General features: G+C 31.6%; 1 protein-coding gene and 1 pseudogene across 1 annotated transcript; one reads left to right on the top strand and one right to left on the bottom strand.

Annotated features, from left to right (window-relative positions):
- LOC111619268 overlaps window positions 1–3,602 on the top strand; it is a 3,853-nt pseudogene extending 251 nt beyond the window's left edge.
- A 21,001-nt stretch (window positions 3,603–24,603) lies between these two features.
- Window positions 24,604–141,813, bottom strand: LOC111619310. The gene is made up of 4 exons (XM_023361015.1): window positions 141,598–141,813; window positions 67,930–69,060; window positions 37,057–37,199; window positions 24,604–27,583 (listed from the first exon to the last, which is right to left on the bottom strand). Exons 2-4 carry the CDS (start codon window positions 69,046–69,048, stop codon window positions 27,412–27,414), a joined length of 1,434 nt encoding a protein of 477 aa, XP_023216783.1. The 5' UTR covers window positions 69,049–69,060; window positions 141,598–141,813; the 3' UTR covers window positions 24,604–27,411.
- Between the last annotated feature and the right edge of the window lie 2,366 nt (window positions 141,814–144,179).

The raw sequence follows: 144,179 nt of genomic DNA, 5'->3' as shown, positions 1-144,179 counted from the left end.
TTTTGTATTAAAAAATCAAAATACGAATTATAATCTATAATAAAAAAGGAAATGGATAAAATAATAACGTTAACTTATTAGCTATAGTACAGAACCAAACATTTATAATCTGCTTATTTAATTTCTATTACAATAAAAACAGTTGGCCAGTACTATAACAAAATAATTATTGCAAGTTTGTTATTAATTTGTGTGATTCTCATTTAAATTTTTTCATGTAGAGCATTAAATGGTTATTTATTTCTAAATACAACAAGTTAATTGAATGTGACAAAATGGAAATGATAAAATGATGCACTTAATGTATACATTTCATCATATTTAAACTTTACTTAAAATTCTAGGTTTCTTTCTACTGGAGAAACTTTTCGAAGTTTGAGTTACAGTTTTCGAGTGGGAAGAACAACAGTAACTAAAATAGTGAGAGAGAGACCAGTTTTGCTATTTGGAATAGATTGAAAGGAACATATATGAAAGTTCCTCAGACAGAAGAGGAATGACAAGACATTGCTGAGGGATTTTTGGAACGTTGGCAACTGCCCAATTGCTGTGGCAGTATTGATGGTAAACATATTGTTTTGCAGTGTCCTGCAAATACTGGGTCTCTTAATTATAATTATAAAGGGAGATTTAGTAAGATATTAATGGCTGTTGCAGATGCCCACTACAAATTCATTTTTGTAGATTTTGGACATTATGGAAGCAAAAGTGATGGAGGAGTTTTTCAGAAATGCACATTTGGCAAAAAAATAATAAATCAGACGATTAATCTTCCCAAAGATGCTAATTTGCCAAATTGTGATGTAAGTTTTCCTTATTACTTTGTGGCTGATGAAGCATTCCCCTTGCGGAGAAATATAATGAGACCTTACCCTCGTAAATCTCATTTTCATCACGCAGAGCGTATTTTTAATTATCGTTTGAGTCGAGCTTGGTGTGTTGTTGAAAACGCATTTGGAATTTTGGCATCACGCTTCAGAATATTTTTACGGTCATTGAATTTTGATGAAAATGTAACATTGCCAAAGATTGTTGCTGCTTCCCTCGTGTTACATAATTTTTTATTAACCGAAAGCAGCACAACATACTGTCCAACGGGTTTTGTCGACACAGAAGATTCGGCTCATTCAGTCAATCTGGGACAATGGCGTGATGAGCAAAAACACTTACATAAATGTGGTAGGCAAGGATCTAACACACATAGCTGTGACGCAAAAGTGTTACGTGACAAACTTGCCCAATATTTATGTACTGAAGGTGCCGTAGAATGGCAAGATAGCTGTGTTTATCGAGGCCTTGGTTAAATTTTTATAATGTAAAAATATTTGTAAAAAATTGTTTTGTATATATAAAAGTAATGGTTTATAAACATGATTTATTTTAAAAGTATATGCTAAATGATTTACTTATTGTGTTGTTTATGTATTTCTTTTTTCAAACATAATAATTCCGTGTTTGCAGTACCTCATGTCTATCTTTATTTTACAATTCCTGTAATATTATATGAAGGTTATCACAAAATCTGTTCTTTTTCATTGAACTTTTATCAGTTCCTTTGATATATCTCCAAATTTTTCTGTATAGTTGAAATTAATTAATATGGTCTAAGTATCCAATAATAATAATGAAATCTCATCAAATTAGAAGTTTAATAAAGCCTATAATTCAGTTATTCTAATTTACTAACTTAGTAAATATCAAGCAGACAAAAGAACATATTTATTGTTTGGTTTGGTGTTCCAGCAGGTAGCTACCCAATGATTACCTAAATATAAATAGATAAACATTCTTATAAAATGCACATGATGTACTGTACTTCTATTTAGATTTGATACCATCAGATTTGTTTAAAATGTTATATTAAAAAATGCAAACTAATTCTAGTAAGCATAATTGGGTTGGCAAGTTTCTTATATTTTGCATATGATTTTCTAGAGCTGTTTGATGAAAATATGAGCTCTCAATTAATCCAGATCTCATGGATGTATTTGAGTAGTTTATGGTAACTTTAGGTATGCTTTTTTTTTTCAGGATGGTTATCCTTTGAAGAAAGTGTTTTTCATGATCATTCTGTGATTGTTTTAGTTATAATTATACTTTTGGTTATTTATTAATTTGATAATTTGTTTCAAGAATTTTAACTAATACTTTTTTAAATTGTATGAGAGTGAGTCAAAAAGTAAGTTTCATTTTTACCAAAAGTACTGGACTGGCTGTTTATATCAAGGGTTATATTCTAAATAGCCTGTTAAGGAAATTTATAGTGTAAAAATGAAAAATAAATGATAACTTTTTGTATATATAAAATTTTTTATTCTTTCAATTCTTTTTCTTCTATTTCCAGCATCATAAATTCAATATTTTTTATGACATGATGCCTGTCTTTTTTACTCAAATCCCGAAGTCTGACATTTAGACTTTTACAAAATAAGTCTATTCTATCATCTTGTTTGCTTTCAGTTAGGAGTTTGGATGTTTCATTGAAAGTTTTCAATGCAACATCCAACATGTCTTCACTTTTTTTGGACATTTTCTGTTTTTTATTACAGGGGCTTTCAGGAATCTCAGATGTCTCATCTCTATAATAATAACAGCAGTTGTTATTATCTATTTCAATTATTTGTTATAAATTTAAAATATTGTACAATTTCACTTACATTTCACAAAAAGATTCTGTTGTATCAGAAATGTTCATATTTGCACTTTCAATCTGTTGGCTGATTGGTTCATCATTTCCTATAGTGCTGTTAAAATAAATTGCCATCATTATTTCTTGATAAATGATTACTACACTAAAATTTTATTTAATGGTTTTTTAAGTAATGTACTATTTTAATATTCTAAAGCAACACTGATTATTCAATTCTATGTTTGAACTAAGAAATTAAAATATTAACCATTGAAAACTACTACTATCAATTTTATTAATATCTTAAATAAATTATAAATTAATTATAACCTATAATCATCATACCTGTCTGCCTGTAATAAAACTGATCCGAGAAACCCATCAATGTACTTAAATAAAGTCCAATTTGTCAGGTATACTTCGGAACTACTTGCGCCACTCACGTGGCTCTCACGCATTTTCCTCCTTTCCTTTGTATATCGATCTCTAAGATTTTTTCCATCTTTTTTCGGCATCATCGCCTAACAACATTCGGTATATTTAATAAAATTAGTAATTACATTAGTAAATTTAAAATATAACAATTATAAAACGTGTTATAGTTTCGTATATATAGTTATAGTTATAAATCAGTACTTACCGCTAATTCCGAACTGCTCTCCAATTGCAGTCCATATTGTTTTTTTTAATGTCGTATCTTTAAAATCTGAACATTTTTTGTCATACAGACATGGATATTTTCGAACTGTTTCAACGAAATATTCGTTATTGAACATGACACGCTTTCTCTTCGTGCTGGCCGCCATAGTTTGAATGACCACGTGATCTCTATGACGAAATCGCTAAACGGCCTTCCTATTGGTCTAATTTTTACCGTGCCGCTTTCCGTCGCGGCAAAAGTTGAAAATTTTCAACTTCGTATTCCGTCGACGTCGACGGCAAAAGTGACGTCATTTTGCCGTTCCGTCGACCGTTTCCGTCGTCCGTTTCCGCATGTGGGTGCCAGGCTTAAGAGTCTCTAAGCTTCAAGCATCAACAAATTTATATTTAAATTGCATAACAGAGTTATAGAGTTTTTGTTCCTGAAATCCAACAAATTCTGATCTTAAACATCTTTATTGTTGGATATGAATAAATTTAACAATTTCTTTGTGTATTCTTAACATCAACACGATGGTAACGATGTGTATATACTTATTTAATTACGTTTACGAATGGAAAATAGGAAAATTATGACTGTTTTTGGTTACAGACAGCAAATTAATTCTTGCATCCTAATTCTTAGAAAACAAATTTAATTGTTATTTTTATTAGAAAAAAGAAGTAATTTAATAAATAAATTTGTGTAAATTTAAATATAGGGTCAATGTAGCAAACAATTCCAGTGATACAAACAGTCATCCGTTTTGTATCCGTGTTTGTAATTAATTAAACATCATTAGATTATTTGATCTGATATAATAATTTGAATGGAGGAAGAATTTTCTCAGTTAGTTATGCTCCTATGTCCTTAAATCTATTTTTGAATTATCATTGTCTACTAGGATTTCCTTATAGTAAAAAAGGGTTAAGACAAAGTTTAATTATTTTCACCTGTTTCACCTGGTAGATTACACCAATATGATAAGTCCTATTGTTATAAGGAAGTCCTAGTAAACAATAATAATTCAAAAACAATTTCGTTAGATCATTAATTGATATCACAAAATATATTTATAATTCTTTTGTAAATATAAATTTTCATACAAGCACTAATATATTACGGGTAGAATTTTTCGGCTGGAAATTAAACCTTAACGAGTCCCGAACTCGAACACGAAATTTTAAAAATTATCCTTAAAATTATTTAAACCAAAGACATTATTGTGTGACCAATTGACTCGATAAAAATGGATGAAAATTGGTATTTTCGCTGCTATTTTCAAATTACAGACTTATAAATTTCCAGTGGCATTTGTATGTCTATCTATCCTTCCTTAATCTCGAGAACAGAGAGAGATAAATAAATGTCGAGGACAGATATGGAAAGGTTAGGAGCAGGAAGTCCGATTAACTATATACAAACTTCCAGTCACGTGATTTTAATTCAAAAATTTTCTAGAATGAAGTTAAGTAGATAGCTGGTAGGGCTGTATTGTTATAAAGAAAAGTATGATGTACAGGGGCAAGATACTGCTAAAATCGAGAGCTTAAATTTAAATTAGATACATTAAAAATACGATTCAAAATTGCAGCCCGGCATTGTGACGATGTCACAATACAGTAATTCTTTTCACTTATATTTTTTGAATATCTTGAAATACAGTTGAAGTAAATTTTATGAATTTTAGGTTATATTAAGGTGCATTTTAACATATTTCAAAAATGGTAATATCAGTAAGTTCAGGAAATATAAAGGAAATTCTCATCAGTAAAATGACAATTTTATTATAAACTATTGTTTCAATTGAAAGTGTTAAAAAGTGCTTACTTAGTAGACCTGTGATATCAGTAAGAGTCTCTAAGCTTCAGGTGGCAGTGACTGATGTCACTGCCACCTTCGGCCACGGAACTGGTTGAAAAGGAAACCCTTTCCTTCGGCCATGGAAAATCCCATTTAGTTGGTAATCTGCCAAATTTTTCCTATACGTGTCTGAAATTTTGAATAATTTTCTAGTCAAAAGTCTACTTCATAACATTATATTCATTATTAATATAAAATTTAATACAGCTTAATTCGAATATCAAATATGATACTGTTTTATTGTTGGTTAACGGGATGATGACGAGTCCAAAGCATAAAAACTGAAAGAATTATTAAGATGAAAAAATACTATATTACGAGCTAGCAAGTAGATTAATTTATTTAAAGTGTAATCGAGTAATAACAGTCGAGAGAAACAAGATAGATAAGTACAATACATCAAGTTAAAAGAGATACGAAGAAGGGTGTGAGTTCTCACCAGTACTTAGAAAATATATTACAATATTCGGCCAATTCCTTTCGTCCGAAATAAATCGAAAAGCCATTTATTCGGTCGTGTATCATTAAATAAATAAAATATTCCCGGTCGAAAGCGTAGTTAGAAGTTTCTATCGTTCTTCACAGCTTCTCTTCTAAATTATTTACCATGTGCTTTTCGAGAAACAGCAATTTGGCATGACAATTTTATGATACAGCTGATTGTAATTAATGAAATAATTACTGGAAGTTGCAAGCAACAGTTCTTGTTCTTTTGTTTATTATTCCCTTGAATAAAGCAATTTGTAGAAAAATTTCAATTTTTGGTACGTTTACTGTTCGAACGGAAATGCAAATTTTCCGTTCAGAAATACGAGTATAATTTTACTTATTGTTTGGTCTAAATTCAATTATTCTTAATTTCTTGTTAGATTTGAAATTAAATTTTAAAAAATGTAGACTTTTAAGTTACCACTGTCGTCCGTCTGCCTGTTCTTCCTTAATCTCGAGAACAGAGTAAGACAAATGAAAGTCAAGACCAGATGTAGAAAGCTTAGGTGCAGGAGGTTTAGATTAATAATATTAGAAAATTGATTAAATTTTTAACACAGCATTGCTACTCTCTATCCAAACCCACATCACACTGACCTTTGACAAGGAGTGTCTCGTGTATACGTTGGTGTAAACCAATCATGATTGTCAATAAAACCGCGGTCCTTAAGTATATTAAATTCCATTTAAAAATATTGAATAGAACATTCGAGGGGGCCTTAAAATTACTTGACACTTAGGACCTCATACGTATTGACTGGCTGCCTACAGGACTCTGCGCGTATTCACTCATACTGTGTTTTCATTCCAAGTATTTAATCTCGAATCATTCGTATACCCCGGGTCGTCGAGAGGGGCAGCTGGAAATTACTGTAGTTCTTATCAACTTATAAATAAAATAAAATAATTATATTATAAATTATTAACTTTTATACAGTACAACTCGGTTTTTATATTTCTCAAATGGAGATAGTTCACATGGTGATTACTTTATATCTTAAAGTCTAGCATTAAAAATTAATGAGAAACTTAAAAATATTTTGTTTCCTTTGAAATATTTATTAAATAAATCTTTTATATTAATTAACTTATGCATTATAAATACATGTAGGCCTACACATATTCTTTTCACATTTGTACATATATCAAACACACCTACACATATAACTTATATAGTATGGAATCCTCTAATCGCTCTTTAATTTGTCAACTGACTGGAAACTTCTCGAAGTTGGACACTATCAGTTTCATAAAAATTCAGTTCGAAGAGGTTTTTAACTTGAAGATTTTTACAGTATTTTCTGTAAATTTTTTAATAGAATTCTGGATTTTTACTGTATATGCATAGATATACGTTGCTCGTGTTGAAAACTGCAAAAATAATTATAAAATTACTGTAAAAATCCTCAAGTTGGAGATATCTTTGAAGTGAACAAATTTATGGAACCATTAGTGTCTAACTTTGAGATATTTCTAGTCAGCTGACAGATTAGGAAGTTCGTAAAGAGATTACAGGATTCTATACTATATATGTGTGTATGTATGTGTAGTGTATAAGTGTGAAAGAAGTATGTTATAGGCTTACTTGTATTTATAATGCATATATATAATATATATATATATATATGTTGCTGTAATATCTGTGGTCTTCTGAGAAAATTAGTTACTCTAGTTGTTAATGAATATTGTATTATACTGTTAAAATATGTAATATAATCCATATATTTCATGAAATAACTATGGGTTACGTTAATATATAAAGACGTCAGCACATTTAACACCTTAACTACTTAGTTTGTAGATAAAATAATTATTCCATAAAATACTGTATATAATTTATTATAAAATGTAAATACAGATATAACTGATTAATTATTAACGCTTTGATTACTTAGTTCAGTCGACCGTACAGTAATTTTTTCCTCTTACAGGATGACATAAGTTATTTCAATGTTTAATTTTAAATTATTAATAAATTTTGTTGTCGAACCCAATGTTAAATATACCGTACGTCATGTTTCCTTCCTTTTATATGTCTTCACATAACTGATTTTCACTTTAAGACAAAACGTACTTCTAATACTTTTCGTAATTATTTTATCACCTTCATTTTTTCAAAATTCAGGGCATTTTTGATACAAACTGCACACTTTACTTACGTATTTAACAGTAAATAATATGAACAGCACAAGGGAAAATAGCAAGCAATATGGCATTGATTTCACAATGATCAGTACTGTACAGGAGAAAATGTTTAAATTAATTAAAGATTTGGAAAATACCAGCATAGAAATTGCTGGTATTTTTCCAGGATAGAAATGAGTTATATATATATATATAAATGATAACGAATAAAATCTTTATTAAGTTCGACCCCACTCGAGATACGACACGTGATCTCCAGTATCTACCCACTCCCTCGTTCTTTAACCACCAAAATTTAACAGTAGCAAACACCCCAATACACAAACTTCCTCGCAAAATTTCATAAATTTTCGACCAAAGACAGAGGAGAGAATAAGCTTCAATCTTCAAAGTGGTTATATCCTTATAGTTACGAAGTACTAGAGATATGTAGGTTGGCCTAAAATAGACTAAAATTTCTGTCTTATTCAATAACTTGACGGTAATACAGAATAGTGTTTTTGAAAGGGGCATTATTCCGAATCAACTCAGATTTTTTTTAAATATCTTTTTATTGATTGTAAGTGAGACAAATATTAATGGCTGCAGCTTCTTTCATTACAATGTCATTAAAACCTATTCAGAGCCACTCTATAGATTTCTATTCACAGAAACTCTGCTTCTTTCCACTTGAATGAAATACAGAACTAAAATGAATTGTGAGGCAGATGATCAAGGCACAAATAAGTTAAGACGTGACAAAACGTCTTTCTGATAGTATTTACACAAAAATCGCTGCTAAATATCTCAAAATTAAGGATCTCTCGAGAGATAATTAAAAATGTAAAATGTTTTAAAATAAAACATGATAACAGATGGCGCCACATACAATTTTAAATTTTTTCGCCGGGAAAGTTACGCGACTGTTAGCTGGATTTATTTTTTTCCTCTTAAGAAATTCACTTGAGAATATAGGAAATGTTTTCGAGGCCTCTGTAAATGACTTGTTTGGCGCCCCTTTATAGAACTAATTAGCGTGTTTTCACGCGCGGTAGATTTAAAATTATGATTTAAAATTTAATTCGGTTTAATTTAAGGCGACCCCGCGAGAGTTTCGAGTATACAGATTAATGTGAGTCCTTATCGATCGGTTTTGAGACGAAATAAAATTTATTGCATTAATTTCACTAATCCACTCTGACGTCTAAAGGCCTACTAAAAGCCGTGCCAACTTGCCAGGTAATTATTGCAATAGCATCTAAGGTACTAGGTAAATGACGTCATTAACTACCATGCGTAAGCCATTTATATACGATATAATTTGCTTCGTCTATCCGCTTCTTCTCCCCCCTTATTTTCCTTATAATGACTAAGTCTACGACCTTTTTCAATATTATTTGCGAGAATGTTTTAAATTATATTTAAAATTAAAGAAGCAAATTGCACGTAAAATTACATTAGACTGTTACGTATTTAAATAAATTATGTAGAAATTATTCCGTATGCAATGGAGATATAATGAGAATTAAAGTTATAATTCGATGATATATATATACATACATGTTTCATTTTTAATTTATAGGACAGTTGTCGGAAATAAAACATTGAATCATGCCATATTCTAAAATCACTGTTATTTTATACGAGTTCGACACCACTGCCAATGCAGTATGCAAAAACAGAATTTTCAGTCAAGATGGGATTTAGATACAGTTGTCCCTCGATAATCCGACAGGTATGGGACCAAAGGTGTGTCGGATTACCAAAAGTGTCCGGATTACCGAAAATAATTACATATTTCGCATTGTTTTGCTAGCAGTAACTTACAATATTCTCTACTCCAACTGTTTGAACAGAACTGCTTACATAAAACACACGAAATGTGTGTCATCGAGTAAGAATTGGATGGGGAGATTCACATCGCGACATGCTTCTGTGCAAGCAGACACGTAACNATCTTCGAAATTAATAATAGTGTTGTTCTCAATAATCGCAAATGTTTTGTTACACGAAACAATATTTTGTCCATTGTTAACAATTTTTGTTACTCTGAAATTTATTCGAAAATCCATAAAAATAAATGTAAAATCTTTTTTATCTATAAATAAAGCATAAGTTTTGAAAACGTTATTTCAATAAACCAGCAACGAGTTGTTCAATTTCCCGGCAACATTTAAAAGTTTAGTGGCGCCATCTGTTATCATATTTTATAAAATATGATAACAGATGGCGCCACTGAACTTTTAAATGTTGCCGGGAAATTGAACAACTCGTTGCTGGTTTATTTCAAATTGCAGCCAAATAAATATTGTACTGCGCCATACAATATTGACGAAGAGTTGTGCTGGATGTAGTTTCACTAACATATAAAAATCATAAACTAAGTTCAAAACAACGCCTTTTTTAATTCGTACAGTATTATACTAATTTTAATACAAATACTTACAAAATAAGACAGAAATGCACTTTTTACATTTAATGAACTTTTGGACATCCCGTATTTAATTTTTTATCGCTGTTCATTATATTATATTATATTTTTTCATTTTAATACAAAAATTCTTTCTTAAAGGATGTAAAAATTGTATTTAAATTTTCGTATGCATTTATTAAATTCTAAAGAAACATTTTTCGTTGTGTATATATTACCGAATTGTTAAATGTTTCGGTAAATTCTGGTGTTGACAGATAAGTTGAGTGATATACGACGTCTGCGAATATATTCACGTGGCGATTAAATTGGCTTCGATCCAACCGAATTCCCATTATGTAATCATAAATAGCTTAACGTTTTCACGTGTGACGACACAGCTCCAGTATACAATATCGTAAGGATAGAAGTTTGAAAAATTTCACGTTGGGCAAATATGTTACCGACCTGCGAGCAATCGTTAGAATAAATATTACACCAACGATTGAGGTATTGATATACTTTTTCGGCATACCTCACGCGTAACCACAGTTATATAAAGGTGGTTACAATATTGTTAACTGCTGGAATAACCATTGGCGCGTTACGAATCGCCAGGTAACCGATAAAATAAATTCTCACCACGAGTGAGTTATAATTTACGGAATAGTTAACTGACTTATGAGCTAGATTTGTACTGTAGAAATCATATGAAATAACCAATTTATAATCGACTAAGTATTAACAGGATTTGTAATATTATTGTTTAATTTTTATTCTTTGAATATCTTTTGAGGCTAGAAAGGTAATTTGAATATGTTATTAGGCTAGGAGCATCTTTTAACTATTATACACTGAGTTAACATTATTAAGCGACATTAGATAGGGGCAGGAAATCAAGCGAAATGTATTTGGGGAAGCGTGCCAACGATAGTAAACTTTGTATTAATTAAAAATGTACGCATCATACAAGATAATAATTTATTTGAAATAAAATCGAGACAAACGAAATTATTTTTAGAGAAAATAGAAGGAGAAAATCATAGAAAAGGGAGGTAATTTATAAAAATAAACTGCTAGGCCAACCGTCAACTGTGTCATTTAAGTGATACAACGTTATATAATTTAATGCATACGTTGGCATGGTTTAAATTAACACTTTCGCTATCGATTTTTAAGATTCCAGTTATAAATTACGGTATCCGAAATTCTTTATACTTGAACATTATTGTAGACATTTTTAGATACAATTGACGTGTTTGTATAGCTTAAATATTTAAGATTTTAGCACCGAATTTGAAATTGCTAAAGAAATTACGTCTTGAAAATAAAAATAAAAAACGAAAAAACAAATTGAAAATCCGTTAAGTGCATTTTTAGATACCCGGATATAAGAATGCTTGGGTCGATATCACTCGATCCGATATAATAATATTTAAAATTCAGATATAACTCGATAAATTACGGTTCCTGTATCTCCACTTGTCTACACGAAATGAGTGGATTCTCCGATCAGATCGAATCCATTCGATGAATTTTAATATTTCTGAAGGCTAGAAAGATCATTTGAATGTGTTTAAGGCTAGGAGTATTCTTCGAGTGTGTTTTAAGGCTAGGAATATCTTTGGAATGCGTTTTAAGGCTAGGGGCATTTGAATGTGTTATAAGGCTGGAAAGAAAATTTAAATATGTTATAAAGGTAGGAGTTGCTTTTAAACGACTTTTAAGACTAGGAATGGTCTTACTGTTTTTCATGCCATTGTACGCAGAAAAATGTTCTTAGCCTTAAACAAGCAATCAAATTTAAAGAAATCTTATTGTGGTAAGGGATAGGGATTTACAAAATGTGCTTAGGTGGAAGCTGTTTGAATTTCTTTTTTCTTTTACATGCTTTAGTTACAAATAAATTTCTTAGAAAGAACAATTTCATTTTAAATTTTTCTTTATGAAAATAAAAAATTTCAAACAAACTGTTTTTCCTTCCTGTAAAGAAGGGTCCTTTTTAAACAAAATTGAATTTTTGTAATTATATATATGGTTTTAAACGGATTATATATTTTTCATTTCAAGAAATATTTAAGAATTTTCAATTGGTTACTGGAAGAGCATGGACGAAGAGTTCGTCCGGAGTGTCGGTTTTATTATTTAATTAATTTTCTTAACGGTTAGCAGATGGCGCCACGAATAAAATTCAATTTATTTACTGAATTAAAAATTTTTTTTTTATATTTTGATAAAATGGTCTCCAAAATATATTAATGTACGTACAAGAAATTTTATAAATAAAAAATTCAATAAGGCAGAGAAAAGGGGGTAAATGTATATATTCTTTTTTGGAAATTGAAAATGCAACGATTTCCAATAAGTCATTTCTGCCACTCTTCTCGATTGGAAACGTCAAAAATCCGGGTCTACTTCTTCTTTCTCTTCTTTGATTTATGAAGAATTAAATTTACAGATTAATTTTTTCTGGAATTTTGTAGAAGAAATATCGATTTTTCTAACGGCGTAATTGCCGTATTATGCAGTTTTAACAAGTGATAACAATTTAAAGAAGTCTTCGGGAGAAGAGGAAGAAGGTAGGAATTTTTAAAGAAGGGAAGATGATGCGGACGATTTAACTTGAACGTTTCAATACAGTTTTATCTATAGAAAATCAGAAGGGATGGCGACTTGGGAACCATTCTGGAAGTCATCACGTACTTCTTAACGGTCGACGTGGGGCAAATACAAACAATTCATGACGAGAAATCTGTCTCGTACACCATTGCACACCCACATAATGTTATATCCGACGTATTATTTCTCAGGTGGTAATTGTGGGCTAACCATTGCCTCAAATCGTTAGAGATCCGGAAAGTAGTCATCGTGCAAATTTCGAAATTTTCCTTGTATTTTTTTAATAATGCATATCATTCGAAAGACAACTTCTTGTGAATTTCTACTTTTCAACTATATAAATAAGAATAATTGACTCGAAGTAAGTAAAATACACAGGAACTTTATAGGAACTCGTGGATGATCGGAGGGCAGTATAGAATCTCCTAGATGATTAGAGGGCTGTATAGGAATTGATAACTGTATGGAAGTTTGAAGTTGAATTGGTGGATTTAGATTTTGGCAACTTGTAATGTTTGTCGGCAAAAAAATTAACTTGTTTGTTTTTTTTCAGCATTTTAATTATTTGTTTTGCTAAGTGACCTTGGATGATCGTTTTGTTTCGATAAATGATTTGCATATTTAAGGATCTCATTGCCATCAAGGAATGTTTAAATGCTTTTAAGACGTTGTAAATGGTTTAAATCAATAATTTATACGTTTATTTTCAAAAATTTATTAACTACAATGTTTACAATATATATTTAGTGATATTTAGTGTATAATGCATATATTCTAGATACAGGGTGGGCCAAAAGTCAGTTAACCGATGTTAAACTTAAATTTTCGCCTTACTCAAATACATTTTTCAATCATAAACTAAGTTTTGGTTCTTAATCTGTGTAACGCGGTTGCGCCAGTAAAAATATACAATAAACTTTCTTTTATTTATACAATTAACCTTTAGTTTACTTTTAAATTACGTTATCTGTCCTTAATTAGTTAAGTAAAATTCGGTTTGATACAAAATAAAAATGTTTGAGCAATTTTATTATTATTTTTATATAAAATAGTTCGTGTTTTTTCTAAAAATTTGAAAATTGCTGAAAAAAAATAACGGTGATGACTAAGCGAGTTTGCAAAGTTTAAAGTAGGAAGTTTGCAAACTAAATTTTTATACCGGAGATAGTTTTTATGTGGGCTGTTTTATTTGGTTAAGGCGTCAAAATTAGATGTGAAAAAATGAGCAAATGGTGGAGAATGTCTTTTTTTTTTTTCTTTTCTTTTTTTTGTGGGGTGGACGTAAGGAGTTACATCTTTCTCTTTGTTTATTTAATTTTTGTATCGAAGACGGGCCTTTATTTTACATATAAAAATACCCAAATTATTATAGAATTTATGGCTGTACATAATCTTACAGCCATTGTTTATCTTTCCTCAACGAAATCTACTGTAGAAGGTATACTGTTTCTTCTATTGTTTATTCTATATTCTATCGGTTGAATTATACTTTCTAGTTTGTTAAATTTGTTTTTTTTATATGTATTATTTTTTGAAGCTTAAACTTTCTTAAATGCAATAATTTATATTGTTCGTTACATTCGATTTCATTTAGCGGTTAGTAAGTGCTACTTTAATTTTCTCGTCTTCGAAACACAATGGTGTATTATCAAAAAAGATGTAAGGATATTTCAGTTTTATTAGAATAAAATACATTCTAGTAAAGAAAAATATAGGTCGGTATGCTTTTACTAGAAGTGTAACAAATCTTTTTTATAAAGATTGAGAACAGCTGGGATAAATGGAAGTAGGGACATATATTTATACGTGTGTGTATATATAGCCTATATATTCCTGCTTTTACTGTGTGTGTGTAGGGAGTGTATACACATCTCAGATTAAGGCAGTGGTGTAACTAAAATTTTGCTCTGGGGTGATCTGTGAGGCTAAGAAACAAGTACAATCAGAATGAAAACATAAGAGTATCATTTTATAAACAAATCATTTATTTATTTTTATAATTTCTTTTAGTTTAAATTTTGTTTATAAAAACTGTGGTGAGCATTTAACAGCAACATCATTCCCATAAGTACGATAAAAAATTAAGGTGACGTAGAGGAAAATAAAGAGGAAGGCACTCACTTAAATTAATGTGAAAAATTCAGCAAAATGTTGATAATATTTAATATTGGTAAACATTTCTAACTGCTTCTCTTTATATATAAATCTGTTTCCATTTAATCTCCACCATTACTTCGTACGAAGACACTTTTTATTTTCGTATTTAGACGTATAAAAGTATATACACATAGCCACAGTTGTATAAATATTAATCATTATAAATACGATTTTTTCGTAGGATTCGATTTCGAAAAGGAAATTAGCACGTTAAGCACCATTCGTTTCTGCAGTTTTAATAATGACATCTATAAGTACAGTACTGTACATTCGCTTTATCTGTAATGCCATTTATAAAAAAACATTTAATTCGATGTAACGATGACAAAATTCAATTTCCCTCTTGTCCTCGCGTCATTTATAACTCGAAAACTACCTCCATTATCCCATGATTTATGCCATTATACCGTTACTAATAATTCTATACTCCAACATAACAGAAGATAATTATATGCATTTACATTATTCTTGTAGTAAATCCATATTACGTATATATATACTTTTAAATTCGAGCGTTACTTTCTACCACCATGCGCCGTTCTCGTAATATATTTTGCACTCTTTTAGCCTGCAAACGGTGACTTTGAATCTGCTCACGTAATGCACGTGCGTAGTGGTGATCGGGCGGTTGCAAAATGTAATAATTAGTCGCTAATTTTACGCGTAATAATTGAAATTACTATCGGTTCGACTTTTAAACTGTTACTACACTCGCCAAGCTTAAGATATAAATTTCGTAATAATTCAGACGTATTTTCTACAGTATACTTACAAATTTAGTAAAATTACGGTTAGATACTTACGGGGTGGCCCAAAAATCGATTAACCGTGTTTTTTCTGCGTTTTTTGCAAGTACAGTACCTATGGTAAACCGAATTTATAACAGTGCGTTTAGCGTGAACTTTATTTAATTAAATAGCCTTTCAGTTAACTCATTTCTGGGCCGCTATGAAGTATTTTCCAACGTCATTTCATTAAGATATCGAACGCGTAGACGGATCGAAGTGGAAACGCAAAAATACAAAAAAAAAAAGTCGAATCTTTAGAAGTTACTTTGATAATCTTGACATCTTATAGGGAAGTAGTGTAAGAATAATTGACAGACAGTCGACAAGTTGTGTGTGGCTCTTGATAAATTTGAAATATCGATTTCTGTCACGTTACGTGTGTAATAAGTGGAGCAAAGAACCAGGTGGACACACGCCACACCGGCCGCTCGCCGAACGTCCACGAATTGTTGAGCATTCGTTGACGTGATCGATTTGCGGATAAAATCGATGACGTCGGTTACGCGACCTCGTGCATCTAATATTCGAGCGGATATTGCATGATTTTCGCGCAATTCAAATTTTCTTTTAAGGTCGACTGGTATGGAAAAATTAATACTTATTTTGCAGAATACGTGTCGGGTAATGAGAAAGATCCTTAACCGAGTCCTATTTTATTTGCGTGTTGGGGAATAACGAAACGACAAAAACATTTCAAAAATCATGTTTGCCAAACGAAATTTGCCATTTTTTTTATGTGTTTTCGAAGTATTTTATTTAATTTTCCATGTATATTTTAATAAGAATGTGAAGAAATTAATGTTACTTTCCGGCCATCACGTGTAACAGAGGGAATGTATGGTCATTATCCCCTCAAGATTTGTACAGTTTTGGACTCAGGGGACCTTGAAACGTCGAGAAAGACCAAACAAGTTGCATTATTTTTGTGTGTATGGATGTTAGTGTGTTTGGGGACACGATTTTGTTCACCCAATTTGAATCTTAATAACTCTCGTTCCTTTTGTGGAAAATGAATATACAGAATATATTTTCATTAACATTATAGAAGTGTCACAAAATTCGGTTAACCGTTTTAAAGCTTTTTTACTTTCAAATTGTTAACTGAGTATTAATTAAATTAATCCGTATTTTAGAAGCATTGTTAAATGTAATTTTAGAATTAAAACGGTCTTAAATTTCGTTTAAGTTCTTAGCTATAAGCTCCACGTTTAATTATTATCAATAAAATTTGCTTTAAATCTATAATAGGCCTATATTTAAGTTTATTTCTTTATAGTATGGTAAGTATAGCTTGTAAGTAACAATACTGTACTTCTATTGTTACTGTACTGACTTTCCCTACCAAATTATAATTACTTTCTATACTTTTATACATACTTCATTATAGTTCGTACAGTACATGCCACTTACTTTTTATACTATACTTACTACACTTATTATACTACTTTTTAAAATTAAATTATGATAAGTATAGCTAGTAAATATTGTAATACTTACTGTACTTCTTCTCTACTTACAATACTTACTTCTTCTACTGTAAAATTACTGTCAATAATTACTTCCTTTATTTCTATACTACAGGCCACACGTTCTAAACTATACTATACTTTACACACCGATCATCTTACACTAAACGTAAGGTGTTTCAGTCAATATTTCTCGTACAAACCGAATAATTTCTAAACAAAAGGTGAAAAGAGGTCCGAAATAAAATGAATTTCGGTACTTTGACTGGTATTTTATGGTGTCATCAATCCTCTTAAGCGAAGTTGTAGAAAAAAGGAAACTGTCAAGAATACCATTTCTAGAATTAGCAAGGACTTGGAAGCGTGTTTAGCATTGAAAATTTTTAAAGTATTTAAATTTTTAAATGTATTCTCTAAATTGGTGAATTTTCAGCAAATTTAACAGATTGAAAGTTAAGAAAACACGTAGACTCACCCACAAATTTCGTTAATAATTTCCCATCTGCGCTCCGACAAAGATGGAAAAATTTATAAATTTATTAAGGAGGGAGATCGATAGGTAAAGAATAATTCTTTAAAATATAAAAAAATGAGGGAAATGTGGAAGTAAGGTGAGAATGTAAGAACACGTTTGTCTCACAGAAAAAGCAATAAGCGTCAAAGCCACTTAGATGTCACGAGATCTGAGTAAAACTCAAAGATCTGTCACTGCCATACAGTTTATCTAGTATTAACGCTATTGGGAGTTCCTCTACGTGATCTACAACGAGAAAATCATATTTCATTCCTTCAATACCATTAATTCTGTAATAGAATAGTTTTGAAACTTTTCAAACATTTTCCTTTCAACAAATTGAGATTTTCCCTTTCTTCCCTCGCTGTTACTGTAAAGAGATTGAGATTCTATACATTAATTGATTCTTTTTAAACGTCAGATTACTTTTCTTCCGCAGAAAATAAGACTTTTTTAAAATATATTCGAATTTTCAAACGATTGTGTGCCAAATTTTTTCAATAAAAATAAACAAACAATTCAAAAATATACTTACTTGGTGATACGAATTAATTGAATGACGTAACTAATCTTTAAGTTAATTGTATGGAGATAGGAGTATATTTAAGAGAAGAAATTCTTATTTTATTAAATATAATAAAGAGAAAATCCTTAATGATTCTTGTAGAAAAAGTATTTAGAATAATAATCCTTAAGGAATAAATCTTTTAGTTTTAAGGGGAACATTTTTTTAGTTTTGGGGGAAATTCTTCAGGGAAGAAATCTTTCAGTTTTGAAGGAGAAAATCCTAAAGATATTGCTATATGAATATAATGTAAGAATGTAAGAAAAATCTTAAGTAATTGCTGTAGATAAATAAAATAGATTTTGCCATACAAAGCATTTAACGGGTGTTTAAGAGTTGCTGCGAAATTTTTAGAAGATTGGAGTAAGGAACGTGTGAAAAAATTTCGGGAATTACCTTAATAGCATCTTTTTTACAAAGAACTTATTACTAAAACCCGTTTATATTTACAGGAAATTTAACCTTATAATTTTAATTATAAGTTAAATTTTCTCGAAATTAAAAAGAAAAGTTTTTTATTGTGCACATTATCGAATAAAATCAGGTAATGGGCAAATATTTAATTTCTAAATCTGAACCTAAACACCTCGGTAAATTTTGTATTTTTAAGTTTTATCGCCGCGCATCACCCTGGAAGTTAATTAAATTTTTTTTATTTAGTTATTGAGATATTTTTATTTTGCTACGGGATTCTCATTCCACTCATTCTTTCACGTGCTTTTTTCCCTCCACATCCTTTAACTTTCTCAACATTTTTTTTTTTTCTCGTTTTTTGTAGGTAACTTCGGCTAATTTCTCTTCAAGTTATTGTTGGACGTTGGCGAAACATTCAAAACATATTTCAAATATTTTTTAACTCTGACATAATAAATTACTTTTCTCTGTTCTGGTATTTATTTACAGTCGAAACGATTAAAATATTTCTCGAAAAAAAAAAAAAAACGTTTTTTCTCCCCCTCTTCCTAGTTTAAAACTAATTTTTCTTTCTCTTTGGATGACCTCGTTCCATTACTTGTAAATGTCCCTTAAATTTCGCTTTATTGCTTTATTATAAAGTTATTTTTCTTGTGTAAGAACAATTTTATTACTTATTGCTCTCAAAATTGTGTTTTTTTTTTCTATTGTTACGACTGCGAAATTACAATTCGATCTTACTGTTTCTCCGTAAACCAGTGTTAAATCCGACTCTACACAAGCTTTAACACTTAATAAATAAGTTACAAAATAAAAAAAAAAAACTGGTGGTTTTACTTTCTTGGCTGATATATATAACACAGGAAAGATACGGTCATCGTTCAAAAAAATATCACTTTCAGATTTTTACATTTTTGGACTCGGGGAACGTCGAGAAATGCAAAAAAATTGCATGGATTTGTATGTATTTATGGACGTTAGTGTGGGGGACAATTTTTTTCACCCAATTTTAAGCTCTAACTCCCGTGCCTTTTGTCGAAATTTTCTGAAATTTTGCAGAGAGGTTCTTGTATTAAGGGGATTGATACTGTTAAATTTTGACGGTTAAAGGTCGAGAGGGTGGGGAGCTAGAGGGGTTCAGGTGTCATCTCGTTATTAGCATTTGCAATTTTTAAAATAAAACTCGTCCCTTCCCTCGAAATTAACCTATTAGACATTTTATAATAATCAATAACACAAAAGTTTTTTAAAATAAAATGTCGTAATAAATGGAGCCACACGTAATTATAACCTTTTTGACAGGAAAGTTAGGCAATCGGTTGTCGTACATTTTTTCATATAAACTACAAAAATACCTGCTTCTTATCTACTTAAAATTATTATTTTTTTTATATTTAAGACTCTAGATATACAGAATTTGTTTTGTTTCGATATAAAACTTAGCGTAAATACTTCCTGCAGGCTGTAAAACCGACTCTAAACATGAATTAATGCTTAAGAAATGGGTATAAAGAAGAGAAACTGGATTTCCCTTCACGTAAACCGCAAAAAATATTCTCTTTTACTCGAATAAAATGATCTTTATATAAGTCGAACTACCTCTGTAATAGTCGTGCCCCCTCCATCACACCGTACAGTATCTCATACATCGTGGCAAAGGGAGGATATTTTACAACGTAATGCATGCTGCAATGGTCCATAACACAAAATATGCTGCAGAGTTTCATTTTATAAGCAAGAATTTATATTCCTTCGCTAAATTACAGCAGATTTAAGTGGAAAAAAGTCCTAAAAAAACACATATTTATTCATCGAATTTCGAGATAGTGACTGACTTCCCTCGCGCGAATTGGAAATTTAATATCTTGTAACTTAACTCGGATCAAAATTAAAGAACTTATGAGCAAGTTTTTTCCTACAGAATCATTGATTTTAAATTAATATTGCAGCCTGGAGAAAAAAAAAATCACATCGAATTTGTTCGTGTAGCTACATATTTCCATACATTCATGAAAATTAACGATAATGGATGCGGAAAAAAAAACCCGTCTGATACATCACTACTCAATGAATTATATAATAAACATCTAAGGATATTTGGCGAATAAATATTAATTTAAATTTAATGATAATTATAAAAAAAATAATTAATATGGCCACAGATTTAAAAAAAAAAATTTCAGCAACGAGTTGCTTAACTTTCATGGCAAAAGTTAAAATTGCGTGGCGCCATCTGTTACCGGCTTTTATTTCCTTTTAAAAACTTTATTAATTTATAAGCGGGAAAGAAAAAAATTCGATCCAACTAAGTGCTCGAATTTTAGAGGATAGCGCCAAATTCGATATAGTGTGGCGCTAAACCGAAGCACCGCAAACAATAAATACATCTATGCTGTACCATTATATGTCAACACTGAAGAGGGGTTGGGAATATAAACCAACCCGAAATGCATATGAATTAGGAATTTTTTAAATAAAACGTACGTTTTCTAACCAATTGCTGTCCGTTCGTCTACCAACTCGTTTTGGATTACACAGACGCTACACGCTGCATTTGATGATACAGCAACCACGTCCTCTACATTAAAAAATAGTAATGAAGTCTACACACGTGTTTTGACTATTCGAAAGGCACCTCTCGCGATTTATACGCTATTTACGATGTTGTTAAATCGGGATTTGATTGATATTAAGAAACACAAACACTCATTGATTTTAGAAGATTTTTTTTTTCACGTGGAAACTTCGATTCGGTGTAACTATTTTCTCTATTCACTAAATCGAGTGTGGCGCTAAACCGAATAATTAACAATAATTATGTATATTTGTAAAGATTTCTATTTAAAAGTCGCGATTTAGTGTCACAAGAGTTCTGTTATAGGGAAGATCCGTTTACAAGTATTCTTGTTGCTATATAGGAGGGCGCTATATCGGGGTTTTATTATAAATTATATTAAAATATTAGAAATAAAGTTTCTTCCATAAAATCTTTGATAAAATTGCACTTTCCAGCGAGTTAATACCATTTTAAAATGTCTTCGTCAAATGAAATATCTCATTAATGAAAGGTCGAACGTTACAAAGGGCAGTTTAATTACGCGTATAACGGGGTACGTACAGTACGTCATATTAGTTTACTAAATTAAAATCAACGAGAAGAATTCCTCGGCAAAGCGCATTACTGCGATTATTATCAAAGGGTTACACACGCCGTAAGTTAATTGATATCAACGAGTTAAGAGGAATTAATTAAAACAAGGCAACAACAAATGGGAAAAATGTTCTCTTTAATAATAGTAATAATAATAATAATAGTAATTAATATTATAATAATGGCTTTAATACAGATCTTTCGTGTGCGTGAGAAAAATGTGAAAGAACACGAAACATCACACGATACATTTAACACGAAAATTGTATGAAGTTCTTCATACATTTTGCTTTATCAAATATCCAACAGGGTGCGAAATTTTACGTGTTTTTTACGTCGGAAAACCCGTTTTTTTCTTTACTATTTTCTTCGTGTATATATATAAAAAATTGTTTTATTGTTTAAATAATTACTTTGATAGTTGTTACGTGATTGGTTATTTAATTATTTTAAAAAAATTCCTATTTCGTCTGAAATTGGAAACGAAATAAAGTGTTGGAGGGTGTTGACTTTATGAAAAAGAATTTAATTTTTCTATAACTTTCTTTTTAATCCTTTATTCGCCTCGACTTTTAACGAATTCAACTTGTTTCTTCACGCCATTTAATTTTAAAATTGGATTGTGTCTCCCTTTAACCGCGCCGGTTTATTATCTTGTTACTCGGAAAATTGCATTGTTATTACTTAAATATTGGAAGGAAAAAACTTTTCTTTACTTCAAGTTACGGTTTTTAATTTATGCATCGACTTGTAAATAAAATACGTGCCCGAGAATGGTGTCCTTCAACAATTTTTTCATTCACGTACATAATTGCGGATTTTTTGACACCTCCATGCCACTGTGTTTACGTTATTTTTAAGCTTTTTGCATGTTATTTATAACATTTTACAATTGTTATAGCTAAAATAATGTTTTCACTACATCATTCGCTGGTTTGTTTACTTAAACCTTCTGATATCCTGCTTAACTAACAGATTGAACCTGAAACCTATTTTATGCCTTTAAACTGAAGCTGAAACCTGTTTTATACCCTGAAAACTGTTCAACTATAAATTCGACAATATGTAAAGCTTTTTTAATTAGAATATTATGTAATATATATAAACGCGATTTTATACAATCCTAGAAACACTTTAAGTACTCCTACTCCACCTGTATCATTCATGTGTTGCTATTGTTTCGTACCGTTTCTTCTAAAGAATTTAATAAATCTGGATAATTTATAAGCCAAAACTTTAATAAATAATTGAAATGTTTGCCTTAAATTTCAGACGGTTAACATAAAACATAAATAAGCTCAAATATTTCGCAATTCACTAAATAAATTCATAGCTATTTTATTTAGTCTATACTCGAAAAATTACTGTTTTTACTATAATATACTGAATTATTTTACTTTAAATGTATCATTACCCTTATTTAAAATTACTCCTAATGTTCTAACAATGTGTTTTCTATCGGGGATGGGCTGGAATAGGTTATTTTATATATATGCATTGCATATAATTTCTCACATCCTTCGATCCAGCTTCCACCCTTTCCTACTTGTCTGTGGAAAAATGTAAGGATTTTACGAATTTCTTTTTTTATAAAACGTAGAAAATACAGCTTTTTTTTAAGAAAATAGAGTCGAAATTATTAATTTTTCTCCTTAAAAATTGAAGATTATTTTCCGTTTTTCCGAAGGTAAATAATTAATTTCGGTACGTATATTTCGCACCCTGCTTGTGTGTGGTTTTTTACAATGGTTCTTGACAGGTTGGTGAAGTTTTCTCGAGTTGACAAAATATTAAACGAAACTTGCGCTTAAGCCGGGTACACACGTACAGTTATACCTGGCAGGCATACCTGAACAGGTAAGTCTGTCCGGCATACCTGAACGCGTGATGGCAGAGCAATCAATTTTTTTTTTCATCCACACGTTCAGGTATGCTTGTCAGGTATACCTGAACGTGTGTACCCTGCTTTACAGAATTATTAAAGCGTCGAGAACCATTGTTTTATTACGAACATCAAACAATGAATTTAATTTGGAAGGATGATTTTACAATAATTTTCCTCGAAAAATTTCCCTTCCTTCTTGCAAATATTCTACTCCTTAATATAGATTGTCTAGGAGTATACTTAGGGAAGACAAAGCTTTAATTACAAAGAATTTTCGACAATTTTGTGCAAAGTTTTCTGTAATTAATTGACGGAGCTACAGTTACAACAATATTAAGTGCAATGTGCATAGTGAAGAAAATCTTATATCCCAACGAGAATTGTTTTCATTTATTTATTTTTATTTTTATTTTTCATTTTTTTTTAGAATCCTGCTTGTTGTTTTAAAGATAAATAGAGCATACGTATGCTTTTTTTCATGTTTTGTTTCCTCGACGTGTATCCTTACGTAAGTGGACTTAAATATGTTGTCAACTGTACTTATTGGATGGTTGCTTGGTTGCTTTTTAATCCATTATCGTGAAAGGATGGAATATTGTTGGCCTGTTTGTTTTTACTAGATTTTAATTAGATTACGGAGGATATAAGCAATAAATAAAGAAATAAGTGAAGAATTACTCCGCTTATTCTCTTCTTACTAATTAAAGAATAACACAAAATATTCAGTTCTGTACTCAGTTTGCAACTCCTTTAGCTTATTTTATTTTTGGCTTCTGTTTAAAGTATAGGATGTTTTATGAAATTATTTGACGAAGTACCCGATCCAGATGTTCATCCTTCTGTTTTCACCATTTAGATTATTAGTTGGTGCAGACGGAAGGGCTTCTTATTTGTTGAATGGCAAAAGGAAGCCTTGTTTCGTTCACCAATTAATAATAAGGAGGCCTTAAGTTATAGCTTCGTAGCGTGTAACCCAATGCACATCCACCACACAAATGTGTAACTAATGATATCTACTACGCAAGTGTGTCAAATAATGGTACTCACTACTGACATACTATGCTGTATGCGTAGTGCGTCACTTGTGTAGTAGGTATGTAGTGAGATATACCTACTACACAAGTATAACTATAGGAGTGTAGTTGACACACTATGCCTACACGTGCAGTTGGGTGTGTAGTTGACACACTATGCTGTAAGCATAGTGTAATGCCACTTCAGCAAATTACAATAAATTTAAATTAAAGATGGTGAGATCATAAAATGTATCCTAACCTGTAACTTGTGTACAGTACAGTACATTCCATGCCGTTTTCATATACGATACAGTTCATCACATTTTCATCACTCTCATACTACTGAACACTAAAAACAAACAAAAATGGTTGAAAAATAATAAATTTAATAAAATAGTTATCTGCAAACATTAGAAAACTTTAGAGAAATCCAAAACTTTTGCAATTATTACTTTACTTTAAAAAAAAAATGTAACTATTGAAAGGTGTAGCATATATTCCCAACAACTTTAAAGCTTTGTCACAAATAAAAAAAATATCGTTCCATTTTATACTGCAAACCATTGTTACGTGCAATTCCGCTGTAAGAAACCTAACAAGCAGAGGAATTACAGACAGACAGACGAACATGCGAATCTTTATGGTCCAGTTTGAGAAGTGATACGATAACCGCTCAAAAATACTGATCCTTAATGAATTACAACATTTGGATCGTAAATTAATTTTAAAAAATACGATAATAAAACAATTTAAAGATTTCGTTTGCAAACTGAGCACAGTCACACAAGATGAAGACTTAACAATACGAATAAAGTAACATTTAGTGTTTATTTGCTATAATTATAATAATAATTATAAATAATTTAAAAGTAAGAAAAATAATTTATATATATATATTTTTTGCCATTCTTACTTTGAATAATATTTTTTTATCAAATAATTTTCTCCTTTATAATTGGTCCCGTTTAAATCGGCAGGCACAGGTTAAACGTACGTTAATAAAATATTAAAAATTAAATTAAAAAGTGTTTTTTTTTTAATTTTAAGCTTGATTTTTAGACGGAGAGTGGATTGGTTTATGATTTCTTTTTAAACTTATTTTATTCGCAAGCAATTATTTTTTCCTGGTTGCGCATTATACGACGATACACCGAATACGTCTTTTTGTAAGGTGTTTAAAAAAGAAATATCCGGTGAAACGTATCGAATTTAGTTCTTATGATGTAATTTATGAATCAATTTTTGTTGCATTAGGCCTAGTCCTTATGCAATTCTACTTGCACACACGGCAGTAAAACAATGTGTACGTGTTGTTCCTGTATAAAAAAAATTTATTTTTTATTGTTTAAAGTCGCTTCTCGATTAAAATTCTATCTTAAAAAGCTTTGTAAATATTATAGTTTAGCTTATTACAAGTTATGCTTACTCATACATTTTCTTACAGAATGCAGTTTTACTCACTCATTGTAGTAATCAAAATGACATTCTCCACAGGAATAACGTTGACAAATTCAATTAATGAATCAACTTTCTAGCAAATACGCAATGCTTTTCAGTGAAGTGGACAATTCGAACTCATATTTTGTTAAAAAAATTCCGCGAATTTTCTTACACCCACCCCTTTTTTTACTTTTCCTGCCGTGTTTTAAGCTACCAAATTGCTTGAGGACTTACTTAAAAATCGTTTTATTTTTAAATTGAAAAAAAAACTGTTAATTGTGTTTAGTGAAAAAAATACGTAACTTAATCGCCGTGCTTTAATTTTGATGAATTCTTTTTTCTTTTTAACTTTTCTTTAATAATTTTCGAGTTATTTTTAGAGCTTTTTCAATTTTCTTCGGCTTCCGGTTACACGTTCTCGGATATAAACGGTTAAAGAATCATTTTGCTGATATATATATATTTTTGTTTTTTTTTTTCGTGTGTCTCTTTGAAGTTTTGTGAATTTTTTACAAACGTGGCAAATTTTGGCCCTGTATTAATTTATGAACAGTGTAAATCATATAAAAAATTAATAAGTCGAGTTCGTAGAACAGCCTATTACTTTGCCGCTTGTGTTACAGTTTGCGTGTTTATAAACGGTTAAATTGTTCCATTAGTGTCTTATTTTAACAGTTTTAATGCAGTTTTCTTTACGAATAAAATGCCCCGTAATATTCATTAATAAAGTAGTCATAATGAATAAAATTATACATGCGACCGAAAGTATTAAAAAGCACGCTAAAGTATAAATCGTAACAACGTAACTGCAAGTTAAATACGTAAAGTTACGCGTGTTTTTCTAACTAAAAGCTGTAAAAATAATCAATTATATAGAATAATATTTTCATCACGGTTAAGATAAAAGAATTTTGAAATATACGGTACCGCATACTCATTACATATGTTCGTACCGTATGCGGTACACGCATACACAATGGTTATTTCAGTGTAGAAACCGTATAAAATTATACAGAACGATCGATATCGAGTGTACTTCCTCCGACAGTGGACAAAATAAAAAGCCTTCCGCATATATCCACACAGTCGTTTATAGGGATAGACAGATTAATAGAAAGATAGAGAAGTAGTAGACAAAAAACATAGGCACTTGGGTCGGGAACAAGAAGAAAATATACTAGAAAAACACCATTTTGTTTTCACATTTTCCTGTGTGGTTTAATGCGGAGTTTACTAAAACGTCAGGCATATTCCGTTTCTGATAAACTCTGTCCTTCTGATAAACTTCTGTCAAAATAATATTCGTCTGATATATCTTCGGATGTCTGTCCCGCTTTCGATATTGATTTCTGGTAACTGAACAGTTGTCTTTCCAGGCTGTAGTTTTCCGTTTGCAGCGCCGATATCTCCCTCCTGGAAAACATCAGAAAAACAAAAAGAGAAAGAAATATGCAGGTATTTTACATTCGTATCGATAGACGTGTTACGTCATCGAATACGTAATTGAGCTCCAGCCGCTTACGTCTGCAGTGATGTCGCCAGTACTAAGACGTGTCCTGTGTACTGCCATCATTTCCGGTGGATTATCATAAAAATAATCGATGAAAATAAAGAAATGCTAGATATTATTTAATATATTTTCGTGTATACGGAATGCGTAATTAAGTATAAATGTACGAAGCTGTATTGTTGTATTATTGTCAGCGTTATATTAGAAAATATAACACCATACAGTATACATTTCGGTAAGAATTATGAGTATATAATTAATAAAATTATAAAATGCGTGTAAATTATTTATATCTAATCATTATATAATATACGATTACATTATATAAATCGCATATAAAATATTATCGATTATTTTTATGATAATCCACCCGAAGTGTTGGCAGTATTACAGAACACGTCTTAGCACGCGCCACACTACCGAAGACGTAAGAGGGTGGAGCACAGTTACGTATAATTAACGAAAAAATTATTGTGACATCGTCACAATACCGCACTACAACTTATAATCATCCATTTAAAATATACGCTTTCGATTTATTCCCCTGTACATCATACTTTCCCTGATAGCAACAGTGGTGGCCGCTATTTAAATAGAGAAATTTTAAAATTGAAATCACGTGATTCTAGACCGTAAAATATTTATGTAAACAACAGCCAATTGTGTATGTCGGTCTGTACAAATTTTAAATATATTCAAATTCAAAAGGAGGAGAAAAAATAGGATTCTTTTCTTTCTGTATAATGCAAATGTAATCGAATGCAATTAAAAAAAAAGGTAATCTTATAGCAGAGAACCTTATGCAAATGACGTAATTAAACGAAACAGGAATGCAAATAAAAATAGTAAAATATATAAAATTAAAATGGTTTTGTGTAACTTTCTCTTATCTTCTTTCCTTCTTTTTCTCCTTCTTAAAAAAAATTATATAAAATTAAGAGAACAGGGGGAATAAAACTGTTTTAATTGCTTTTAATATTATACTTGGCCAGGTTTTTCAGTATTATTTGCTTATTTCTTGCTACGTGCAAGTCGCTGTACTCTATTATAATTACTTTTTTTTCTCGTGATGAGTTCGGAATTATAAAGACCGGTCCGAAAGTCACTTAGCCGTGTTTTTGGATATGTTACAACTTTGTCATTTCCGTATTGAACAAATAGATAGTCACGTAGGGTGGTCTAGAAGTCAGTTAACTACCTTAGATTTAATCGCGGTCTTATTCGAATTCTTAACTATATGAGCCCGACGTTGCTCGGGAAAAAAATAAAAACAGCAAGATTATTAGATTCTTTCGTACTTCTAACCATTATACTACATTATAGCTTTTGATATATATTTTTACAAAGGTTATCTTACGAAAAAGTTTATGACACCAAGTGCCCAATCTAACGCATTTAAAAAATTCTTATAACCTTTGTAGTTATATAAATTCGACCAAAAGTAGTCGTTGACCATCCTCTCTTCCGGAAAGAGGTCAACGAATACTCATTAATAGCGGTCTACTACTAATATTTGAAGAGTGGTCCGTGTTAGACGGGTTGTGATGGCTTCGCACGTGATCGAAGTTGATAACCTTAATTCCCGAAAGACTTCGTATAAAATTTATTTAAATAAAAAAAAAATATGGTAAAAATGCGAGAATAATTGCTTGTATATGATAATAAAGTGTTTATGTTTTGGCAACAGGTTGAATAAACTACGTGGGAAGTACACTCTCGTAAAAATTGCATTTATAGAAAAATTATTGGACTGCAATTTGAAAAAACTGTAGACTTGCATATTCTGTCTGTTTGTCTTTAATCTCGAGAAAGGAGTTAGGTAGAGGCAGGGGCGGACTAAGGCCTAGGCAACCTAGGCACGTGCCTAGGGCCCGTAATTTTTGGGGCCCGGAAATTAGGTTTTTAAGTTTTTAATTTATATAATTAATTTTTATTTTAATTTAACAGAAAAACGTGATATTCATAATTTTTGCTGAAACGTATTCAAATTATTCCGAATCGTTGATTGATAAAGTCGACAAGTGTGGACAAGCGTTCTCGTGCTTATGCATCCACACCCGCGAGTGTCGATGTGTGTAAATACGATCGAGCCTTTACTATGCAGAAATACTTTACTATATCCAATCCAGAATAAAACAACATATTTTTTCTGCCCATTTTATACCATGCGCAAATCATTCATTAAATTTAATTGGAAACGCTGCTGCCGAAAGTTGCATGGAAATGACCACTTTTTTCAATATCGTTCAGGAATTGTACGTATTTTTTTCAAGTTCTACACATAGGTGGAATGCATTACAAAAATTTTGTAAGAGCAAACACTTGAGTATTAAACCTATTTGTGACACCAGGTGGTCTGCTCGTTCCGATGCTGTGAAATCCTTAAAGGAAAATTATGAAGAAATTAAACATTGTTTACGTCATTTTTCCTCAAACAAAGATGAAAAACCATTAACAAGGTCCGAAGCTGCCGATTTACATAAAAAACTTGATACATTTGAGTATGTACTGTTACTTACTATATGGGAAAAGATTTTAGAGAGAATAGATGCTTCAAACAAGACTCTTCAACAAAAAGACGAATCCCTAAATATAGCAGTTTTAATATATGATTCATTGATAGATTTCATACAAACTGTTAGAGATGATTTTGACAATTTAGAAAAAGAAGCAGAAAAAGTTAAAGATATTGCATATACTAATGATAAAAAACGGCAGAAAATACGAAAACTATTTCACGATGAAATTCCAGAACATGAAATAAGTTAATATTTTTTTTTTGTTGTATGCGATTCTTTAATTAGCAACATTAAAAAAAGATCTGAGGGATATAAAACTATTAACAATAAATTCAAAACAATTTTTCATGATAGTGATGTTAGTGACTCTTCAATAGAGGAATTAAAATGTTATGAACAAGATTTAAACCTAGCAGAACTGAAAAATAAAGTATTACAATTTAAGACTTTTATAAGTAAAGAAAATATTATTTCGCCTGTATCCATGTGGTCATTTATTCAGGAAAATAATATTATTGCAACATTCCCTAATTTAAACATAATTCTGAGAATTTATTTAACACTTCCAATAAGCAATGCAAGCGGTGAAAGATCATTCTCAGTAATGGCCAGAATAAAAAATTTTTTAAGATCCACATTAGGCCAACAAAAATTAAATAGTTTATCATTACTTTATATAGAAAAAGAGTTATTAAATAACTCTATTAATTATGACAAACTAATTGACGAGTTTGCAGAATTAAAAGTGAGAAAAAAGGCAATATAACTAATCAATTTGAGTATATTTGTTTAAGTATTATTGTTTGTTTTAATAAATTATGTTTATTTAATTTTTGTACATGTATATTATTTTTTTCCTTTTTTTCTTGGAATCCGATAATTAAATAGAACTACATACTATATGCTTTAAAACCAAACTACCAAACGCAAAGTATGTGTCATGACTGAAAAATAGGCCCGGAATTACAATGTTGCCTAGGGCCCGCTTTAGCCTTAGTCCTCCACTGGGTAGATGATAGTCGAGACCGGACGTGGAAATCTTAACAGAAAGAGGACCAAGTTAACTATATATGAACTTCCGATTTGTGCCGCAAGTCACGTTATTTCAATTCAAAAATTTTCCTTCGAACTGTGGAAAAACACTACTACACGCAGACAAATGCCATCTGATTACTAGTAATGGCGTAATGACGCATCTATTTCGCGCTATATTATTGTCAGTGAATATAATATATAGTTTTTAAAATAATATCTTTTTTTATGTAAAAATTATATTTAGTTAATTGTTTTGTTAAAATTTTTCCCATAGATGGCGTTACATGTAATACCAGTAATTCAATGTAGACAAAAATTAATCGGTATATAGTAATCCAATCGATTATTGGGGGTGGGATGTAGGATATGATCTAAGTTGGAAGTATAGGAACATAAATGCCGAGTTTCGTAGCAATTGGTCAAATGGTGTAGGAGTGTTTAGCGAACAAACAAACAAACATTCTCATTTATATATAAATTACAGTAGAGCGTCGATTTTTCGAATCAATTGGTGACTGGGGTTGTTCGGATAACTTATTTTTCGGATAATCGATTATGTACGAAAAAATATATTAATTTATCCCATCTTGACATTTTCCTCTGTTGCATGTCGCTTCGTGTTGAATTTTCGTCGATGTTAAGCCTAACGAAGACTATTGTATTGTTAAAAATTATTTTTTTATTTTGTACAAACAAAATAAATATATTGAAAAATATAAAAACAATAAAAAATTATACTTCAGATGTTAATTTAGTATCAAAAACGTAAAATATTTGAATAGCCCAAGACATAGCCAAAGATTGAAGCGCCACAGCACTGGCGAAATTTAAATTTGCCTACTGGAATTCTTTCGGATGATTGACTTTCGGAAAATCGACGCTCTACTGTATTTACAAAAATTAGCTTAAGGTAAACTTAAGCTAATTTTTCCGACTGCTAACCAACTTTTAGAGCATTCATAGATACAGTATATTTTTGTGACGATTAAGCTTAGGGGAAAAATTACTTATTGTGGCATTGTCACAAAGCTGGGCAGCTGGGATGCAATTTTTAATTTAGAAGTAAGCTTTCTGTATCTGGTTTTAATTTTAATGTAACTAATACCGTTCTGGAGATTAACGAAGGACGGACAGACGTACAGTACATACTGACGAATGTATAGGTATTTTTATTTACCGAGTTTTAAAACGAGTAAATCTTAAAAAATTAACAACAGACCGTCCTTACAAAATTATTTAGAATCTACAGTTAAAAAAAAAATTAAGAATACAGTAGAACCTCCATTATCCGGACCTCCATTATCCGGATTTTCGATTATCCGGATTGTTCAAAATAAACAAAAATTTTACGAATTTGCTGATTTGCACTTGGCGAATTACGATACTGTTTATGTACGTACGTGATGGAATGCATAACTTTTTTTGTTTCAACAACGTCTCACCCAGCACAGTGGTCGTAAACTCTTAAATATATTTTACGTCGTAATAAAAATATAACTTGACATACGTATTTATAAATAATTTATATTCAAATTACATCATTTCTATGACCAAGGGCGGCGTAAGGCATGGGCAACGTGGGCCACCGCCTATGCCTCACGGTCCGAAGGGCCTCGCGTTTCGAAGGTTTATCCATTACTTAAAAACCGCGAACGCGACGAAAAAATTTTACTCGTCATAAAACGATAAATAGTTTGTCAAATTTTTATTCATAAAAATGCAGTTTCAACTGCTTTTTATTTTATAAAATCCGTCTTCTTGCGCCATCAGAGGGCCTTTTAAACAATAAGTAGTCTGTTAGCATTGGTCAGTAGTAGTCCAAATTCAATACGAACGTTTGTTTCTTGACAATTTGATCACGATTTAAATACAGTATTTATTTTTAATATTACCGATATGTCATCGAAAAGAAAACGTGTTGTATTATCATTAAAAGACAAATTAAAGTATCTGTTTCGATTATCCGGATTTTTCCTTATCCGGACTACCTTCATCCCCATTCGTCCCTACCTTCATCCTACCTTCAATTAGTCCGGATAATCGAGGTTCTACTGTATGTGGTAAAATAATTTAAGGATTTATTAATATTAGATTTTACTAGTTTTTTCTTTTACAAAAGTTGTCTGAAAATTTGTTTGCCCCCGTTTAAGGAAATAAATATAACTTCCCGAAGCTAAATGTTATGTAAACTTTGATGATTTCGTAAAATCGATTAAATCACGACTGAGATGGCAAATTAATTAGTTTATAATAGAAAATCGGTCGATACTTGTATACTGATCGATAGAATCAAAATATTCTTATATAACTGTGCTGTATAACATAACTAGTAAAATTATGCTTCAGTAGTAGAATGATTTTCCATAGGGTTCTATCATCATAACAGCGTAACTCATTCTGAATAGGATTTCATCATCGTAATAGTATAAAACTAGACAGGAATTTGTTATCATAATGGCACCACTCCCTTGCAGGGTTTCTCTATCAAAACAGCGGGACCCTGGATAGGGTTTTGTTTCTTGTCTTAAGGAATTATCGTATGTAGAACTTCTACGAAAGCTACGACTTAATACATGTAATATTTTCCCAATCAGCGAAAGCTGAAAATTTCGAAACAAGATTTTTTAAAGATATTTATTTATCTTCATCTTAAATTCTTAGAATTGCTTCTCTGCAGATTTTAATTCCAAAATCACATTAATTTAGATAGAAAAATGGCGAATTTATTGACTTTTCTACATTTATTAATGATTGTTGTTGTTAAGTAATTAAATAAGTTTTTATATACGAAATGTTTAATTATCAAAACAGAAGAAAGGCAACAAAATTTTCAAAGTAATTACGCTAATACAATTGAAATAAACGAAAACAATAGGACTTATAGGTATGTGCGTAACTCGTATTTGCTTAAAGTTGCTATTGTTTACTTTGTAAGCGCTTAAAATTCCGGATTTTCAATATAAGCGGGATTAATGAGGAAAAGGAAATGTTTTTCAATGGAATATTGTGTTACTCGTTCAATTAAACGAGAGGCAATACGTGGAAATATTTTAGGAACAAGATACGAATCTACACTGGAAAGAAATGTCGATTAACCGTCGAATAAAGCAATTTCCAGGCAGGAAAAAAATCCAAGATAAATATACGGAATTACGTTTTACTAAAATGCTTTTCGATTCAAATTTCACAGGGGTCGAGTTTTCTTTCCTTTTTCTATTTCTCCACGCATCGAAGTTTAATTTGGAATGGATTATTTTAAACACGATACAAAACATCCCGAGAGATGTTAATACTTCTTCTGTGAGAAATTAAAATTCGATCCGAGAAAATTATTTTTACAAATTATCTTTCCTGGTAATTTCTTCAGTCTGCCTGTTTTTACGCTCGGTTTTGGTAAAAGGAGTCTTTAATTTTATGTCTTGTCTGTTGTTTACCAACAAATAAAGTTGTAAGTAGATTTTTCACAAAAAATGCTATTATATCAGTTAATTTACTAAAAATAGACGTGTGGTTCCCTGACAATAAACAAAAAGTATACAATAAGTACGGTATGTACTATTGTATACTTTTGTACGTACTGTACTATTGTACTTTTCGTGACAAACCCTGACGGTACGTATATATCCACATATTTTGATAGCGTATTATGAGTAGTGTATATATAAAGAGATAATGTGCTTGAGCAATGCATAGAAGCATTATTTAAGTTGAACTATCAAAGAGATGTACTGTACAAGAGAGAATACAAGGGATTTCTAGAGTATAAGGAATGATAGCTGCTCTTATGCTGTGTAAATGAACACTGTAAACATATTATTGTGAATAATGTCGTGTGTTGCATAGAACTTAAAATTAAAATAAAATATAAAGGTTCTATACGTAGTCCCGAACGATTTAAAGGCTTCAAAAATATCATCTCAATAAACTTTATATTATTTTTAAAAATTACATAAAAGGAACAATAAAAAAATACTTATTTTATGCATTACGCTTCTTGTCTAGTCTTGTGTTGAATTATACGAGCGCTAAGGTGGCTTTTTTTTCGCTAGACTTATTATACCATCAATAAAAAGGAGGACAAGCTTTAGAAAAACATTTTATTTCTTCGAGTATGCATTTCAGACAATTATGCCCCTTTTCAACTCTTGTGTTACAACTATATAGGGAAAATTACATACAGGTTAGCATAATGTATAGAAGTTAGCATACATTTATTGTAATGTTAAAAAATTGTAAAAGATCATTATAAAATTGTAAAAGATGATGTAAAATTATGTAAAATTGTAAAAGATGATGTAAAAAGTTTTGAACTTACTGGAAACATGACGACATCTTTTTATATCTATGTTGTTTGTTTTCCCTTTTGCAAATCATTTCCAATTTAATCATTATTTTAGTTTATGCCCATTAATCAGTAATTGCCATCCATATTTTATCTAATGTCACAACTCCTGCATTTCTCATAATCCATCTAAGTTTCCTAATGATCTTTTACAATTTTGTAACATTACAATAAATGTATGCTAACTTCTATACATTATGCTAACCTGTATGTAATTTTCCCTATATAGTTGTAACACAAGAGTTGAAAAGGGGCATAATTGTCTGAAATGCATACTCGAAGAAATAAAAAGTTTTTCTAAAGCTTGTCCTCCTTTTTATTGATGGTACAATAAGTCTAGCGAAAAAGAAAAACCACCTTAACGCTCGTATAATTCAAAAAAAAAAAAAAAAAAATACTGTAGACTTTTGTAGAATAAAAATGGAGCCGATGGTCATTAGTCTACATACGTAAGGAAGATACTTCCGTGTACGGTGATGTCTCGTACTTCGAATGTTCAAGAATTCAAACGACGACTATTTACGGCATTTAATTATGTTAGTTTTACCTTAAATTATGTGTATTCACTATTTAACTTTATCGAAAAAAGTATTATTTAGGGTTAGAACGGATTAATTCACTTTTCGTTATTTCTAATGGAGTAAAATTGATTCGTACTTCGAACCATTCACAGTTTGAACATCCTCCTGAAACGAATTAAATTCGAAGTGCCACTGTACTGTACATTACTAAATAGAACATATGTTAAAAATTATGTTTACTGTTGTAATTAATTTGAAATTTCCGACATTTTTGCAATGAAAAAATCCTGCAACAAGATGCGTAACTTTTCCGGCCAAACTTTTAATATTGTATGTGGCGTCATCTGTCAGGAGATAGTATTTAATAACCTTTTCTGTTATTAATTATTAAAAAATGGCAAAAAGCTTTATTTTGAAGATAGAGACGAGTTTTATAAAAGAAAAATAAATTGCAAATGCTAATTACGAGTAAATCAGTAACTGCTACCTTTTTTATCTTCCCACTCTGGATTTTTTACCACCAAAATTTAACATCGCGAATGCCCCTAATATTCAAACTTTCCTGCAAAATCGCAGAAATTTTTCACAGAAGACACAGGAGTTTCAAAGAGGGTGAACAAAATCGTGTTCCCCCACACACATTAACATTAATACGTACGGGGAGGAACTTTTTTGCATTTCTTGACGTTTCGAGTTCGCTCCAAGGCCAAAAATGTAAAACTCTCGGTGGCCATTTTATCACCAATCGCTATACTTTCCTCCCGTTACGTATAAGAGTCGTAAAATAAAAATAATAATAATAATAATAATAATAGTAAACGCGTAACGTCGCGTGACCCTTTCTAATAATCTTAAATTTCTACCTGGTAACGAACACGAGACTAGGTAGACTAACGAGCATCGGTTCCATTGTTTTCATTAATCAGTATTGTTATAAAAGATATCCGAACAATACTTACTTCATCTGGTGTCCGTGAACACGGCAAATGTCGTCATACTTGTGATAAATAGCACTGAATAGCAATAACGATTCCAACCACTCGATATGAACTATCAGACGATTACTCGTGCCTTCTATATATGTATTTGGCATCTCTCGTATCTAGAATTAAAAAAAAATCACTCTTTAAATTAACATATATATTTTTTTCTAAATCTCCGAAGAAAATGTAAAAAAAAATTAATATAAAGAAGAAGGGAAAAATACAAGTATAATTTTATTTAGGAAAAGTACTTTTGTGTCGAAACGCTTGGATAAATTTCTCGTATTGTTTCCGTAGTTCTTTAATATCGAATTCTTCAAGTCGACCATACGTAACTAATGGATTCAATTCCGCACAATATCCTTTTGTTCTATGCCAAAGCAAGAAATGAAGTCTTGCAAATGATTTTTTCGTCCGAGAGAAGCGAAAGAAAAAATATATCGTCAGATATGGAATTTTGGTTTCGTACGGGCATTTCTGACAAATGTCGATGGGGTGGAATACATCACAGAATATATCGTTTCACTTTTAACATCTATGAACTCCTTTCCTTTGTTTCCTTTCCTTTCTACTTTCCCTGCTGTTGTGTATAAAACATGGGAAAGTACTGTGTAACCTAGTTTCGTGTTCGTTCCCCCCCCTGTATGTATGGATGTTAGTGTGTCACGGGAAAGTCGTGTCAAATTTGACCCTCTGTTTTTTAAAAATCACGTTTTGAAACCCTCTGAACCCCAAAAAAGTGATAAAACGGTAATATGTATGTATGCTTGTTTGTGTTCTCGTGTGTGTTTTGGCGTTATTTCGTTTAAATAACTCGGGATACCTAGTCTCGAGTTATGTGAGTAGCAATACGAACGTGTTAAGAATATCACGTGATATTAACCCGTTCATCGAGACCATTCAGTGAACGAATTGTGACACCTGACACTCCCAACACATTCGTTTTGGGAGTGTAAAGTGTAACATATTCGATACTCGTGTAACTCGAGACTGGCCTCCAGGTTGGTGTAACGATTAAGAAATGAAAATTTGAAACGGTAACTTATACACAAGGGTCATTGATGGTATTAAATTTTCGTGGTTAAACGTTGAGGGGGTCAACTGTCTGATATCTAAGATTGGGTGGAAATTAATTAATGTAACTTTTACTCGTTAATCGCGTTTACAATTTTATAAAAAAAAGTCTTATCTGTACCCTCAAAATTAATCCTTTTGCCTTTTTATAATAATATTAATAATATAAAAGTTATTTTTTAATAAAATCGCGTAAAAGATGGCGCCACACGCAATTTTAAATTTGCACTAATGCGTCTTCGTGTTTCTAAACATTAACTTTTGCCGGGAAAGTTATGCAACTCGTTGGTGGTTATTTAAAAAAATAAATCTGTAAATGGACTCGAACATTAACAAAAGAACTGGTTCTTATCTTGGATTTTAGTCGAGAGAAATTCATTAATAGAAAATATCAGCTAAATATTTTAGATAGAGAATGATAGATGTTACGTAATGGCTATAAATAAACTTTGCCTAATGACGATAAGAATTGAAGATTGTTACGACCAAGTTAGATAAGGGTGAAGAGATTGTTTGTTCTCGATAGCAGTGGTTAATAATTGATACGATCCTTCGATACAATCAGAAATAACTTCTAATAAAAAAAAGGAGAGGAGTGAGTACGTGTAGTTATTTTGCGAATGATAAGGGTAGAATTTGATAAAGTGGGTTTGTTAGTTACTTTTTCTGATTTTGAATGGACATAATTGGAAGAGTACCGATACATTCTGTTTAATCAAATGCTACGTAAGCTTTTGTTCTATTCCACCATTATAAGTGACACAGGTGAATTTTTTACTGTAAGTTCTGGAAGAAATTGTTCGAATTTTCGTGATTTTTGGGCTTTAATTTTGAAATTGCTGACTTATACATTCCCACTTTCGTCTGTCTGCCTGTCTGTCCGTTAATATCTAGAATGGTTGTAGATAGATGAAAATCGAGACAAGATGTAGAAAGATTAACGCCCGATTAACTATATACGGACTTTCGGTCTGGACCGGAAGACACTTGAATTTTTAAAAGACGAATAAAATTGCAGCCCTTTTATTAAATACTTTCTCCTATTATTTTACGTGATAATTTATTTTTTTTAATATAACCCAGTGAATGTCTGTAGTAAATCTTCACGTTTTGTTTACCCGAATGTTCGCTTATCCTAACAAAATTGTAGAAAAGAACAGATCGAGATTGATTCGATAAAGATCGATACCGGAGTAGGTCTAAGATTTATGACGAAAAGTCCATTATATCGAACATCTACCAACGAATTGTTGGCACGAAAAATTGGTTTTTCGAACGATACGTTAAAGAAACCTTTCTAATTATTGCTGTGCCTTTTAGGGGGAAAAATTTTTGGCAATTCTGCTTGACGTTGCCGGCACTCGAACTGGAGATTAACAGGGCCATTAGCAAGATAATTTTCAATTGTACAAGGATAGAAAATTTAAATAATAACAAAAGCGTTAAAAGGGTCATTTTCATTAAGACCGATGCACTTCGAAGTGTGACACGTGACCCCTTCTATCTCTCCACCCCATTGAGTTCGTTTCGTCGTCTCTACCAAATCCTGAGGTGTTAAACGAAATAGATGCCAACATACTACACACACATAAACATACCAGTACATACACATAGAGGGAATTTTCTCTTATTCTCCTAACCCAAAAAGGAATTCCCTCATCCTTTTTGGGTTCAGGAGTGTCAAAACGTGGAAATTTGCAAATAATTCGGACACAATTACAATACTATCCCGTATTATATACATAACTGGCGAGAAATTAAAAGTAATTGTTACTTTAAAAGAATTTATTTTAAAATTTAATGATAAATAATCACGTTAAAGAGTAGACGGGGAGAGACTCGCTATTTACCGTTCTATTCTCGGTAATATCGAGTGTTACGCTCGGATTGCTGTTGCTTTATGGAAATTGTTTACGAATCTCGAGTAAGGTATCAATCGAAAGCTCTTACAGCTCTTACAGAAAAATGAGAATCTCCATTTAATCTCCCAGCCTAGAGATAGTTACAGTATCAAACGGCATCTCTTTAGAAGATAGGTTTATAAAATAAAACCCCTTGTTTAATTATTTTCGACACTTGTCTGATGTAAATTTACTTATATACATCGTAGTTTTATTGAGTTTTCTGTAAAATCCCACGTAGATGGAGGTGTCGGTTGTTTTTATGGGCACTGCTATCCTATTGTTGGAGAACAATGAAAAGATAACATCCATAAAGCTCGAGAGGACACGTGGAAGTCCGTCCCATTGTCTTATCGAACTTAATGGATTGACCAGTTCCGTACATCGACTCCCTCCCTATTCGTGTCGTTTCATTGTCGTGGATTACAAAGATATTATGAATGAACTTTGATCGATCATGAATTTGTTCTTGACACTATGATTCGCAGGTGTAATCGAATAAGACTTCAGAACTACTATTGTTTTTAATGTGCCTAGTCGTGTCAGTAACTGATAGCTTTCAGTTTATAATTTAAAAGTTTATGCTATATCAATATAATTTAACCAACTTGGGATTTTGAGTGGTGGGTGAGTGGCGAGGTCGACTTGGGAGAAGGTGATATAAACAATTGTCTTACGGTTAGTAACTAAAATGTACTGTACTGTACATTTATTGACTTGAGCAAAAAAACCAACAAAAAATTGTTTGGGTTAACTTTAAAAAAAGAATTGGAAGTGGGGACCTTGACGGTAATTTTTTAGAGTATTGAAAAATACCCATGTCAAATTTGGTGAGGATACGTTGAAGGGTATAGATCACTTTACCTGACAAACATACATAAAGTAAGAGGAGGATGGTTGGGGTAGAGATTCGCAGTATTTTTTGTACGGTATCGAAGAATATTCGTACCAAATTTGGGGCAGTTACGATGAACGGCTTACAAGCGAACATACATATTTTGGATTTTATGTATTATAAATAAATATATCCGTTTAATTTTTTTCTTTATCCATCAATCCGTCCGTTTGTCTGAACAGAACTTCCCACATCTATAAAGCTTGAAAGTTTTGAGCATGTTTGAACTGTATAAATTTTATTTTCATATACCGGTAATCTCATCTGTTTATACGAGACGTGTGACTTATTGTGATAAAGCGTTTTTCTGATCTTTTAAATTTACATAAATTTAGATGGATCCAAAAATGTTTTCCTCGTACATCGCATTTTATCAGAAAGTATCATAGATGATAAGTTATTTCCTTCCATTATTACGAAATGAAGAAGATACTGCTGTTTTCTAACGCACTAGCACAGTATTTAAACACCTTATTTATTATTAATTGATAGCAGGAAGCCCTCTAACTTTATACCAAACCTTATCAGTAACATCTTTATAGAAATATAAACTTCTAATTATATTATCAAATTTATTAACAATCCAAAACTTTGCATTTCTCTACAATTCTGGTATGTGAAAAATCTTTACTTAGGGGAGACCGGGGCAAGATCGGCATGTTAAGCTTTACTTAAATTTTGTGTAATAAATACTGCTGTAAACTGAAAAAAAAGCTTTGCATATTGTCTATTGGAATGTTACCTTACTATAGAACTGGTTAAAATCAGTTTGGAAATAAAAATAATTAAAATAATTACAACTTTACAAGAAGAGAGAAATTGACGAAGTTGCCCCGGGTATAGGGGCAAGATCGGCAACTTCTCTCTTTTTGTAAAGTTGTAATTATTTTAATTATTTTTATTAAAGTTGCCCCTGGTATAGGGGCAACAGTAATGGGGCAAGATAGGCACGTATATAAAATTATGTTATTAACAATGTATAAGTTGGAATTCACTATTAAAACAAAGAAATACAAATCCAACACCCATTTAATATTATTACAACGAAATGCAAGTTCAAAGACATATATACATGAATAACAAATGCAAACATGTTTTCATTTATCATCTGTTTGATTTTTATCCTTTGCTTCTAATGTGGCTTTATGTTGCCGATCTTACCCCGCTAGTCATGATTTCGAAACATTAAGTACAACCCTGAGAACAGAATGCCAAGCCACGATCTGGCCACGTGAATAAGTTGAAGTTACATCCTTCTAACAGGAAAAGTAACTTTCGTTATCATGGAATTATAACAAAACCTGCCAATTCAATATAAATGGAAAAAAAATATTATATGGAATTGAACGAAAATGAAAATTTGCTTGATAATTCAACTACGCTTGTTGGAGAACAATAAAAACACTACACTCAACAAGCCACCAATAAAACTCAACTGCCTAACCTATAACCAAAGTCTCCTTTTAATTTGTTTTTAAAAAAAAGCGCTTGACAAACTTGCCCCGCATGCCGAAGTTGCCCCGGTCTCCCCTAAATGTAGGCTAATTAATTTAAAATAATAAATCATTATTTTTTATTATATTTTGAACCGATTTGTATATTATTTACATTATCAAAACTAAAATTTTACTCAAAAATATCGTATTCTTCTTCAATGTGGACGAAATAATACACAAAGTATCTGTATTTTTTTCCGTATTCGTACGATATAAAAAAAATTGCTCTCTTTTTTATGATCTATTTATTATAATATAAACTTATACTAGAAATGAAATAAATGGTGGAATGGGAGTTCAATGAAGTATTATTAATATTAGTTTGGAAAAAAAGGAGCAAAGGATGATATTTTATAAAGTATATCGTTGAACCGAATGTTAAGCGGTGTAACTATTGATTATTTCCTCTGTTATAAGTAAGAACAGTCCGACCACATGTACAGTTCCTAAACGGTTTTTACGTCTTCGAATTATTTTATAATACGTTGTAATTTTGTCAGTACAGTACACGATTGAATTGTAAAAGTGAAATCATTTTTACACAGTCGTTACAAAGATGCACGAATTAAGTCAAAATGGCAAAAAAAGTATTCACTTGTCACAAAAATAAATTAACAATTCATGCATAATAAACAGTATTTTTTTTATAATTTATGCAACCGATTTTAATTTAATTTAATCTAACAATTAAATTCGGACTTTAAGCGATATAAATATGTGAAAGTTGGAGTTTGAGGAGGAGCGATAGAAAGAAGATCGCCTCCATTAAACTGTGGTTCATCATACAATTGTTTAGGATTGCAAAAAGTACTAAGCGTTCAGTAATAGAACAAATCAAGTCCAGCCGTTCTCTGCAGACACTGATCTGTAGGCAACAGATGTCATATTTCGGTCATATTATTTGTACAGATAATGAAGTGCAAAAAGTGATTATGTTTGAGTAAACTGCCGGACATAGACGAAAAGAATATGGCTGAATGGAATCGAGAGCATTTGGGGCCATGTCTTAGCGGAGTTTCGAGATTTTGTCCAAAACAGGTGACGTTGGAGGCTTTTGTTCGCGGAATTTTCGAGACTTTCATCTATCTAACTCTGTTCTAGAGATTAAGGAAGGACAGACAGACAGAGGACAGAAGATGAAACTTTAAAGGGAGATAACCTTTAAAAAATCTAACATTTAAGATAGAATTCTGATCCGTGCGGATTTTCGAGAGGTATAAATCGCGTATTTGTTACAAAAAATGGTAATTTTCTGACGTCTGATTTGACATAAAATAAATATAAAAAAGTTTTGAAAACGCCAGAATTATTTATATATTTTTGAAATTTATGCAAGTGGATTTAATAGAGTAAAATGTCATGTTCTTTTTGGTTGTGAAGAGAAAAGGACAATAAACAGAGCGATAAAGGAAAATAATAAGAACAATTCCTGAACTTGCAAGAATTGGAGAAAGGAAAGGATAGAGGAGAAAAAGACAAGTAAAAGTTTTTTGGCTGTTTTCCCGAATGCACGAAGTGTGAAGTAAGCAAAACACACTTTCTGGTCTATTGCTTATCCACAAAGAGCAACCGTAATTTTTTCGGAGAGACTCGATACAGTTGTGTGATTCTCTCTTCATTTCTATCGTGAAAATTTCAGCTTAGTTTTACTTTTCCGGTTGTTATACATAATAGAGGAAAAGCAAGGGATGACCACCAAGATTTTTAAATTTTTGGGACCTCGAAGCGTCGAGAAATGCAAAAAATTTGCAGGGCTTTTTCTGTTAGTGTGTTTGGAAGGGACGATTTTTTCACTCAATTTTAAGCTTAATAACTCTTGTGTCTTTTATCGAAAATTTCTGAAATTTTACGAGGAGGTTTGGGTATTAGGGACATCGTTGCTGTCAAAGTTTGGTGGTTAAAAGTAGACGGGGTGGACGGGATTATTTTTAAATTTAGCGCACGTAATTCTTCTGTCAGAAGGATATTAATCTGATCAGCAATTGTAATTAATCATTCGGAGAAACTCGTCTGTAATATTAATTAGTGATAACTTGCGTGAAAGAAGGAAGTATGAAATATAAGAAGTGTAAAAGTTGCGACTCGCTTATAATTCCGAGTTGAAACAGAGTTTGTGAAGTCTTATTACAGTTTATTATGCACATATCTACAAGAATTTAAAATTTGAAAATAAATATATTGCACGAGGAAGTGTAGTATGTGACGTGCGAGTTCAACTCGCAAAAGCCATTAGTAGCATCTGTTTCAAATTTGTCTTTAAAGATAAGTATATGCCAGAGTTTAGCTTTAAGCAAATTAAAGTAACCTTTAACTCGTGAGCTGTTTTTGAAGATTTTCTTCACGAAACACACTTTAAAATGTTGAAATTTAATCATCTTTTTCTCATGGAATATTTTACGAAATAATCAAATATTTTTCTTGAAGCAAAGTGCGATATCGAAGCTAAATAATAAACAAAAGTTTTAAAACTAAACAGTACAGTCTGCTTTTATTATAACACCTCATTAGATGCATCTATATGGCATAGCGATAAAGCCTACGTACAGTCAGTCACACCGCGATATAGCGCCATAATTGGCGCTAAATCCAGGTGTGACGGTACTGTACACAATCGCTCAGCCATTCGCCTCTTATATTGGAACTTAATCGACTGCGGTCTAGACAAGTGCAAACTGGCTCCTACTTAGGTATTAGACACGTGAAGAAAACCGGAAACTGCACGTGGAGAAAGGAAAGGATAGATTTATTACTACATCCTTCTGGCGAGGATGTAGTAATAAAGTCTTTACGTAATCGATACCTAAATACACACAATACAATACAATGAATAAACACAAGACGTACAGTACACTTATTAATTTGTATCTGCCGAAGGAATCTCTATTTAGTATTTAAAGAGAAAGAGTCCGTTTACGAGCGCGGCACTATTTAGGAGGATGTTACATCAGAGTTTAATCGTAGTGGCTTTCTACGCCTTTATCCCTAATCGTCATTGACATACGATTAACGCAATGAGAAATAACGCAAATAACATTAATCTGAAGATTTTAAAGCGAATATTCTATTTTAAAATACATTTATAAAGAAAAATATATCCCAGAATAGTTTTAAAAAGTTTTCTCCAGCGGAGATCGTTATCTAGAAAATAAAATGGAGCGATGCCTTTGAATGACAAAATGGAAAGCGGTTCTTTCCACGATAAAGTAGAAAAAAGAAGAAAAAAGAGAGAGAAAAAAACACAGCGGGGGGAAGTCCAAAACAACACTTTTGGATGGAAGTGACATTATCGAACACACAATGGCTTAATGACAGCCTGTTCGGTTGTCTGGAATTCGAGTAATACAGCATTACCTGAAGCGAAGATATTCAGTTTTGCAAAATGTTGTACCTCCCTCTAAGATATTTTCTATTTCGTTACAGTACAATACTGTTAATTCTTATCGAAAGAATGTCTTCGTTCTAGTGATTTTCGTACAACCTAAATTCCTCACTTGTGAACACAATGCTATAGAATTTTTATAATTTTCTGGCATTCTTTATGCAATTCTCGTTTGAATTTCTGGAAGTTTTATTTCGAAATTAACTATACCTTTTTGTAAGAATTTATTTTTTAATTACGCTATTCTAATAAATATGTTTTCTAATACGTGGTATATAGAAAGGCCCAAAAAGTCTGTTAACAGTGTTTTATTTCTTGTGAATCTGATCCTGGAACAATGTGTTTCCTACTAACAAAATTGGTGGTTACACTATATAAAAGTAACTTTTACACGGTTAACTGAATTTTGGGCCTGTATTTTCTGGAAACTTTTGAGAAATTAATATATTTCGATCTTTTTTATTTTACTTCATTGGCGATTTATATTAAAATAGAAATTGAAAACGGTGATTAAGAATATTAGTTTCACGTATGGAGACTGATTACTAGTGAAGTTTTACTGTAACAATCTAAATACCGGCCATTTTCCGCACTCGACGTTTATTCAAATTACTAATTGGTCCAGAAAGTAATTAGCAAACTAATGATATTTATCGATTCATCTACGATCGTTTAATGGGGGGATGTACTATACAGTACGGTACCACTTTATGGCAGCTACACTGGCAACAAAGAGCTAACGTGTGTAACTTATAACTCAGGATTTATGCTGTGTTAAACTGGATTGCTTTTGCCCGTGTTAAATCCTATCAAATCAAATTACGGAAAAATTCCTGACACATTTATGAAATGAGACATAAGTAAACTGCGTTGGGTGGATCTCCCCAAACGTATATATCATCATTTACGAAAGGGCAGACAAAACAATCTGCTGGCTGGATATTGCAATTCCCAACACAAGTCACTAAGACAACTGCGAAAATTTCCGGATTTATTGGCTTTATGATATCGAAGTAAAAGATCAGTAAAAGACCCGAATTATCCACAGAGTATTACGTCAGAATCTTGTAGATGATGACGCAAAAAGGAAAAAAAAGGAAATTTTCTAAACAATGGAAGACAAAAAATCTTTTAAATGCTACACCAACTTCGTCACACGCAATGATTCATCTTGTGTTTCCAATCCGCTTCTATCTGCGACAGTTAAATAATATAACAGAGGAATGTACCTCGGGTCATAATATCTTTGACGTATTGTAAAGTAGCTTCTTCGTCCACAATAATCATCGGCATCATTAAAACGCGATGGCGTGTGGCGAAATTTCTTGCCTTTTCTAATTTGTTTTTTTTTTTCAATAATGAAAAAGAAACTTACTAATACGAGGTTTTATGTAAGAAATTTTCCTTTATTCTGATTTATTTTAACGATTTCTCAACGCTTCTAAAACGGAGCGTTTCAAAAGTCGGTTAACCGCCTGTCGATTGACGGGTGTGTTTGCGAATACAAAACGTAAAGTGAAATTTGTAAATTCGCGCGCCTTTTCTCTATAAAATCGGTGGGTAATTCTACTAATTGGTTAGCAATTTGGTCTTTATAACGGTTAACTGATTTTTAGGCCACCCTATATTATTTAAACTCTTACTTCTTAGGATACTTGAACAGAGGCAGATTAAAACGTAATTATAAAGTTATGTTATAAGGAGGAAGAAAGAAAAATACTAACAAGTTACAATGTAAAGTAGAGGCGAGGAACCTGGTGAGGTCGTATATAAGAAGTGGATCAAAACTCAGTTAACAGTATGTGTGTATGTGTGTGTCTCAAATATATTTGCGAATATTAATCGTAAACTGAACGTAGATGTTCTTTTATAATATTGATACAGTTGGGTACAAAGTAAAATTGGATAGAGTTGAGCACGAAATAAAATAAAATAGGGTACAATTGAATACAAAATAAAATTGAATGCTATTGAGTACAAAATAACTATCGTCATAATTGCTAATTGTCCTTTGACCACTGTGTATAATTTAAAATCCGTTATATACTGATACAGGTCAGCATAAGAGAGCTTTATAAGATATGTTTTATAAGGGAAAAAAGAAAAAGAATTGCAAGAAAATTTTCTATCAAGATATCCAACTTCTAACACAAACAACGACAAGTTGACGTTAACAAGTTTAGCTCACCGCAACATCAATAACTCGAGTCACGAGCGAATATTTCTCCAAAACCAAAACGGATTACGTGATAACGCGTGAGTCACGAGGTAATTCGGTCACGTGTTCGCTTTAGAAGAGGAAAATGTCAATACTTTACTTACCGACTACATAAAAGCTAATAACAATAATTATATACTTAATATCGGAAAATAAATAAATAAAAAAAACATTTCAAAAGATTTGAATATTTTCTGATACTTGTCGCAGGTAACGATCGCATCTCGCTGCCCACCATCCATTACCCAGTTGAATTTATCATACTTGAATGATGAAATTTATACTGACAAGTTGAATGATGAGCTCTTCAATAAGAAAAAATAAAATAAAAGTTCCGTTTCGAATGAAAGAACGGCGAGTTGCTCGCCCCTCTTCGTTAAAAGTATCGAGTACGAAAGGATAAAAATGCAAAGTTTAAAAATTTAAATGCGTTTTTTTTGTAAGTTTTAATGATATTCTTTTACATTTTCCAGATTTAAAGAATTATCTCGGCTGAAGATGATGAAGAATGTAATTCCTCATAAGTAAATACAATAAATTCCGTCAAGTTCGGATAGAGGGGATTTATTCTTTTGTAAATTTTTACATTCAACTTAGAGGATTTTACTGTAATATAGGCCTATACAAAACAATTTTAATGATATAAATACAGAAATACCCCTCAGTTGAGCATCTCTATATCACGAACACCTCTTTAAATAGGACTCTTTGAATCGAAACCGAAAACAACTATAATACATATTGTAGTTCCTTCTGTCTGGAACACCTTTGCAAATTGGTCACATTAATATGGAACCAATACCGTCAACTTTACTGTATATATAAAACAACTTTAATGTTATAAACACTACAAAACCCCGAAGAACCACACATTCGGAACGCACGTCTAAATTGAACCCCTGTATCCTGGAAATCTCTCTAAACTGGAGATGTTTATACAGAAACACTGCCCGATTAGACAGATTATACCATAGCTAGTTATCCAGTCACGAAAGTAAAATAATTTAATTTTTAATTAGTAATAAAAAAATAAATAATAAAAATTCAAAATGTTCACTTGACAATTGATTAAGATGCATTAGGAAACCGATAAATGATTAGATGCAATAAAAAAAGTCAAAATTATTGCGTGTTTAAAATTTATGAACGACTTTAATTCGCTTGTCAAAGGGAGAACATTTGAATTTTTATAGAACTGATTAAGTTAGCCTCGAGGTTCTTCCAACATTTCAATTTTATTTTTTTATTTTTTTTCCGTCTTTCTCTCTCTCAAGAATCGAGATGAAAATATCGGAAATTTAATTGATGAAGTCTCTAAGAAATCTTATAACTTACTTTTTAGTAGAAAGAATCGAGTTTATTATTGAATATCGTATTAACAATAGCAAACGAGTCTGGAATTCGTTAAAATCCTCGACACAAAGATGAAATTTGAGTTTCTTTATTAGTTTGCAAAGCGCGAGAGTTACTTGATGAACTCATACCCGAAAAGGACGAAGAAAAAAAATCAACTAAAATACTAATTTGAAGTTTTATCAAACAAGAAAAAAATTAAACTATTTTTCTCATTGGTTCTTTTTTATATATTGTTGTCGTTTTTATTTTTCTGTGCTGTGTTGGAGTATAATTTATAGCTTATCTTTTTATTTATTTATCTGAAAGTTTATAAAGAAAATTAGAGAAAATATAGAATAGTTATAAAGAAGATTAATTTAAATAAAAACTTATAAACATATGTGGTACTGTGCGATATACGTTAAGTTATCGCACGATTGGTTGGAAAATCGAAAGAGACACGCCCGTTTCAACCTCCTTTCCGAACCAATCGTTAAAATTCTAATCAGTTTGCTTTAATATCATACGTATAAAGCTGGGGACGACATATGTTTCCAGGAATATTTTAAATCCTTTCCCCTTTCAATTAAAATTAATAATTTATTCACATTTATTGTCATAGAGTTCACTTTTATAATTTTATTTACACGTATTTATATAGTTTTATGTGAAAGTACAATTTCTGATTCCACACTAAATTATCTAGCTCAAAAATATAGTGTGAAGTTAAACTTTTTGCGAAACCAGGAATAGTGTCTTCACTTAACAGTGTACTGTACAGTATATCAAGTTACTTCGATTTAAACACGGTTTTGTATTGATATTAATGAAAATTTCTCGGTTACTTTATTAAAAATAGTTACGCTCAGATTTGTTTTCTTGTCTATTTCTCAGTCACGAGACACTTGTCTTTTAGAATTCTTGCATCAAATGTCGTTACATGCTGGAATCCATTTGCAATCATGGCATCTCTTATGGCCTTGTTCTTTTCAGTAGATTACGTAATCTTATTTTAGGTTCTGCATTTCCTCGATGTATTAAACACTATCTTCATGCTCTATTCTTTTCTCGTGTTAAGGGCTATGTTCCTGTGTATTACACGGGCATTGATAGCTGTCATATCTATAACGTCATAAAATACAACAAGATGTCATCTCTTTCTGTATCAAATGTCAAAGTAACAAGATTTGCATAAAAGATCAACGTGAAAACGCCATAGCTCGATTACATTCAGGAATTAGCTATCTGTTGCTGAATTCCGAACTAGTATTATGAAATTATAAGAGCACTAATCGCCCAGACACAGCTACGAAGAAATGAAAAATATAAAATGGGGCAAAATTAAGATCTGAACTCAGAAATATACAATGTCATACAGCGGCGCCCACGGACTATAAAAAGAGAGAGGGCACAAGCTAGCGTTTATACAAAAACCGACTTTCTAAAAAACCGGTTTTCGAATTTTAACTTTTCTATGAAACCTGTTTTAATTGGTTTTCGAATTTTCATCCTCCTAAAATGAAGATAAGAGATACAGTATTTACAACTTATTGTAAAACTTTTAAATTCATTTAATATTTATAAAATTCAAAAATAAAATGAAATAAAATCGACCATTGTCTACACAAAACAAAACAAAAGAAAGTGCTAGATTATCACATTAACTATAAAATTTTCTCCATAGAAAACCATAAAGAAAAACGAACAACAATGAATGCCTACAAAATATTTCTTATTTTTCCTAAGAGAATATGATTGTAGAAAGCAAAGAATGTCTATAGATCTATTGCTCAACCGTGTCCTTATTTTGCACACAAAGTTGCCAAACTTCAACTAACACAAACTTCCACTAACCGAAAAACTGGACTAAGTTGATCTTGGGAGATTGCGTACACGAACGCCGTACTCATCACCAGTGTTGCCATACGTTTTCCGTTGTTGCAAGATTGTAGGGAGAATTGGACGCTTTTGAGCAGTAAGGGATTTTTTTTTTTTGTTTTGTAGTTAGTTTTATGAAACTTATTATTTAACAATATTTCCGTTTTATGCCAGAGACGATTTTGTGTCAAAATATTGATGTTTTTTAATCAAATAATTAATTAATTTTTATGTTTTAAGTCTAGGCTTAGAAACCGGTATTTTTAGTTGAAAAAACCCGGTTCTCAAATGATATAAATTTCTTCAAAAAACCGGTTTTTAAAAACCGAAAAAAACCATAGCACAAGATATAAAAATGGCATCATACATTACGCAAGAAGCTTTAAACTGATTTAATATATCAGATCAGCGCTCCCACAAGGTGACGCTGATTGCAATCGGGATTTACTTGGCCTTGAAAACAAGAAATGTTCCTTATTTTCAAAGCCAAGCTTTGGTAAACATACGACGAAGTTGCATGAAACAACAGACATATCGTTCATTTGTTTCTTTTATATTTACAGAATAGGCTTTAAGTCATGAATCTTCTGTTGTTTGTTGATAATTGAATTTGGGGCTCCCTTGGGATTAAGAAAATGGCAACCTAGACGAAAAGAGGCATGTACCCCAAGTGCTCCAAGTGTCCCTCGTGTCATAAGTTTAACGATCTCATACCATAAATGCTGTAATTATTAGATATACAGTATGTCGTTATTTAAAATGTAGCCTATATTTAATTTTTATGAGACATAAAAGGCCCAGAGAACATATCAATATGGCATTTCACTCATTAATTAACTATATAATCGACGGGTCTGGATGACCCCAAACGGGTCATCCTGACAGGATATAAGGAATATCATCAAACATTTAATCCTAAATCACAGATTATTTTAATATTATTTTATATAATTATGCACGTGTTTTTATAACCAATTCTTACTTTTTTGGTGTTACATATGATAGAGGGAAAGTATGGCAATCGATCAAAAAATGTCTCCAAAATTTTTACATTTTTGGACTTGGCACAATGAAATGTCGGTCGAGAATTTGGGGAGAATTGTTTCTATATGTATGGATTGGATGTTAGCGTGTGTACAAGGGAAGAATTTGTCCACCCACTTTGAAGCTTATTAACTCCCGTGCCTTTTGTCGAAAGTTCCTAAAATTCTGCAGGGCGGTTTGGGTTTTAGGGGCATTGATGCTGTTAAATTTTAGTGATTAAAGGTCGAGGGGGTGGGGAAATACATGGGGTCGCGTGTCACATTTCCAGTGGAATAGGACTTAATGAAGATTCTACTCGTAACTACCTTTTACATTTTTTTAAATATAAAACTTATCTTTACCCTCAAAAGTAAGCTTTTTTCCCATAATTATATAAAACTATTTTTTAAATAAAATCTTGTAAAAGATGGCGCCACGCACAATTTTATTGCCACTGGTTGCTGGGAATTTTTTAATATTTCAATGACTCTTTTTATAGATGAGTTGGTAAAACGAATTTTTCAAAGATTTTCCTGTGTTTGGACCCGAAAAATTATTCCTTATGAATTAATTATAGTGTAACATAAAAGCATTTTTAACCTGTTAAATATATAACTGTATTTTTTTTTAGCAAACAAAAGGATTACAGTTGAATTCTAATGTTTAAATATTAATTCAAAAAAGAATTTTTCAGATGAGATGCTGCATTTTTCATGTTATTATTTGTTTCTTTATTTTATGCATTTTATTGATATTATTTTATTATTAGCCTATCTTTTTTGTATATTTGGTAAGTACAAAGCTGGAGGCTGTCTTGAAAACACCTAGAAATCTTATTTTAGTACTTCTTTATCTATATGAAACTACAGTAAAATCAGATTAAAATTATAAAAATATTGCATACATTTTTGTGTAGTGATGAGTAAGCTTCAGACCTATTACAATTTCATTTTAATTACTGATAGAAGCAGAATATACTGTTTAAATATATGTATTAATATTATATATTAAATAATATATTTTTATAGTTATTTAATGTTCAATTCACAAATTTTTAATAAAAATTATACATTAAAATAACAATATAATGCTGTGCTATTGCTTCTGAGTCACTTGAATAATATTTCTAAAATTTTTTTTATTAAATTATACGTGAAAATTTAAATTTTTGTGTGTTTTTTTTTGCTGATAAATTCATTTGATAATAATCATTTAATTCATTTTTATGATAACCATATCCAAAAAATCAATGTCTTGGAAGGGAATGAGAGAATTTGTTTTTTAATTAAATGAAACTTCGTGGGGGTTTGGTTAGTTAATAAAAGAAAACTAAATGAAATATATTTTTATACCTTAAAGATTTACTTTATTACAATTAATATATGAATTTTGAAAATGTCTTTGAAAATATCTCTTAAAATTCTTTTCAAATCAGAAGAATTTTAAAAGAAATTGTCTTTATAACATAACCTCTATAATAATAACCTTCTATTAAATAACATTTATAAATACCAAACATTTACGAGAAGTATGCAATGAAATGTTAGTGTAAAGTATACTTTTTTGTAAAATATTTTGTATTTTATGGCTAAAGTGATGGATTCTATCTCGAGAGGATCGAGAACCATTTTCTATACATTTACCATAGGATATTGTGGTATGCTGTTTCTATTCGTGTTTTTATTTTATTTTTTTATCCGTCCTTTCCCAATGTCTGAGGTTTCGTGACGTAAACAATTTATATGCTTCTAGAAATGTATAGGAAAGAAAAATATTTTTTTTCTTGTCCAGTAATATAGAAATATAAATTGAAAAATACATTTTTAATTCGTTTCAATCAATTACTTGTACCAAAATTCTTGATTTTATCGCTATTAATTTATTAGAAGAATTAATAAATGTAATATTTGCTGGATAACGTAATAAAATTTGCTAAAATTTCAAAGAAAATTAAATTTTTTAATGTAAAATGTTAGTATAAGAAATTTTATATGATTCTTGTAAATAGATTGAAATATTAAAAAATTTTGCTCTATTGTTGTATATTTTTTTGCTATTTTTATCATCTTTACGAGATTTTACAAGATTATAAAACATTAAATAAAATGGATCTATGGTCAAAACTAGTCGAGATTCCTGGTATCTTGTAATAATATATCTTAAATTTTAATAATTTACATTTTTGTGGCTAAAAAGAGGGGGAATATAAGAGATTTCTCAATCACCTTTATACTAGAAATCCTCGAAGAGCATCAGACTTACTTACATTATCTTCGTGACCTCTCTGGCACGCGACCTGTACGACCCTCGGGCTTCTACCGCACAATGGAAGTCAACTACACTATAAGAAATGTAGAAAGCATCGTCTAAACTCAAATAGAATAGAAGCTTATCTATTGTTCCACCTTCAGATTACTTTTTTTTTATTTTGACAAAGAGTTTCTTCAGATGATTATATCAATAAGTAGCTAGATGATTTCGAGTAAAGTTATGCTCGAGAATACTCATCAAATAACAAAAAATGCTCTCATTCTTTAATACAGGGTGGTTCAAAATTCAGTTTGCTGTGTTTTGTTTTCTTTTTAATATTTAAGAAACGTTACAATTTGCGTGTTAAGCGAGTTATAAAGTAACACATTTGCTGGCGTATAAGATACACTCCCATTTTATACAGTATCTTTGAGGATAAAGTGTTTTTATTACAATAATACAGGATGGACCATAACGTAGTTAACCAATTAAAAGATTAAACTGTTGTCTTATTCAACTACCGTATTTGCCGGCATATAAAAGGCAGTATATTTAGGGATAAAATTCCAAAGATACTGTAAAATGGCGTGCGCCTTATACGTATATATGTATATATAAATTAATAATAAAAAAAGCCCTTTTATTTATGTTTAAAACAAGAAATGACAAGAAAATTTGAGCTTGCACTACACGAATTTTCAATTTTTCTGTATGTGACTAAAACCCAGAGGGGTTTGAACAGCTCTCAGACATACTTTTTTAAATGCCGAAGGAAGTTTTGTAGGGGAAAAAACGCGAATACACAAGTTCAGAAACACGTTTTCTCAAGTTTTATTCGAGTCAAAAGCCTGTAAAGAAGCCGACGTTTATGCTTTCGTCACACCTGTTAATTGTTCAATTCAACATAGAAGAATTTTTCCAACGACTTGTTTATTACGGTTTGACGGTGCGTGTTCTAATTATTCACACCAAACACCCGAATAATGCGAAAAGGGGTAATTAGTCTCTGGTAAAACATTCTTCGCGCTTCATTTCTCTTCTAAATAGCATCCTAATTGGCACTTAGATTTTCAATGAAGCTTAAACTTATCCCGGGATACCATCGTTTTAATTATAAGCAAAATTCAGATAATATAAAGCATCCTTCGATAATTAGTTGGTCCGATCGTAAAATTGCCGCTCTTCATTAAATATGCGTATACGTATAAACGGATAAGTGGATTACGATTATGGCATCCGGCATTCGGTATAAGGGTGGAATTTTGTTTTGTTAATCGATAGAGGGAAGCTAATTTTATAGTTTGATGATTACGGATGCAGTAAAATTCCATCGTTTGGATTTACAATGGGATTAAAATTATATCCAATCGGTGTAAACCGGGTTTTGGAAAATCCAAATTATGCAATGGGATCGTAAATTATATTTAAATTCCGGCAATAAAATGAGTTATGTGCAACGAGAATGCTTCTTAAAATTAAGAGGTAAAGTCGAATAATAAGATTCGACAGGGGTGCGAGTGATTATCCCCTGTTTTGATACCAGAAAAGAAAGGTTAAAAGTTGATTTTTCTGATTAAAAATTGTATATATTTGTTTACTTCTATTAATTTGTCAATTGTTTCTACGTAGAAAATGGCTACAAACGATACAATTTAACTGTTGTTTCGTTTATAACTTTATATAATGAAATATGTAAATAAAATTATTCTTATATATATTATATTATATTAAGTTCCTTAAACAGTAAATTTACAACAGATTAAGGAATTAAAGTGCAAATATTACAAAATATAATTTAATTTAATAATTTTTAAATACAGTATTTTAATTGAATTTAATGTATAAACTTTCACTCTATTCGAATATTCTATTGGATGACAAGTTGTTAATATCAATAGAATTCATATCAATTCGTAAATGGACTTTCATTTTGTAGATTGAATTCCAAACAAATATGCATTTAGTAAGGCGACANGTTCAGGAGTGTCAAAACGTGGAAATTTGCAAATAATTCGGACACAATTACAATACTATCCCGTGTTATATACATAACTGGCGAGAAATTAAAAGTAATTGTTACTTTAAAAGAATTTATTTTAAAATTTAATGATAAATAATCACGTTAAAGAGTAGACGGGGAGAGACTCGCTATTTACCGTTCTATTCTCGGTAATATCGAGTGTTACGCTCGGATTGCTGTTGCTTTATGGAAATTGTTTACGAATCTCGAGTAAGGTATCAATCGAAAGCTCTTACAGCTCTTACAGAAAAATGAGAATCTCCATTTAATCTCCCAGCCTAGAGATAGTTACAGTATCAAACGGCATCTCTTTAGAAGATAGGTTTATAAAATAAAACCCCTTGTTTAATTATTTTCGACACTTGTCTGATGTAAATTTACTTATATACATCGTAGTTTTATTGAGTTTTCTGTAAAATCCCACGTAGATGGAGGTGTCGGTTGTTTTTATGGGCACTGCTATCCTATTGTTGGAGAACAATGAAAAGATAACATCCATAAAGCTCGAGAGGACACGTGGAAGTCCGTCCCATTGTCTTATCGAACTTAATGGATTGACCAGTTCCGTACATCGACTCCCTCCCTATTCGTGTCGTTTCATTGTCGTGGATTACAAAGGTATTATGAATTAACTTTGATCGATCATGAATTTGTTCTTGACACTATGATTCGCAGGTGTAATCGAATAAGACTTCAGAACTACTATTGTTTTTAATGTGCCTAGTCGTGTCAGTAACTGATAGCTTTCAGTTTATAATTTAAAAGTTTATGCTATATCAATATAATTTAACCAACTTGGGATTTTGAGTGGTGGGTGAGTGGCGAGGTCGACTTGGGAGAAGGTGATATAAACAATTGTCTTACGGTTAGTAACTAAAATGTACTGTACTGTACATTTATTGACTTGAGCAAAAAAACCAACAAAAAATTGTTTGGGTTAACTTTAAAAAAAGAATTGGAAGTGGGGACCTTGACGGTAATTTTTTAGAGTATTGAAAAATACCCATGTCAAATTTGGTGAGGATACGTTGAAGGGTATAGATCACTTTACCTGACAAACATACATAAAGTAAGAGGAGGATGGTTGGGGTAGAGATTCGCAGTATTTTTTGTACGGTATCGAAGAATATTCGTACCAAATTTGGGGCAGTTACGATGAACGGCTTACAAGCGAACATACATATTTTGGATTTTATGTATTATAAATAAATATATCCGTTTAATTTTTTTCTTTATCCATCAATCCGTCCGTTTGTCTGAACAGAACTTCCCACATCTATAAAGCTTGAAAGTTTTGAGCATGTTTGAACTGTATAAATTTTATTTTCATATACCGGTAATCTCATCTGTTTATACGAGACGTGTGACTTATTGTGATAAAGCGTTTTTCTGATCTTTTAAATTTACATAAATTTAGATGGATCCAAAAATGTTTTCCTCGTACATCGCATTTTATCAGAAAGTATCATAGATGATAAGTTATTTCCTTCCATTATTACGAAATGAAGAAGATACTGCTGTTTTCTAACGCACTAGCACAGTATTTAAACACCTTATTTATTATTAATTGATAGCAGGAAGCCCTCTAACTTTATACCAAACCTTATCAGTAACATCTTTATAGAAATATAAACTTCTAATTATATTATCAAATTTATTAACAATCCAAAACTTTGCATTTCTCTACAATTCTGGTATGTGAAAAATCTTTACTTAGGGGAGACCGGGGCAAGATCGGCATGTTAAGCTTTACTTAAATTTTGTGTAATAAATACTGCTGTAAACTGAANACAGTATTTTAATTGAATTTAATGTATAAACTTTCACTCTATTCGAATATTCTATTGGATGAAAAGTTGTTAATATCAATAGAATTCATATCAATTCGTAAATGGACTTTCATTTTGTAGATTGAATTCCAAACAAATATGCATTTAGTAAGGCGACAAATTCAATAAAATTTAGTAATAAATCTGTGAATGTTATCTAATCTGTGAATGTTCTAAATCTGTAAATAATCTGTGAATGTTTCTAAATCTGTACTTGCACAAAAAATCAAAATACCACTTTTCAGCCTAGTGATATCAGAAATTTAGAAACGAGGACCTTCAAATAATATATAGTTTTATACCAAATTTAATGAGCTTCATATATATAAATTTCTCGAAAATATGCATTCAAACAGCCTGAAACCATCATTTACAAGCAATAAGAATGCTCCCGTCTTAGCGAATTTATACAGTAGAAGATCTTCAATATTGGCAAGGTTTGAAGATTAACAACTTCTAAACAAATTTATTAGATTCGAGACATTGAAAAGGAAGAAAAACATCAATTAAAAAATGCTTAACAGTTATTAATTAGCGAAGATTTTATAATTATAAATGAAAAAAAGAAAGACAAAGATTGGAGGATTTTATTCAAGAATGTAACTGAAGTAGTTGTACTTATTATTAATTAAGTGTAGAGGAAACTGCTTATTAATTTTAAATAATAACACCAATTGTGCATCAGAATGAATCTTCGGTCTGACCAACACAAGACGAGGCAAAAACTAGAATTAAAAGATGTCGGAAACAAAAATCCATTCTTCGTCTCCACTCGTTATTTACAAGATTAGAGAATGGCATTTAAAGAACAAAACGGCTTTAATTAATAGAATTCGATAAAGATAAGCTACAAAAGAGGGGGAGAAAAAAAGGAATTTTAATTATACACGCTGCATAAATTTCTTCGCTTCTCCAATAAATACACTCATAAAAATGATCGAATTTGAATGCTGGCAAGATACTTGTCAAATATTATTTACATATAATTTGAATTTATTATCTATCCATCTGTGGCTAGGTAAACAGATAAGAAAATAAATTAAATAGATGCACAGGGAAATAATAATGTATGCAAATCGAATGGAATTTAAGCTTTTGATTTTTTTTTGTAGTTCAAAATGCTCGAAAAATAACTTAAAATTTTATTTAAAATAACATTTTTATACAAAATTTCGATAAAATATTATTATTTAGTATAGTATAGTGAATAATTTTTATTCAGTTTCAATAGTTTTAGCATTGGAAGGTTAAGAAAAAAATTCAGCAACGAGTTGCTTAACTTTTCCGGCAAAATCTGGTGACGCCATCTGTTATCATATTTTATTATAAAAACTTTTTATATTTTTAATTATTATAAAATGGCAGAAAGCGTAATTTTGAGAATAGGGGTGGATTTTATACTAATAACGAGTAAAATCGTTATTTAGTTTGACCCTACTGGAGATACACACGACCCACTTTATTTCCTCGCCTCTCGACCTTTAACCACCAAATTTAATAGCATGGAACACCTAATACACAAACCTCCCTGCAAAATTTCAGAAATTTTCGACAGAAAGTATAGGAGTTATTAAGCTTCAAACAGGGCAAACAAAATCGTACCCCCCCACACACACTCACTAACATCCATACATACAGAAAGAAACCCCAAATTTTTGCATTTCTCGACGTTTCAAGGTGTCCTGAGTCCAAAAATGTAAAAATCTCGGAGGGGGTATTTTTGCCCGATCGCCATACTTTCCCTTTGTATAACAGCCTGGAAAGTAATGAAGGAAATCAAAAACTATTTAAAATTTGGGTAAAGTTTAATTTTTAGTGTTTTGAAATGAGTTTTTAGGAAAGATTTTCTAGAGGAAACACTTTAAAAAACGTATTGTGCATGACCAAAAAGGAATTCTTTGAGGTAGACAAAAGAGAGAATTGGTCACGTGCTGTTTGAGTTTAAATTCGTGGAAAAGCTTTCTGGTGTTTTTAAGTTATTACATATTAAGTTATTAAGTTTTTACGTATTAATGTGGAATATGTGAGAAACCAGCCAATGAGGACAGTGGTCAGAAATGTAAAAGATTTACATTCTTGCAAATAAAAGGAAGAATGAAGAATTAAACGGTGTTTATTAGCAAGTAAAATTTACGGAAAGTGCTTTAAGACATCGTCTAGAATAGTCAACAACATTATTTAATTAGAGAAAATATTAGAGAAAATAGTTTCGATAGTTGGAAAACAAAGTAAAGAATTGATTTTCCCAGCACGCCTCTTTCTTCTATTCTAACATTTCTTCCATTTTAATCAATTACTGATTAACCAGCGATGCAAAATATAATTATGGCAGGTTTAGTGTTCGAATCTGCACTATTTATTTATAAGTTGTTATCATTTGGAGTGGATACGATAACACGGGGATAACACAGATAGTGATTAAAATAATAATCTCATCTTCTACGGTTAAGGTTTGCATCAATTGAAAGTAATTAATTCGATCGGAGTAAAAGGGAAAGTATTGTACGTGCCATTTGTCTCTTAATAATTGATTATCTTTTAATTAATCGTGTCGAGTTAAACTCTGTGAGAAAATCAGCATAATTGCTTGTCGTATCTAATGAACTTATACTTTCCACAATTTCGTTAACACTAACGAATTTTCCGATTTGTTTCTCATAAACTCGTCTCCGCAATATATGGTGAAACCCCTACTTTCAGATCACTTACTATAATGACCAATATACTGCATAATGTAATGATTAATATACTGTACAATGTAAAGACCAAAATACTGTATAACGTACAGCATAATACAATATATTGTATAATGTGCAACATATTGCAATTATCAATATATTCAATGATCACTATACAGCTTAATGTACAGCCAATGACTACAGTACAGTATAATGTAATACAATGAACAATATATTGCATAATTTACTATTGTACGAAATACTGTACAGTATAATGTAGAATGTTCATTGGAATGTGCAGTATAACGTAATGATCAACCACCAATATACAGTAAAACATATACTTTGAGACCACCAATGATTTTGAGCAAAAGTTGTCTTTTACACGGGTTTCACTGTACAGTAGATGTTTCTACATTTTTCAGACCCGCTTCTCCCAAACTATTGTTTTAACGAATAGAAAATTAATATAAATAATTTGTGCAAATGTTGTGGCCCAAAAGTCACTTACTGGGATAACGCGCCTTTCTTTAAAGCTCGGTCAATTAAATGACTTTTGGGCCGCCCTGTATGTAACGACGAAGCTCATTCTTTAATTTTATCTGTAGTTTTATGTAAAAACTATTCTGACTAATTGATTTTAATATTATATAAGCTTTTTAAATAATATATTTAATAAAGATTATACTGTATTTACATAAGAAATGCGCCCGTATCGAATATTTTTAAGTTGTAAATAATTCAAAATTTTATATTTACTTATATTTATTCTCTTATATCGATTGTCCTTCCGTTTATATCGTATAGACTATGCTTCCTTTTTTTTCTATTTGTGTTCCGGGACGTACAGAAAATCGTTTTCTTCACCATTTATATTTTTGTTTGTCGCAGTTAATGCACGTGAGGGAAATCACTGCGATGTGTGGGTCCTTTAGGTGAATTTTTAACGAAAAAACTATTTTTTTTATCGTTATTTTCTTCGATGTTGGCTAAACTTGTCTTGAAGAAAAGTGTAAAGTTTTTTTTCTTCAATAAGACTAGTTTGGTATTTTTCAAGAAATTTTTTAACTTTTAATGGCTTCGTACGCAGGTCATTGTATATTTTTTTAAAGACATACAAGTACTGTACAAAGGCTGACATATGAAGCCATTAAAACTTAAAATTCCGCCCACAACTTTGATTTTATCGATCATTAATTGGGCACATCGTAAGAGACAATTATTATGGATATAAATTGTTTTAAGTTAATAAATTTGAGGAATTTGACCAGGCAAATGCCAGGTCTGACCCATATTGTAGAACCGGAAATTTTGATCGTCGTGAAAATCTTGGGCAGCGTTTGTCTGTCTGGTAGGGAAATCTAGATATAATGGAAAGCTTGTTAAGGACATGGCAACAGTGCTTTCGTGTCTCTTGCCTATAAAGCCATCACGTTGCAAGATCCAAAAATTTAGTTTTAAAAGATCTTGCAAACAATTTTTATACTTGTATACGATGTATGTTCCATTTATTTTCTAGGACCATACAGGTTACGCGAAAGCAAGTTGAAGAAATTGCTATAGAACGAAGTATAGTTTTTATAGAAATAACATGGAGGTTTACTATAGAATTAATATTATCATTATCATTCACTATTACTATTTTATAATTTTCAGAGGTGTGCTGAGAGTGGTGGAAAGCTGTAGCCTCCAGAAAGTAGGGATGGACTTGCAAAGACGGGTTCTAGACCTCGATGTACTTTTTACTTTCTTACTTTCATGTTTTACGCCATTTTTGTGACGTAACAAAGCGATTTATCCGATGTTTACCATTATGTACAATACAAGATGGGATTAACTGTGATAAAGATAACCGAAATTTCTGCGAAGGTAGGTTTGCACTTTCTAGCCGCGACAGCAATCGTCGCTGTCGCCTATTGCAGAACTTTTCAAGTAAACAATTATGTTGCTCAACCAGTTCGACGAAACGAGCTTCCAATGAAGTATTTCAACAGATTGCCGTCTTTCTACGTCACTGTATTCGACTTCTTCTCATTGGGCGGGTGGGTAGAAATACCCAACACTGGTCGTGAACTTGCGTCTGCTCAGGCTCAGGCTGGTCGTTTGGAGTTTACCGTGTTTCCTTCACGTGTCGAGCACCTAAATAGCGACCACTTTCCCAAAAAACTCTTCTCGGAGACACTTCCCCCTTCGGCAGATCGTCCACGTGCCGCCTCGTCTTCTTCTATCAAACACATCGTTTAGTCTACGACTGATTGATAAAATACAAGAAAAATAAACGAAAATTCAAGTTTATTTTCTTAATTAATTGTCTCCAACAAGAGACATTATTGGGCCGCAGTTTTCAAATTGCAGCAGACCTATAAATTTCCATCGTAGTCCGTTAGCCCGTTCGTCCTTTGTTAATCCGTCCTCAAGAAAGGAGTTAGGTAGACGAAAATCAATATCATATATGGAAAGTTTAGGGGCCGGAGGCTCCATCTTTATACAAACTTCCTGTCTGTACCGGAAGTCGCGTGGAATTTTAAATTAAAATATGATTAAAAATTGCAGCCCGGAATTGTGACGATAAATAATTGATCGTTGCTTCAATAATTTACTCTTACTTGTTAGATAATTTTAATCAATGCGTAGAAAGAAGATATTCTACGTCATCTTCGATGCATTTCAATTGTAACTCTTCAATTGCCTTCTCTTTCAAAGTTCCTTTCATTCTTCTCACACGCCGAGCCGTTTTAATCCCAACTTCTTCTTTTCTGGAATTCTTACCTTTTTCAAGCTATTCCCCAATCGATTGTTCATAAAGAAGATATATTCTACGAAACATACGACGCAAAGGACTCCATATATAACTATTGAAAAGTTAAATCCTTTATTCCGACAGCACAATACTTTCATAGTTATATCTACAGACGAACGAATAATTCTAACATCTAAATTCATTCGCTTCTACGCTATTCGAATAACAATAAACGAATTTATTCTTATCGGATTTCGTTCGTTCTTATTAAAATTTTCAGTCGTCTGTAATATTTTATGAGAAAGTCAATTAATTTTTTCATCTAAAATTGATTGCAAATCACTAATTTTAAGTTCATTGTATTGATGGGAGTATTGCAGAAATTTGTATTCTGTAACTATTTACTTTATTTCTTCCATAGAAAAACCTACGGATGTGTTTAATGATGGAAGAAACTTTCTTCTCGCATCCCTTATATCGAATTTTAAGCCACGAATCTAGGTTTTCTCATCCTTTTATTGGACTCGAAATCCTCGTTATGCTCCTCGTTCGACCGATACAACAGATAAAAGAAATCCCCAAACAGGAATAAAGAATAAGAATAGGTGTTAAATTTGTCTACGGATTTCTGCCAACGTTTAAGAGTCGAGTGATTTTTTTACTGTATTTAAATATGAAGTATTTTCCTAATTCACGGTTTTACAATTTTAAAGTATTCGCTAAAGAGACAACTGTAGAAGGATCTTTATTTATCGACTACGAGTCTCACCAGACCATAAAAATACGTTTCGAGTTATATTGTAGTAGCTCTTTGTCACTGCACTACGTGATTTATAAGCAATAAAAATTAAGTTTGTACCACTCCACGAAATTACAGGAGGAATAAAGGCTGTGACCGAGAAGAGAATGGCGAAAGTGATATCCGCCGTTATGAAAACCGCAGCAATTTAATGCAAGGATTTCGCTTCAATTGCATGGCCTACTTTCGTAGATCATCTTCACGATTCGTTTCAAGTAATACGGTTTACATAGTTTATTGTTACAACAGAATTAAATGGAAATTCTCGAGTTATTAATTTTTATTGATTTTTACAAACAACGTGAAGAATTGTTATAAATCATGTAGTTTTTAGCAAACTGGTGAAGAAAGTGTAGTAATTCGAATTGCTATTGAACATCTTGTAAGAACAATAATTGATAAACAAGATTTTCCTACAATTGTCTATTTAACGAAAACTTTCTTTGAAAATGTTCAACTTTGTATTCCAACGAATGATTTTATTTTATTATACTTCGTAAGATTGACTCTACATTGTGTATTTCATAAGTAACAAAGCATTTACCTAAGTACATTATCATACATAAATCTTTTGTTAACTGCTATTATAGATCTTTTGCCATCTAATACTATAGTGAGTACTTCTATCTTCTGGTATGCAAATCAAATGCAAATAGAATAAAATCCGAATTTCTAATCTAAAATATCAAAAGATTGAGGATTTCCTCGCTTCTTTCTCATATTTTATTTTAAAAAACTTTTTATATTTTTAACTATTACAAAATAGCAAAAAGCTTAATTTTGAAGGTACCGATGAGTTTTATAAAAAGTTATAAATGTTGTTGTAATGAGTAAAATCGTTATTAAGTCCGATTCCAATCAAGATAGGATACACGAACCCCTCCCTACTCTCTCTTTACTCCCTCGACCTATAACCACCAAAATTTAAGGTCAAACCATATGATTTAAAGCCAACCCATTTTTTCTATGATCTTTTAAGAATCTTCAGCGAAATTCTCTTAATTATATCGAATTTATTGTGTAATTTTAATTGCAGTTAACTTGTCGGAGTATGAATTCTGACAAATAAACTTGCCTTTAAGAGTTTTAAAAGCATTATACGTCATCGTTAAGATGTTTTAAATTTAAAAAGTTTATGGTAAATTACCTTGGGTCGATTTTGCTCCGTACCACGTGATTGGAATTAATAGCGGTTATTATTTATAGCTAAAGTTTTAAAGAGCGTTAATAATTCCTACACGCTATAAAGTAGGAAGTTTTACGCTTCATAAATTGCTTATTAAACTTTTTATCTATTGCACGAAGCGGGTTAACATATTAGCAATGAATTATCGATGGGATACAGAAATTGTAAGTTCTAGCAGGATTCATAAATCTGCAATAAAAGTAGCCTAAAGCTTCAATTCTTCGAGGTGATCCTTCGTCTCTACAAACTAATTTTGGTTGATTAAGAATCTATTTAACAAATAAACTATAAACAGTAAAAATTCGGGACGAAATTGGTTAAGGTAGTGCACGTTTTCCGATTAATCTAACCCTCGTCATTTAAAATTTCTTATTGTAAAACTGGAGAGAATGCCATGTTGACATCATTGATGGAATATGTAAACGCATCAGTTGGGTGATGTGCCAAGGGGATACCTTTCCGGGTAGATTTTCTATGGAAAACTGATCCCTATTTAGGTGTGAGACATCTGAAGAAAACTCGGAAAATTGCACGTGCCCATTTTAGTCAGGCGCCAAGTGTTTTACGTACTCGGCCATTTGTGGGTACGACATAAAAACGTGCACTATCCCAACCAAACAAACAGAATCTCTTCAGATTCATCATTATCCATTACAGCAGAGGAATCTTTTTCTGTAGCTCTTCATCATCCATGTTTCTATACGAATATCACTTAAAATATACAGTCGACCCCCCATAACACTGTTGATAATTCCGTTTTATATGAATTCCATGTTGTACGAGTCACAGATTTTACAAATACGCGAGTTGTTCACAGCCCGGCACACGTATTTGTAAAATCTAAGTGACTCGTACAACATGGAATTCATATAAAACGGAATTATCAACAGTGTTATGGGGGGTCGACTGTAATTAAAATTTCATATAAAAATAATTATTTAGCATACGCAAACGTTATTTTACAAGAGAGGATATATGATTTATTAACGGACGGGCGTTACGTTGTAAGCAATGTCTATTGTTAGGATTGTCTTTCACTCCATTCTCATTTCAAATATAATTTTTTCATCACTTGATGTAATGACACGATGAATGGGATTACATAAACCGATCATAGAAAGGAAGTAGAGTTGATCATTTTGAAATTTAATAATTTATCTCTAGTTGTTTATTTATATTTATTAAATTTGCATAAACAATCAAATCTCGATATAACGCCCTTCAATATAATGACAGCTGGTAAAGAGACAAAGAACACTTGTGAACGGATATTTCTCGTACTAAATGCACGGTTTTGCATCTCAAACGTCTTCGTCACCAAATCACCTGACATTCAAAAGCTCATCTAGTTTTTATAATTCTGATTGTCCGAGCTGCTTCAGTTTTGCGCCACAAACTATTCGGTTCCAGTTTCAATGGCAATAGCGCTATATCGAGGTTGGCTGTATTCAATGAGATTATGAGATTTTTACAGTATTTTACCGGTTTTAACCCTCTGTAATAGTACGATTTTCCAACCTTATTCGTTCCTTTAATGAATAATTAAATTTCTTGCAGGTACGATATTCATTATCACAATGAATATCGTGAGAACGACCATACAAAACAATGGAAATTTAGCAACAATTTATAATTATTTGTTCGAAAAGCACAAAATAATAAGTCCGATTGAACGTGTAAGTGTATTATTTACTTATTCATTTATGCAAAATTCTCTTTTAATCAAAACATTCTTCCTATTTCCTTCAAGAAAGTAATGTTTTGATGCGAAATAACGTATATTCTAATTTATACAATAAGATATTCGGTTGCGTGATATTGTAGAATAGTTGAACACAGCAGATATCGTAGACACTACTGTATATGCAGTGTTGAACACACTCACGCGACGGTATTGTGACGTTAAAATCATATCGTGATGTTGTGATTTTATGATCAGAATTCATAGACGCTTAGCTTAAAACGTAATTGTGCAATTAATAGTTAATAACTTAGTAAAGTATTATTAGCGAACGAGTTTAATATCTAACGGTTATAGCTACTATATATGAATATTATAATTGTAAATCTAGAAATTAGTTTCCACGGGCAGAACGAGAGGACAATTTATAATAGACGATTGCAGCTATTAAGCAATATTAAACTTACCTGCCTGACGGGTATATCTGTTTCCATCGTAACTCCCATATCCATACCGTCTTGAACGTAGTAACTGTTGTGGGGAGCGTTTATCACCAATATACTTTCCCGATGGCCGGTGGTGGGATGATTTCTAATGACGTAAGCGTTCCAGGACACGTACTTTAAGTGATTCCTCGGCACGTTGTGCAAATCCGTGTAGAACAATTTCAACTTCAAACACTCCGCTTCCATATCCGCTTCCACGCACCAACCCTGCTTATCGCGATCGTAACAATTTGCCGCACCCTCCAGATCTCGAACGGTGGGCAATTTGGCTTCGCTGATGGTATTGGCACAGACCATCTCCACGTATACCTTTAAGGCGTTACGACGGACGATATCTTGAACTTGGCATCGTAACCAGAAGCCGCGAATTCTTCCACTCAGATCGGATATCTGATCCAACAAACCCGAGTCGACTTTCTTCTCCGTCTCTCCCAGTACTATCCTGTACCTGACTCGGCACGGATGTTCGAAGCCGGTTAATCGATTCAACAGTATTCTTGCCCTTCCGGAGGTATCACCATCGTCGTGGCATCCGCGCGGGTGTATCGCAACATTCCATTCGAAATTCCCGAAGACGAAGAAGGCCGTTTCGAATTTCGCCGTCTTGGAATGAGGCGATAGGGCCGAATGCGGTATTTTGATCTCGGTTTCGAACACAGTCATGACGTTTCCTATGGTTAACTCCATGAGAAACTCCATATTTTCGTCCGTGAACTTACGACTTCTTAGATCTCCCATGGGTAACCATTTTCCGGTCCCGTGCGCCGCGTGATCCGTGCTGAATTTGCATTGACGTTCCACGAAAGTCTCGTTCTTGCTGAAATGCTCTCGATTGAGTAACGTGAATGAAAAGTCCACGTAGCATTTGGTACCGGCCGACGGGTTTCTTAGTATTAGAAATACTCCCAAGACCTTGTCCGTCCTCGTGAAAGATACCGCCCATCTGTGGTAACCGTAGACGAAATCTTTGGTGGTGGGGTCGCGATGTATGTCGCGCGTGATCGAACGTGTCACGATGAAGGTGAACACTCCTGTGTTGGCACGATCGTTCAGACGAGTGAAGCGGTACAGCAGTGCCATGGCTTCTTGATCCTGTAAAGAATTTAATTTACATTTTAGTCACTTTTTAATTATTAAATTAAATTGTTGAAGCTTACTTTTTATATAGTTTGCCGTGTCTGTAAGTAGGTGTGTTTGTGTAGGATTATACTTTTCGTAGAAAAGAATTTGTATCAAATTTAAGGACAGTGGAGCAATTGTCTGTTTAGGTCATCTAAATATATAAAATTACTTGTCCTGACTGACTGAGTGATTGATTCATCATCGCCCAGAGTAAATCGCTGAACCTAAAGAGGTGAAAATTGGTAGCCTACACGGTTAGGAACGTCATGAAACGCACACTAAGAAAGGATTTTTGGGAATTCCCTCGCGGGGGGAGAGAGAGAGCATTAAGGCTTAACCTGAAGAACGGCTTCTACTGTACTATTTTAGATGCGATTTTTTGTTTTCAACTACGTTTAGTCTTCTGAACTGTATTAAATTGATAACATTTCAGACATTGTTATAAATGTTCGAACCGTTTTAAATTCGAATTTCTTATTGCATATTGGTTCGATTATAGAACGATTGTAAACGTTCCAGAAAATTGATCAAATTTAAAACAGTTCGTTTGATTCTCAGTGGTAGGTTGTTGAAATTACTATGGTTGTTGAAATACTGAATATAAATGGGGTTTTCTTGCAAAATCCGCGCGGGCGAAGTCACGGATAACAGCTAGTAATATATGTAGATCACAGGTTCTCAAATTTATTTCGACCACTGCCCATTTGAAATAAAAAAGAAAAAAACTACTTTTTAACTTACCTTTTTACATTACCATCTGTTTCATATCTTAAAAACTGTTATTGCAAATATGTTTAAACATGCATTATTATATGGATAGGATAGATAGGGTGTGACCCATATCCTATTTCTGAGATCAAAGAATGTTTCAATGAAAAGAAATAAAACTCATATTTAATCACTTTCTACTGCCCCCCTGAAAGCCTCCAGAGCCCACTTTGAGAAACGATGATGTAGATGCTACCCACGATGCAAAGTTTAATACTGTACTAAAATTATCGTTGAAAGATACAACTGTAATTGCCCACTAGCGCCCGAGTGGGAAAATTGCCGAACACTGATGGCGATGGGTTCGTACCTGGCTAGCAGGATGGCCACGTGTACTTTTCCTGGTTTTTTTTTTTTACGTTTTTAACACCTAAACAGGGGTCATTTTCCAATAGAAAATCCTCCCTCGGTAGATGGCTCACAAGTTGCGTTGCGTGTACAAACAGTAACAACAATTGTAATTAAGTCCCAATACTAGTGATATTTAATTATGGTATTATTGGAGTACAGTTAATGTTGAATATTAACTAAATGTACGGTGCTTAATAGAATGTTTTTGTAAGTTAAAGTTTAAAATATTTAGTTTATACGGTGACTAAGCTGTCGTGTCTGGGAGAATATTGTTTATGTTACTGATGACAGAACGTTCCAGTTAGAAGCTTTTGATTTCACACGAGTTGAAGTTTCACAAAGTAAAACAGAAAACCTTTGTTGTTGTTCGACTCTTCCACTTCGAAATCTCCTTCAGCACAGAGTAAGAATAATAATTTTGTGTTTTTCTTTATATTCTGTGTTGAAGACGATTTGGTTGTTGTCGTTGAATTGAAATGTGGAGTCGTTATTTACTATAAAAAGTTTGTTTTGGAGTGGATTATTGGAAAATTTTTCCAACGAAAATAACCATCATGATTGAAATTTTTATTTAGTATTTCCCCATCCAAACGAACCAATCGAATAAGCAAAATAACTTTACGACAAAATAAACCTTTGATTCTTAAAAATACTATTTTTATTTTGATAACTACCGTTCGTATCTTTAAAAACTCTAGCAACGAGTTGTATAGCTTTCCCGGCAAAAAAGTTAAAATTGTGTGTGACGCCATCGGTTACGAGATTTTATCTAAAACATTTTTATATTATTAATTATTATAAAATAGAAATAAGCTTAATTTCGAGGGTAGAGACGAGTTTTATACAATATTATTAAATTTTAACCAGCAATTATTCATTGTGATGTTGTCACAATGTCGAGCTGCAATTTTTAATCATATTCTTGATTCGTTCAATTTAAATTGTATGCTTTTCAACTCAAGTTTGTAGTGTCTTGCCCTGTACAGTACATCATATTTTTCCTGATAACAACAGAGTCGTATTGGTCATCCATTTAGGAAAACATTTTTGAATTGAGTCACGTGACTTTCGGTATATACCAGAAGTTCAGAGCCTCCTCTCCGTAAGCTTTTGGCATCTAATGTTCACATTTATCCATCTAATACCTTTTTACCTTTCTCCAGATTAAGGGAGGACAGACACACAGAAGACAGTGAGAATTTATAGGTCTACAATTTTTTTCAAATTGCAGCCCACTAACGAGTAAAATCTTTGTTTAGTCCGATCCCTCTTTAGATGTGAATACATGAACCGTTGTATCTCCCTATCCCTCGACCTTTAACCACCAAAATTTAGTAGAATCGATTTCCCTGATACCCAAACCTTCCGGCAAAACTTTAGGAACTTTTGACAAAAGGCACGGGAGTTAAGCTTTGAAATGGGTAAACAGAATAGCACCCTCCACACATGTCTATACATACAAGAAAAACACCCCAAATTTTAAAAAAGTTTTTTATTTCTCCAGATGATTCAATTTTCCGTGTTGAAAAATGTAAAAATCTTGGAGTCATTTTTACATTTTTTAATGTATGATGTATGACAGTATTTCTTATGTATGTCAATACTTTTCTATGTTAATTTATATACAACAGTTGAGAAAGCAAAAATCTGATTAAAAAATGTATGTTTTTCATCTGTAATGTTTATATTACCGGTGACGTGTTTAACGAATGAGAAAGAAACCGGAAGTATGTTGCCACAACTAAGTGATCAATCGCTGATACTCATTGGTTACTACCCAATTGATTGTTGCGATAGACAGACTATAATCCAAATGAATTAGCAGGAAATTTTAGTTTCGAAAATTACGTAGATACATGCCGGGTGGCTCAAAATTGAGTTAACTCTGCTTCGCTTTGTGCGTTCCGGGTAGTGAGGATAACACTAGACAGGAATGTAAATAATATTATTAATAGGCGAAAGATGGGCACCTGTATACCAAAAATGTAAATGTGGCGAATATATAATAAAGTATGTTTTTGTTTTAAATTAGAGGGCGATTAGAAAACAATTAAAAAGACTTTTGGAGGCAATGTCTAAGGACCGGCTTAGAAGAATGGATTGTGTTTCTTTCTCGAGTTTCCATCTGTGATATGATTTTAGTGGAAACGTGATTTAAAAAATGATTAAGTATGAATAAAGTGTGCATTGTATTATCAGCAATGGTTAACTGACTTTCGGAGCGTCTCGTAGGATATAAATATTCTTATATCTAAATTAGAACATTTTGTAAAACATTTGTTAATTTGTAAGTTCTGATGACCTGATGAGGATTTATCAGATTTTTAAAAATTTTGAATTTTTCAAGTGTTTTGTCTGTTTTTAAGACAGTTACTGCAAAATTTGGCAAGATATAACGAAATTACAAGACGATCTTCTGTTAATTTCCATTCAGTATAATGGATAATTCCAGTATAAACATCAAAGATTCTGTTTCTGTATCGTAAAGATATCAAAATATTCTATAATTATTGTATGGTATATGGCATAATTTAATAATATATAATAGTTTAAGTCTCATTATCAATTACGTAGTCACATATCCGATTTTCCCTTTATCACATTCAGGATCTCTTTGTCGACATCAACGAAGACAGGACGGTCCATTTTATCTTAATTATCTTTACTATGAATATAATTGAATAAAATTAGACGATTCTTAAAAGCTGATTAAAGAAGTTAATTATTATTATCCACTGGATTAATTCATTTGTACATTAAAATACGCCATTAATCCTAAAGAATTTCTGGAAGATCCAAACAAAATAATAGAAAAATAAACCACGAAAACGGAAATTTTTCCACCATTTTTGCCGTAAAACTATCCAAACTTCATTGTAATTTATGTTTATTTCGACGAAAGCATCGGTCTTAATAACGATTGTTGCCATTTCCGTTACTTGCAACTGGAATAATAGCTTGTATAGTGTGGCTATTTTGTTGTCGTTGAGTCAAATTCCCGGACGTTTAATTGCGGGGTGACACATTAATATGTATGAAATGGCCGAATCTCCCCTCCATCAATCCAATTGCTTTCTAGAGAATAACTAAATTGTGCCATTAGTCGCCCCGTGGCATTAATTGCCTCGTAAATAGTTTACTCGCTGGATTTTTCTACGGAAATTTTTATATTCTCGATGGTTTCTCGCCTAAAGTCTCTCTCCATCCTATGACACCCCAGTAACATCAGTAGAGTGCTGTTATTGCAAGATACCAAGAGGCATAACCTCTTCCAGTTTATGGATTTATTATTTTAAGTTAAAGAAGGTTGACAGGAAGAAAACAAAGCCCAAATGTTATGGAAAGAGTAAACGATTATGGCTGTCCCACCTGCCGTTTTCATTAGTTTAGGTAATAAGGATCAAGAACATCCGCACTGAAAATACAGAGCTAGAGAGGGGTCAATTCTCTCTCTTTTCAAATGGAAAACGAATTGATTGAAGGGATATTCTCTCTGATGGAAGTATAATTTACTTGGGTTCTTCAGATGCGATTCCGGAGAGATTGCTTTTTATTAAATGCCAACTTATAATAAGTTCTGTTGTAGAATGCTCCGTGATAGAATTTTTAAACGAAATTTTTTTATATGTAAATCTAAATAAACTCCTAAAATATAATTTTTAAATGTTAATCGCTTATCTGGTTTATCGGGCATTTATATATAAGCTAAATAATGGAAAAATTTAACGAAATATTCACTACGTTTTTTCATCACAACTTCACTTTTTCGAAATTAACCTTACAACGATAAGAGGAAGAGGAGGAAGGAGAAAACATTTCTATTAACTTCCGTTTTTTAAAGTTATAACTTTGTACATGTATCTAAAATTATTTTTTTAGCAGTTTATAGTAATTCTCACTTGAAATTTTAAGTTATTTTACATCAAAGTAATGATTTTATCTTTCCGAGTCGAATCCAATTACGTTTCCTCAATTTTAAAATTGACGTCATCTGGCCGTGAATGACTAAGTGACGTCGTATTAATAGCAACTCGCCCGATAAACATCTCGGCCCTTTATATACCCGATAAAATTTAATTTAAACGGTGTGACATAGCGCAGACATTTCGATCGTTTCAACTAGAAAGGCATCGGAAGTGACCTGCTGCAACATCTAGTTACAGAGTGAAGAACTAATGAGAATATAATACCAGTTGCTAACGCTAGAAATGTTTGATTGACGAACAATTGCAAAGTTACTAACACTGCAAAGCCAGATTCACATTTTAAATGCGAGTCGGGCGCAGGATCGACCAAACGTCTTTGAGGATTTCAAGGTCAAAAAAGACGATTGGTAGAATTTGCCTTTGACGTCATATGCATCAGCCTTAACATACTTAAATATAGCATAAACGACTGCAAGTATGGTAAATTTAATGCAATATTAAACGTATTGTGTATCGTATGGAAGTTATATTAACTTCAGTTGTGTGCGAGAGCAGTGTAATCAGTCGAACCACAACAAGTAAACTCATTAAATGACGAACAAAGTCAGTGTAATTGTATTAAAGTTTCAACTTAATCTACTTCTTTTCTTGGTGTACTAGAATAATGAGCGATTATTCTTCTTTACTACATTATTAGTTTCCGGATGCTGGGATTCATTTAGCGCAGTTGTTTTTGGTGTGTTTTATGGTGTTTGGCCAAAACTGACGTCGTGGCACATGGCATGACATTCGAAAATGGACAAACAATGTCGGGCGGAATGCCAAGAAGGTGCCACTTTCTATCTGGAGGAAGAAAAAGCCGATAAAGAATGCCGAAACGTGAACGGAGAAACTACGAAATGGGTGCCATTTTTATGACGTAATGTCCGTTACTTTTCGTATGAAGAATTTTTATAGAGACCACCGGTACCCTGGCCAATATTTTATTTTTAGAAGAACCGATACTTTCGATTTTTAAATGCGTTAAGTAACGCGTTTAAAAGTAACCGGTCCACTTACTTTACGGCTGGCACCTATCGGAATTTTAGTTTTTACGAGTTTGATTCCGAACGTAAACAATTCTGACAAGGTTATTAATAGCTCGAGCCACATCCATTCGTTTTGTTAGTCCACCTTTGGATTTTATCGCCGAAATCTTTACTTTGGATATAATTTTTTCTTGGTCTTTAGTCCAATCAATTTCGTGAAGACTAATTCTGTTCCTCTATCCTTTTTCTGTGTCGAGGAATGCTCGAAATATGTCACCTCTGTTTTCTCTATTAATTATGAAGGCTCATTAGCTACTCTTTTTGAAGTGGCGATGCCGAAAACATTACAAATAATGCACAAGCAGAATATCAAAACAGTTTTCTATGTGGTGAAGAATATCAACAGTGCCAATATCCTTGGCACAACATTGGCCAAGGATATTGAACAAGAGAAAAATATTGTCTAAAGAATAGAAGAATTGGAATGCCGTATTCCGATACAACAACTGATCTTTAGGAAGTTTGAAAGTTGTTGTTGAAAGGTTTCGAGAATTTCTAAGAGAGGGTTTTCGTCGATAGGGTTTTCTTTCGAGAGGATTTCCCGAGAAAACTTTTAGTCATATTTTTCTTTCCCGACTGTTAAGTATACATAACAAGGGAAAACATTAGAATCGCATCAAATTTGATCCTCCCAGTTTTTTGCAAATATTCATCTTTTGAGACTCCTGAACTCAAAACGGTCAAAAAAACAGGAAAAATTCTGTGGATATGTACTGTACAGTACGCATGGTTATGTTTATATGAAGTTCGTGTTTATTTTGTTTAATATGTATGAATGCGGTAATGATTAACAAACGAAATTTGACACGGTAGCTTGTGTATAAGGGGCATTGATGCTATTAAATTTTTGTGGTTAAAGGCCGAGGGGGTGGGGAAATAGAAGGATGTCATGTTTCATATTTCGAGAGCGCTCGGACATAATTAAGATTTCACTCGTTAGTAACATTGACAATTTTCTGTAAAACTCGTCACTACCCTCAAAAGTAAGCCGTAAATGTCGTTTTATAATAATTAATAATAATAAAAGATTTTATAACAAAATCTCGTAACAGATTTATTATGATCAATAATATAAAAGTTACTTTTTAAATAAAATATTATAACAACAGAGAAAGTTACTCAACTCACTGCTGGATTATTATGATGTAATGTATTTTTAGACCACAAACATAAATTTAAAATTTTCTTTAAGACAAAACTACTGAATACGAGTTGATGGTAGTGGATTTGAGCTTCGCATTTGGGCTGGCCACGTGACGTTTTCCTGATTTTCTTTGCTTATTTAACACTTGAATAGGGACCAGTTTTCCTATAGAATATCTCCTAAGAGGCAGTTTCCTTGATAAATCGTCCAAGTGTTGCGTCGCCATATCCCATCACTTTCACTGCACTCTTTTTTAAGATATAAGTTAACTAGTTATACGTATAATAATCGAAGAAATGTTACATGTAAATTACTAAGTTAGTAGTGTGCGTGTATGTTCAATAGTGTAGAGTGGTGGTAGTATGTAATAGTGTATGGTTTCATTTTCTTTGTGATAATAAGAATTTTGAAAAACGTAAACAAGTAGAACGGGTTTGACATAGCTTCCAGGGGTCAGCTTTGAAAGAGAAGTGACAAATTAATGTTATTATGTTAGCAGAAAGAAGTCGTTAATGAGCATCATTAATAATCGTTATCGCGTCGTCAACGTAAGAAATTCAATCACTCGTTTAAGATAATTTTCATATTTTTAAAAAAGGAAGAAAAATTTAAAAATTCTTGTTTTCGAGCAAAATTGATTTCGGATATTTTCGTAAAGAAAATTCGATCCGTAAGAACAATAATACGAAATGGTTACACGTTATGTAATAGCCTAAAAACTCGGTTAAACCGGTGTTAAGATTGATTAACGAATTAAGTAAATTTAAAAAAATATAATCGATTCAATTGTAATTTCGGTCGTTTTCTGCTAGTTTCATGAGACAAAAATGCGTTGTTTCCAACTGGATTCTCGATTAATATTTCCGGAATCCACGAAACGAATTTCGGTTCACTGAATTTTGGGCCATCTCGTATTCACGATTTTGTATTATTTTTATGAAACTAAATCTTCAATTTCTCAGCTTTTCCTCTTTTAGTAAACATTCTGTTATTGAAATTCGAATAAATTTATCGCCTCGTAACACACAATTCGCAATGATTTTAAAGATTGTACAAAATCTGAATCACGCAAATGCTTTTCTTCGGTGTTTTTATATTAATAGAAAGCTTTATAGTTTAATTTATCGGGCACGCAAGGCGATCGAATGTTGTTGAATGACTGGTTGATATTCGTTCGGTTTTAGACGCACCAACAATCTGTGATCAACTCTTATAGTGATTGACTTCCAGATTAATAACATATAAAGCTATTGTTTCGTAATTCACTACCTAACAATAGCATTATATATTACTTGCCTGTAGTTTCTTAGCCCCTTCAGAATCTTTAAGACTTATTAAAATCATCAATGATAATTATGCCGATACTTTTAGAAAGAATTCATTACCCAAGAAGAATGGTTTTCTTTTAAAGATAAAACAATTAAGTTGCACTTCTTTCGTCTTAATATTTTGATCCGCCTGGATAATTTCATTTATAAAATCATATACAAAGTCAAATTTCATTGAAAGTAACATCTAATATCGACCGATATTCATCTCGTATCAACAAAATTCCACTCAAATATATTGAAAATATGAAAACAAGTATCAAAATAACAGTTTATATATTAAAATTTACGATAAAGAAGTGAATATTTAAAGAATTGGTTTAAAATTGCGTAATAAATCGCTAGCTAAAGATAAGACGAACAGACAGACGGACGGAAAAATACATTGCTAAACTATTTCGCTGATATTTATTACTTAACATTCGCGTAATAATAAGCATTCGTCATCCGGAGTAGGAGTGTCCCGATAAAATTTCAGCCAGAAAATGTAAGGAACGAACGTACTGTCGTGTTGTTTATTCATTCGATCACACGTCCAAACACGGGACGTGTGTATTATTTCGTACCCGATCGACTAAAATGACGTCTATTTATCTTTCTAACACAACAGAATACAGAGGAACACCGAGAGAGAAAGAAGAAAGGGATGACAATGGTAAACATTATAAGTTTTACAGCAGAAATCTCTAGCTTATATTGTTTATCGAAGACGTTCGTGTTACTTTACGATCGTCATCCTCATCCTCTTTTTAGAAAAATTCTACTGTAAGAAACTTTGGTGTGTTTCTGTGCGATAAGCAATCGAGTGCATTCGATGATTCTTATTAAATAAACAACTCTTTCTATTGTGTAAAAAGGAAATTACTCGACGGTACACGTACAGACATACACACGGACGCATCGTCTTTGAAAATACTCGATATAATATAAACATTTTAATAATTCAGAATTTCCAAAGATTTACTTTATTGCTTTAATAAATAAATAATTTCACGTTTTTCGATTATATTTTTTTGTTTTTTTCTTGTTTGTTTTACTTCTTTCTTCCTTTCCAAATTCAAAATTTAAAAGGGGGATATTTGTTTTGAATATGAAAAATCCCATGTAAATACATTCGTATCCAATATTAAATATTTACTTTTTTAACACTCATTCTTATATGATAATTCTCCTGTTTCCTCCCTCCAGCGTGATTACTTGTTCCTCGTGTATTTAAAAATTTATATTATTATTTCTGGGATTATACTCCATAATTAATTATGTTTTATATATATAAAAAATATTAAAGTTTTATCGACTTTAATTTCAATTCTGAACGTAATTTATGCCCGGTGTAATTTATTACTTGATGACCTTTAATTAAGGGGGTTATTCCGTTCGTATTTTACAAATTTGCGAATTTAAAATGGGAAATTTAAGTGACGGATAAAGAATTTGGACATTTTCTTTGGTAAAATGTAACTCTTGTTAAGCTCAAATTTAGTTTCGAAGGAACAATGAATCACACAGATGTGTAGGTGTGTGCGTATGTGTTGGATCGTTAAAATTCTTTCGAATAATTCAAATTTTCGTAACATTTATCGAACACGTACAGACAACCGAACGTTCAAAGCAGAAGATAAATTGCTTTAAAGACTAAAAATTCACTCGATTGGAATATCCTACTTAGTTAATACGAATATTAATAATTCAGAAAGTTTGGTATATTTTCAATACCTTAATAGCACTATATAATTATATCTATATAAGTCTGTAACTTAGTGTATAAATTATTATTACTTGTAATTCATAATAAAGAAGATTAAAAATAATTTCTTTATCAATATTTCCGATTATTTCACCTAATTTTAACACGAAGAATTCGCTCATAATCTTAATTAAAACTTATACATCATGTGGAATAAGAGTCAGTTAACCGAAATATATAAATAGTTAGTTAATTGTATTAACTGACTTTTGGGCCACATTTCTGTATAACTTTTAAAAACACGATACGGGTTACGATGTTCTAAAACACGAACATCTACTTTCGACGAAATCGTAATTACAGAAAACTGCGTAACAAAATGTTACTCGTTAAATACGACATATTCTTATATTGAAGTGGAGGTGCATAATATATATTTCCTTCAGTAAGTCGTATGATAATTCGAGTTGGGTAATTCATAGGAGCCAACCCAAAACGATCTTTTATTCAGTTTCTATCTTACGTTAACGCATTGTCGTGTCGACAGTGAGATAGAAGAAGTAATCTCCGGGGATCAAATACATCAGCTTGATTAAAAGTAAGGATAACCATTTCCACATCCAATATCCTCATCGCATCACTCTTCCAACCTACTCCAAGATGGATTCCTGCTTTCATCCGAACTATTCACCCGAATATTCCGAATATTTGCATTCTGCCACGACAAATGTCTGCGACTGTATTTGTATACGACTCATTTTAAGTAGTCTAACCTGGTTATAACGGTCGCTAAGCCAACAACAATTAAGTTACGAAGCATCTTGGATACGCTATCAAGGGTCTGTACTTCTAGAACACACACTAAAAACTTACCATAACAGTTACATGTTTGAGTATTTAAGAATATAAATTTTATTGTTTCTTATGATTTATGGTGTTCTTCTATAGGGGTGATTGTATAACATTTTCGTTTTCGTGCGGGAGAACATTTAAAAAGTCACACGACATCTGTATTATTTCGTTCATAACGTGATATTTTGATCGTCCCATACGATTATAGAGTAAACAATACTTGTTATTGTAATCTTATAAAGGAAAGCAAATATGATAAAACGCCTGGAGCTAGGCATTTCTTTTAATTGGATTCTTAATTAACATATCGAAAATAACACTTTCTGTTATATCTGAAACACCTCTTTAAATTGGACACATTTTTCTACAACTAGAACTTGTCTATCAAATAAAACAAAGACTTTGATAAAAGACAATTGTATATAGTCTCGAGTTACTACGAGTGTAATATACTAGTAGTAACACGGTGGAGTGTATCCACCGATGTCGCGTGGTAAGTATAAATTCGTATGACGTGATATCCACGACACATTGGCGTTGCTACTGGTGAAATTCGAGACTAGGCACGCGCTTTCTTTCATAACATGACGAATTATTAACCTGCAATTTTTAATCATGTTTTATTTTAAAACTCACGTAACTCCTATCCAAATCGGTAGTTCGTATATAGTTAACAGGGCCTCCTGCCAGTGGCGTAAGGTGGGTGTCAGCCGCCCGGGGCGGAGGAAAATTTCGCCGCCCTCTTATTTAGGTATCTCAATTTAAAAGACTAAAATTCAGTTTCGTCACAGAATAAGTAATGAAAAATTCCGTGCTCATTTCAATCGGTCCGAATCGTAGATGTGACAAAAATATGAAATGAAATGGTTCAAATTTTTACAAGATATTATTACGGTCGACCTCCCTATAACACTGTTGATTATTCCGTTTTATATGAATTCCATGTTGTACGAGTCACTTAGATTTTATAAATATGTGAGCCGTTCACAGCCCGGCACACGTATTTGTAAAATGTAAGTGACTCGTACAACATGGAATTCATATAAAACGGAATAATCAACAGTGTTATAGGGGGGGTCGACTGTATTATTTATTGTGAAATTTTGTCGCCCCTGCCGCCCCAATACGCTATGTCACTGCCTCCCGCTTCTAAGTTTTCTATATTTGGTCTCGGTTTTCATCTATCTAACTCCGTTCTCGAGATTAAGAGAGACAGACAGACTGAAATAGTGGGAATAGATAGATGAAAATCGAGACCGGATATGCAAAGCTTAAGGGACCGGAAGTCATACTATTTCAATGGAAAATTTTCTCAAGAGTTGGATGATTGGCAAGACTCGATTGTTATCGAGAGAAGTATGAGATAGAGGGGCGAGACATTACAAAAATCTTGACCGGACATGAAAAGGTTCTTTCATTTAGATTAACGTGCCCTTCTCTCACTTTGTCTTCTGTCTTTTCTCTTATAACTCAGCACGAAAGTGCACGGTGAAGAAAGGATCTCGACCATCCCTATTGTTTATGCATAAAGCTTAAAATACGTTGGAGATTTTAGTAATTATTCAGATGATTTAAAGGTAAATTTTTCCAGTATACTATCCTAGATTGATCATTCTCGTGGAAATTGTCTTTTAATCCTCTAATGAAGGCAAAGTAATTTTAATAAAATGACTGGAGTCTATGAATAAATTGAGGCACTTTCACTCTCGTCGTCTCCTTGGCAAAACATTCGACACGCTTTATTCATAAGTTTCAAATACGGGTTAAGCATTTCCCATTGGTAGATAATGGGTGACGTTTTATATTACTTTTAATTAAATTCGAGAAGAACGATAATTACGTAGCCTATTAAGTTTTCGGATAATGTCTGACTTTGCTCCTCTTAATGGGTTATTATCATTAAAATGCACATTTCTACGTAATCTTTAAGTCAAACAATCTCGAAAAGATCTTCAAATATTAGGTTATAGATTAATTAAGCCTTGTGCATTATTTCGGTTTTAATAATGGAGAAAAATCTGTAACAAATCGATAAAATTATTTTAAAAGTTATGGTGATAACTTAAACATAATTTATAGACATACACTGTATGTTCGTGTACTCACAGTAATAGTACAATCGTAATAGTTCGATAGTCTGTAGCACACTATATCATGTGTATGGTGACTGTTAACATTATATCGCACACATGATATAACGTGTTAGATATAGAGCCTAGATAATTGCCTAATTTCTGTATACCTAAGTCCGTTCCTGTACAGTACATTACAGTGTAAGATATTCGTCATGCATTGTAATACGTGTATCATCATACACGTGTAACTTCGCATGATGAATATATGATAGTTAACAGACCGCATCGCGATAACGATGATCAATAACGTCATATGCATCGTATTTATAGATACAAGCGAAAGACGGATTGTATTATTTGTACGATTATTATTTCGGAAAAAAATTTCACGAAAGAAAATATGCAGTTAATTCTCACAAAGATTTCACGATTGACGATTTAAAATTGGCGAATTCGCAAACGATGGGCAATAACGAAAACGAGTTTTCGCGAAACACGCGATATTACGCAAAACGGAGACGAAAGATTACACAAATTTAAGAAAACTTTTCAATAAATCTCTTATCACGGTTTCAATAACATTATATCTAATTTTAGTTCCACTATTTCGCTTTCTATGAGGAAAATACTACAAAAATCATACAATGGCTAACTAACCTCTGTTGTAACCCGTTGCCAACGAGAATATTCATTTACTTCAGAAAAATAAACAATTTTCTTTCATTTGTGAAGTCTGTCGGCTCTACTCTGCAAAATGACGCGTATTTCGCGAAAGGCTTTGACTAAATCGCGAAGAATTTGCATGTCGTTTGCAAAATCTTTGCGAGAATTAATTGCAACGATCTTATTTTCAAATAAACATATTCTTTCGCGAAATGTTTTCTATAAATACCGGGATGTGAGAATTATCAGCACGTAACGCAGTTACGCTATATAGACGATAGAAGCGCAACCATTTATTTTTATATTCCCGTACGCGTAACGTCGTAAATAAAGCAAAAGAAAAAAAAAAGAAAGAGAAAATTTTGGAAGATATCTCATTCGAAAGTTTTACATAAATTTAAATACGGGTATTAAAATTTGGGAGACGTTTTCTTTGCCATAAGGTCGATTTATAACAGAAACCAGTGTGATGTAACCGTTACGAGAGTACACGGAACGTCTGGTAAACAGTTTCTGTAATTTTATACATAAATAGCTTTCACGTTTCGCGTCACACGTCGGGATGTTAACGTAGGTCAGTAGCAAAGTCGGAAGACGAACCAACGACTTCGATTCGAGTGCTTCATCCCTGCTTACGTGTAGAGATAAACACGTCTTACTCTATCAATATTACTTAAGAATTTGCTGTTTTATTTATGAAATGAAGTCTGCATTTTAAGCCCGAATGTATTAGTTTCGTTCCCAAGAATTTTTTAATATAAATACACTCTCTCTCTTTTTTTTTTAATTCTGAAAAAGAAAAATCTAGAAAGTTGCCTGTTTCGGAACGTCACCTTCTCTATTTTTTATAATTTACTGATGCAGAATATCCCTGAATGTAATGATAAAATCTGAAATTTTAATTTTAAAATTCGTTGGAAAAGTTGGAGTTTTCACTTGTTTATTTCAATTATAAATTATTCTAAAGTCTGTCAGTAGCCATTTAGTAATCTCTTAGTAGCTGCATAGCAATATTCTTTCATTTAAGTACTTATATCATTGATATAACAGAGTTAGAAAACCGATTTTGATGAGGCTCCGGTTATCCGAATGACACACAGTGTGTCCCAAAAGCCATAAAAATGGCCGTAACATTTTTACGAACGGAGCAAAGGTCAACGATTATGACCTTTCCTAACAAAATAAAGCAACCCGCGATTTCTAGTGTTATATTCCTTTCGTGTAGTGTAATTCATATGCATATTTTTAAAATATCCATTATGTTTGTCATCCTACATTAAATCGAAGCAAAGATGGCGCCCGTTTTAGACGCGTACGCGGCAGGTGGCGACGTCGAGTCGTCGCGTGAACGATCGATTGAAACCTATTACAAATTTGTTTCGTACGTTTGCGAGAGACTGTCGAAAATATTTTATCAGAAACGACGCATAGAGACACGAGACGTGCTAAAGAATTTTGTATTCGCATTACCGAATTTACAGCAGATTTTCCTTTGAAAGACGACTTCCCTCGAGAGGAATGTTAAGAATTTTCTCTCCCTTAATGAAAATTATCCTTTATTTTAACATTTAGAGTAGGACGCCCTGCTTAATGATGATCGAGGGTGTTTCTCCCTAGTTAATTACAATCAATCCTTTCACAAATGAACTTCCTGTATACAGGGTAGCTCAAAATTCAATTTGCTGCCTTATTCAAATGCAATCGTACACGACCGTATAAAATAAAGCACGTTTAACCGACTTTTGGGCCGACCTGTATAGAAAAACACGACCACGTAACGTGGGGAAATGCAAAAAGTTTTGGGGATTTTTTTATTTATGTGGATGCTAGTGTCTGGGGGCATGATTTTGTTCATCCAATTCGAAGCATAATAACTCCTATGCCTTTCGTAGAAAACTTTCTGAAATTTTAAAGTAAGGTTTGTGTATTAGATGGATCAAGCTGTTAAATTTTGGTTGTTACAAGTCGAGGGGTGAGGAAATAAAGGGGGTCAGACTTAATAAAGATTTTATTCGTTATTATCATTTACAATATTTTATAAAGCTCGTTATAATAATGAAGCATATAAAATTTTTTAAGTGAAATCGCGTAACAGATGACGCCACGCACAACTTTAACTTTTTGCCGGGAAAGTTATGCAACTCGTTGCTAGTTAGATTATTGTTATTTAACCTGGAATGCGACGTAACAAATAAAAAAAAGTCTAGAAAATTCCGTAAATTGGAATTAAAATATTCGCTGTTTATTATAAATAAATTAAAGAATATTTTATTAAATAAAAATATTCCGAGACATTTTTCTTTGTTATTTACTAAAAAAATTGGAATTTAATGTATCAAAATTAATATTCTGAGCATTTTATTTTGTTTTTTTTTATCTCGTATATATCATTTATTAGTTTAGCAGTCGAATGTTTATTAAATGAATTAAGTCGATCATAAACGAAGAATTTCGTATTCAAATTTTCAACTTAATACAATTATCTGCTAGGAAATTATACGAAAAGTAAATCTTTCTTTACGTTTTCTAAGGGGGAAAAAACATAAAATTTTATCTTTTATTTTTTTCTTCGTTTTCGTCTCTTTTATTATCCCGAATTTCTGCTGCTTAACATAAAACTGATCAAAGTTGTAAAAATAATTAAATTTTATGCAAATTTTTATGTTTAATTTACACTTATGTAATGTCCAGATTTTGTTTGTCGAGTGTACAATTGATTTATGCTCTAACGTTGAGGTGTGAACATTATTTCCTTGGGTGACTTAAAATCCGTATGTAAAAATAAATGGACGTGCGTAATATAGAGGTAATTAATAAGATAGAGAGAAGAGAGAGAAGCGAGAAAGGAAGACAGGAAAGAGAAGCGAGAGAGAGAGAGAGAGAGAGAGGAAATAGATGCGAAAGAGAGGGAGAGAGACACTAAGAGAGAGAGAGAAAGTTAGAGAAAAGGAGGAGAGAGAAGCGAGAGAGAGAGAAACTTATTATGTGTTGTGTAGCACGAAATGCTTGTATAGCTTTCTTTCTCTCTTTTCTCTTCATAACGTAAATCAGGACTTCCCAACGGGATAGGTATTGACCGTTATGGGTCGATGAAAGTTTGAGTAGGGGGCCAATAAGAATTTGCAAATATGAAAAATGTATTAAAAACGTTAAGTAATTTTTTTGCTTCCAAATCAATTACGTGGATACCTTTTTAAAAGTTATGTACAAGGGTTGTTGCACATATTGAAGTGAGTGAAAAAAATTTCTTAAAAGGGGGTCGATACATGACAAAGGAACCCTGGTGTAAATTATAAACTTTGTATAGCATAATAGAAAACATTATTGTACATTTTTAAACTTATATTCCTATCAAAAATGTAAATCTTAGCATATGCGACAGGAAATAAATACGTGAGTGGATCTGTTTAGGGTCCGAACTCACGTTCTTACTTGTCATGCCAGGTATTCTTTCCATCCAAATGAGTCGTTATTGGTAGAGGGATCATTATACAAAGTAATTAGGACAGGTATCATGCAAATTCAACTATATTTTTTTCGTATTGATTAAAATTAATGGCACACATCCTAACAATAAAAGTAATAAAACCCGAAAGAAGAGGCATGAATTTAGCCCACACGAACATAACTCAAATATTGAATTAAGACAAACGTCCTTAACACTCGGATATAGCATAAACAATTCACTAAATACGTAAGAGTTGCGTGTTTGACGTATTATTTACGCATTTCGCGTATTGTGTGTGGGTCCACGACCCCGGTTTAGTGCGCATTATTATAGTTATGACATTGATTTTCCACCTTCCAGCGTATAAATCTTTCCCTTCGGCTGTAAATTCGCGTGGAAAAATTTATTTTATTTTATTTTATTGCTCTCCCGATCTAAATTTTTATGGAAGATATTTTAATGTCAAAACAAAAATAAATTATATGTATTTATATATTGATATAACCTACCATACAATAGAAATTTTATATTTTCTTCTAAAAATATATATGCTTTACAGTTTCATAAATCTTTCGTGTCAAAATACATATTCATATACATACATTTTTATTCCCCTGGTATAATATACGATTATATATTTAATAATAAATAAATAAAGTTAAATAATAATGCAATATTTTTGTTGGACGACAGAAAAAATATTTATTTATAAACTTTTTTTTAACCTGTAGCCTGCAGCCTGCAGCCTGCAGCCAATTTGAAAGGGTGGCCACTTATTTCCGACGAAAGTTATGTAAAAATATTAAATTTCCTAATTGTAAAATAGCTAAACATTTTTAAAAAATGAATTTATAGTTACAAACTTCGATATATCGTCCCCCTAAATAGCTTCATTCTGGTTGTGGACGGATCGTCACCGTGTATATTAAGTACAGTACATAATCCTTCAGTTTCTGCGAATTTCAACTTCTCAAAACACACATAATTTTTATTGTTAGACGTGCTTCGGTTTAGCGCCACACCCGATCTCAAAGACCAACAAGCGACGGCGCTAAATCGAAGTTTTTTATATACAGGATGGTCCACAGTTGGTTAGACGTTGTGTGTTTCAGCCGCACTGTTAAGTTTATTTTTGACATCGGTGAACTGACTTTTGGGCTTCCCCTTTTGTAAGAATTGCACGAAATGAAATACACCAGATCTATGCTTAAAAACAATTCAGTTTAACGATTCGTAATTCACCAGCTCACCCCGGAATACGCGAAAGAAAGCACGGTTAACTGTCTTTTGGGCTCCCCGTGTGTGCTTAAAATACTAAAACGAGTAAATTGGTACTGATTTATTAATTTTTTTGGTTATTTTTGTATATTATATCTCTAAACAATAGAAAATAAGAGTTACTACTGTCACGCGTCACAGCCAAGTAAATCAAGAAAAATAAATTATCATATTATAATAGGCTACTTACACAGGTTATAATTAGATAGAAGAGCTGCTAATTACTTCTCATCAGCCAGATTATTCTACAAATGGCAGACACTAATCTATTAAAACGGCGAATCCAACTCAACACCACAAAGTAATTTATCTTGTTTTCGTTGGAGTTTGGAAATGGCCGCCATTTTTGCATATAAAGACACGAGGATTAGGCAGGGAGAAAGATGACAACCGGAGACACGGACGAATCAAAGACGTGCCCGGGGCTAAGAATTCGGAAATGAGTAGGAGCGGATAGAAAAGGAAGTGGAACAACCCCCAAAGCTCTGGCGATCGATGTTAAGAATTCGACTAGTCACTGAAGGTAAACACATTTTATTGCCTTGTTTATGACCCTCCACTTTGCAGCCCTTCAGTTTGACTACGTCCACTTTGCAGCCCTCAAACTCTCTCAGGATCTTCTTAATGAATTCGTTTCTCCATCACTACTTCATTTTTCTTTCATTCTAGGGTAGGAAAACCATTCGTTTTCCCCGTTTCACTCGTGACCCCTTCATGTATTTAATTATTAATTCGTTTAAATTTCCCTTTCGTTTGTTTAACGCGTGATTTATTTATTACCGACGTAAATTAAATTATTCCTTCGTATCGATTTTGATGGGTTCGTCCGTATGTCTGCTCTTAGAACGGCCACGTTCCGAGGTGACGGGGTTGTGACGTAGTCGACTTCTATCGCCCTTCTCTATTGTTGATTATTCGCTTAATGTTAATTAACTAACCGTTTTAATTACCGGATTACGCTCGGAATTTGCGTGTTACACGCGTATATTCCATTCAAATTTTTCTACTAATCTAATCAAATTACTTAATTGAAGATTCATTGATGGATTTAACAACTTGTAATTGTAGAAAAATGAAGTGAAATCGGTTATGAACAAGAATTAAATAACACTCCAACACGTTAATTAACTTTTTAAGTTGGTTTAATTACTATTTGACTTGGCAATCGATCAAAAATGATCCCCGATATTTTACATTTTTCGACTCGAGGGGACCTCGAAACGTCGACAAATGAGAAAAAAGTTGGAGGGTTTTTTCTGTGTGTGGGGATGTAAGTGCGTGTGTTGTGGGTGAATGCGTGGAAACAACGATTTCATTCATCCTCTTTAAAGTTTAAAAAATCCCGTGTCTTTCGTGGAAATTTTCTGAAATTATGCAGGGAGGTTTGTGTATTAGGGAGATCGATGCTATTAAATTTTGGTGATTAAAGGTCAAGGTGGTGGGAGATAAAGGGGATCGTGTGTATTTCCAGTATGATGAGATTTATTGACGGTTTTATATCATTTACAATTTTTTTTTATAAAATCCATTCCTATCCTCAAAATTAAGCTCTTTTGCCATTTTATAATAGTTAAAAATATGAAGTGTTTCGAATAAAATATTGTAACAGATTGCTCCACCGAATGTTGCCGGGAAAGTTAAGCAACTCGTTGCTGAACTTTTTATTACTATTTTCAATGAAAATTTCGTTTCTTTCCCTTCATTTTCGAGTGTTTGATAAATAATAACTATTATTGTTTTTACTTTTAGAACAATGTTTTAAGAAAATTATTATTATGTAACTTAAATCCATTTAAAGGATTGTTTTCAGAAATTACAATCTAATTTCGTGAATATTTTCTCACAGTTTTAATGGATTTCAATTAATTAATGCAACAGCTGTAATTGTGTATAATACAGAGGGGCCCAAAAGTAACACTAATGTCGTTATATACGGATAATTTATAACTTACAATCTTCGTTAATTGTGTTCTAAACACGTGCTTGTATACGCGAATCGTAAACTGGACTCGAATTCTATGATTCGCGTGTTCCCTGTACACAGGTATGTGTGAACTAGACAAAGCGTGTTCTGTGTTCTCGTCATGTGTGGATCGTACAGACTCGAGTCCTTTGTGTCTTAGGTGTAAATGTGTTCGAAATACATTAAATCAAAAGACGGTTAACTGAATTTTTGGCCATCCTGAACATATACTTGTACGTTAAACGTTTATTTTACACTTTAAGCGCGTATTATACATTGGCAATTTAATATGCACTCAGTTTTAAAATAGACTCCCATTTTTAGGAAGAAGATGAACATCTTCTTCCTAAATAAAGCTTCGGAAGGACCTCCCCTAGCTTCAGAAAAGCTGACTTTTGTAGAAATTCTCTATTACGACTAGAATCGATTAAGGTAGCATTTCACTCGAGATAAATTCCATTTCACAAGACGTCCGTTCGCCATTTTTATAGAGCAAAATAAGTTCGGTTAACCGTGCAACTGGACTAATTTATTTATTAGAAAATAGAGAAATTGCATGTAATTGCTCGGAAGCTTTAGCTTTGGGATCATCCTGTGAATTTTTTGCTTTTTAAAGTAATATAAATACGCTGTTATAAAGGTAAGAAAATTGGATTTAATGCAAGGAAAATTAAGGCTTATAAGGTTTAGGCTGTTAAGAATAAAGGTAAAACGAGCATATAATTTATTGTGACGTCGTCATAATGTCTGCAATTTTTAATCATCTTTTAATATTAAAAAAAATCACGTGGTATCCGATTCAGACCGGAAGTTCGTGTATAATTAATCGGGTCTTTGTCTCCTAATCTTTCCCTGTCTGGTTTCGATTTTCATCTACGTAATTCTTGAGATTAACGAAGGACAGACAATAGACAGTAGGAATGTACAGGTCTTCAATTTGAAAATTGCAACCCAATAAGGTAAGGTAAGTAAAAAATAAGGTTAAGATATTGAAGAGTAAAGGTAAAAGGAAAAGCTAAAGCAAATAAGAGAGGGTAAGGTAAAGATAAGGTTAAATGTAGAAGTAAAAAAGTAAAGATAAGGTAAGAAAGACGAGATAAGGCAAAAAAAAGGTAAAGGCTTCTAGAAAATAATACAAGGATGGGAAATTTATCTTTAAAATCGAGCATGAGATTGTTAGAAATTTTCGAAACTAACGTTTAAATTGCTTATTCGGTTGTGACATCAAGAATAAAAATAACAAAGATAAAAATATTATAAATTCTAATGAAAATAGGAAAACAAATAAGATTAATTTCAGTCTGTCAAAGCAAACATCATTAAAGATTCTCATTCCTTCCTCACTTGTTGCATCAAAAGATGTTTGGCCGGCAGCCAACAGCCTGCGCCCAACACCCCACACCTATTTATGCAATTGGACGAGTAAATAATTTTCTATCGACTTTTCCTCTAGCCCGTCTGACGTCACAAAACACCCCTTTTAAATATTTACACCAATTACGTTTCTGTCATTTATTTTTTACGTTCGAAGCCAGCTTTTCCTCCGTCTCTTCCTCTTCTTTAGTGGTTTCTAGTGGGGAAAAACGAATAAAGTCGCACTAATAAACGGAAGATTAGGAAAGAAACACTATCGATTGTCTGTTACGTGTTACGGGAAATTAAAATTTATTTACATTCAGCTCATTTATCTTTATCAATAATGCGGCGTCGTGTCCTTTCATTAATATTCCGGAGGTAAACTTGTGTATGGATTGTTTCCATCCATGAAGATTTTAGTCGATTCGTAATAAAGGTTTTTTCGAGGAACCTCCGGGCTTTGAACAATATAAAAAATAAAGACTTGGGTAAGCAATAATATAAATTTTCTTTTCTTTTCTTTCCTGATATTTGATCGATTATATTGCTCTGGGTTGTTCTGTTGTTTAAAATCAATATATACACGCTCATTCTTGGATTTATGAGGTTTGCTATTATTAATACAATAAACCTCGCGACCTCCTTATCACGGACACGCGTTGAATTAGAACCGGTGAATTTCAGCAGCTCGATAATGGACACGTTTTTTTTTTGAAGCTGCGGTGTCCGCCTTAAAGAGGTTTTATTGTGATTAATCATTATGAGTTTCTGGAAAATTGTTTAAAGGTGATGGAGTGTTATAAATATGCTTACTTATGAGGTCTACGAGTGGGGTAGATGTATACATTTCTTTTATCGTATTTACGATTGAGAAATTATTAAAGTTTTTGTATTATTTAGCCTATATAGTTTATGGTGGAAACCTCTGTATCACGGACACCGTTTAATTCCTATAGGTAGGATGCTTCTCAATGTTGGGTACGTTTTTTTGAGCCGCGTTGTCCACCTTAGAGAGGTTCTACTGTATTCTTTTAGGTTTCGAAAAGCGCAGTTTACAACTTATTTCAATTATATAATATATTTAATTACGACAGCTAGACCTGTCTAAGATGGACGGTAGTGGTTCCACACGAATGTCCGGTTTAGAGAGATGCTCAGATAGAGATTTGTTATATACTATTGGTGTTGGCGTTCCAGTTGAAGGAGTCTAATTTAGCTGGCGATGAGGTTTTATTATATAAAGCCTCATACTACAGCGCAATCGTTAAGAGAAAAGGAAAAAGAAAGCTATCAGCGATTGGTTCGAAGTATGGGAAGCAAAGATATAAGCATAAATATGATTTGTGGTTTCCTGTAGTTAATCTGATTGGCTACTTCCTTATTATACTTCCTTATTAATTCAGATTAGAAAAGCCGAATTGATGACATTCGCTGTACTTAATCAGATTAACGAAAACCGCAAATCCATTTGGACTCTTATCTCTGTCCGTGGATTACGTCATTCGTTCGTGGTACCGGTGTCCGGGACAATAATTCGGCATTGCTACGTCATCGCATCTCAACCGAGGATGGCGATCTGTCGCTACAAAGGGGGAGCAGCAATGGAAAGGTTTAAACAAATTTCGAATATATAAGTTCGAAAATTTAACCCACAAGTAGAGCCAGTTTTACGTGTAAGATAAATAAGATATAGAGTAGAGCCTGGTGTTACAAAGGCTCTTTCTATTCTCAAAGACAATTTACGTATGTCTCACTATGTTCTAGCGTAGGGCAATAACAAATCTAAATCCTTCTCTGCCGGGCGTTACAAAATTCGAAATAATCCCCTAAAATACATCTATATACAGCATAAACAACTTTTTTTCTATACAGAACTTCGAAGGTGTGGACAGAAAGAGAATTTACGACGTGTAAGCCTTTGAACATTTAGTGCAAAGCTTTAAAATAACAATTTGAAATTTAATCAGTCCGACACACAAAGAGGAGTAATATTTGAGTGGAAATTTTAGAATAAACCAGGTTTATAAGTCTGCACGCGAGACAGGATGAAAAACGAGGACAACAGATGGTCGACTCATAATACACACGAGACAATATAAGGGTAGCATTACAAGGCAACCAATTGGAAACAGTTTTCGGTCCGACATCTGTTTTTATTTGAAATAGTTCTTAGTAGAAGACGTGAAACGAATGACGAAAACAGCTTCCATTAAGTAAACAGTCTTCTTACAGCTAATTAATTCTTTATTTCTCCAAGAAAAAAACTCCTCCCTCCTTTCCGAGTAACCGGAGAAATGGCCCATTTTTAATCGGTTTTCCGGGATGGATAATCAAAAGTAATGAAAATAAGGAATTGGCTAGTGGAAGGAGGAGAGACAAATTAAAAAGTCTGTACAAAAATAACAAATTAACCCGCCAAAAAATAATGTTTGTAATTAGAAAGCTGTGATTAGTATATAAATCGACGACCGGTTTACCAATTCGGCAGAACAATAGTAAAATAATACAAAGCCATTCGATTTTCTTGGCCATTTATGACTTTTTTCTTTTTAGGCTAATAGCGAGTAAATATCATCTTTCTGGGCGTAGTTTGTTTTGTAGTGTGTTAAAGAACAAAGTGAACAATTTCCTTTGCGCAAAGAAATTTAATCGGAAGGAAAATTCAAATAAAATAAACTAAAAATTTTGTTTTGAGTTCTCTTTGTTTAAAGTTTGTATACAGCATGACTCAAAAATCGGGATGAAAGCTGTGCAATCGCCTTTACAGCGGTTAAATGACTTTAGGGCCTCTACATACTCACAAACGCCGATAAATGTAACAAAATCGCTTGAAATGAGGCCCTTCTTGTTCTGGATGCTTTAACAAACCGCGTTTACTATTCGTATCCGCGGCTGTGCCTGGAGCAAACTGAAAGAAAGCGCGGTTAATTAACTTTTGGGCCACGCTTTACCGGTTTAAACGTTCTCTATCGGTATTTCGATAAATCTTTATCTACATCAGCATGTCCCAAAAGTTCCTAGTGTTTCTAGTACAACTGCAAAACAATGCGCCTCATTTAAAAAATTAACATGATTAGTTAAAAAATAACATAGCAGTTTATCATTTAATCAAGTGTAATAATATTCTTTGTATAATATTATAATTAACTGTCGAGTAATTTCTTTTTATAAAAATCCAGTTGCTTAACTTTCCCGGCAACATTTGGTGGCGCCATATGTTAACATATTTTATTATTAATTTTTTTTTTATTTTTAAATATTATAAAATGGCAATAAGCTTAATTTTGAGGGCAGAGATGGGTTTTATAGAACAAAAATTGTAAATGTTAATAACGAGTAAAATCGTCATTAAGTCCAACCCTATTGGAGACACGACACACGACCACCTTTATCTCCCCACCCCGTCGACCTTTAACCGCCAAAATTTAATAGCATCGATCTCCCTAATACACATACCTATTTGCAAACTTTCAGAAAATATCGACGAAAGTCACAGGAGTTATTAAGCTTCAAAGAGGGTGAACAAAATTGTGCTTCCACCGTATACACTAACATCCATACATACAGAAACCTCTTTTTGGCATTTTTCGACATTTCGATGTGTCCAAAAATGTAAAAATCTTGGAGGGGTCATTTTTTGACCAATGGCCATACTTTCCTTCTGTTTTATAGTATATGTTATATAACAACCGGAAAAGTATAAATAAAATTTTATTAAGCTCAATAGCTTAATTGTTTGGAATTGTTGATAAATTTAGGCCTATATATAATTTTAAAGTTTTAAAACGAAGAAATAACAAAAGAAAATAATTTTTTCGGTTGTTATTTTGTATTTGAAGAAGTCAAGTACAAAATGGAACTATCTAATAAAGTACAATTACAATGAAACTTCATTCTTCATCTAATTTTGGCTTTTGTCTCTTTTTGTTTGATTCCAGAAAAGTTAAGTGAGCAAGACAAACAAAAATCTTATTCTTTTCACAGATTATACTTAAAGAATTTCTATTGTTTTTCCTCCATCTTCAATCTTTCCTTCTCTTTACAGTTTTATTTTCTACAAGAACCTTTGTAATAATATAAAATCTTATTTGTTTTTAATATAGAATAATTTAGTTCTGTTAACTAAAATCAATTCTGTTCGTTGTTCGCTGGAAATTATTTATAGTAATTTAGGACACTCCCATATCCCGTCACCCCCCTAAATTAAAGCTGGAAAATATCGGTAATCCGTCCTCTACCTCCAACACATCTCTGAATTTGACACTCTTTTTGTATACCTACCAGTGTCCGTCTTAGGAAGTTTTGCTGTATTGTGTCAAATTCAGAGATGAACGAATATATGAACGAATTTTAATCAAATTCACATCGAATTTGCTTCCCGAATTAGATTATTCTTAATTGTAGCCTTCCCCCACCTATGTATCCAGACAAACCTCTAAATTGAAACTAGTAAATACCGGTAATGCTTATAGTCACCTGTATTTCGAACACCTCTAAAGTAGACACATTTTTGCATAGGCTAACTACTAGTGTCCGCTTTAGAGAGGTTGTACTATATTAAGTGAATATAAAAGATGACCACCGAATGTTACTCTGTTAATTAGAAAGGCATTAGAGACGTGCTGAATTGTCAAACAACTCAAAAGCCCTTGGATACATTTATGTGTAATTACTGGTGTCCGTCTTAGAGTGGTTTACTGTATTAAGTCACTCATCAACTTTTGATTTCTGAATTGGATGATTTATAGTTGTGGCTTTCCTCTTCTCTCTATCAACGATATTTCACTGAATTGGGAACATTATTCTGGAACTACTAGTGTTTAATTATTTATTTTCACTTTATTTATATTATTCTGCAGCCCAATATCGATTGTGAATTGCAAGTAAATTGCAGCCAAGGCAGGCAATAGTTTATCAATCCATATTCATCAAGTTTTTAAATAGAAAAATCGACATTTTATTTATCGCCGTTGTTGACATAATGGAGAAAAACCGAAGGTTTCTAAACGTTCTTGTGTCTGCCTTACAGTAGCTTTGACGAATGACTTCTCCCCTATAAACAAACTAAAGAAAAATCTACCTTGAACATCAGAAAAAATTGATACATCAAGTTCGATACACGAAAATTAACGGGGGTTAGTTGCGCCAAGTAGGCCCAAAGTCATATTTTACTATGTACTGCACGATTTTCAAAAACGTGATTTACGGAAAGAATCTTTTCGAACGGACAGACACACGGGATATTCTTCAGCATAAACGAGTTTATATTACGAAAATAAGAAGCATTTATTAAAATTCTTAATCGATATTTCCATGATCGTCAAGAGAAATCCTCGATATAGCAGTACCCTCCTAAATAGCGCCACCCTGCTAAAGCGCCGACGAATACTTGTGAACGTCGTTGTAAACATTACAGAACTTTTAATACCTGCAAATTATTTCATATATGATTTTGCGTTGCAAACGAAAGTATTGCCATCAAATCACTCAAATTTGAACTTATACACACAATTCTTATTGTTTAAATATTTTAATTTAGCGCCGTATTCGATTTAAGCCAATTCAGAGGCGAACAAATGGCGGCGTTAAATCGAATTTTGACTATATTTTTACAGTAAACAAACTTAGACAAGTATCTTCTCTTTATCCAGAACACACCGCAACCTCTCTAAGTAGGACACACAGAGAGGTTGCGATATATTAGTTAATTAAGTTTCCGTTTTGTAAAATTAATGGAGTGTAAATAGAGGTGCAAGTGTAAAGATTTTCATGGAAGAGAATATTCGAACAGACACGAAGCGCGTACATAAAATTTACGAGAATAATAAATCAAAAGTAATGCTTGAATAATAAATAAGAATTTTTCTAAATAATTTATTAAAAGTTATTACAAAAGGAGAAATATTTTATGCGAGTTTTATTAACTGCTTACATTTTATTTAATAAAATGTTTTCTTGTGACTACTTTGATATAACGTTGTACAGTCAAACATCTGTAAGTTGGACACTAGTGGTTCAAGTGTTTCAAATCCGAATAGATATTGCAGAAGAATGGACAGAGCCTGTTTATCATTAGGCGAACCAAAACCGTAATTATGAGGGGCGCCAGCCTTACTTAAGGGTCCACTTAAGTGTCCAATTTAAAAGGATGACTAGAATATAGAGATGTCTAACTCATAGTGATTTACCGTATAAAGCCCTGCAAGTTGGGTACTCCTGTATTCTATTCTATATTTTATTTTAGCCACGCCTATATTCTATATCCTTATTTTTCATTTTAATTCGAACTGAATATAATTAACTTTTAGCAATTATTATATCTCTATGTTTTGACTGATTACACTACTTTTCGTATAATAAATACCATAACGCATATCTATATAGATGAGGACTACAAATTAATAAATGTGCAATATGATAAAGATAACAAATAAAACGGCGAAAGCGTATTTGGGACAAGACTATGTCTCGGAGACGCTCAAGGCGGGCCTCGCTCTCATTCTACAATCTTCTTTGTATCGCTGCTTTTGGGCACGATCGTTCAAACTTATTTTAATGTCATATTTGAAGCACTCCCAAATTTACAAAATTAGATTACAAATTTTATTTAACAAAGAACATACTACGTGTTCAGACCTAGGGTCAGAGTCCACTTTCTAAAACGACTGTGGGAGGTACTCTTACCACCTGACTTCGGTTTGTCTGTTTGTAGAGAGAGTCGCCATTTTGTATTTTATTTTGACTCTGTTCTCGGTCTCCTAGTACCTACAATTCTGGTTTTTTTTTTATCCGAGCATGATTTGGGCACCTAATATTCTGTGCCAAATTGCAACTTCTGACATGTACTCCTTCATACCTCTAAGCTGGTAACACAGCAGGCAGTACGATTTTATAAACAACACACAGTCTTGTCGATAAAGTAAAGTTAAAAATATTACCAAAAATATTCCAAAAATTAAGCACCGACTTTCCGAAACTTGGTTAAAAATGATTATTAAACGAGCAGAAACGTATTTGAATATCAATGCCCAATCATCCTTAAGACGTCCATTACACCGACCAATCTCATTAAACCTTCCACCTGTTCCACATCGTGCAGGTTTAGCAGAGAACTACCTATGTTTATATTTAATATTTTACCACAGAAATCGTTCCAAACTTATTGTATTTTCTCCCCAACCACCTCTCATAAATAGTTTAATACTACACTCGGAAAAAATGGTGTTTACTGTATTTATAAACACTCGAAGAGACTCTGCTTTAAGTAGAAAGTTTTTAACTTAAAGGTTTTTCAAAAATATCAAATAAAATAATAATGGAAATGTTTATATAATACAAGTAGAAGTATTAACCCACTGAAATAGACAGATAAGAAATTTAAAAACTTATATAATGACCGAGCTAAATCATTATTTCGCCTCCACACCTCATACCTTAGCAACTCGTGTATTGGGGTTGCGCTCGCAGCAAACTTTTTAATTTTCAAAAATAAAATAGCTAAGAATAATTTGTAAAATAAATCTATAAGAGCTTTCACGTCTGCTACGATCGGGTGGATTTATTATGCTTAAATCTGTTGGAAATTCGTTAAGTTTTAATTGTAATCCTTCAGGTATACGAGTTACACACCTGAGAGATTAGAAATAAGAGAGAGCTAATAACGTATCTGCCGCGTGAAAGAGTAATTACTTTGTCTGATTCATTATATCTGTTAATTAACAATTGTACAACGCGAGATGCAATTAATGGCGTAAAGAGAATTCTACACAAAAATCAATACGCGCGTCATCATTGTGTTCTATGTTTATCAATAATATTTTTTTACACAAGTGTTTCTCTATCTATGAATGATTTGTTTAAATCATTATTTATTTGATAAAATGTACGAAATGATGAAGTATGAGATGGCAAGTACAGCACAATACGCTGGTATCGAGTACAGGAAGTACAGTGCAAAGACGTTGCGTGTCCTGTAAACTTGTTGCAAAACTAGATGCAGTAAGATAAATTAATGACACGGTAAAACTTGTGTAAGGCGATCAAAAATGCGTCTAATTTAGAGAGGTGAGAGAGGAACGAGCATAAAAGTTCGCCACCTCTAATTGAAGAATCCAATTAGGAGGATCAACTCGATTTTACTCTGTTATAACACCAAAACTCTAAAGTTGTTCATCATTCTTAATTGGATATTTTTAATCGAACCTGCAAACTCCTTTCTATTCGAGACACTTTTCTAAGTTGGACACATTTTTATAAAACCGTTAGTGTCCAACTTAGAAAGGTTTTAAATTGGACAGTAATAGTTTCGTAAAAGCGTGTCCAACTTAGGAAGGTATCTCGGATAGGAGGGAGTTTGCAAGTTCGATTAAAATAATCCAATTTAGACTACTTCTAATGTAAAAAGTCTACGACAAAATGTAGAATAACATTCGTGTATAGAAACACTATTATCTGATTGTTATTCACAATATTTTTTATATTGCCTTCAAATGCAATGTGCAGTTACCGCCATTTTCTTCGAAACAGTGAAATATCGACGTAATTCTTTAAACTAATATGAATCCTAGTTATTTAGAACGTGAGAAGTAGCGCAAAATCAATTGTAGCGTATAAAGAAATGTAGCAGCTCCAAGAATCTGTAATATTTGATTTAGCCTATCAAAACGATTCAAACTTTGTAGAAAATTGGAATAATTAGGTGTTATCGGAATGAATTAAACGAGCCCATTACAATTAAACAATTGTAACTAACAACAAGATTTATGGTTTATTCCCGCTTTGATAAACGTTAAGTAATTATCCCGCAATTCATTTAATGCATTTCCCGCGAATTTACATTTAATTTATGTGGATTATCTTTATATAAATATAACTTTCAACTCATTCACTAACTCGGAAGAAAAGTTTTGTGGCTTAATTTACAGTTTTCTTGATCATTTCCTGGATTGTTTGCGAGCTTTGATAAATGGAACCCCTGCAACTAATCGCGTGATTCAAACGATATAATTACAATTACAAATAAATGATTTGAACATAGAGCGAAGTAATCGAGTGAACGAAGCTCGTTAGTCTCCTTACTTGAATTTTGATAAGCTCTTTAATTGAATTTTATATACTTCTGTATATCAAAATACCTCTCCGTGTATTTAAATGGCTTATCTGTTGCAAACTCTTGTCGGTTTGCATTGTCGACAGGAGTTTAATTCTTAGTTACGAGTTAATTAACTGGCGCTTTTAATCGTCACCCTTAAAAAGATTTAACAATTGTTAAAGGTGTTTAGATGTTATACAATTAAGGAGGATTTTTATGGGTAAATTTCCAGCCTGTTTGGCTTAACAAAGAATTTACTTTCGTGGTTTTCAATGCAGAGGGGGGCAAACGGGGCACTTGCCCAACGGAATCGAGTAAAAAGTTTCTAAATTTATAATGGTAAAAGTGGTTAAAGTGGTCACCTTACACATTCGACCATGGGATGCTTTGATACAATACTTTATTTAATAATTTACTTGTGAAAGTAAATTACCCAAAACATTAAATAATTAAATAAAAATTTATTGGTGTAATTATTTGTTTCCAAGTTCCCCCCTCTGGAAAATTTTCTGCTGAAGTTCTCCCCCAATTATATTTTAAGTGGTGCTTCCTAAAGTTTGAAGGATAAAAATAATTTTAACCTTCGAATTCGGAAGCCGAACGGGTTTGTCCCCTAAGAGTTGGCTCCCGTAGTTGAGTTTGTAGCAATAAATCTCATAAGGTTGTTTTTTTTTTTTCTAAGTTTGCAATAGTTGAAAAACTTTCTAATTTATCAGATTTATGAGAGAAGAGCGCAATCCTTTTACAGCAATTCATAGTTTTGAAGGATATTCTCTGTGTGAGAATATTCAGATAAATGTAACAATAGTATTAGCTCGTAAAGACAATTTTAACATTAAAATGTGGAAATATCTCGTGAAACTTTTATACTTTTCAAAGCTTTTATTAGTCTGTAGTTAAATATTAAATCTTTAGAACGATTCGTAAATTACCCATTGAAGAACTTATAATAAAAACTTAGTTTTAGAAATACTCGAAATATTTTATAATAAAAAGAAACTTGAACTAAGGAGCCAGATTTATGATTGTATTCTTTTGTATTTTTTTAAGATGATTACCTCGAATTTTGCATTGTAGTCAAGAGCTTACAGGGTAAAACAATTTTATATTTTCGTAAATTGGCAAATAAAATGAAATTATGACAGTTGTTTGCTGTTTTATAAATGAAAAAAAAATTTTTTTTCTTTGTGTTACTTTGATTTTAAATGTACCGCACTTCTGCTTGATATTTAATTGTAAATAAATTTGGAATCGTAACTGAAGCGCCTATCAGTCGCCGCGTGGACGAAACCACTGAACTGGTAATTGATAGCGGGTTCGGACCCGAGGGTTGGCCACTTGGAGTTTTCAGAGTTTTCCTCACACGTTTAACACCTAAACGGGGACCAATTTTTTATAGAAAATTTTCCCGGACGTTATCCCCTTGGAAGCGTGCTCTCGTGTTTCTTTGCCTTATCCCATCAATTCGATTTGTAACTGAAACACAACGCCAATTATTGGCTTTATGAGGAGATTCGGTATTAAACAAACTATTTTCATTTATAAAAGGAATTTTTCTACTTACTTGTACTGAAAACAAATATTTAAAATTTATTACCGGTATCTTTATTGCGCTAAAAATTGCCATTTTGAATCAGAACAGTATGTAGAAACGAAAGTAAATACGGAACGTCATGAAAAATATGAAAATTCAAATTTCGTAGCTTATATAAAAATCTTTACAAGACAAAAGAAATTAAAAACAGTAAATTTAAAACACATGCATACACACACACACAATACAACAGAAGAACAATATTATTATTGTTAGAGGAAGAGAAGCGAAGGACAAAAATGGAAATTGTTTACGTTTTCAATAAATTTGCTTAAGAAATTGTTGGACGAAAATCGAATTAATTTTATTGTTTTTTTTATGTTGGATCCAATTTTGGCAAATTCGAAATTATATCCATTTATCCACCACCATACAAAAGAGTTTTTACCGAGTTCCGTCTCCGCGGAATTCAAAGAATTGCAATCGATATCTTTCGAATCTTCGTCATTTGAATCTGACGATTGAATAGATTCGTTCTTTGTAAGTTACGTGTTGACTCTCGTTTTTGTCTCTGTGTTTACCGTCGGGGTCGAGAGACCATTTTATAGATTGCACCGGAGAAATTGAAGTCTTGTTACGAGTCATTCCTCGCCGTATTGAAATTAAATAAAAAATTGATCTCTTCTTCGTTTCGTGTCTCTTCTTTCTCTTCGTCTCCATTGTTTATTTCAATTTTTTACATTGTTTATTTCGGTTCGGAGAGATTCGTGCCAAAGAAAACGCGTGTTTGACCTTGTTATCGAAGTTTACGTTCGATTTTTTTATATTTCGATAGAAATTTTGTGAGCCACAAACCCAGTTTCTTTTCGTGTAAACGTTTATTATTCGGAAATTGCAGGAGCTTAAATTACTGTATTTGCAATTTGCATAATACAGGATGGCCCAAAAGTCACTTATCAGTTGTAAAGACTAAATATTTTTCTTGTTCTTTACCTACAAACTCTACAAAAAGCTGTTTAACGCGTTCGTATGTGTGAAAGACACACTACATACATATATATAGTAAGTGTATTGTTAAGTGAATACCCAATTACTTATTTCACAAAGAAGCTTGATGTCCAAAGAATAAAAATCGCATTTTATTTAAATTTTTATTCTCTTTTATTCTTTCTTTTAGAAGAATAAAATTGCAATTTTTATTCCCTGGCTGATTGTAATTCTTTGGGCACGATGCTTATTTGTAAAGCGAGTAGTTGAGTATTCAATAACATTATGTTCGACACGGTTAACGATTTACGTTCACTAAGTGTAAGACGCTGTTAACTGACTTTTGAGCCGTCTTTCTTTTTCATTTCGATTGCCCAAGCTGTAACTAAGCGCCGCATACTGTCCAATTTACTTGGTGCAAGGTGCTCTAATCCATACAGATGCTGGCTCATTCGATATTGTTCCCGCAAAATTTACCTGTGGGTAAATTCAATAACGATTGCGTTTCGCATTGTAATATCAAATAACACTCGAAAACATACGGAACAAACACTCGAAATTTATATAGAATAGTCCTTGCCGAATTGGACAAGTACTTAAGAGTAGAACTGGCATCTAGAATGGAGTAAACTACCAAACTTCGTACAAAATGGAAGTGTATTGGAACTGAATTTGCATTTCAAACGGAAGAAAACTTGCACATCTACAGAATACATATAAGGAGCCACGTGCAGATAAGAAATAAACACGTTTCGTCACGTGTACAATATGCTAAGACGTACTATACAGTACTGTACATCTCATAAATTGGACTGGAGTGATGTAATAACGCTACGCAACACATGGAAGATCTATCAAAGCAGTGTTTCCCGGGAGAAGACTTATGGAAAACTGGCCCATGTATTTGCCTCCCGGGAGAGAGATTTTATGAGAATGTGGCCCCCTTTTGCCTACCGGAAAACGTTTATGGGAGTAGCTCCTATTTAAATGCAGACGAAGAAAATCCGAAAAACTTTACATGGCCAGTCCCTAGTGAAAGTCGAATTCTCGCCACCACTACCGGTGTTCAGTAGTTTTATCCACTCGGCACTTCGATTGGGTACCTATCTCTTAGAGAACACGCAATTTTTTCTAATGTTTTGCACTTAATGTAGTGCACGATAAGTTTTATAATATATTGTTGTTAATAATCCACGCAATGGATTACATGCACACGCCATTCGGGAATTTGACGAATCCAATCTCTCTCTATTTCGTGATTTTTTCGCATTCGCCATTGTAAATTTATGCGTTATCCGTTATCTTATTGGTTGCTTCTGTGAAATCTAATCGTCGATACCAAAAATGCAGTCATTTTCACGCTTAAACACTCGAATGTGATGAATAAACCTCAAAGAAGACGAGAAATTTAATCATCAAACACTAACAGCTGGTGTTTTCCGGGTTTTTTTTCCACTTGCCTAACACCTAAATAGGGGCAGTTTCTCACAGGAAGTTCTTCCGGAAGCCATCCTTCCTTGGCAGATCACCCACGTGTTGCGTTGTCTGACTCTACTAATCCCAATCAGTCCCGATTGACCCATTATGAGTCTGGCCGAACCCACGACGGGCATGGAAAAAGCCCTCTTTGTGCCCACAGGACGAAGAGATACAAAATTGAAGAACCCTCGATATAGTGCCTTGTAAGTGGTGCTACCTCCGTAAAGTGCCAATATATACACGTGAATTAAACCCGTCTCTATTATTACTGTAATCTATAGTTTTTATTGCTCGAAATACTTTGATTTAACACCATTCTGATTTAGTGCCAATTTCACAGGCTAACAAAGAATGACACTAAATCGAAGTTTGACAATATTTTTTATGTATTTTCAGTCTGCTAAGTGAGTGATTATATCATATTATAATGTAAAACAAGCACCCACACATTCAAAATACAGCTCGTGTTGAAGCAGATCGATGCTACACCACCAAATTCTGGTGTCAGATTTTAACATTTATATTACGGCTCATTTCTGAAATTTGCCTTGAATCGAGTGTGGCGCTAAACTGAAGGGCGTCAAACAATAAGAATTATATACAGTAAAGAGGTATAGCTACATACAAATTTCAATTTGAGAATTACGCAAAATCGTAATAAATTTGAAAATAGTGTATAGTTTACATGTACTCGTTGGCATTTTAAGAAGATGGCGTTATTAAGGAGGGCGCTATATCGAAGAAATTATTCTACCAAAGTTTAACTTTCCACTTTTCGTTCCACTTATTTTCCTCCCGAGTTATTAATATCAGATTGGAAATGAAAACTTTCGAATTTAGGTTAATTAACGTAATACGCGGGATAGATCAAAAATCGGTTAACTACTGTAAAGATTAAATTGTTTTCTTGCTTTAATAAGTAATTATACTATGTGTAAAACTGAAGTCGACAGCAATCGGTACAGTTGTACCGAATGTACTGTACAGTACGTACAGTACCACAACTGCGACGGTTTGGTGTATAAAAACTGGTAGTTTGAGGGAAGTTTTAAAAATAAAAGCATGCTCCGAACTATTTTCAACTGGCACTTATAAATACACGTAAAATGGAACAAAAGAACGCGCGGTTAACTGACTTTTAGATCAGGCTGCATATAAAAAATCGCTTTTATTTTTTCTTTTGCGCAAAAGAAACGTTAAAATAAAGAAAATTTTATTTGTGTTTATATTTGAATAAGATTTTTTTTTATTTTCCCACTTGAATGCCGTATAATTCGTTTAAGCACCCCTCTAATTCCTCTTAAATCAATATAGCTTTGCTCAGTTAAATCTTGCAGAAGTCTCGTGTTTTACTAAGAACAAATAGCCAAAGCCATCGTTCTCTCTTCATTTGTTTTATTTATAAATTTATATACAATAAACTAAAACCTATCCAAAACGGAAACCTGCCAAACTATGAAAATAATCGTTACCGTGCGATTCCAGTTTACACAGGTTTCGCTGTCTATAAATACAGTAAAACCTGTCCAAAACGGAACCTGAATACTACAGAAAACTCAGGTTTCTGTAGTATTCAGGTATACTACAGAAAACTCAGGTTTCTGTAGTATTCAGGTTCCATTTTGGACAGAACAAGAAAACAAGAAAATCTTTCGGATTCCAGTTTACACAGGTTTTACTGTATAATCCTTTAGAGTATATAAATTTATATAATTTCAGTAAACAAAACAATAAAAAAAAATCGAATAAACTCGAAACAGTAATCAATGGCAGGACCGAACCATAGACTCTGATATTCAATAATGTATTAAATAGGGAATCTATAGTTTGGTCCTTGGTATTACACTCCCGAATATAAAGTCAAGTTTAAATTTTTAAAGTAGAATCCATGCTTTTCCAGTTTGAAAAAGTGATCTTAGTGTTTTTTGGAGAGTTTTAACAGGTTTTAAAGTTTCTGCTTCTGACACAATAAAGTGCTATAAATTAAGACACTTGGCGGTTTTTCTCATCTTTATGTAGTTGACTAAATAAAACAGAAACTAAAATAGTTGACTAACCGAAGAAGAAACAAATTTCAAAGCACTGTTTCATATCATTAAAAGGTTTTAAATTGTTTTGAACCGTTGAATAGTCGACATTAATCTTGTCATATCGATTCGTACGAACCCATATCGGAGACATTCGATTCAAACTTACGTTTGAATCGAATGTCTACAGTTTCTCGAGCATCTCGCGCAGTGCGCTCACCCGAATCATCACACTGTTTATAATACAATGTAAACTATAATACAGAGCACAAAATTTTCATTGGCCACAGAAAATAATCAGTTAATTCATTAAAAACTCAACAGTTTAAGACCGGTAAATTCACTTCACAAGTAAAATTTAAGAAGTACAGTACAGTAAATATACGAAATTTCTGTACATTGAAGTCTTTCACGTTAGAGCAGAATCCTTCTAATTTATTAATCAATGTACAGTAGAGTACCTTAGTGTCACGGTAGGATTAATTCAAAGTTTTACTGTAGAATTTCCCTCCATGATTTTGGAGGTTTGGGTTCTTACATTGAAACGGAGAAAGGTGCAAAGGTGTGATCACGGTAATCGCGTTATAATTCAAGTTACGGAAGTAATTACGAACGGAATGGTAATCAATGGATATAAAAGTGGAAGAAACGAAATTGGTAGACGAAACAGAAATCCCACTAATGCATTATTACTTTAGTAATCGCATAATCCGATTACGCGATTGGAAGTAACATGTAATGGAAAACGATATACTCTAACCACAGGATTAATCCCTTTCTATGGAACTAGTTTTTTCTCATACTTATCCTGTGTTACCTCGTTTAATTTAATGGAAATTAAAGACGTTTCTCGATTATTATACCACGTCTACTATATCATTCATGTACGAATGAGGTACAGTACGTATGAAAATGGCAGGCACATTTCCTTTTCTTGGTTTCTTTATAGAATTCTGTGTAGAAATGAAGATTCTACATAAACCTGTTCTGTATAAAAATATATATTTGAGGGCTCGGAAAAGTTGTGGGGCGCTTTGACGTTGGCTTTTCTGAAAGACGTCAAAATGGACGTCCTCGGGTGTTTTTTAAAGGCATTTTTACTTTTCCGGCTGTTACGTAACACAGGGAAAGTATGGCCATTGGATAAAAAATTACCCACCTCCGACAGTTTTACATTTTTGGACTCGGGGACTTTGAAACGTCGAAAAATGCAAAAGAAGTTGGGGTTTTCTTTTTCTATATATATATTATATATATATATGTCAGTGTGTGGGGGCCAATTTGAAGCTTGATAGCTGCCTTGCCTTTAGTCGAAAATTTCTAAAATTATCCACGGAGGTTTGTGTATTAAGAGAAAATGTTTCTAGAAATTCTCAGGAGAATAGGACCATTGATTCGAGAAATACGACCCCACCCCCTCAATATTTCTCGAATCAATTCGAGGAATTATAAAAAGTAATGAGTATTATTAGGGATGAAAACAAACGAAGAATTCCAGGAAAGTCCAGCAACAACGTTGCCAGCTTTTTTCATTTGATTTTGGCATAAATTTTAAATAGTAGGATCCCTATTCTTATGTTGACGTATCAGTAAGATTCTTACCATAAATATAACTACAGGCATCTTAAGTGTTATAAATTTCTTTATGACAATTATTAAATGGAATCTGTGTATTTTAACATAAATTTGCCTTCGAGTTTTATTCGAAAACTTACATTATAATAGCCATTAAACTTTGAAATTTATGAATCTACTCCTCATCCTACTTCAGTATCACGCACATACTAAAATCTACTATGGACTTGTTCTGGCCACGCTCTTACTGCACCCATCTTAGAATTTACTATATCTTTAAAATTCTTCGGAATTTCGTGGACGAATAACCTTTATAATGCCTTTTTTACAGTAAAAATTGCCAGGTGAAGATTCCTAATCCACTTCTCGCAGCATCCTCCTCCTCTCATCCTGGTTATCGGAGCGTAGAACGTTTTTGTCAGTTTGTTATCACCAATACATTTGATTAATTATAAAAACTGCCAGAAAATCAAACAGATATATGTCAAAAGAACGAAGGTCAACAACGTTAAAGTTTAATGCATTTTTCCCCTTCTCTCATCATGCGTGATTTAGAAACAATGTGGCATTTCGAATTTAATCAGAATATCAAGTGAGATACGTAGCATAATAATCGATTATGTGTAAATCCTTCGGGTCCTCGTGACAAATTGAAAATGTGTCAGGTACTCCTGTCACTTCTCCCTTGACTTGCGGCTAACTTAACCTAATTGATTCCGACGTATATTGTATATTTGTAGACACAGTGTCACCCAGGAAAAAATTAAAGCAGCTCTTCTTATTAAATATGCATTACGTAAGCGTCACATTTCGAAAAATTGTCAGAAATTTCACCAATTTTTTTCATTTTTCATTTTTCTAGTCGTTCGGTAGTTCATTAATTTCGTAGCGAAATTCAGAAGTGGCCAGCATTCACCTGTATATCACTGATGACAATATTCTGTTCGTGTCGTGCACTCGTCAACACAGCAGGAGGTTCATTGCACCATTTATGTCCTATTCACTTATATAAATCTACTCCTCGTTAATATACTAATACGTAGACTAACAGTAGCTTAACGTAGAGAAAGCAGAGATTTATGGAATCGTATTGGCAGTTTTAGACCCCACGAGACTGTCGAGCATGTGTATTGGTGAGGCTCTTTTATATAAATCGCGTGTTGAACGTGTTTCGCTTCATATCGGACATTGTACGAAATAACTAGTGTATGGAGCATTCATTTACGAGTGTCTGAGGCCTCTAAAAGTATGATGCCCTAATTTGCTAATTGTCTCTATTTTCTTGCTCAATAAGTACTCTAAGGTCTGACGTGCCACACTACTTCCGGTCTCGCAGTTAAACGTGAATCTCGCGTGTTCAAGAGCGTAACTTCTGTGTAAATATGATATTAACACGTTAACGTGTTCATAATAGATTAATTTTTTTAAAATTCTATACCTAAAACTAACAGTAATATTATTATATATATACTAAACGTATAACGAACTTCGATTTAGCGCTTACTATTTGTTTCCCTTTGAAACTGGCACTAAATCGAGTGTGGCACTAAACCGAAGTGTACCTCAAAAACAGCATTTTCAATTCGTGATTCAGAATCACGTATTAAAAAATAATAAGTATACTTATGGGGAAGATCCGTCCACAAGTATTCACTAGCGCTTTATCAGGGTGGCACTACTTAGAACGGAGCTTTATTGATGTTAGACCAAGTAAATTCATTAAAATATTTTCGTAATAAGAAGGGGAAAAAAGCAAATTGAAGTCTTCTCCGTACGTCGCGAAAAGGTAAAACGAATTGGATTTTCCTATTGGATTCTTTCTCTCCTATTTAGGTTCTTACCCCCTAAACACGTAAATCTACTAGAAAATTCTTCTAGCATCTGTTAATTAATAAATATTATAATATAATGAAAATATGGACGCCATTCTGTGACTGTCAAGACTTCAATTTATGTCTTCTATCTGCTTTTATAGTCTTCATAACTGTTACGAGTATGGACTTTTTATAAATACTATAAAAAATTTATTAGAATTTAATGAATATTTGTATATAAAAACTCTAGAAAGATATAAAAAGAAGTACGTAAAAATAAAAATATAGTCACGAGAGGAAGAAAATATTGGCATTAAAAATAAAGTAGAAAAATCCAAGAAACTTCTTCTAAGATAACACAGAAAATTCGCTTTTCTAGGGAATTTCCTTCTCTACTTGTCACATTTTATTGTAATATAGTACACAGTCAAAGACGTAATTTACGAGTGCAAACAAGTTCTATTCCTCGAGTGTCAAGTGGCAATTGCTCGTGTAAGATGATTTGTCACTCACCTAAATAGATGCCATATTCGCCTTGGCTAGACACTTTGAATATATTTCTCTTACGTGAACGGAATATGGATAAGGTAGAGTCGATTTTAATATGCGTTATAACTTTATGAAGCGCTCTTCCACTTCAAAAATCTGCTGCCAAGTTGAAAAAGACGGCTAGTCTTGGAATGTAATTTTATTTGCATTAACACAGTGTTGTTTCTTTGTGTAGATGCAAAATTAAGGACGGGGAATAACTTCAAAAGTCTTTGACTTATGCACGTCTTGAATGTCGGAATCGGCAATAAGTTTTGAATGTTTTTCATGAATATTGAAGCTACAATAGTTTCCTTCGGAAACAAAAAATTGCAATTGAAATTGCAAGAGTTTCCTTTGTAAAAATTGAAGTTGCAAGAATTTTTTTTTGAAATAACAATTTAGTTTTGGGTTTTGCCGAAATTCGTATGATTAGAAACTTTGACGAATAATAAATTATGGAAATTTCTATTTTTTTCCCAGACTTTATAATTAATCTGCATGAAAAATCAGGAATAAAAGTTTAAATTTAAATTATTATTTTTTGTGAAGCAACTATTTCTAATCTTCCCAACTTGAAAAGATTGTCAGACTCCAAGATGGATAGAAAATTCTGTCGACAGAGAAATTTACAAACTGGAATCCACGAATTATCATTCGAATATTTTATCCTCTGTTTAAGCTATTTACACACGCTAATAAACGTGTGTCTATAATACAGTACATATTTATTATTTGTATTTTATTATAACCGCGATTGAATTAGTTTAACATGAAGAATTATCAAAATAAATCTTCGATTTTTGCGTACTCCTTCGTAATGTTTTCTTCGCGTATTACAGATTCACTATTTACTCATTATTATTTTACAGAAAAAAAGTTAAAGGCACAAAATTTTCCATTTATTTATAATTTTATTGATTTTTTGTCGTAAAATTGACTTTTGTATCTGTTATTTAATTCGTCTCGTATTTAAAATTCAAATTTTTAAATTAAAAAGGCAATTTGAAAATTTAAAATACGTAACAATGTTCAGCTGACAAGTAGACTGACATAACTCCGCCCCCCTTTTTTTAACGTATTACAGTTAAGTCAGTTTTATTTCTAACCAATCAACATTACATTAGATATTACATCTTACGTATATCTCAGAGTACCACTTATCTTTCTATTATTTTAAATTGTATTTCCTGGTTTTTTTTTTCGATCTTGCGTTGTATTTTCTTTAAGTTCTACAAATTAAAATTTTGCAGTTTTTTTAAATTAAATTTTTATATGAAAAGGCACAGGGATTTTTTATTGTAAAAGTTTATTAAACTTTTTTACATTTCCGTTTCTTAACACGAAGATAATTTTAGATATTTAATAGGACCTATTCGTGTTTTTTCGAAAAAGAGAGAAACTTAAATGTAAAATTAGAATTTCTTTTGTAATATTCATTGAATTATCTGCGAGAAGATGAAATTATAAAATTCTTACGCTCGGCCTACGGTGAATGTAAAATTACTGCATTTTATTAAACAGAGAAAACACTGATTAAAATTTCTTTTAACTTTGAAGAATTACAAGAAAGAAATTTGTTTTAACAGTTGCCAACGCCAAGCTTATTTCTATTCAGTGGAAGTGTTGTTATTATGATAAAAGATTTTTATTTCTAAAAAAAAAAAATATTATTTTTTTCCTAACAATGACTTCTTTCTATATTTACTGTAATGGAACGGAAATGAAGCGAGCAAAAGGTGAGGTTTTTTTTGGACATTCTACTTTGATATCTAAGAAACTATTACACCCAGACACACACACACGCGTGTTTGCTCTATTTTCATTCAGTTACAAGCCAATATTTTTATATTATTCCGAGCTTTTCGATCTGAAAATTGATGTTTTCATAAATGGTAACGATATTACCTAAATGGATTTTCCTCGTGTTCGATAGTTGAATGAAGTACATCTTATCGTTTTCTTCTACTTATTGTCTATATATATTTATGTATTACGTATATATATTATATTGTCGTATCTTTTCATTAGAATTTTCCATTTGTAACTCGATCCTGATCCTCTTGATATAAAAAATAATATTAAATGCAGCTTCTTTATACTTGAACTGGAATAAAACTAGTCTAGTATTTTTTTTTGTAGGTAGGACACTTCAAATGCTATTTTTATTTATTATTTTTTAAAGTCGAAACTTATTTTAATATTGATAAGAATTTTTTTCTTTTTTAAAATATCCTCCGATGTGACTTCTATTTTTACTCAGGAATAGTATTAAGTAACGTGTAGTTATTTTTATATACTGTTAAATCGCTTCAAATTTGGCACCTGTATATCGCGGACACCTGTCTAAATGAGGCATTTTATTTCTTGGACATTCATTTGAATTAACTGGAACAGGTCAACGCTTAGTACTATACATAACTTACACGTGTTCAGGAAAGCCAGGATAGATGACCGCCTAATCAGAGGCGTAACTGTGGGGAAGAAGGGGTGATCACGTGCCGTAGAATTAAAAGCCAGTATATATATATATATACTGGCTTTTTTAATATATATATATATTTATTTATTTATTTTATTTTTGTAATTAACGTTGAATTAGAAGAGCCTGGTATGAGTTTTGTCCCTGACGCCAATACTGTTCGGTAGGTCCTGTCCTTAACCAAACATTAATAAATGAAATTTTGTGTAGCTACCAGTGTTCAGCGTAAGAAGGTTTTACTACGTTAATAAATTATATATAAATATTGTAAAACGTTCATATATAATTTATCAACGGAGATTTTCCAGTTTTTGTTTCCTTTCTCCTATAATCCTTTGTAAAAATTCACTCAAGCGAACTGTTTATATATTGATTTTTGCTTAAAAATACGATATCATTCGCATATTTATCAAATAAATTGATATGTTTATGATTTAATACGTGTTTTATGGATCCAAATCCTTGCAATATCCAAGGCAACTGTGTTATAGATATAATGTTTCCATAGATATTTGCACGCAACGTCCGTAGAATGGAAAAAAAATATGATGTTTACATAAACCAATAAAATATTTTTCATAAGAATATTTAATATATTAGTTACCAAGGCTAGCTTTATATTTATTTTTATCCGACTTCGTACATGTAAAATAAACTCAAATGATATATTATATATGTTTTTCCTATAAGATATTTTTTGAAAGCGCAATATGGCATCGGATCTTTGTAATATGTATGTAGGCCTATAGAAAAATATAAAATAAAATTTATAACTCTAGCTTTATAAAAACTTGTCCGAATTTAATATCTCTAAGCTTAATATTAGTACTTATTGTTATTTGCAGTTGTAAAAAAGGTATTTTTTCTTTCCTTTTCGCGAAGAATCAGTTTTTTAATTTTCATATTTTGTAAACTTATACAGTAAAAACCCCTCTTTCTCATTTCTCTTCCCACTCTCTCACATCTCTTTTTCTTCCCCTTTCTTTGTCTCTCCTCTGCCTCTCATTTTTCTTCCACTTTTCCACCTCCCTCTCTCTGTCCTCCTCCTCCTCCTCCTCCGCCTTCTCTATAACCCTCTTCTTTCCTCCCCTCTCTCCTCGATCCCTCCTCAGTCTTCTCCCCCCCCTCTCTCTCTCACACACACAACTTAGAAATGGCAGTTCACACACAACTTAACGACAGTTTAAATTATAAGTCTCTTTATTATATAGACGTGTCCAGTATACCGGGACTATAAACAAATAAGTGATTGGGGCCTCTTAAACTCCGAGAGGCCTCAATTGCGTTACTTTAGTTGTAAAGAAATAAGTACGTCAGGAAGGTTTAATATCACTTATAAAATACGTTTAATTGGATAATCTTTAGTAAAAAATAATCGAACAGTTTTTAAGTCTCCATTAAAGTTGCAGAAATACAAGATTAAATAAGTAAAATAGATGAAAATTTCAAAGATTTTAGTAACGAGATCGGTTATAAATGTGATTAGAGGATGAGACGAAAAACATTTGAAAAATAAGAAAAGATTAGGAACATCCCTTCCAATTTTCACTTCCCCAAGTTGGCACTAAGGGAAACATGTAAATAAATCGACGGAAACAATGAAAAAATGTTTTTAAATTTAATAAAAATAAGAAAAGAATTAAATTAGAGTAGGAATTTTTTCTGAACCGAATATAACCTTTGTTTAAAGACAGATAATTATGAAAGTATGAATAAAGTTGCGATAGTGCAACGATCAATTTTCGAGTTTATTGGATTAGAGGAGGAACAGTATTAAATGAATATTCAGTAATATAGATTACTTGTTAAGCAAGACAGATTAAATCAATAAAAGACTATTTATCATTAATGAAAGAAAACAACAAGCTCATGACTGGTATTAAACGTGATGTTTTTGTATTTTTAACTAGTGTTTATATTACTTAACGGGCTAAAATTATTTTTAAAATGCTTAAATTCTTAATTTAAAAATAAAATAATGAAAAAGTGGCCCAAAAGTTCAACCGTGTTTTTATTATATAAATAAAAGTATAAAACAAAGTGTACCAAAATTAGTACAATTCTGTACCATTTTTTATTTCTTTATTTATATTATTTTTTATATTATTATGCAATTTTTGGTACACGTTTTGGTAATAAATAAATTCACTCTTTACAACGGTTAATTGATTTTCGGGCTCAGTTGTAAACGAGTACACGAGTACAAACACATGTTTACAATAATGCATATTTAGTAAGAAGAAAGAAAGGAAAAATTAACACGTTCCTCGCTTATACAGTCATACAAGAAACCCGAAAATCAGTTTACCGTAGTAAGCTCGATGGGTAAATGTAAATAAAAAACACATACCGACAAGAACGTGTACACGCGCGACTAATTACTCAAATCAGATATCAGTTTAGTGGTCAACCGAGTTTTGGGCCACCCAGATTTTAATTAGAAGATTTAGAGTTTACTGCAAATGCAGGGCCACATATATAACTCATATACCATAAAATAGGAGGGGGGAAATATATAAAATACAGAAGTAAGGATGAGAAAATGTCTAATCTTTATAAATGGTTTTGGCACTTGAGAATGAAAATTGTTATTTGGAAGAGTCTCGTAAAGTCTCGAAGTTAAGATAGATTGAAACTGTTTAATGTACTTTATACGTCGCAGATGTTTATATGAAATTTCCTGAAAGTTTTCTTAGAATTCCAAGAGGATTATAGGAAAAAATAACAATAATATTGACACCGATTAAAAATAAAAATAAAACTAAAGTTGGTATTCCTAAAATAAATGAGAAATCTAAAGTTGTGATTTACAGATTACAGATACATGATTAAGACACCATGTTTATTTTCTAGAATAAAACAAAATATATTTCATTCGGGAGTTTTATAGATTTCCTATAAAAGAAACAATTCGTAATTTGGAAAAATTAGTTTTATTGACTTTTTAAAAATAAATATTTGTTTTCTTCTCTTTTCTTGATCAATCAAAGTAATTACAACATCCCGAAATTACGAGTTAAATTTTTTTAAAGTAGAAATTATTCTTTTAACTTATTTAATTAATATTTTTAAACGTTATTCTTATTATATATTTCATAGTTTTATAGTATAAAACATATGGCGAGTTCTCTTCGAAAATAAATGCCTTTTCCATAATAATAAGGAACAATTCTTGTTAAAGTAAACAGTAATTGCTAGGAAGGAACTGCGATTGCAAATTTCGTCGTTGCAACAACAAGTTAATCAAACAGTATTAAGTTAAGTAAATTAAACAATATTCGGCATACATTATATTATAAAAACACCAAAAACATGTAAAATACAAAACATGTATTGCTAGAAAGGAACTGCAAAATAAAATTGCAAAGGATGGAGCTGCAATGTAAATGTTTCAAGGATGGAGCTACAAAATAAAAGTTGGCCTACCAGTGGCCAAGCGGTTCCGTTCCCTGAATATTGGGAGTTCGGTCGAAGTTTTGCGCCCCACCAGTGCCTTTTTCTCGAAGTTTTCATGTTACAACTCCCAACGTGTTGAAAGTGTCACGTGGTACCATCTCACACTCTGACGTCAAATTGGGTAGTCTCGATTTATAACTCACGCGCTTTCCCATCTCACTATGTGAGTTTCTACTCACTTTGAATCGAGCATGTGAGATCTCTACACGAAAGTGAAAATGGCTGACGGTTGTGCTATTTTGATCGCAATCGAAGCATTAGAAAGAGCTGAAAGACGTTTAAGAAGATAACGAATTTTTCGACCATTATATAATTTATATTATTATTAATAATAATATAAATTATTAAGAGAATAACCACTATATTAAGATTATTTATTAATCAGAAGAGTTAAGTTCATTGAATAATTTAAGCTATAGATCAAAGAAGCCGAAGAAAGGATTAAATTAAAATACTTTTTTCCATTCCACAACGGATTATTTTAGCTCCAACACACGCATTTAATTTTTGAATATATTGTTACATTAAAGCATAGCCCTTGGTTTAATTAAATTACATTAATTAAATATCTACTAATGGGGGTAGATAATGACTTATCACACCAATGATAATAAGCACAAACACTCAGGTATCAATGGAGTACATTTAATAAAACAAAAATGGTGTGCATTAAAACTCTATTAGATGAGTAATTAACATGAAATAACCAAAATGCATTTCGGACTATTGGAATAGTCCCCTGTACAGTTGATATTAATATAAAAAGGTTATAATACTTAAAATTATACAAGACAAACAAACTGCTATAAAAGTATGATCAGTGAACATTAAATGGGTGCAGAGGAGACAGGCATAAGGCTGCTTCATAATGCTACAAAGTAGCTTGACGTAAGGTTATATAACAGTAGGAAGATGGAGTTTGAAGGTGGCATTACTACAAGGTGCAGCGTTATGAAGGTGTGGTACAGGCAACATCCGGTGACTAACTTCTTAATGATTAACCTTCATTCCATCATCTCTTAATTAGTTTACACGTGTTAGTTACATTTGTGTTATAGCGATATAGGACGCAGGAACAAAATGGAAGCCTCCAATGTTTTATCTAAAAGAATAAACGAAGAACAGAAAGACACATAGAAAATAATAAGAATATGAACAGTGGAAGATTTGACAACGAATTTACTAGAAAAAAACATTTCGATACGTAGAAAGAATTATAGTAGAGCCTCGATTATCCGACCCCCGATCAAACGACCCCTCGGTTAACCGACCGTCCTAGTCAGCAAATTTCAAATGTCCGCTAGTGATGTGGCGCTACAATATTTGGCTATGTCTTGGCTACTTTAATATTATTTTTACGTGTTTTAGCTGGCAACACTCATTCGACCATGAAAGGGAGCCAGTATTTAAACGAAGCTTAATTTTCTAATTTTTAACGATACAATAGCGACGATTATTATTTTAAAAAATTTTTGTTAGGCTTAACATCGATGAAAATTCAACGCAAAATAGGTTAATAGCGATATACTAATATACTAATTACATGGGATATAATAATATACTACACTAATAATGGATTTTTTCATACTTTTCGGTTATCCGACTTTTCAATTATCCGACCAACCCCAGTCCCCAATTAGGTCGGATAATCGAGGTTCTACTGTAGTTCAAAAATTAAATGCGTGTGTTGGAGCTAAAAAATCCGTTGTGGAATGGAAAAAAGTAAGTATTTTAATTTAATCCTTTTTTCAGCTTTCTTCTTTGATCTATAGCTTAAATTGTTCAATGAACTTAACACTTCTGATTAATAAATAATCTTAATATAGTGGCTATGCTCTTAATAATTTATATTATTAATAATAATAATAATATAAATTATATAATGGTCGAAAAATTCGTTGTCTTCTTAAACGTCTTTCAGCTCTTTCTAATGCTTCGATTGCGATCAAAATAGCGCAACCGTCAGCCATTTTCACTTTCGTGTAGAGATCTCACATGCTCGATTCAAAGTGAGTAGAAACTCACATGGTGAGATGGGAAAGCGCGTGTTATAAATCGAGACTACCAATTTGACGTCAGAGTGTGAGATGATACCACGTGACACTTTCAACACGTTGGGAGTTGTAACATGAAAACCTCGAGACTAAGGGCCCAGGATGGGCTGACCACGTGGAGTTTTCCGGGTTTTCTCCACGTCTGTAATGCCTGAATAGGGGCCAGTTACCATTAAAAAGACCTCCCGGAAGGCATCCCTGTACGCAGATCGCCCAAGTGTTGAGTTGCTGTAAATTAACAAACAAAATAAAAGTTGCAAGGATGGCGCTGCAAGAGTAGAATTGCCATTGCAAATTCCATTCCTGCAGCAATGGAGTTTCCGTGGGCTTTCATAATTTAATATGTAAATTAAATTATGAATGCCCAACGAAACTTTATTGTTGCAAGGATAAAATTTTCAATTGCGATTCTTCTCTTGCACTTCCTTCCTAACAATTACTAGTTGCATCCTTGCTCTCTAGTCGAGGTTCACATTTTTATTCAAATGGTAAATTTTTTAAAACCTTTTCATAAGTTTATATCATTGTTTTAATTTTTAAATAAAATCAGAATATATCATTAAATTTCTATTTTGTATTTTTATTTACTTAATTCATATTAGTTCGTTGAAACTTTGGAGTTTTGTTGGAATTAAAATACTTAATGCTTTTACCGCGTATTTAAAATACAGTAAACCTGTGTAAACCAGAATCACGCGATATCGAATTTTCTCCGCTTCATTCAGGTTCCGTTTTATACAGGTTTTGCTTTGTATTCGTACGAAAATATATATGTACAGTACTTCGTTGAAAACGTATAAATCAAGTTTTCTTTGGTATATTCTTCTGAAAATGAAATTTTTCCACGATTACTTTAATGGTGATTCCATTGAAATGTTGAATTTTACAAATGAAATTATTTAGAAGTGTTTATAAAACAAATAAAAATCGACAGATTTATTGTTAGTTAATTTCGGAAATGGTATCAAAAACCAAAAATAAATTACCTACCTATTCTTAAAACAGAAAACACTTCATACATTAAAAAACCCGTCAAAGAGTTGCGTAACTTTTTCGACAAAAAATTAAAATTGTGGGTGGAACCATCTGTTAAGTTTTTAAATATAAATCTTGTTTTATACTGTTAATTATTATAAAATGGAAAAATTTTAATTTTTATGATTATATTTTTAATTTATTTAATTTAAATCACACCCTCACTGGAGATAAGACGCATCACCTCCTCTATCTCACCATCACCTTGACTTTTAACCAGCAAAATTTAATAGCATCGATGCCCCTATTACACAAACCTGCCTACAAAATTTCAGACATTTTCGACAAAAGGTACAGGAGTTATTAAGCTTCAAAGTGTATGAACGAAATCATGTTAAACACGCATGTCTGCGTGTACACACCCGCGTACGCCTACGTGCACAAACACTAACATCCGTACATACAGAAAAAGAATCCAAATGTTTTGCATTTATCGACGTTCTAAGGTCCCGAGTCCGAAAAATGCAAAAATCTTGAGGAAGGGGTCATAATTTCCCTCTGTTTTACATAACAGCAGGGAAAATAATAGACAGAACTGAAAAATTTCAATCGTTAAATACAGGGTGGCACAAAACTCAGTTAACTTCACGAATCTCTCCAATAAATCATTAAATATTTTTCTAAATTTGTTATAAAAATTATATTTTCGAAGCATTAAATTTGTTTTGAACAAGTTTGAATTCATTTCGAACAATTTTTATCAAATTATTAAACGATGATGTATTTTTAAGTAAGTAGGTACGTAACACGAAGTATAAGCATGGTCCAAAAGTCAATTAACCATTGTGAAGCCTGAATTACTTAAGCTATACAACAGCAAGTTATTAAAAGGCAGGTTAAGTAACTTATGGGTCGCTTCACATATTTAATATTTTGAAAAAATTTGATCAATAAGAGGTTCTGTAATTAAAAACACATTGGCGTCCGAGTTAGATCTCCGTTCCGGAATCCATAATTTTAACAATTGTCAATTGTTTTCCACCAAAACGTCTGTGACAATTCCTATCGATACACATAAAATTACACCAAACTGAACGAAACCGAACCAAATTGAGTAACTAAATTGAATTCTTTAAAAAATTAAATATGCAAAATTCGAAAAACATCACGTGCCTTAGCAGACACGAAAGTGAGGGGTGTTAAATAAGAAAAGTCTACAAAGATTCGAGGAATGACACATGGGTTTTCCTATATACAACAGAGAATTTGGAAGAAGTTTCAATACGGTAAGTGACGTAGAACTTATCTAAAGATAGTATTCGATAAGGACACTACTCTCGACATTGGTTGACCACTCTCCATCTTTCTAACACTTTTCTAGATTCGAACAGACTGTAGAGATTGATGGTAGCACACTATCGAGATTGTGCGAGAGAACCACTAAAGGATTACTTCTAAGAGGAATTGCAGGAGAATTACGTACTTCTACTTATAAATAAATGTCTAAAATTATATATAGGGGAGATCGGGGCAACTTCGGCATGCGGGGCAAGTTTGTCAAGCGCTTTTTTTAAAAAACAAATTAAAAGGAGACTTTGGTTATAGGTTAGGCAGTTGAGTTTTATTGGTGGCTTGTTGAGTGTAGTGTTTTTATTGTTCTCCAACAAGCGTAGTTGAATTATCAAGCAAATTTTCATTTTCGTTCAATTCCATATAATATTTTTTTTCCATTTATATTGAATTGGCAGGTTTTGTTATAATTCCATGATAACGAAAGTTACTTTTCCTGTTAGAAGGATGTAACTTCAACTTATTCACGTGGCCAGATCATGGCTTGGCATTCTGTTCTCAGGGTTGTACTTAATGTTTCGAAATCATGACTAGCGGGGTAAGATCGGCAACATAAAGCCACATTAGAAGCAAAGGATAAAAATCAAACAGATGATAAATGAAAACATGTTTGCATTTGTTATTCACGTATATATGTCTTTGAACTTGCATTTCGTTGTAATAATATTAAATGGGTGTTGGATTTGTATTTCTTTGTTTTAATAGTGAATTTCAACTTATACATTGTTAATAACATAATTTTATATACGTGCCTATCTTGCCCCATTACTGTTGCCCCTATACCAGGGGCAAGTTTAATAAAAATAATTAAAATAATTACAACTTTACAAAAAGAGAGAAGTTGCCGATCTTGCCCCTATACCCGGGGCAACTTCGTCAATTTCTCTCTTCTTGTAAAGTTGTAATTATTTTAATTATTTTTATTTCCAAACTGATTTTAACCAGTTCTATAGTAAGGTAACATTCCAATAGACAATATGCAAAGCTTTTTTTTCAGTTTACAGCAGTATTTATTACACAAAATTTAAGTAAAGCTTAACATGCCGATCTTGCCCCGATCTCCCCTAAACCTGTAAATTAAATAATTTTTAAAGTGAAAATACGAATTTCGAGTGAGAGTAAAACAGTAAAAACCACTAAGTTGGATATCACCGTGTTCTGACACCTCTCTAAATTGATCTCTTCATTGGAACAGGCCAACATGTATACACAATAAACCTCTCTAAACTGGACTGTAGTGGTTCTACAAAAATGATTAGAATTTTGAAATGTGTTCCAAACTGCGGGAAGAGAAATATTACGTTAAAATCCCTTAAGTGGACACCTGTATATTATGGTTATCCCTTTATATTGAACACTATAAAAAGCATACAGTATATATAAATTGGCATTTTTCTTCCTCTCTAACTGAAATACCTGTGTAAATCACACACACTTTAGTGTCCAACACGTAGATGTTTCATTGCGTAATGTCTGCCAGTTTCAATGGAGTCCAATCTAGAGTGGTTTCCAATTTATAGAGGTTTCATTTTATAATGTTTACCGGTTTCAATTAAATCAGATTTAAAGGGGGTGTCCAACTAATTAAATACGAATTTCGAATTAAATTCGATAAAGAAATGGATGCCGTTCGTGTTTTCTAAAGACAGTTGTGTGTCGGATGCAGTTTTTCTTTATTGTCTATAATTTATTTACAAGTTGATTAATCCATTGTAACTTTATAATAAATTTTAATCAATGAGAAATTCCAGAAACGTAGTAAATTCAATAATAAATTGCATATATAATAACACATTCCGTACAGATGAGAGCCCAATATATAACTAATTACTACATAGTTTATTATGTGATAGGAAGCGATCAATACGTCAAACTATACACAACATTATTTAATTAGTTTTCGATTTTATAACAATTCTATTCATTATTCCTATTATAAAATCCCTCGAAGTTGGACACCCCTCTATATTGGACACAATTGGAACCGGTGGACGTTATATAACGAAACTTCTATAAGTTGAACACTAAAATATGTACAAGCGTTTCAGCTAGAAAGGAAAAAAATTAACTTATACACATGTTAAGTGTTCAATACAGAGGAGCGTCCGTAATATACAGGTGTTCGACTTAAAGGGCTTTAACGTAATATTTCTCTTCCTGTTATTTGGAAAACATTTCTCTCAAAACATCTTTTAAAACCACTAGTGTCCAATTTAGACAGATTTGTTGATGTTGGCCAGTTCTAACGAAGAGATCAATTTATAGGAGTGATTAGAGGTTTTGCTGTTTTACTCTCTTCCTCTATCTGAGGCACTTCTATAAACTGGACAGAATCGCTAGTGTCCGGTTTAAACAAGTTTCCAGGATTTATTCCGTTTATCGAACGTCTAGTTGTTCAGTTGTTCACGTGTCGTAATATATGCGCGTTAAGTCTATTAAAATATGCGCTCTTCTGAAAAAAACAAAACACCAGTATTACTCGGTAAAGTTGAATAATGATAAATACAGACACTATTCAGGTAAAGTCAAATAATTTTTTCCAATGAATTCCTTTTTCTATGTCTTTATTTATTTCTTACGAGATTTCTTTTACTTTTTGTAGGCGAATGTGACGGATTCACTCGGATTATTCTTGTTTGGAGACGGTTTGGAGTATCCAAAGGACGTCATCGATAGCCTTTTCTAAACGGACCGGAAGACTTGAAAATAACGTGGATCATGCACGAGATACGGAAGGATTCTCGTGCTGTATGGCGATTTTCTTTACCACCTCTTACGGACGTGTCGTAGAATCTGTCTGGTATGGATATTAATGATTTTCTTCGCCTCCTTTGTCAAATTTCCCTGACATTTTCTTGCTTAAAATCTCTGTTCTATTCTATCCCCGAGTCATTTTTTCATAAGTGTGAAATGCCAAACGTGTTACGAAGTTCACATTTTCTTACAATGATTTAAACCTTCTTTACGCGTGAGCTGTTGTGTATCTGGAATGCCACTTTTGGAATAAAATTCCTGATATTTTTCAAGCTTTTAGTAGTAGTAGGCTTTTGGTTTTTCAATGGCACAGTTAGCTTAGTTTTTTCCTTATTTTTGCTTTCATAGTTTTGTTATTTTATATGCGACGATTTCTCTTGAAGATGAAATGTACTGTAAACTCAGCTTGGACTTTTTATACCCTAAACCTCACTGCAAATTTGAATTTTTTTTAAAAAATTAGAACACAAGAATCTACAGTGTAGACCTCTCTGTCTGGGACACTTGGAGAGGTTTTACTGTAATAATTTTATCGTCAGAGGGGCTCATATTAAAATCCGCTTTGCTTATCTGCAAAATATGCGCAATATTTCTATAAAAGATATATTTTTCTACCTCTTATATGAAATCTTTTATGTCGACGAACTTACCCTTTAGCAGACTTTTTATCAGTGTTGCACCAAACAAAAGACTAGAAATACGATTTCGTTTTTTCATCCATGTACTCACTTTTTGATAGCCCTTCTGCTTAAAACCTGTTTTCAATGTTAAAAAATTTTCTTTTTTTTCGATTTTTTCTGCCAGAAACTTAGTTTTTCCCCTCCCATTCTCTTTGTTTGAATGTTTGCTTGAAATCTAAATCAAAGGAGATATATATGTGTATCAATATATATGTACCGTGATATACAAGTCGACTTTCTTATTCGAATCGATTGTTTTGACTCTGTTGTCAAAGAACACGATCCTCTGAACGTTTGAAAACTGTGTCTACTGACGTGAGTACGTGCTTGTCTTCTTCTTCAACCACTTCAAAAAAACCAAAAAATAATTCATAGAGCACATCTGGTTTTCTATCTTATTTCGAGTACTCGTCAGCAATCGTTTCCATTTTGATATGCCTCAGTAAATAAGGTCCCCCCTCATTTTTTCGTACTACTTACCAACCGAAATCAAAAAACTTCTCGTAACCACATAAATTAGTTAAAAGGTTAAAGAGCAAATTGTTGATAAATTACGATTGTTCTTGTTTTACGCTCCTTAGGAGCAGACCGGTAAAATCTGTAAAAAGAAACTGTTAAAAATGAAATGGATGTCATGTTCTGTGACTTTTTAAGCTAGAGAACACACTCTTCATTTTATTATTATTTTATTATCGTAAGATTTTCCACTGTAAATTCATTCTTTCACAATTTTTTAAAAATATGCTGTAAAAAATTGTAAAAAATTGGCAAAAATGATAATTTTCTGATAAATTCAGAAAAATGTGCTAAAAAATAAAAGTATGCTGAAAAAAATTTAGCGCATTTTTTGGAATTTTTACCAGTTCATTCTCTCCTTTAGTATAAATTTTTCACATTTTTACCAGCACAATTTCACTATTTTTCCCAGTTTTAAGCCAAAGTTGAAAAGTTCATTTTTTAAGCTTATTTCCTGACGTATTTAACCAGTTTGTTTTAATTTTTTATTTATTTATTTAATACATTAAGAACTTACATTTTCTAATTAATTGAAAAATGCAAGGAATGTTTGAAATTGTCTATTGTCTGCTGTCTCGTATAATTCTTGGAAACAATATTTCTCTGTCGAAGCTACTTAATATTCTTCTATTTATTGAAGAAATTACGAATATATTTAACATTAGATGCAGTATACAATAATAAATTGCAGAAAACATGACAGGATAATAAACTAATATAATGACGACCTGTCTATCTCTACAGTCACGCTACTTAGGAGAAAAACAATCGAAAACGATCAATAACTAAGCATGTTTTAGATGTCTGCTGACCATACAGTCGCTAATTTTCTTCGACTTATTTACTTAAATATTTTATAAATTATTCTGTTTTTAGTGTATTTAAATATGCAAAAAGTCTAGTTCTATTACATTAAAGTCCGTATTATCTGATCAAAGGGCGTGTTGGACTACAATCTGATTTAAAAAATAAAATGCTTCCATTCAATATTAACAATTGTTTAAAAGGTAAATTTGCAAGAAACCTCGTATGGAAGGGAGAGTTTATTTTAAGGAAATCAACTCTCGATACGTGGATTTCTTCACGAAAATTTACAATATTTATTTTGTATTTACGTATCTCAATTTAAATATCATATAGGAGTTTTATGAGGTGTGTGTAAGTGGATCAATTGCATCTAACCGTTTGAAATTTAATATAATTCACCTATCCCCTAAAAGATAATTCAATGTACAGTATAGACATTCTCGATTATTGATTGATAAACGGCATTTTTTTAAATATTTATTCGATAAAATAGTCGTATACATTACAGGGAGGCTCAAAAGTCGGTTAACCGCAATCCTGTAGCTTTGTGCCAAACGCGTAGCCGTTTCGAAATATCTCGGTTAACAGACTTTTGGGCCACCCTTCATTTTTATCTCTTTTTACGTAAAAAAAATTAAAAGAGACGTATTGTTTACATTATAATATATACATAGACTATGTACTTTTATGTATTGTATGTACTTTTATGTCAATATATCTATGCATATCATCCGGAACGTCATCTTCAACAACAAATCTACGCCCGAATTAATCATAAAATTGAATTAAACATAAATTTTATCGCTCTATCGAGACTGTCAAGCATTATCTACGTAACAGGAAGAGCGGTAATATTTTACAATTGCACGAATAATCGGGTTTAATCGTTACATTAAAATTCTAGATTCGTTAATTAGTTTTAATGACAATTTCAATATTTAATTACGATTATTTTTCACGTCATACAATGATGATGACGATGATAACGTTTAATTTGTATATTCGAGTCGATTGTTATCGATTTAACAGTAGATGAAAACGGTTCGTTTGCGTTTTCAAATTGGTTTATTCTAGAACTGAAGATGATCTGGATGATGCAAAATGACGATTTCCTGAAATTTCTAAATTGAATTTTCGCTTTGTTTGTTTAGAATAAATGAAATTTAAAACGATCACTTTGCATTGTTCATTTGAAATTGGTTAAGACAATGCAAACGACAAATGAATGTTGCCATTTTAACAATTTTAAATAATTGTCTTATTTATATAAAAATCTGACATTTTTTTTGTAACTAACAGTCGAACGAAGTCTAAGGCTGAAAAACTGAAAATTTGAATACAATACGAAGACGTATATATTTAACGCTTTAATGTGTACAGTTAACAGTGTACAATGGTACCTTTGAACTCGAACATCCCAGAAGTCGAATAACTTGGAATCCGAACAATTTCTTCTAGGAAATTTTGCCCCGAAAGTCGTCGAATTTTCCTTGGAACTCGAACACAAACAAAGACGGCCATACTGTGCGGTTGCGATATCGCGTGATGCGACAATGTTGCCAGATTGGAATGATTTTTATTTTGGGCTCCTAAATATAATTTTTGGGCAAAAATCGATTTTCATTTTTTTGGGGAAAAATTGGGGAAATTTTTTGGGGGAAATCGGTTACTTTTCTAAACACGAGTTTGGGACAAATTTTGAAAGAGTTCAGCAACGCACAATTTTGCCATATTTACTTTTTTTCATTGTTCTTAATCTATTATTATTTTTTATTGTTTTATGTATTAATTAAGGCATTTATTTGTGTCATTTTAGCTTGAATTATGATGTTTTTTCAGAATTAAACGAGCATTTTTAGGGTTTGGAAACGGATTAATTCACTTTACATTATTCTTTCCGGGAAAAATTGCTTTGGAACTCGAACGCCCTCTAAGAACGAATTAAAGTCGATTCCCAGGTATCACTGTAGAAACTTAATTCTGTACTGTATATACGTAATGCTGTACTGTACTATTTCACCTACACTTAATACACTTAATCGACTTTTATGCTGCCATTAATCATTTTATAGTACTGCAATGTTGAAACTTGAATTCCGTCTTTAAAACTTAGAATTTATGGTTCAAGATGTTTACGCTTCCTTAGAATATTTTTATATTTATCTTTACGTTTTATGAAATTTTCTGGATTCCGTCCAACGATCTTCCTTGCTAAATTATCATTTCGTTCGAATTATTTTCAGTTTATGCTTTCGAATTACGTATAAATTTGCATAATTTAGAAAGGGGGAAATGGCTTTCGCAAATTGAAAATTACGCTCTTAATGCATCTCGGCCGTTAGATTTCACGGCCACATTCATGCTATGATTTATAAGTTTTCTTTAAACAAATGAATTATCGATTTTGAGAATTAAAAGTTTATTAGATTGGCTTATTATATATTGAGTTTAATGTTTAGGTAATAATAATTAATACATTACAGTTCAACTAAGGGCGGGCCTAAAACTCAGTTAACTGTATTTCGATTCGTGTCTTGTGAATACGAACGGTAAACTGAGTTTAGAACAACGCATTTTCATCTACGAAATTGATGAAAACGTGATTAAAATACGGTTAAATTAATTGAAATTTAGTATTTAAAGTCGCCAATTGAATTTTGGGCCATACTCTAGATGGAAAAATACATTATCATCAACAGATTTTTAAAAAATATATAGTTTTTATTTTAGTTTCTTCACATTTAATCTTTTAAAAAAAATTGGAAAAAATTGTAGACAGTCATCTTGAATTTATTAAATTTGGATAAGAAATTAATTGGCTAAAATTTTAACATTTATGTATGTAGAGTGTTCCAAAAGTCAGTTAACCGTCTTGATTTCTATTTTACACTAAATCGTGCTGAGTTGAGAACAGTGCGCTTTCCTTTACGAAATTGGAAGAACATACTTCAGAAATCCAGCAACTAGTTGCATAACTTTCCCCGCTAGACTTTAAGTTTGTAAGAGAAAGTTACACAACTCGTTGTGTGTGACGCCATCTGTTACGAGATTTTATCAAAAAACTCTTCATATTATTATTATTATAAAATGGAAAAAGAACATAATTTTAAGGATAGGGACGCATTTTATATAGAAAAAAATTGTAAATATTAATAACGAGTAATATCTTCATTAACTCGAGATATGATCCGTGAACCCCCTTTATCTCCCCACCCTCTCGACCTTTAACCATGAAAATTTGATAGCATGAATACCCCTAATACACAAACATACCTGAAAAGTTTCAGAAACGTTGAAGAAAAGTCACAAGAGTTATTAAGCTTCAAACAGAAGGATCAAAATCCTGGCCTCCACACGAAAGCATCCATTCATATGAATTTTTTTTTTGCATTTCTCAAGATTTCAAGGTTCCCAAAAATGTAAAATTCTTGAGAATCATATTTTGATCGCCAAACCTTCTTTTTGTTATATATAACATTCGGGAAAGTAAAAACTATATGAAAAATATACGCTTTACAACGGTTAACCGACTTATGGGCTACCCGATGTATATTTAAGTTTGAATGTTTAAAACATAATTCAATATTCCTTTAGCTAGAGAAATTTCGCACCACCGAACAATGTGTTATGACAGGGATATCAGATTTTTCCTTATTATAGTTTAATATTAAGCGATCTCACTCGAATTTTAACTTAATTACATCAACCACTATCAAATTATAATCAAAATTTAATTATGCGGATGTGGAAAGACAGATTATCTCGTTATTTTCATATTTTTAAATTAAGTTATAATTTATTTGTTTATTTTTGAAGCTGTGTTCGATTTGCGGAATATCTTTCCTGTCTATGCATTTACAGATCGTCTGAGAATTTACAGCATTTAATAACCTTTTGAGTTCGTTCACTTGCCAACGGAGACTATAATTTGATAGATTATTCAGCAAAGAAACTACAAATTTTTACTAAGATACACGAGGGAAGGAGTTAAAGCGTTAAAAACTTGTTTACATCGTGGTGTGTGAAGAGCTACAAACTGTTTACATATTGGAATATGGGGAGCTAAAAATTCTTCACATGTGATGGTGTAAAGCGCTAAAAGTCTCGATTTTCTATTTTTACCACCAAAAACACGTAATATTTCTGTTAAATTTTACAACTTTATCCCCCTGTTTTAAGGTCAAAATCCTTGTTTTAATTGCTAATTATTAATATAGGCCCACGACAGGCCCACACCGTCTCTATTTATACACAAAACGAATTTGAACGTCACACACTTCACGTTCTTTGATATTTTATTTTACTACTTTCTTGCGATATCAAATGAATTTTAACCATTCATACGAATGAAAACAACGGGAAATAGCGCGTGTCACTATAGCAACTGCGCGCGACGTAATACTTTATTCATTCATTAGATTTCATTGAGAATGAAATCATATTATTATCTTTACATAAGCGAATGAATAAATCTTTGAAAAAATTAAACGGGAATTATTTTACGTAATTTAATAACCAAATTATACAATTTATTANGTATTTCTTTCAAGTTGATTTAGTACAAGGACAACAAGAGTTTATACATTGATGAATACAGTTTACTTAAAATAAGCATTTTTAATTGAATAGTAAAATTAAATAAACAAAATTAAATGAAAAATTACAATGAATTAATATTCGTTTAATCAAATACTAATCAATTATAATCGTTCACTTAATTTTGTTTCATTAAATCTTATTTTAAGTTTATTTTTTATCATTTTATCATCTCATTTTTACTAAAAAAAATGTATATTTTCATTATTTAGCATTTCCTATGAATTGAATCTGCAATTATTTAGAATAAAATATGTTTGTAAACACAAAAAAATTAAATATCACTTATACAGATTTTATTGTATAAGCAATATAATTTAATTTCAAGAATTAAATGAAGAATAAAAAATTCTCCATTAATTGGATTTTTTTAAATTAATTTATTAAATTAATAATGTATAATGTAGTCCTTAAGTCATTTAACCATTGTAAAAGTTAAATTGGGATCTTATTTATATTATTGCTTAAAAGCACTTAAGTCATATACAGAGTTAATCGAGTTTAGAGTCACTCTGTAATTAATTAAATTAATAATAATTAACTATCGTTTACTTAAGCAGTTTTTGTTATGCTTAATTTTTTAATATAAAATTAACTATTTTTATCCGTTCAGATTGAATAAAATTATTTAAATATTAATTAAAGTTCAGACTAAAGCTTTAAGTGACATTTTGCCAATATTTCTATTCTGAGAAGGTTACTTTATTTTAAGAGTATTGTGATTTAAATCATTTTATTCATTTATTTAGAATACTTGTGAAATAGTGATACGTGTTAGAATTGAATTCGTGATCTTCCCCTAATCAGTTGATTTAAGAGGGGGGAAGTGATTTTTGAAATGGTCATTTGTAGTATGTCTGATATGATATATAAGTCAAAATATTTATGTATGTTTGTATGTATGTTAGGTAAAAGATTCTAAACAATTCAAAGTATCAGCATCAAATGTGGCACAAATAATCTTCCATATCATATAAAAAATACTGTGGGGTCCACATCCCTTTTAACTTACGTATGTTTATTAGTTAAATGGTTATATACTGTTTAAATTATTCTCGCCAAATTAGGCAAGATATTCTTCGACATCCTAAAAAAGTACTTTGAAGATCCCATCCCCAACCACTCTTAAAGCTCACCCATTTTTAACTTAATCCCGAGCAATTTTTTGTGTTTTGCAGTTTAATTGTTTATATTCCAATCTTAACTAATTGCTCGAGAACATCGGCCATATACAATAAAAATAATAGAAATAAATTAATAATTTATAAACATTTATTATGTATTATATTTTTAATTAAAAAATCGTACGATTACATAAAACTAAAGTTTTAAATATATTAGTTTAGTTTTAAGGGAGAAATTGAATTTCATATATTGGAAACTCTACTCTGTATACATGATAAGTAAAGTTATTTTGACTGTAAGTTGTGTTTCTATATATATATATATCAGATTCTGATCGTACAACTTTTACTTTGTCAAAGGAATCCAGAAAATATGATTGCAAGAGAGATCAGAATCGATCTAGACATCCTGTCCTATCAGACTTGCATCCAGCAGGGGATTTATGATGAATTTTATTATAAATTCTTATCAAAATAACTATATTTAATATTCATAATTTATACTTTCAATTATATAAGGTCGAACATAGGATTATAATCAATTAACTTTAAGTAGTGTTTTCTTAAAAGCACTTAAATAAGACAAATTCTAATGTATATTTTATTTATTTTACTTGGGGAAAAATAATTGAAGAGAATAAAATAATGTTTTCTATTAACATAATTATAAATCTTGAAAGGGGAAGAAGCAGTAGTTATGTAAAAGCAAGGATTTAAAAAAGAGAAAATTTTACTTGAATAATATAAACTTAAATCTCCAATTATCAAAATTGCATCCAGTTAAGGATATTTTTTTACAAATTTAAAAAAAATTAAATGTTTAATATCAGTAATTTATAATTATAATAATAGAAAGTCGAAGATAGGATTTTTTTAAATGGATTTTAACATGTTAAAGTAGTATTTGCTTAAATTAAAAAATATTTTAAATTTATATATTTTTTTTTTACTTTCATACATAAAACATTAAGTAGAATATAATGATATAATTATTAAATTTAAAAGGTTAAACAGAGAATATTTATTTAGAACGGAATTTAATGTGAAATTTTACTGGAAGAATATAAAATAAATTTTTCAGTTATCATTTTAAATCAAAGTAAATATAATATAAAATAAATAAAATGTAAAGATTACAAAGAAAAATAATAAATAATAAAAATATTCCATCGAAATTAATTATAATAAATATTCAAAGGAGAAGAATTTCTAATAAAATAAAATATTATGCAATATATCAAATGCAATAACAATCATTTCTTGTAGAGAGTCATAAATATAAATAAATTATTTTGTATATTTTATCATAAAGTATTTTAAAAAATAATAATATTTTATATTAAAATTATATTTTCTATTAAAGAAGATAATTTTAAAAAATTCTGTTAAGATATTTGGAGGGATTTGATTTGAAATTACCTTTTGATCTATAATATTCAATTTTGGATAATTCGATATTTAGTGGATAATCTGACAGCAGACAATAAATTCTTGATAAAATTGGATCATTCACTCTTATCTAATGGGATCCCATCTGGGTTATCTATCATCTTTTTTTCAGATAAAATTGATCGTTAGAAAAAGAATTTATAAAAGAAATACCTTCAAGAAATATCTCTTTTACGTCACACTACGGTAAAAAACATATATACTTATTTATTTAATAATCGTTTATACAATAAAATCATAAATTTATTAAATATAAAATATTAAAAACATGACTTATTTATATTATTTTACAGTATACAGGTATAAAAGTACGTAAGTTGCTAGCATGCTTTAAGATACTACAATTTATCTTGTGTGCTGTAACATACAAATGAAAATATTATATAAGTATTTACGTAGACTGTGAAACCTCTTCAAGATGGACACTAGTGGTTCCTCTAAAATTTGTCTTATTTAGAAAGGTGTAGATGCTTTCTAATTTCAACCACGAGTGTAATTTAGAGGTGTGTTCAAGTTGAGATGTTTTACTATATACATACTTAATATTTTATTAATTTGTATTATGTCCAGTACAAATTACATNTGTGTGTCTCTATATATATATATATCAGATTCTGATCGTACAACTTTTACTTTGTCAAAGGAATCCAGAAAATATGATTGCAAGAGAGATCAGAATCGATCTAGACATCCTGTCCTATCAGACTTGCATCCAGCAGGGGATTTATAATGAATTTTATTATAAATTCTTATCAAAATAACTATATTTAATATTCATAATTTATACTTTCAATTATATAAGGTCGAACATAGGATTATAATCAATTAACTTTAAGTAGTGTTTTCTTAAAAGCACTTAAATAAGACAAATTCTAATGTATATTTTATTTATTTTACTTGGGGAAAAATAATTGAAGAGAATAAAATAATGTTTTCTATTAACATAATTATAAATCTTGAAAGGGGAAAAAGCAGTAGTTATGTAAAAGCAAGGATTTAAAAAAGAGAAAATTTTACTTGAATAATATAAACTTAAATCTCCAATTATCAAAATTGCATCCAGTTAAGGATATTTTTTTACAAATTTAAAAAAAATTAAATGTTTAATATCAGTAATTTATAATTATAATAATAGAAAGTCGAAGATAGGATTTTTTAAAATGGATTTTAACATGTTAAAGTAGTATTTGCTTAAATTAAAAAATATTTTAAATTTATATATTTTTTTTTTACTTTCATACATAAAACATTAAGTAGAATATAATGATATAATTATTAAATTTAAAAGGTTAAACAGAGAATATTTATTTAGAACGGAATTTAATGTGAAATTTTACTGGAAAAATATAAAATAAATTTTTCAGTTATCATTTTAAATCAAAGTAAATATAATATAAAATGAATAAAATGTAAAGATTACAAAGAAAAATAATAAATAATAAAAATATTCCATCGAAATTAATTATAATAAATATTCAAAGGAGAAGAATTTCTAATAAAATAAAATATTATGCAATATATCAAATGCAATAACAATCATTTCTTGTAGAGAGTCATAAATATAAATAAATTATTTTGTATATTTTATCATAAAGTATTTTAAAAAATAATAATATTTTATATTAAAATTATATTTTCTATTAAAGAAGATAATTTTAAAAAATTCTGTTAAGATATTTGGAGGGATTTGATTTGAAATTACCTTTTGATCTATAATATTCAATTTTGGATAATTCGATATTTAGTGGATAATCTGACAGCAGACAATAAATTCTTGATAAAATTGGATCATTCACTCTTATCTAATGGGATCCCATCTGGGTTATCTATCATCTTTTTTTCAGATAAAATTGATCGTTAGAAAAAGAATTTATAAAAGAAATACCTTCAAGAAATATCTCTTTTACGTCACACTACGGTAAAAAACATATATACTTATTTATTTAATAATCGTTTATACAATAAAATCATAAATTTATTAAATATAAAATATTAAAAACATGACTTATTTATATTATTTTACAGTATACAGGTATAAAAGTACGTAAGTTGCTAGCATGCTTTAAGATACTACAATTTATCTTGTGTGCTGTAACATACAAATGAAAATATTATATAAGTATTTACGTAGACTGTGAAACCTCTTCAAGATGGACACTAGTGGTTCCTCTAAAATTTGTCTTATTTAGAAAGGTGTAGATGCTTTCTAATTTCAACCACGAGTGTAATTTAGAGGTGTGTTCAAGTTGAGATGTTTTACTATATACATACTTAATATTTTATTAATTTGTATTATGTCCAGTACAAATTACATTGTTTCTATTGTATATATATAATATACAGTAAAAACTGCGTAAACCGGACTCGCACGGTATCTTATATTTTTCCGTTTGACAGGTTTCCGTTTTGAATAGGTTTTACTATAAATTATTTGTATTTGTAATTATATATAATATATATACATACATACACACACAAATAATACTCGTGTAGACAATTATTTCGTATGTAACTTTTTTCTATCTAAATTATATATAAAGATACAAAGTTATTTATATAAAATTCAAAATTCCATCTCTTTTATTTACACGAAACAACAAGATGTTTTTCCATTAGAAAAATTTAAATATTGAAAGGATTTTTACGTGAAAGCTCCTAATTATAATATTTATTTAACATATCAAAAGCAAAGAAAATCACGTTACTGTTTGCAATATTTTTCTTATTCTCTATATAATACTACATATAATAAATTCGAGTTGGCTTAATGCTTGCTTGCAGTTTGTATACCTTTATATCTCATTATCAATGGAGGGTAATTAGGTATATTCTCTCTTGTATAATACAAAAATTCAACACGTTTCTCTCTCAAGACGTGATATTGATAAGTATCGATTTGTTGATAACCCAAGAAAGAATTAAAAAATCGATTCCATGCGTTTACCTTGCCTACCTTCAATACCTACTTTATCAATTATGGAAGAATTTTTTTAATGTATCACATTAAAAATAAAACAAAATTAATTTTATAATATTTATGGTATTTTAATTATGTTCAAAAGGTCTCATTTACAGTTAGGGTACGGCTTACACGTATACTGGATGACCCAGAAGTCAGTTAACGAGCTTTATTTTGGGTGTTCCAAATGCATTCGTGACACGAATCAATGTACTGTATTTATTTTCCTTTAACAGAATTGATAAAAACGAAAAGACGTGAGAGAAAGTATGTTTATGTGTTTATGTTTTGAGTACGATAGAAATTTAATATTAACAATGGTTAAGTGACTTTTGAACCACTCTCTGTGAGTGTAGGTGTTTGTGTAGACGGGTGTAAGTGTGGGCGAGTTTGCTCACACCTTTGTGTTCTAGTGTATGTAGGTGTATGTGTGTGTTTGTGTTTGTATAGATGGGTGTAGATGTGGGTGACACTCACCTATGTGTGTATGGAATGCTAAGATGTACAGCACAAGTTATTAAAAAATTTTTTCAAATTTTAACTCATTTATCGATTAACTAAACGAGTCAAATACCCGAATGCATGTTTGTAATTTATATTCTATTCTTTCATAATGTATATTTTATGGAAAGAATTACATTACATACACTATACGTAAATGCAATGCATTGCACGTAATTTTAAGAAAGAATTATATTTGTGATTAGGTCAATAGTAAGATTTCAATCAAAATACAAATTTTGAAGTATTTTCCGACAAGATTTGCATAATTGTTAAATCGTTTTATACAGTAAAACAATACAGAAACCCAAGTTAATTTTTAAAAATAAGTTTAAATGTATATTGTATTCACGTGTATGTATTTGATTATTCGAACTAGGACAGAGAAATATTCAGCAATTAAACCAGAGTAGTCCAAAATTTAATTAACCAAAACAGCTGACTTTATTATATCTTGGTTAACTAGCTTTCGGGCCATCCTGTGTTTAAAAAAACTGCAATTTTAAATGAAATATCTTCAGAAATTTAGGATTTTTTCCATAATTTATGTGAACTTTTTTGATTATTTAAAGAGACTAACAACAGATAATAAATATTAAGGATATACAATAGCTGTATATTAATTTTTATTACTTGTATCCTGCTTATCAGTTTACAAAACGCAATTTAAAATTAACCATTTTGTTTGGTTTTCAAAATTAGAAATATGTATTTAAAATTTAATTTGTCTTCTTCTTTCAAAGAGATAAAAATTAATTTTAATTTTATTGGGAAAAAAAGAAAAAAAAAACTACATTTTAAAGCAAATTTAATTAAAGTTCGATATTCGTAAACTTAATTTCTAGTTTTAAAAATTAATTAAGTTTGTTATTTTTTAAATTAGGAAAAACTTTTTGATATTATCTTTTAAAAGGATATTATTTTAATAAAGAATTTGAATTAGTGGAGAAACAGTAAAGAATGTGGAAATTTATTGGAATTTAAAAACCGAAGATAAATTGGTAAAGTATGAAAGAATTTTTATTACTTTATAATATACAATAAAACTTCTGAAGTTGGTTGCTCCTGTTAATTGGAACCTGAAAACATCTCTAGGGCATAGGTGTTCAAGTTACAGGAACTACACTAAGTTGTGGAACCATTAGTGCTCACCTTAGTAAGGTTTCGCTGTATTTAATTTTATGATTATGAAAACCTCTCGAGTTGAACACCATTCCTACTGAACACACACACACACACCTACGGGTACCTATCACCTATAGGCTTACATACACACCTGCAAACACTTATACACACACACCTTTAAATTGTACAATTGTAATTGATACTGACGAACATCTCTAATACGTAGTGTAGTCACCTGTCTTTAGGATATCTCTCTAACGAGACACCTTTCTGAAGTCAGTGTCGCGTTATGTGTTTAGGCCCAGACGAATTTGATTTAGGGCCCCATGTATTTTACAATATTGACTCCAGACATTTTTCTTCTGAGGGATTTTTTTGGGAAAATATTTTCTTATGAAAGATTGATTTGGGGCTCCCTGTAGGTGCCCCAGGCAATTGTGCTTTTTATCCACAGGATAACATCCCACGTCTGTATTTACTAGTAAGCATCCACCTTCCAGTGGTTTACTATTATGAAAATAGAAAATAATTTGAGTAATATGTATGCAGTGAAGTACTCACAAGTTGGGCACCCACTTGTGAGTACTTCACTAAATTGGACCTTTTAAGTGAAATAGATGGGCATTTATAGTACAAAAATTATTATGTATAAAGAAAAACTCGTTTTAAGGTGAGAACTCTTGACCTGTAAGTCAATTCTTATCTAGTTTATATAGGCCTATATAAATCTAACACTGTCTGTCTAGGACACTCTCTAAACCGGACAAAGTTTTGTGTAAACATTTGTAGAAATCACACTATCATTTTAAAATAGATATAAAAATTATATTAATCATATTCATGAAGCATAATTTATGTGGTTGATAACTTATTTTTTTTATAAGTAAATAAATAATTTAATATCTAAATTTATTGCTTAGTTTATTCTTATTATAATAAAAGATAATAAACAAAATAAAATAGACGTGTAATTAATTAATGTAACATAAAAGATAATTAATTCGATAACTTAATTCACACTTTATAATCTTTCAAATTTGATGTATGATAACGTAATTAATATATAAATTTTTTCAATTAAATTACTCTATTATAACTAGAATTTAGTTATAAATTTATATTTTTANTTCTATATTATTTTAATTTAATTTTTATATATATTATATAATATATAAGTTTGGCTCGTACAAGTACAGATTTACAAACGATACTAAAGTATTTTTCTACTTTATTTTAATGGGTATTTTAATGTTTAAGATCTAAAAAAACACATGCAAACAACAGAGATTTAGTAATAATTTTTAATTTGTATTCTAAAATAAAAATATATCCTTTAATTAACAAATATTCCTTCATTTAACTTAGCAAAGGTTTATATAATTTTTGTATCATAAAAAGAAAAAAAATCGATAATTTCTCTACGTCAACGTCACATGTCTACTCAATAAGCTGACATTTTTTTTAATATTAAACTAGTCATTTATAAATTATTTTATAATATATTATTATCTAGATTCTTATAAATTAAAATATATATTATTCATAATTCCCGATAAGGGTGGTAAGACGAGAAAGGGTAGTAAAATTATAATCAATTTTAATCCTATGGTCAGTCCATTGCACGCTTCGAGACAATTATTAAATTTTTAAGATCACTGGAAAAAATTTAATTTATATATAAATTAAAGATTAAATATTTAATTAAGTTATTAAAATTTAAGTGTTTCACAATATTCTATGCAATATTATGCAACCCTCTTGTTGCTCGACTGTTATGCGCAATATATATATTAATCTACTTAGCTCATCTTACTGTCACTATTCATATTAAATATTTAATATTGTAGAAATACTTTATCTTACATCCTTCATATTTCGTCTCTACATATATTAAATCTCTCACTTAATCCATCTTTCTTAAATAATATCCATGAAATATGTTTTACGCTATGTTTTTAATATAAAGCATAAAATTAGACCTCTATAAAATTTAAGTTTGAATTTTTAAAATATTTATTTTAATTTTACACAAGCTTAAAATTCTCTACCAATTATATATACGTGCATAATTCTGTTATTGTTTTCAATTTGATTTTGATATAACCTGTCTACGTTTGACATTAGCGTTTTCATAAAAAAATGTGTTCAATATAGACCCCTTCATCTGACCTCCTGGATATCGATCTAACCCCATTTGCAATATCTTTGTTAGTCCTCTCTACCTGATGCTCCATATATTCCTCTCTCAGATAGTCCTTTCTACCTGGACCCCACATATCTCTCTATTCTTCTGTCTAGGGGATGTCTCAAATAGTCCCTTCTACCTGGTATCCCAGATATCCCTCTATCTAGTGTTGTTTTAGATATTTTCCTCTATCTGGTGTTCCAGATATCCCTCTATCTAGCAATGTACTGTACCTAGATAGAAGAGTATAAAAGGATATCCCTGTAAGAAGACAGCCTTTTATACTGGACAACGCTCTTTAGAAGTGTATGTAACTTGAGGGTGTTACTGTATTAATATAATTTTTATTATAATTAAATCAAATTAATTATGTACTTTAAGTTATAAAAAACAGCAAAATTTTCTCATTATTAAATTAATTTCTATTACGGACAAGTAAATTATAGCCTACATTTGAAAAAAAAGCTATAATCATAATTACATTATCTGATACTGTAATTACAATTACACTTAAATATAATTAATATGAATATAATTTTTACAGTAAAATCGAAGACAATAGGTACTGAGTTTCTAGTATTAATATATGTTACATCGACAAAATATTTTTTAATATATTTACGGTGTACAGTACTGTACTTCCTCATAGGAATTAAGAAAATTTGGAATAAAATAAAGGAGGAGTTAGATAGAATTTTTATTTATTTATTTGAATAATATGCAGTGAATGGAAGACATCTTGATCAATATCGCCATAGTTTATAGACATTTTCCATTAGTTGATCCACTAATTGATCGTAATTTATAAAAATAATACGTAAGGAATTTAAACGAAGCAAAGACAATTGTATATTCGATAGTATACAATTGACAAAGAACACCAAACAACTTCAATTTATTCTTATCTATCTTAAGATAAAGAGCATTTTAAAGGCTATCTATATGTTAATGGAAGTATCGGTTTTTAATTTAGAAGTGCCTGCAACTCCTTGCCGCCATCTATTAATAAATTTCAGAATTATAAAGACTCTTCCCAACGTTTTGTTTCAGTTCACACAACGAATCTTTTATTCTTCCACTTCCTACACTCGCTCACTTTCACTTTATGATGAGTTTTAATACCCGATAAGCTCCGGATATTAAAGAATCTTTTACCATTTAAGAATATCTTATGTTAAAACTGGGGAAGAATCAATTTCTTTTTGGTTAAATCCGCTTAGTTTCTTGTCGTTTCCTAGAAAATATCCTTCGCTCCTAGAATGACCCAAAATTGAATTAACTGCGATACATTTTAAGATTATGCAGCTCGGTTAAGTGACTTTTGGGCTATTCCTGTTTATATTTATGAAATTCCTTAAAAGGTCCTTACATTTTCTACAACGTATAATTTTTTTTCCGTGTTAGAGGGGTTGGAAAGAGCTGAATCGAAATGATTCTTCGTTGCCGAGCCATTTACAACCTCCCTCATAATTCTGCTGTGTGTCGTGCAGAAAGGTGGATATCAGAACGTTTTTATGACCTCATAAAATTCCTTTTTCCCTCTCTTTTTTTTTAAGTTTATATTGATAATAACTTATTTATGTAATCTTACCGAATCACTAATATTTTATTATGAAAAATTGAGAAAAACTTAACAATGCCCATACATTTACCTCTTTTGTTCGCCTCCATTTCTAAAGAAATTAATTAGGATTTTCCATATAAAAATTATTAAGAAATTCGCTTAGGAAGCACTAAACAGGAAATTAATATTTTTCTAAATGATAATTTATATCCAAGGATATCGGGAAGCATTATAACAAGTTAATTTTGCCAGTGGTCAATAACTTTACACGTGCTTTTAACTAAAGGGAAATTCTATGTGCTAAACATTATAGCACATATAACTAAGGCATTTAATAAAGTCCAGAGAACAAATTTTACCTTTTTCTTACCGAAATTTCATTACTTTTACCTTCTCCAATTCACTATCAACAAATACAGGTTGAGCAATAAACATTCGAAGCATTCGTTTTGCCAGAAACACAATCGATATTATGAATATTTAATTATTAATTACAGAAATTTATTAAAGAATCCATCCACTAACTTACCGGTATTTTTAATTATCTCTCTTCCTTATTTTTCATTATACAGTATAATAATTAAAAAAACAAACAAAGAAAAATATATTTAAAGCAAAATAAAAATTCTAGTGCTGTTGAATGGGTGTGTTCACAAACGAGGAAAAGATTGCTCTTAATCTTCCAAGATATTTTAATATTTTAAAAACTGGAGATTATATCGATTTTCAGATGCTTTTAAAATTTATTTCCTGTATTCTAAACAAAAGTTTTTCTTGTTTAGCATCTAGAAAAGGGGGTGGCTCTTGTAATTTCTACGAGTGTCAAGCGAAGTATTGCATGTTTACGTCTTACACTACTCAACATACGTACTGTACTGTACCTACGATATAAGCTTATAAGTGTTTGTGTGTGGATTAAACACAAGATTGATCAATGGAGCCAACAAGCTATTTAAACGATCACTTACCTTATAAACCTTCAAGATAACATTCGTGTGACTGGCTTATCCCTTAATAATTTACATTATCATCCTTTACGTTATCTGTAAACGTCAATGAGTACCACTCGCAGCGAAAGATGAAGTAAAGTATGAAGTACACGCGATATCATGTACAATGTCACCAAGCGATTCGACAGACTGAGAATTGCTGACTGAACAGCACACGTTTTGCTTGTTGCTGGGTGTGTGACGTCAACCGTTCCCGTCCAATGGCAAAACGTGACGACATATATCTTCAATTAGCTTTTCGTATGTTTTTCTCTACAAAAATAGTAAATTAATTAAACGAAATTATCCCATTCGTCTTTTAATTAAACATTATCTTATTTATAATATGAAATTGTTTCGATTGTTCTCTATTTTTTGTGTTTTTAATTCATTTTTTAATATTTAACTAACAACGTGACGTTTATTTACGTGCACGAATTTAATAAGCTTAACTCTCTTATTTTAAAAATTGATAAATAACCAATAAAAGGCGAGTAAAATTTAATCCGGCCAATAGAGTCGCAATAAATTTCTTACGTCGACGAGAAAGGTTGAAATCGGATTTAAAGAATTGCAATTTGACCAATGGAGACGGATAAAAATTTAATCCACCAATAAGCTGTATAATACGCTTTTACGTCATGATAAATTTATCGAATCGGATTTAAATGACGATTTTTTTGAATTAGTCATGTGACTAATCATTTCTCACCTGTTTATCGCTCAATCTTGTTTCTAATTTCTAATAGAAATTTAATTATATTTTGAGATTTATAATGCGAATTTTTCCCATGTAGTGTATATAATATTGATGACGTCGAAAAGAAAAGGTTTATCTTCATCCATTACGTCATCGATTTGGGAAACTTTGGCTTCCATTCGTAGATGTCGATTCGAGTTTGGAACATTCCTGCAGCAACAATGTCCACCCCTTTAGGAGGGTGAGCCCTTCCGGTAGAATGAGAAGAGAGGTGTGATTTTCCGGTTTGATGGAAAATAGTCCGGAAATCTTTCCACCCGCGAGGAAGTTGGTAAAGCTTTAAGTGGTAATAAATGTGAATTGGAATTTCCTGATTTCCACATGCTGCTATGATATTAAACTGCCCGATTTAAACTGTGTAATGTCGGTTTTTTACACTGACTCCGACGGTGGTACACGAGTTTTGTGGGTGAAGAACTGAAAAAAATCCCCATATTTTCCGTCGTAGACGTGACATTTTCAGTATCGATCAATTATAGATTGATGGAAATAACTTACCAACGTTTGAGCCGTGTTTATATTTATGCCTGTATGGAAAATGTCACGCAAATGTCAATTCTTTTTTGGTATACATTCTGGTTTACATATATTCTTATAATTTCTTTTTANTCCTAAGGGGGTCGATCCCCAGAAGGTGACCTCGTCGCTGAGTTCTGATGGAGTGTTGACGGTGGAAGCACCCAAAAAGTGTGAAGAATTACCTTCTAATGAAAGAGTTGTTCCTATAACGGTGAAGAGTACTCCAGCAGTTACAGAGAAAGAAAAATTTGAGATTTCAAAACAGTAATTTTCCTATCAAAATACAGTAAATTTGTAATTTTAAATAGTTTAGATAATTTTGTAAATTCTCCATCTGTATACATGTAATTTTAAATATTCATTTAGGCTATATAAATAAATATTTTTAATTTTCTTGAGTTTGTTTTATCCTTGAAGCATAACTTTGAAGTTTCCTAACATTGCAAACAATGATTATAATAACCATATTTAATAAATGTTCAAAATATTTTTATTTTGCACAATTTTTTCAAGAAATTTAACATTTTCTATCCATAAATTTTATCTTTATACGCGTAATTTATAAGTGTTAAGAATATTAGTTAAGAACGTTGTTAAATGACAATATGAAACTGAACTCGAAAGTACAAATTTCTTACAATTTTGCTATAATTTTGCTGATAATTTGTAAAATAGGAATTATAATAGTGGGAGAAGTGACAACACAGACAGGATATCAGGTTAGATCATTACCTTTAAAGGCTTTCTATCAGTTCACCTGCTTTTTAGTAGGTTGCAACTGGGCCTACGTAAATTGAGCAAGCGTGAAAAATGAATTGTTCAGTTTAACGAATTAAAAATAAGTTTTATTACTTTATAAGCAATATTATTCATGGTATTGACGCGACAAAATTATTAAATTAAATTAAACAGATAGGTTTCGTGAGTACTCGAGTTTCTTACCTCTTTTGTACCCTCGAATTGTTCGATTATATCCAAATTTTTTAGTAATTATTGGACTATTTTTTTGTAATTTTAATACTTTTATACACAAACCCTAAAAAAGTATATTTAATAATTTTACATTTGTATCCAACTCTATTGAATGTTAATGAAGATATCTGAATTTCTATAAAAATTAACTTTCTTGACGTCAGTAACTTACTTGGTGACGTCAGTTAACTCTCTTAATAAACACTAAAAAATCTGTTCAGACTAATGATATTTTCTCTTCTTCACGATCGAATCTATAAAAAAATCAAAATAGGACTAGGCCTCATGTTTATTGTCCATATAAACTATT

The sequence above is a fragment of the Centruroides sculpturatus genome, unplaced genomic scaffold (assembly GCF_000671375.1).
Source record: "Centruroides sculpturatus isolate CEXI.00-Female unplaced genomic scaffold, Cexi_2.0 scaffold46, whole genome shotgun sequence".
Classification (NCBI taxonomy): Eukaryota; Metazoa; Arthropoda; class Arachnida; order Scorpiones; family Buthidae; genus Centruroides; species Centruroides sculpturatus.
Note: the sequence above shows the minus strand (reverse complement) of the source record. Positions and strands in the feature narration are given on the sequence as shown.

Excerpts from the sequence above, each read along its gene's own strand:
- LOC111619310 (XM_023361015.1), bottom strand. The coding sequence starts at position 69,048 with ATGGCACTGCTGTACCGCTTCACTCGTCTGAACGATCGTGCCAACACA. Across the intron at positions 37,200-67,929 it reads CAGATATACCCGTCAGGCAG|ATACGAGAGATGCCAAATAC; the intron begins GTAAGTTTAATA and ends TTTTAATTCTAG. Across the intron at positions 27,584-37,056 it reads GTTCACGGACACCAGATGAA|GAGGGAGATATCGGCGCTGC; the intron begins GTAAGTATTGTT and ends GATGTTTTCCAG.